A 144,179-nucleotide genomic window follows, 5' to 3' on the forward strand; every position below is an offset into this window, starting at 1 on the left:
TTGTTGTAGTCTCAGGCTGCTGTGCGGCACCGTAGAAAATCATTAGATACAATGTCACAATGCGACATTGATTTGTGTGAAGGGAGTCTTATACCTGAAGTCATGTTCTTACTTCTGTCAGACATAACCTCATGTGCATATGGATACGATAAGAGAAACATTGGTACAGTTCGTACAAAACCAAGAAATTTCTTTTTATTAGTAATGAGAGAACACTACCATGTGGACTGGCTCGAAACAAGCTGGGTTGGACACTCAGGCAGGCTCGCAACGAGTACCCGAGTATAACATGGCTCAAAATGAGCTGGGTCGGTGTGAAGATGTAATTTACCCTCTCACTGTATATGCTGTGATACTATGTCATGATATGTATATTTCCCTGGTTGTATTAGTTGTAATTCATGTATTTTCTTGGGGGAGCTACTGGTCTCAATGTGTCTCTCTCATACAATTGTAGTCTTGGCATCTAATGTGATTATGTAAATAGCCTGTCCTCTTCTATCCAGAGTTGTGTATCCAGTCTGTAATTGCATTGGCCAGTGAAGGAATAGTCATTGTTCTTTACAGCAGGGGATCCCTTCATCTACTGTGGCTGGCAGACATATTGGAGCCCTGTGATGGACCAAGCCATTGATGATAGGATGTGTGACCCCTACCCCCTCTATAAACATGGTGGGCTGGTCAAGGAGCACAGACAATGCATTTCCCTTTTTGTAACTTCAGAGTGAGCTGAAACTAAAGAGAGGAAGGAGCTCCAGCCTGGGTGGCTGTGGACACGGACGGAGCTAGGCCTGTGTGGCGGCCCGTGGGATTGTGTGGAACTCTTTGGACTACTGTAAGGACGATTGCTTTGTTATCCGGTCCGAGGATTGTCGGGAAGGGCCCCCAAATCTGTTTTATGTGGACTTATCGTGTGCTGTTCCAGTGTTCTTGTGAATAAACCTGTTGGATCGTCCCTCGGCCTCGTCCATCCTTTGCTCTGTTGAACACCCCCGTCACAAACTGGTTGGCAGCGCTGGGATCAGAGCAGAAAGAATGGAGGACAACGGCCCATTAACATCTGGAATCAGAACCTCAGAGTACAAGAACTGGAGTGTGGTGAGCCTACAAACAATGGCCCGTGAATTAGGAGTCGGTTACAAAGGACTCTCTAAGGAGCAACTAATTGAGGCATTGGAAAACGCTTGCCTGCAAGATGGCACCGAGGAAGGATTTCCACAGCAAGGGGAGGAAAGACGGGAGCTGGAGGTAAATACCCAAAAAAGTCAATGGATTGTGTGGTATGAGGAGGAAATGGCACTGCTTGGAGATGAGGCCACCATAGAAGATAAGAGGGAGGCTATTCGCGGAGCTAAGGAGAGGGCATTGCTGGAGAGGAGGCTTGCTGTGGAAGCAGCTAGAGGCTCCAGACAGACTGTAACCCCAGCACCCACCATGAGGGAACTTCCCAGGGTGTCCCGCAAAGACTTTAAGCCGTTTAATGAGGCTGCAGGCGACATTGAGGGCTTCTTCCAGGACTTTGAGCATCAGTGTCGATTAATGGAAGTCCCGGACAGGGAGCGTGTCCGGCATCTGGTTGGGCTCCTAGAGGGGGGAGCTGCTGAAGCCTATAGAGCTATGGACCCTCGGTGGAACTGTGAGTATGCGGATATTAAACAGACTATTCTAGAACATTATGCTGTGACCCCAGACACTTACAGGACTCAGTTCCGTGCTTTAGCCTGTGATGGGGAAATGTCTTTTAAGATATATGCTCATAGACTCAAACAAATATGTAATCGCTGGCTGGAGGCAGAGGAGGCCTTATCTTGGGGGACCTTCCTGCAGGTCATCCTAAAAGAGCAGTTCTATGCCAGGTGCCCAGCGGAAATCAGAGAATGGGTGCGTGAGAGAAAGCCGTCAACTGTGGAACAAGCTGCTGCTCTCGCTGATGAGGTGCTCACCATCAAGCCTCAGTGGAGGGTTCTGTTGGAGGATGGAGAGACGCCTAACAGCTCCACAACACCGGATGCCCCCAGTTATTCTGTCCCCATTGTTCCCCGTTCCTCTAAGCCACCACATGTTGATACCCGTGTTAATGTGCCTCCAGTTGCTTCTACTGCACTTTCTGGAATACGCCGGGGAGAGGAAGTAACAGAGCGCAGGTGTTATGTTTGTAGGCATCCCGGGCATTTGCAGGCCTCATGCCCAGCCAGCCCATGGAGGAATCATCCTCAAACCCCTACAGCACCTTCAGGTGGGAGCCGGCCTCCAAGTTCCCCTACCCCTTACCCAAGAGGACGCCTTGGATGGAGGGAGACCCAGCTCAGATGCTATCAATGTGGACAGCCAGGGCATCGGCAAGTCTCCTGCCCAGCTGTTCAAATGAGGACTGATCCTGCACCCAATCGGATTGTTAATTATTTACAGCCCAGTGCCATGGAGGAAGATGTGGCACCGCTATGTGAGGACTGGCCTAGTGACCCAGCCCCCCATGTTGCACCACCAGGAGTTTACGGGGTGCGACCCGCAGTTATGACGACTTCTGCTCATCGAGGTAAGCACTTGCAGGAGGTTGTGCTGGATGGACAGAGACTTGTTGGATTTTGTGACTCGGGTGCTTTCCTCACACTGGCTGATCCCCGAGTGGTTCGGCCTGAGGCAATCCATAGAGGACCTGGGATTGTCATTGAACTGGCTGGTGGACAATGGAGGACTATTCCCACAGCCACTGTGGATCTGAACTTTGGTTTTGGGGTCAGGCGATGTGTGGTTGGGGTGATGGGTAGTCTGCCTGCAGCTGTTCTCCTGGGCAATGATGTGGGAGAGCTACGATGCCAATTCGTGGCTGCATGAAGCCACATGTAAGTAATGCTCTGCCTGTGTGTACTTAACCAGTGACCTGTAGAGGTCCCTAGTACGTACACAAGTTGGGAGGGGGAGGGATTGTGAAGATGTAATTTACCCTCTCACTGTATATGCTGTGATACTATGTCATGATATGTATATTTCCCTGGTTGTATTAGTTGTAATTCATGTATTTTCTTGGGGGAGCTACTGGTCTCAATGTGTCTCTCTCATACAATTGTAGTCTTGGCATCTAATGTGATTATGTAAATAGCCTGTCCTCTTCTATCCAGAGTTGTGTATCCAGTCTGTAATTGCATTGGCCAGTGAAGGAATAGTCATTGTTCTTTACAGCAGGGGATCCCTTCATCTACTGTGGCTGGCAGACATATTGGAGCCCTGTGATGGACCAAGCCATTGATGATAGGATGTGTGACCCCTACCCCCTCTATAAACATGGTGGGCTGGTCAAGGAGCACAGACAATGCATTTCCCTTTTTGTAACTTCAGAGTGAGCTGAAACTAAAGAGAGGAAGGAGCTCCAGCCTGGGTGGCTGTGGACACGGACGGAGCTAGGCCTGTGTGGCGGCCCGTGGGATTGTGTGGAACTCTTTGGACTACTGTAAGGACGATTGCTTTGTTATCTGGTCCGAGGATTGTCGGGAAGGGCCCCCAAATCTGTTTTATGTGGACTTATCGTGTGCTGTTCCAGTGTTCTTGTGAATAAACCTGTTGGATCGTCCCTCGGCCTCGTCCATCCTTTGCTCTGTTGAACACCCCCGTCACAGTCGGACGCTCAGGCGGGCTCGCAACAAGTAGCAGAGTATATCATGGCTCGAAATGAGCTGGATCGGACGCTCAGGCGGGCTCAAAATGAGTACCCGAGTATAATGTGGCTCAAAACGAGCTGGGTTGGATGCTCAGGCGGGCTCGAAACAGGTATTTGAGAATAACGTGGCTTGAAACGAGCAGGGTCGGACGCTCAGGCGGGCTCGAAACGAGTACCCGAGTCTATCGTGGCTCGAAATGAGCTGGATCGGACGCTCAGGTGGTCTCAAAAAAAGTACCCGAGTATAATGTGGCTCAAAACGAGCTGGGTTGGACGCTCAGGCGGCCTCGAAACGGGTATTTGAGAATAATGTGGCTTTAAACGAGCAGGATCGGACGCTCAGGCGGGCTCAAAACGAGTACTTGAGTATAACATGGCTCGAAACGAGCTGGGTCGGACACTCATGTGGGCTCGAAATGAGTAATCTAGTGATGTGTCGGTCGTGAACGATCTGACACAAAGGTCCGGCTCCCTGCTGTGACCGACAGAAGCCGAATCCCCAGTGTGAGCCACTAAAATCTCTAAACTGCTCTTTTTGCCTCTGAAACCCCGCCAACCCGCAGCTAAACACCTACTCAACAATCTAATTGGTCATTTGTAAGTCGGTGGGGTTTAGCCGTGGGTGGGCGGGGTTTTGGCGGCGTTACTATAATCTTAAATATGTGTTCACCTGCGGGTGAACACATTTAATAAGGAGCCGAGAACGATCGGAAAGATCCGGCTCTTTTTCGTGAGCGGAGCCATGGGAACCGGATCACCAAAAAGAGCCGGACTGCCCATCACTAGAGTACTCGAGTATAATGTGGCCTGAAATGAGCCGGGTCGGACGCTCAGGCGGGCACAAAACGAGTACCCGAGTATAATGTGGCTCAAAATCAGCAGGGCTGGATGCTCAGGCGGGCTCAAAATTGGGTACCCGAGTATAATATGGCTCGAAACTAGCTGGCTCGGATTGTGGCTCAAAACGAGCTGGGTCGGATGCTTAGGCGGGCTCGAAACAAGTACCCAAGTTTAATGGAAGTCGATGGAAAACTCAAGCATGAGAAGATCTAGAAAAATTATTAAGTTTCAAATTGACTTCCATTATACTCGGTAAATAAGTGGAGCCCGTCCGAGCCATGGTAGTGCTCACTCATCACTAATTATCAATGCCTGGGGATGACATGCGTGAGTTTTTAAATCCCACCAAGGACACCATCTGCAAGGAGTTTGTATGTTCTCCTCGTGTTTGCGTGGGTTTCCTCCGGGTACTCCAGTTTCCTCCCACACTCCAAAGACATACAGATAGGGAACTTAGATTGTGAGCCCCAATGGGGACAGTTTCGCCAATGTATGTACAGCGCTGTGGAATTAATAGCGCTATATAAATGAATAAAATTATTATTAAATTTTGGCTTCTCTATGGCATATAGGTGGTGTTCATCGTCTTGTGGTATTTCTCGCTTTCCTCACAGCACAGCAAGTTGCATATGTACAGGAAGGATGTCTCTGCTCAGCACAGTGTGGGCGAAGCTCTTACTAAAGTGTGCCACATGCCCACAGCCTGCCTTATCATTCCTGTCACAGGCCCATAGCTTCCTGTCAGAACTCTGCATACATTTCCCGCCTAAACTTCCTGACACAACCTGTGCCTTGTCTGCTGTACCACTACCAAAGGGGCTATCTCTGCTTCACTCCGGACTTTATACCCTGAGCTCAGGTGTCACAGCCAGACCCCACCCACCACTGAGTGCAGCACTGCAGGGGTTAACGTGTGACTAGCGCAGACAGGGTGTAGCAGCTACCCTCCCCCCTCGGGGTGACGTGGACGCCCTTCCCCCGCCTCCTGCCCGTGCTGGGACTTGCAGCAGCTGTCATTACGGAGTCCTGGTTAGGTGGCACCTTGTGCTGGTGGTGACTGCTGAGACGTCCGGAGCCTCAGTCCGAGCAGCCGACAGGATGGTGTTAAATACAGATGGTGAGTTTCCTTCATCACAGGTGGAGGTGCGCGCTGCCATATGGTGTACGGCCATAGCAAGGAGTGCTGATGATTATATATATGTGTAGCTGATTAATGACCGATCCCTTCTTACCGGCGTCTGCCTATGACGTCACGATTATGGCACAGCTGCCAGCAAAAGGTATAAAATAGTTTGGAAACTTTCCTATTTTCATGACTTTTTTTTTTTCATTTTTTAATGTATTTTTCTGATTTCTCAATGTTTTTTATCTGGCAGTTACGTGATAAGTTTCCTATTATGGTCATTTTCCTTCATCGCTTGTTTTTGGAACTATTATTCGTTTCAACAAAATTTTATATCATTCAAAACACTAATCCGGCATGTTGGATTTTTTTTTTTTTTTTTGGGCTGAATTGGCTGAAAAAAACAAAATCCTGTATTACTGACGCACCCTGAGGACGTGTTCACACCTACGTGTTTTTTGGTCGGAGTTTTGTCCGTAAAAAAAGACATCACCCCTACCAATGTTATTCAATGGGACCTTTCAGTCAGATAACCATTTACTAATATATATATATATATATATATATATATATATATATATATATATATATATAAATTATATAATTTTTATTAATATAAATATATATATATTTGATATAATTTTTTTTTTTTTTTTTTTATTTCACGGACCCAATATCATTGTGCGGAAGGGGGGGAATGTAGTATGGACTAATCTTTTGTATTTCATATGAACTAGTCCATAAATGTGCAAAACAAAATAGATTTTTCTAGATATACTATTCTTTATCATAGGAAACTGTATTTGGGCTTGTAAATTCTAATTGCTTATGTATAAGAATGAATGTCATATGGATGACAATCCAGATGAAAAAGGGTTTGTTTGTTTTTTTTGGGATGAAAATTGAATTTTATTTTTTTTTTTTTTCTAAATCTGCTTTTGTGAACTCAGCCTGAGATGATGTATTTTTAGCCCGGATTTTTTTAATAAGCTTTTGTGAACTTAGTCGGAGATGTACGGTATTTTTAGCCCTCATCTGACTAACGAGTTTTCATTTAACGCCTTTAGAATTATGAGATTTGTTATGTAAAAAATGTAACTAAAAACACAACATTCTATGGAGAAAAATTCCTAGTTACTGCTTGAAAAAAATATACTACATCTAGAGCATGATGGAATTTTTTTGGGAGGGAGGCTTCTATTTTTAAGTAAAAGTGAAAAAAAAATATGTAGAATTAAATATTGCTCCATTGACTCTCAGTTGACTCTCAGAATATTGGCTGTAGCATATTTTTTTTTTTTTAGCAAAATCTGCCAAAACATCAAAATTACGTTTTTGGGGGGTTTTTTTTTGTGTTTTTATTTTTTGTTTTACTCCAACTCTTCTGGCTGAAGTATAGTTTCTCAAATAATGTGCTTTAAGATAAAAAAAAAATGTTGCACAGCTGGAGAGTTACATAAATCTGCCATTTATTTAATGAAAAAAGTATGTCTATATTACTAAATTGTTCAACATATTTGTAAAATGTAAATCCTTCCATAGATCGGCTTATTGTATGTTGTAACATTGACCTTTGTCAGCCCAAACTACTCTGGCAGACGGGTTCCACCCTAAATTTCTAAGTTCAGTAATGACTAGTGCTACTATTACGTGAGGCTACAAGCACTTTCACATGACATTATGGACCAAGGGCTCATTCAGATGCCAGTGAATTTCTCAAGAAAATCAGTCTGAGTTTTATCGGTGATATTTTTTCAGTTTCATCAGTGTCATCTGAGTTTGATCAGTTTTTGCTTAAATGAGACAAAAAGACAAAACAAAGGAAAAGATGGAGACAATTTTTCTCTTCATTATCTTGTAGACTGATAATTTGGAAGGCAGCCGAATGCGGTCTACGTTTTATACAGAACCATAAAATTTGCCGATTTTGATTCTACACTGCGATCCATATCAGACATGTGTCCGTAATTTTTGCATTGGACTGCTGAGGTTGTGAAAAAAAATCTGACGTGAACAGCTCTATAGACTGCATCGTGTTTGAAAGCTATCTGTGAAAAATACGGAACTTGTTTGTGAAAACGAACGTCTTAAAGGGGTGGTCCCAAGGCTGAAGAAATTTCAATATAAATCCCTATTTATTGCCCAAATCTAAACTAATATAAAAGAATTCCCTACCCTTCCCTGACTAAACCCTAGAATCCCAGTTCATGCTAGGATACTCAAATGAAGCATCATCAGGGGGCTGAGGCTGCAGTCACTGTGGCAGTGCCTGCCCCCTCCCTGAAATGAAGAGGCTTCAGGTGCTGCTCAGTCTCTCCATTCTCACTGTGCGATATACACATAGTGTCTGTTCTGTTGCTAACTTAGATCAGTAGAGCTGGCAACACAGAGCAGCATGCACTGTCAGTGTGCTCAGAGTACCCGGAGATATGCGGGGACGGCGCTGGTCTCTGAATGCCTCCGGATACTTTGAGCACACTGACAGTGCATGCCCGCTCTGTGTTGCCAGCTCTACTGATCTGAGTTAGCAACAGAAAATACGCTATCACTGTGCAGGTCGCACAGCGAGCAGGGATGGACAGAGCAGTCCCTGAAGCCAGCATCCCTGATGACCCTTCATATCAAGGTGGTGGCAGATGCTGTGACAGTGAAGGGAAAGGTAGGACATTTTTAATACAGCCATAATAGATTTTTTTTTATTATATATATATATATATATATATATATATATATATATATATATATATATTTTATTTTTTTTTTATTTTTTTTTTAAGATTAGGGCAATAAATAGAAAGAGATTTAGATTGAAATCTCTTCAGCCTACGGACCATCCCTAAAGCTGGGTTCACACATAGCGACAGCGACGTCGTTGTTACGTCACCATTTTCTGTGACGCAACAGCGACCTTGTAAGTCGCTGTTATGATGGCTGCTTAGCTGTCAAACACAGCAGAAGCAGCAGCGATCATAACAACACGCGTCGCTGTGCTACATGTGCAGAGAGCAGGGAGCCGCGCACACTGCTTAGCGCTGGCTCCCTGCACTCCTAGCTACAGTACACATCGGGTTAATTACCCGATGTGTACTGCAGCTACATGTGCAGAGAGCAGGGAGCCGGCACTTGCAGCGAGAGCGGCGGACGCTGGTAACGAAGGTAAATATTGGGTAACCAGGGAAAGGTCTTCCCTTGGTTACCCGATGTTTACCCTGGTTACAGCTTACCACAGCTGCCAGATGCCGGCTCCTGCTCTCTGCTCGCTTCATTTCGTCGCTCTCTTGCTGTCACACACAGCGATGTGTGCGCCACAACGGGAGAGCGATGACCAAAAAAATGAAGCTTGACATTCAGGAACGACTGGCGACCTCACAGCAGGGGCCAGCTCGTTGCTGGATGTCACACACAGCGACGGGACGTTGCTGCAACGTCACAGAAAATGGTGACGTAGCAGCGTCGTCGTTGTCGCTGTGTGTGACACCACCCTAACTTCGTCAGTTTTCTGTATCACTATTTCTAAGATGAAAAGCTGCAATTTTTACTATTATGCTTTTCTATGTGTAGTTTCCACTGACAGGACTCTTACTGATTGCAAAAAGTATTCCCTAGTTCACACTTGGCTGCTATGGCACCGATGAAGGTAGCAGCATTAGTCTATTTACATATCTTTATTGCCATAGATGTAGACTGGAGCAGTAGGGTGCATGCACTAGTAGTCCCTCCAATTTCTTCTGACCTCAATTTTGTGGCCTGGTAAGAACTAGGTGAGAATGGAGAACACATTCTCCATTTTGGTGATGGGGATTCTGGTTTGTATAAAGTATAATCTGTTATGGTATAGCCAGATGCAACAGCACTCAAATGGATGTGATGATTTATTATTTATTTATTTTTTTTAAATTGAAGATTTAGACCGGCTTCACTTTCTTATCGGGAGTGAGGGGGGGCCTAGTGATAACCTGCCATGTAGGCGTGTGCAATCAACATATGTTGTGCTCCTGTCCAACAAGTTGCTTATGAATAAGGAGTCTACTTTCTCCGAAACGCGTCAAGTGTAAATATATTCTGCACTTGGTTGGAATTACCTTTTTTATGAATTTTGAATAAAGAATTTTTTTATTACGTCGGTGCTGGATCTTCTCTCCTCCCCTCCTCCTCTTGATGTGACTGATAAATAATTTATGCCTTTTTTATGGGAAGCCCAGATGCCTTTATAAACTGCACTGCAAAAACTTGTTTACCAGCCACACACACACTGTCTCCTGGTAGCATGCGGGTGGTTAGGCTAGTATCTCACTTTTTGTTGTTAGTTCACTATAACATGTGCATCTACGTACATGCCTGCATATATATTCCATATACACATTATTTACACATTATAATAATGCAGCAGCTTCTGTAGATCTCGCTCCTGAATCAGTTTTTGGAGTCCAAATTGCTTTTCACTTACTGCCATAGTACTACGTTAACTGGAAAATTATTTTAATATTTTTTTTTTTAGAATTGCAAAGTACGTAGAAATGAGTTGTCACTTCTGCTTTTGAGGGAGGCTCATACGTTACAGGCCAAGTGTTACCACATTTATGCAACTACTGACGTCTTTGGAGCGTAACAGGAAGTTCACTGCTTCAAAAGTTGTACAACATGCAACATTTTTACTTCCAAATATATTCCTTTTTTTTTTTTTTGTAGAGGATTATAGGAGTATGTATCTGGAACAAATCAGTTATGTTGCTATCATTTTTTTAATGGTAAATTTTCTCATTCTGTTACAGCTTGAGCAAGAGGCTTCATTGCAGAATTCATAATTTGGTTAGATTTGGACTGATTTCATGTTTAATAGTTGTAATATACATTTATTATTTATATTATATAATATTTTGTTATTTCTCTGAGGGTTACATTAGCACCAGTGAGCATGCTATGATCAAATATGTCAGACAAGACACCAGGATGGCATTCCAGGCTTCGGAAATGGACTTTTAGGTTTTATAGTCTGGAAATGGCATTACAAAATAAGAGGAAAAAAAACCCACACACCCTTAATATGATTAATTTTAGGTGGAGCTATTTTGTGCTGCTATGTAAATTGCTACCACTCTTGTAATTGCAGCAAGACTCTGACTGAGACAGAATTTGCCATCTTGAACTCTTCTAGTTGTCACTGCCATAAACCCAGAAATGGCTAATGGAGTCACTTGCAGTACCGTATTATTATGTAAATTGACGGGTTTTCTATGCTGCACATCTTGTCCTACTTGTCCCATGAAGTTTCAGTTGAGTGCACTCTAGCATCTGTTTTACAGGTGTAATTTTCAGGATGCATCTACCTTCATTGCCTGAATATTCTTCCATTTTATTCCTGGTGGTCACTGCTTCTAGTTTATTTAAGGGTATGTGCGCACGTTGCTTTTTACCTGCTTTTTACCTGCTTTTTTGCTGCTTTTTCTTCTGCGCTGTTTAATGCCAAAATGGATGTGTTCTTCTATTCAAGCAAAGTCTATGGGAATTTGAGTTTCTTGTTCACACTATGTTGTTCAAAATGCTGCCTTTTTCAGGCAGAACTTTGGTCAAAAACTCAGCTTTTCAAAGAAGCAACATGTCAATTGTTTTTGCCATTTGGGTTTTGCAGAGTTTTTGACCAAAGTTCTGCCACAAAAAGGCTGCATTTTGAACAACATAGTGTGAACAAGAAACCCAAATTCCCATAGACTTTGCTTGAATAGAAGAACACATCCATTTTGGCATTAAACAGCGCAGAAGAAAAAGCAGCAAAAAAGCAGGTAAAAAGCAGGTAAAAAGCAACGTGCGCACATACCCTAAGCCAACCATTGGCAAGAGGCCGCAAACTGCCAACACTATCCAAAGCAATTAACGAGTAGGAGTTACACAAAGATAACATTTTCAATGCTAGATATGGACACTTTTTGAAACTGCATTATTTAACACCAAAATCGTAGCAAGATTAAGAAAAACAGTATCACAAGAATGTTTTTGAGAATTTGATAAGCTTGCGAAGTACAACAGTAAGGCTAGGTTCGCACACTGCGTCTTTTTGACGCTGCGTTTTTGTGCGTTTTTGGCCGCTAAAAACGCACAAATGCACCTGCGTCAAAAAACCGCATGCGTTTTTTGCCGCGATTTGGTGCGTTTTTGGCTGCGTTTTTGATCTCTGCGTTTTTCCAATGCATTGCATGGGGGGAAAACGCAGAAAAACGCAGGAAAGAACTGACTTGTCCATTTTTTTTTTTTAAACTCAAAAACGCAGGTAAAAAAAACAGATGTGTGCGGACAGCAAAAATGAAAACTCATAGACTTTGCTGGGGAAGCAAAGTCTTGCAGTTTTGAGGCCAAAAACGCACCCGAAAAATGCGCAAAAACGCCGCGAAAAACGCACTGTGCGCACATAGCCTAAATGGGCATGCAAGAAACTAAGAAGGCCTAATAGAAAGCAGAGTGAGGTGAAAGAGCAAATCTATCCAGTTATTGCCAAATGGTTTGTTGGAGTAAATATAAAAGGAGATTTTTTTTTTTTTTTTTTTAAGTCTTGTAAAATATCCTGCCAAATGAGCAAACAAGAGTGTTGCTTATGATTGGTGGTACCCTGGTTATTTAGGCTACTTTCACACATCCGGCTTTTGCAATGCGGCACAATCCGGCACTTTGCAGAAAAACCGCAACCGTTTTTTTTTTTTTTTTTCCTGCATAGACTTTAATTAGTGCCGCATTGTGCCGCATGGGCTTGCGTTCGGTCCGGTTTTTGCCGCATGCGGCAGATTTAGCCGATGCGGCGGCCGGATGGAACGTTCCCTGCCACGTTTTTTGCTCCGGCAAAAAAAAACGCATCGCGCCGCATCCGGCCGATGCGGCGCTTTTCCCAATGCATCCCTATGGATGCCGGATGGGGCGCGATGCGGCAAAAACCGCATCCGGCCGCCGCATGCGGTTTTTGCAACTGCGCATGCTCAGTAGCATGCCGCAAGCGGCAAAAACCGGACCGCCCGCATGTAAAAAGCTTATGCAAAGGATGCGGCGTTTTCGCCGCATCCGTTACATAGGTTTCACAGCCGGATTGAGCCGCACGGCTCAAACCGGATGTGTGAAAGTAGCCTTAACAGGTCACTGGTTGGACAGAATAGTTGGTCATTATCGATGAGTAGCCAGTGGCGATGCACTGGAATGCTTGGATGCTTAGTGGGCAACTGAGGCCAACCTGCTCTACTGGAAAGTTCGAAAGGGAAGGCAATGTTTTTAACCAAATGTTACTATTGTGTTTTGTCTGCTGTGGAAGATTAATATCTTCAATCTAGAAAAACCCTGGCTAGATATTTGGGTATGATGGTTGAACAACTATGTAGGCTTATGCGGGCGTCACACGAGACGATCTATCGTGCGATATGTCGTTGGGGTCACGGTTTTCGTGACGCACATCCGGCATCGTTTGCGATGTCGTTGCGTGTGACACCTCCGAGCGACTCAGAACGTTCGCAAATCGGTTACAAATCGTGTATCGTTGACATGTCGCTTATTTTTAAAAAGTCGTTTATTCTTCTTTGCGCCGGTTGTTTATCGTACCTGGGGTAGCACACATCGCTCCGTGTGACACCCCGGGAACGATGAACACAGCTTACCTGCGTCCCGGCGGCAATGCTGAAGGAAGGAGGTGGGCGGGATGTTTACGTCCCAGTCATCTCAACCCCTCCGCTTCTATTGGCCGGCCAATGTGTGACGTCGCTGTGACACCGAACGTCCCACCCCCTTCAGGAAGTGGATGTTCGCCGCCCACAGCGACGTCGCTCAGCAGTTAAGTGCGTTTGACGGGGGTTTAACGACTTTGTGCGCCACGGGCAACTAATTGCTCGTGACGCACAAACGACGGGAGTGGGTGCGATCGCACGATATATCGTCTCGTGGGAAGCCCGCATTAGACAGAATTGCCCAGTTAGTGGTTTCTATTGGGGTTCCGTTCAAGTCCTTGTCCCAAACTGAACTCTATCTAAAGTCCGGCTGAACCCGCCGAACTGGACTTCGACTGATCTGCTCATCTTTAATCTCAGCGTGTACTCTCTGTGATAGGACACTAACAGCAGGAACTTCTATACTCGCCTATCCCTGGTGCTGATGTCTCTGGCACTGCTGCTTCTGGGTCCACAGTGCAGTGAATATGCATGAGCATAATGAGCAATCCTTGAAGCAAGTGACAACAGAGGCAGAGACACAGTGCAGGAGACAGGTGAGTATAGAAAATAATTTTATTTCAAAGACTTGTTTTCTCCTGTACATGTCACACGGATCACATCAGTCCATGTGACATCAGTGCTGCCAGAAAAAAATGGACTTGTTGCTTTTTGGAGCACATGGGAACACGTTCGTCAGAAAACAGGGATAGGTGCATATACCAATTGATTTTAATGGGTCTGCGTATGTCCGTGCCTTCAGTACATATGAAAATGGACGTCATACGTACTTGAACCACGGACGTGTGAAGTGGCCTAAGATAAGTGATACTATGGGTTCTCTCCTCTTAGTATTAGATTGTTGTATATGAACGAAATGTTTTTTGTGACGTCCAGTGCTCTTTATGAGAAACTAGTGTTTGTTCGAGAGTGGTGCTAGGAAATTTCTAATAAGCACCTGGGAGTTTCCAGGCTGCTTTGTTCCCTTCCGGTTCAGCTATATTGCTGCAGGTCTCTAAAGCCACTGCCGTAATTGGGGAAAAAAACATACAAAAAAACCCTGCCATGCTATAAAAAAAACCCAAAACCCTCATCTCTAATCTGACATTGGTGCCCTATTTTAGCAAAGTGGCACCATTGTCTATGCTGACATGGACTAATTTACCAGCTGGTCATCTATTTGTTGCTAGGTTTGCACATTTTGATTGCACAATGTGATGAGATGAGTACAATTAAATTTTGCAACCTTTTAATTTTGAATTGCTTGCCTTGGAACTTTCCTGTCACATGATAATTCAGTTAGTCAGTCAGCAGATTATCACTTTCACATCCCACCCAATCCACAATTACTGTTAGTCTGACAGATCCTTTTAAAGAGAATCTGTCAGTAGGGTCATGTCTCCTAAGCCTTGCAGGTCATAAAAAGTTGGACAAAATTATACCTCGATGTCTTATTCCAGAGAAATTCATGTTTGTTTTTTTTTGTTTTTTTTTATGTGTGTGTATATATATATATATAATATATATGTATGTGTGTACATACATACACACACATACATATGTATATGTACACACACACACACACACACACACACACACACACACACACACACACACACACACACACACACACACACACACACATTAGATAGATAGATAGATATCTAATATGTGTGTGTGTGTGTGTGTGTGTATATGTATGTACGATATATTATTATAGCGTGTGTGTACATATACATATATGTGTGTGTGTGTGTATGTGTATATATATATATATGTACATACACACACATACATATGTATATGTACACACACGCTATAATAATATAGCAATATATCGTACATACATATATATACACACACATTAGATATAGATATATATATATAATCTATATCTAATGTGTGTGTGTGTGTGTATATGTATGTACGATATATTGCTATATTATTATAGCGTGTGTGTGTACATATACGTGTATGTATATGTGTATATATATATATATATATATATATATATATATATATATATATATATATATATATATATATATATATATATATATACACTGAATGTGTGTATGTCCGGGATTGGCATCTGCACAGTCGCAGCTACAGCCACAAAATTTTGCGCACTCACACTTCTGGATCCCGAGAGCGTCATAGGCTATGTTTTGAGGGGAAATTTTAACCCCCGCGCTTTAGTTATTCACCAAAAAACCTGCCTCCATTAAAGCGAATGGAGCTGGGAGCCACAGTGCAGCCAGACCTTCAGAAGAATGCGCAGCCACACCCTTATATGGAATGTTGGCGTGTCACAATGCAGGCAGAGGGAAAGAGATGGAAAGAGACAGGCAGAGGAAAAGAGACAGAGAGGGAAAGAAACAGCGATGGATAGACAGACAGGGAAAGAGACGGAGAGAGAGACAGAGAGATATACAGAGAGGGAAACAGACAGAGAATGGGAGAGAAACAGAGAGACAGTTACTATACCGGGCGTTAATACATTCTATTTATACATTCTATCCCGGGAATGTTAATACATTCTATTTTGTTAACAGTTATTAACCCGGGCGAAGCCGGGTAGTACAGCTAGTGTGTGTGTGTTAGGGGCTTGGTTAGTTGGGCCGCTAATATGCAGGTATCATCTCACTATTTTCATTAGAGCTACAGCTTATGAAAGCTTGAACATTTTCTCTTTTTTTGTTAGAGCATTTGTGTAGTGCCATCTTAAAACCAAACATTTTGACAAATAGATCAAAATTAGCATGCTTCCCTTCCAGGCCGTAATCTATCACAGTTGTGTTGTAATCTTCGTTAGTGGAGAGTATTAGAGCCAAATACCCCATATTTGTTGTGAGCGTATGGAATAATTATTTCTACGTTTTTGTATCTAACATCGCTTCTGTGGTGCCCTGGACAAGCCAGGTCGTCACAGAACAACACCTACACACCCCACACTCCCGGTCAGGCACACCGAAGTCAGGCACAAACCCTTGTTGCCTTCCTCCAGGGGCTGATGTTCACACCAGGGGGGTGGGCCAGGCGGTTGGCCCCGCCCACCGAGGAGTTCACAGTCCTGGAGGCGGGAAAAGAGGCAGTTTAGTTTTGGAGGTGAAAGTGGAAGGAGGAAAGTGGCAGTTAGGCAGACTGAGGTTGGTCCGGGTGTGTGGCCCGGACGGATCAGCAAGGTTGGCAGACGGTGGTGACCGTCTGCAGGAGTGGCCTATTGGAGCTAACCGTAAGGACAGTGGACGGGTGGTGGCCCGGCGGTACCTGACCGGTACGCAAAGAGAAGCCAGCACCATCCGGCAGGGGCTTACGGACCCCGGCAAGGCTAGGAGTCGCCGTGAATTTGCCAAATCCGTTAGCGAAGGGAACCTCCTGGGTTTCCCAGCAGCCAAGTCCCGTCAGAAGGCAACAGTCCAACTAAAAGAGGGAAACAGTCACCGCCAAGGCTAAAGTTCCCAGGGCCAGAGCCTGCGGGCAAAAGGGGCTCCTTCAGCACCCATCCAAGCTGGGGAGCGGGTTACCGGTGGGAACCCATTGGAACCGTACACGTTACACAGGTGCAGGGAAAGGCGGTCACCATCAACCTGCCGGGAGGAGAAACACCGCAGCCGTCTGTGGGACCCGTCCATCCAGCCGTGTGTTTTACCGAGAACTGTGTCCTCATCATTGGCTGAGTGAGTACTACCGTGCCGTGCGGCACAGCGCTGCCCCCGCGACCCTGCACCTCGCCAGGCCCCGTAACCCGCCTGCCATCCATCCCTATCCCATCACCGGGCCCCGGGACAACCAACCCCCTACCCACGGAGGGGAGAACTAACATCCAGGCTGCTCCCTGTCATCGCTCCTGGGATCCCCGTCCAGAGCAGTGGTGGTGTCACCAATATCACCACAACCGTGGGTGGCGTCACGGACAATAACTAAATCCCCACCATCCAATCCCCACCCTTTTCACTCACGGGCAAGGAACGCCGCTCGAGTCCCCAGGATCCGGCCCACCACTCGAGCCACCACCGAGGAGCAGCAGCCGCGGCCGGACCCGAGCAGTGGGAGAGCGCAGCATCCCCTCCTCCGCCCGCGACACTTCATTCTAGAAAATTGCAACCATTAAAGTCAGCAATGTATAGCTTTATTTACAACTGATTTGCCTTTGTAATAATTGTACAAGCATCACTCCGTGTCCTCTTTCAGTCAATCGTAAAGTGGAGCAGTCTGCAAATTTCACCTTGCAGACTACATATATCAATATATCATGAAATGGATCTTAGACCTGATAAGATTGGTGTGATTACTTTGAAAATCCGTGTCAGAATGGCTATATAAGGCTATGTGTGCACAGTGCGTTTTTCGTGGCATTTTTGCACGTTTTTCAGTTGCGTTTTTGGGTTCAAAACTGCATGACTTTGCTTCCCCAGCAAAGCCTATGAGTTTTCATTCTTGCTGTCCGCACACCACTTTATTTTTCTGAGCTGCAAAAAAAATGGTCTTGTCAATTCTTTTCTGCGTTTTACTGCATTTTCCACCCATGCAATGCATTGGAAAAACGCAGCAAAACGCAGAGATCAAAAACGCACCGAAACGCGGCAAAATGCATGCGTTTTACCAATGTGTTTTTGCCGCGGGTGCGTTTGTGTGTGTTTTTGCGGCCACAAACGCAGCGTCAAAAAAACGCAGGGTGCGTACATAGCCTAACACTTCTTGAAAGTTTAACTCCCTCTCCACCCCCTCTAGTTTGACTGACCTCTCCTCAGTGCCCCTCTCGGTGCTCAGATCTCACACTGCTCAGTACAAGCTGCAGCTGTCAGGCTGCCTAGGCCGGGATTGCATAGATATGGACTAGTTTAATCTCATAGTAATAGCAGTATAATACAGTTTTCCTGATCTGTTTTATAATATACGTAGCTTGTATTGTGAAATCTGGTGACATCGCTTTAAAGGGAACCTGTCATCAGAAATTTCGCCCAAAAGCTAAAAGATTCCCCCTCTGCAGCTCCTGTGCTGCATTCTAGGAAGGTCCCTGTTATTATTGTGCCCCATGTGAGACCAAAATAAAGCCTTTATAAAGTACTACCTTTTTGTATGCAGCTTCTGTAAATGGGACACGGGGGCGGGCTCTCTGCCGTCCGTTATTCTGCCTCCTGGTCCTGTATGCCGCCCCCATCGCTCCTTTCCATATCTGATGCACCGCCCACTGCTCCAGCCATCCCCGCGCATGCCCAGTGCCAGTCTCACGGGACTGAGCAATGTGACCGCTGGTGACGTGTGCGCAGACAAGTGATTATGGGCGGGACTGTGACTGTTATCAGCAAGTACCCGCCCATAATCTCGTGAGCGCGCAAACCTCTCCAGCGGTCACACTGTGCTCAGTGTAGATGCTAGACTGTATGGGCTGCTTCCAGGGATGACGTCCCTTTGTCACGTGATAGGGGCGTGTTCAAAATACTATCACGTGACAAAGGGACGTCATCCCTGGAAGCAGCCCATACAGTCTAGCATCTACACTGAGCACAGTGTGACCGCTGGAGAGGTTTGCGTGCTCACGAGATTATGGGCGGGTACTTGCTGATAAGTCACAGTCCCGCCCATAATCACTTGTCTGCGCACACGTCACCAGCGGTCACATTGCTCAGTCCCGTGAGACTGGCACTGGGCATGCGCGGGGATGGCTGGAGCAGTGGGCGGTGCATCAGATATGGAAAGGAGCGATGGGGGCGGCATACAGGACCAGGGGGCAGAATAACGGACGGCAGAGAGCCCGCCCCCGGGACGGATTTACAGAAGCTGCATACAAAAAGGTAGCACTTTATAAAGGCTTTATTTTGGTCTCACATGGGGCACAATAATAACAGGGACCTTCCTAGAATGTAGCCCAGGAGCTGCAGAGGGGGAATCTTTTAGCTTTTGGGCGAAATTTCTGATGACCGGTTCCCTTTAAACTAGAGCATTGTGTTAGTTTTTCTTGCAGTTTTTGTACTTCTCGTTTAGAAAGTCATACATAATGCCAACATTTCTGTACTTAAATCTGCCCTTATTTCAAGTGCTACTGTTTAATGATGCATGACAGTCCTGATCTCTAGTTGTACGACATGACACTACTGCTAAATAATAATTTGTTCTCCTTACATAATAGAGGAGTTGACGTTAAATAATACCTAGGATGTTCTGTTGCCGTACCTCCTGAACTGAACAAGCACATTAAAGCAATGCCACTCCCATATACGTCAATGTAATAAAGATTGTCTCCAATGTACGACGTCGGTTCTTGTCATTAGCAGAATATTATCTCTGTGCTTACTTTACGGTTTACAGTGACTAATTCGATATTCCTATAATGATCATATAAATAAAGGGACAGAAATAGAGAATAATTAACATCCCTCTACAGATGGCAAAACCATATTACTTGAATATTAGATTTTTACTTTTTCATGAGCCATGCAAATAAATTGATTTACTCAGTTCTGACAGTCCACATAAGAAAAGTGTTTTAGAGGGGTTCAAATGGCTAACACTTTAAATTGCCTTTTGCCATTCATGCTGTTAAAGGGGTATTTCTAAAATGTAATAATCTTTTGAAAACCCCAGTTACCTGCATAAGTTCCCAATACATTCTGTACTTACTGTGTGCACTCTGTGTCACGTTTCCTGCCCTGCTTCCTCCATTCTTTACAGTATTGAGTAAAGTGGGCATTCCCGCATCACATCGTATATGACTGTCGTCACTTAAAGTATCCAGGTGGGCACTCCCTTGTTGTGGTGCACAAGTAATGGGTATGGCAAACCAAACATCCATAGATTCTTAGAGACCAGCACTCACAACGTTATTATTCTTATATGTAATTTATTTTAATTTCCATGCTTTCAAATGGCAATATAACGTGTCTCACCTTCCTTCTCAAGCCTTTCTGAGGTGTTGCATACCTGAATTCGTTTAAAAAAAAAAAATCATTACCCCCTTAACCGACTCTCCATAACATGCTTTTATTTCACTGAGGGGTTGGAGGTGCAGGAACTGAGTGTGCTCTACAAAAGCTATATGTCAGCTGCATTATACAGCCAGCATCTGCCTGTGTCGCCAGCAAAGGGGATGAACCTTTCATATGCCACTGTCTAGTATCTGTTCAATGGTGCCCATCATTCTCCCCATCACCCTTGTGCACCGATTGTGGGAAGCCGTTAAGTTGCCTTTGTAACTGAGGGCCATCTGAAGGCCACCATTGCTGCCATTTTGGCACTTCACAAGCTGTGTTTCATAGAAGACTATTATTAAGACTTCACACCTTCAATGAAATCCATTCTCTTCTATGCCTTTTGAACTCCAAATAATGTGAATTACAAATTTGGTGTGTGAACAGAAATGTGAAACTTCTCCACTCAGATATATATATATATATATATATATATATATATATATATATATATATATATATATATATATATATATATATATATATATATATATATATATATATATATATATATATATATATATATATATATATATATATATATAATTATTATAAAAATTATTTTTTTTTTTAAATAGTTATTCAAATCACCCACCTTTTTTTTTTTTTTTTTTTTTTTTTTTTTTTTTTTTTTTTTTTTTTTTTTTTTTTTTTTTTTTTTTTTTTTTTCCTAGTTACAAATAAACCTCCACATCTGTACATCTGTAAAAGTCGAAGTCTATTGAAATAGAAAACTATTTAACTTGTATGGTAAAAGCTGTAAAGCTGTCACCGAACCACCCACAAAAAGTAATCAAAATGTAGTATGAACCCCATAATGATACATTTTAATGGTAACATTCAGCATCAAAATACAATCTTACGCATCTCAGTCGCCGAAATTTTATTTTTTTTTCAAGTGTCTTGATATGATGATTTTTTTTTTTTTATGCCACTGAAATGGCAAAAGAAAAAAATTTGCTATCACAATAATTGTACTAACCTAGAAAATAGTGTTTGTCATCCTGTGTTTGTTGTGTCTTTTTCCCTTGCACACACTAAAAATGAAACCCAAAAAATTATGGTAGAATTGCTTTTTGGTTTGTTTAGTTTTTCTTTTTAATAATTTATCCTTACTTTTTCCCCCATTTCCCACTAACATTGTATGGTAAAATTAATGGTGTCAATTAAAGCTACAAATCGTTCCGCAAAAAGCGACTTTCGAAGTTTGCAGCTTCAATGTGTTTATTTCTTTTAGTCTGTTTCTATGGTTACTGAAGTACAATTATAAGCCTTTCAGAAGTTTTACACTTTTGACAAATACATGAAGGTTATGAAAAGACTGTATATTTACAGTGCTTTCCTTATTTTAAAGGTTTGAACAATTTGCTAATATGAGGGGGCTGCTAAGGCTTTAGCTTTGTGATTTTTTTTTTTTTTTTTTTTTTAAATATATGTTTTCAAAATTTTCTTTATTGCTTATGGCAACAGTGTTCTACACAAATGCGGGAAAACAAAATGGCGGAGTCTAATGTGATATTCACAGCAACTGCGAGCAGAGAAGTGATAAAATTCTTGTTTCTGCAAGGAAAGTCCACGAAGGATATTCATGGTGATATGTCACAGACATTGGAAGAACAATGCTCTTCATATTCCACAATTAAGAACTGGGTTGCCAAATTTTAAAACCGGCCACTTCAGCACTAATGATAAGGAACGTCCTGGACGCCTAGAGTGGTTTTTCCGGAGATCGTTAATTCTGTGCACAACCTTCTACTCGACAATTGATAAATTTCAGCTAAAGCAATAGCAGACATCATGGGGATTTCCCGTGAATGTAGTTGTCATTATCCATGAACATTTTGACATGAGGAAGCGATCTGCAAAGTGGGTCCACAAATATTTGTTTGACAACAGATCAGAGAAGCCTGTGAGTGAAAACTTCCCCGTCGATTTTCAGACTGATAAGAACTTCCTGGATCGACTGGTCACTATAGATGAGACCTGGATTTATTTGTATGACCCTGAAAACGAGCAGTCAAGAGTGAAAGTACAGTGGTTCTCCTCATCCAAAGAAGTTCAGGGTGCAAAAATCAGCCACCAAGGTGATGGCGTCTGTGTTCTGAGATAAGGAGGGTGTGCTGCTAGTGGACTACCTTCAAAAGGGTTCCACTATCAATGCAAGGTATTACATTGAACTTTTGGACCAATTGAAGGCCGTTCTGAAGCCCAAAAGGTGCGGCAAGCCATCCAAAGGAATCTTGTTCCTGCAAGACACAGCCTCTGCTCACACTGCACAAGCGACCATGGCAAAACTGGCAAAGATGGGTTTCCAGCTGGTTGACCACCCACCTTATTCACCAGATCTAGCTCCTTCCGACTATCATCTGTTTCCAAACCTGAAGAAACATCTCAAGGGTACCAAATTTGACACTATTTCTGATGCCATAGCTGCTACGGATGCCTGGTTTGAGGCACAACCATAATCCTTCTTTTTGCTAGGCTTACAAAACTTGGAATACCGATGTATGTGGAATAAATGTAAAGTTTCATCATCCTAGCTTGTTTTTTTCTGGGTAAAGCCAAAAACATATCAGCAGCCCCTTGTACATGGCAAACCATTCTTGACAAGTCAGTGCTCGGACTTTATCATAATGTAGAAGGCTTTTGTCTTTCAACCTGCTTTTTGAAGATTGACCACAGATTGAGGTCTGCGTAGTTAGCCACTTTAGCCATGTAAGAGATGGTGTTCTGTTATTGTTAATCTCCAAATAGCTCCTGGATCTTTAGAAGAAGTTGGTTTTGGAGACGGATTAGATCCCATCCTTGATTCACAACCTTTTTCTTAGGCAAAATCGTTTAGTGTGCCTACTCCCTTAGGATGGAAAGTGATCCCACATATCATGGGATGCTTTACTGTTGGCATAACACAAGACCTCATGGTGGCACTCCCTTTTTTTCTTTTCCGGGTAATCAGTCTTCACCCGTCCCAAACAGTTTGAAGGAGGCATCTTCAAAGAAAATAAGTTTACCCAGTCCTCTGTAGTCCAGTCCTGGTACTTCCTGCAGAATGGCAGCCTTCCCTTGATGTCTGTCTTGAAGAAAAGTGGCTTCCTGCTATCCTTCTTGACACCAGGCCAGCCCTAAAAAGCCTTTGCCTCACTGAGTGCAGATGCACTGACACCCAACTGTTGCCTTTCATGAGCAAAGATTGCAGTTGTGTTCAATTGATCCTGTAGCTGAATCCTCTTAAGAGATGGTTCTGACAGTAGCTGGACTTTCTTGGGCACTCTGAAGCCTTCTTCATGGCAATTGAACATCTTTTAGAAGTTCTTGAAGATGCTAAAAGTGGTTACCTTGGGGACAATCTTACAAGTAGCTATGTTCTTACCTGTAAAGCCCTTTTTAATGTAAAGCAATGTTGACAGCACGTGTATCCATGGTTCACAGATAATGCTTTCAATATCTCTATTTACACACTGAAAATAGAAGTGAAGATGTCTTTTTACAATGTAAAGACTAAACGCCTGTCTTGAAATGCACTACTCGCACAGATACAGAGTTCATTACAGTCTGTTGTTGTGTTTCTCTTCTACGCAGCTTCATAAGCAGAATTAGGACCCATTTCAGTTTCTAATCGTAGTCTCTTCTGTGTAACCACCTCAGTGTCGTGCTGATATTCTAAATGAGAACACCTAGTGACGTGAATGTCACAACTTTGTGGCAGTAGTTCTGGTTTAGCATATCAGCAGTGACTCGGGAAACCATAATAAACAGGAAGTTATTAGTGTTAATAACAAACATGGCATAACATGGTATAGCATAGTCACACATAGAAGCATGTTATCGGATGTGAATAAGGTGAATAAACTTTGATATTCTTTCTCTAGTGCCCAGTGATTTGACGCCTCAGGAGAGAGAGGAACTGGAGAACATCCAGCGTAGGAAGCAGAAACTGCTGGAAGATATACAGGTGAGTGTCCTTTTTTGTTATCCGGTTTCTCTGGAATGCAAGCATTTGTATAAAATCTCCTAAACTGGTCTAAAATAAAGACTTTTTTTTTTTTTTTATTTGACAATGCTTGTGACTTGTTGAAGACTTTGTTACATATGGAGACTTCATACATTTTGCGCACACTCATGAAGTGTTAGGGCTAGTATCATTGATTGCTGCTTAATATACTACCATGTTTTGAAGGAGTTTTCGGTCTTAGACTACACTACATAGATGAAATGTAGGTTTGTAATGACCAACAGGCAAGACTTCTCATCCAGTGATGATCTCATGCTCATCAATGTGAAACGTTCTGGCAAAGTCAACCCTTCAAACGTAATTACAGAATATTTAGAAAATTTGTAGTTTAGCCCATTTTTTAATAGCAAAAAGGCAAATGGATAACTCAATCAAGATAACTAGCTGGCCGACTCAATATACCGCTCCTCTGTTGGATCTCTGGGTTAAATATTTAAACACTTGAAAATAAGGAGGATAGGACAGAGAAGGGGAAGAGGCAATGAGAGCATATACTCAACGACCTGGTATGCTTTAAGCATTAGGAAGTGCCATTCATGGAATTTTTTACTCTATGCTGCCCATCTTTGACAGCCAAAAATAGATCTTTATTCCCATAACAAGCAGAAAATGGCCAAGATGGAAGCACACCTTGTAAAGCATTACTCCAGCGTGTTTTGTGTTTTTTTTTTTTTTTTTTTGTTTGTTTTTTTTCCTATTTGACTGATGGAGTCTACGTCCTCTGTATCCTTCTCTTATATTAACCCTCCAACGTCTTCATTTTCTGTCACTGCTGCTCGTCAGTCTCTAGCTGTTTGTGACCTGCCAGCTGCTCCAAGTTAACCGAAGGTTATCTTCAATACAAGTCTATAAGAGCCTCATTCTGGCTCTCATAGACTTGCATTGAGAACTTGTATGTAACTTCTTTTGACTTCCGGCCAGTAAAAAGTTTGTTATGATAATAGAGTGCCTCAGGACCAGAGTTGCGCCTGTAAAAGGTGAAGACACCACAGGATGAGTATGTAACTAGTGGCGGGGACTTTAGATTAATATCACCATTAAAGAGCTGAAAAACAAATACGCTGGTGTGGCGCTTTAAAGAGGACAGTTCACTGGATATTTTTAATCTAATTAGACAGCTTCATCTAATTGGCACTGTTGCACGGATTCTGGAAAGGTAATCTTTTATTTCTGTGCCTCTCCATTCCAAAGGTATGGCCCCGGGTAATAATGGGGGGCCCAATATTCACATTTTCACTTCAGTCAACTAGGCATGTACCACAGAATTTATGCTGCTGTGTTCAAGGCCTAAAATAAGTAGTAAAATCAGTAAGGGGCACAGTAACTGCGGAGTGAGAACACACTGAGCCAAGATGCAGCTAAGACCTTCTCTGTGGACTTTTGATTGGCCAAAGCGATGGGAAAGGAAAAATCAAACACCCACAGAGAAGTTATGATGTGTACGCTGAGTGGATTGAATGGAAAATTTACATGTTGGGCGCTCTAGCACTGAGCGTCATAATTTTGGAATGGAGGAGCACAGCAGAAAAATTAAACCTGTTCCAGACTCAATGGAGCAGTACCAATCAGGAGGTACTTAGTTTATATAACAAAAAAAAAACAGTGAAATGTTCTCTTTTAAAGGGGTATTCCCTATCTTGGGCAGTTTTTGTCTGAGATGGGAATAAGGCTATGTGCGCACGTTGCTTTTTTTTTTTTTTTTTTCCCGCTGAACTGCAGTGTAACTGCATGCGTTCAGCTTCCCCAGCAAAGTCTATGAGCGAGCCGAAAAATCAATGCACACGCTGCGGTTGTAAATGCAGCGTTTTGGATGTCTCACTGCAACCAATCACAGCTGCAGGTGGGCGGGTCTATATCGTGCAGTAAAATAAACAGATAAATAATTAAAAAAAAATAACGACGTGCTGTCCCCCCCCCCCAATTTTGATACCAGCCAAGATAAAGCCACATGGCTGAAGCCTGGTATTCTCAGGATGGGGAGCGCCACGTTATGGGGAGTTCCCCAGCCTAACGATATCAGCCAGGAGCCGCCTGGAATTGCCGCATCCATTACATGCGACAGTCCCGGGACTTTACCCGGCTCATCTCGAATTACCCTGGTGCGGTGGCAATCGGGGTAATAAGGGGTTAATGGCAGCAGCCCATAGCTGCCACTAAGTCCTAGGTTAATCATGACAGGCAACTCCCCGAGATACCTTCCATAATTAACCTGTAAGTGAAAGTAAATGAACACATACACCCGAAAAAATCCTTTATTTGGAATAAAAGACAAAAATACCCACCCTCTTTCACCACTTTATTAAAATCCCCAAATACCCCTCCAGGTCCGGCGTAATCCAGAGGTCCCGCAACGCATCCAGCTCTGCTACATAAAGCTGACAGGAGCGGCCGTAGAACACAGCCGCTCCAGTGAGCTCCACGCAGCAACTGAAGTGAATCGCGCTGTCAGCGGGGACGTCACTGGGGTAGTGTGTGTGTGTGTGGTGATTATGTATGCGGTGATGTCGGCGGTAATGTCGGGACGTGTGCGGGGATGTCGGCGGTAATGTCGGCATGTGTGCGGTGAAGATGATGATCGGGACGCCACGCACAGAGAGCTGCAGTATGACAATGAACTTGGGTGCAGTTCACCCGAGTTCATTCTCATCGCGCGACTGTCTGTGTTGGCTGTCATCCGGCATGTACCAGAGCTGAATTGCCGGGGGAACGCACTGTCAAAAATGCATGGAAAAAGCATCCAAAATGCATGCGTGTAGATGCATTTTATTTTATAAACGCAGTATCCAGTCTGCCAGAGGGTGCGTTCTTTTCCGCACTGCAGAGAACGCAACGTGCGCACATAGCCTAAAGGTCTACTTGTGATTGTTTACATAATGCAGTCTACCTTTTGATAATCAAGCAGATAGTGCTAATGCGATCTTCATAACTTCCATAGCAGTTGACAGAAGCAGGGAGATAGCTATGCTGTTTTTGTAACTATTTACAATTCTCAGATATATTCGGAATACCTGCATCTTAATGTGGATTCAGAATCTACAAATATTTGGGCTTTTCCACCATTAATTGTACATAGTCCCTTTTTATTACCACACTTATGAAAGAACGTTCAATCAAGTACCGATTTTCCAATTGACTTCCACCAACGATCTAAAGGCCGCTTTACACACTGCAATATTGCTAAAGCGATGTCGTTGGGGGTCACGGAATTCATGACGCACATCCGGCCGCTTTAGCGATGTCGTTGCGTGTGACACCTAAGTGCGATCGAAAATCGTCGCAAACACGTACAAAATCGCTAATCTAATTACATGCTCCCCTATTCCCAATTATCGTTGCTGCTGCACGTACGATGTTGTTCCTTGTTCCTGCGGCATCACACATCGCTATGTGTGACACCGCAGGAGCGACGAACATCTCCTTACCTGCATCCTCCGGCATTGCGGAAGGCAGGAGGTGGGCGGGATGTTACGTCCCCGCTCATCTCCGCTTCGATTGGGCGGCCGCTTAGTGATGTCGCTGTGACGTTGAATGAACCGCCCCCTTAGAAAGGAGGCGGTTCGCCGGTCACAGCGACGTCGCTAGGCAGGTAAGTAGTGTTGACGGGTCAGCGCGATTTTGTGCGCCACGGGCAGTGATTTGCCCGTGACGCACAAACGATGGGGGCGGGTACACACGCTAGCGATATCAATAACGATATCGCAGCGTGTAAAGCGGCCTTAAGGCCAAACATAGTTGAAGAGGAATAGGGAGGAAGTCCAGTCGGAAATCTGGAAAAGCATTGGCTTCTATGTCAACCCACTAAGTATCTTGAAATTCCTAGTGTACCTGTGAATGATGCCACATAATATTTTAGAATTTTGGGCCACTCCCTCATTGATTCAAAGTATGCAATATTACACCCCTGACATGGCCCACCTCAGAGTTTATTTAAACATCTTTTTTGATTTTCAATTCACAATAAACTTGTGTATCTATATATATATAATTGCCTTATTCTGTCTGTCTGTCTGTCTGTCTGTCTGTCTGTCTGTCTGTCTGTCTGTCTGTCTGTCTGTCTGTCTGTCTGTCTGTCTGTCATGCTCCGAAATTGTGTCCTTACGGTGACACAAAGCTGATTGGCCGCTGGGCTCGCCATGGCCCCGCCCCCCCACACGGATTGGCCTCTCGCCCCGGCTCTCTGCAGGCCCCGCCCCCCTCACGCAATGCACGCTCGCTCTGGCCTAACTGACACGGGGCTCCGATTCCCAGGTGAGTACACACACACATCAGATCACACTCACTCTCACACACACCTCACACATCACATCCACACATCACATCCACACACACCTCACACATCACAACATGCTGGGATATCGCTTGCTTCTACACCGGCTCCGTCAGGATCCCGGCAGCGCCACACATAACCTTGCGATGCTGGGATCTTAACGGAGGCCGTGAAAGCTGGTAACCATTATACACATCGGGTAACTAAGGTCCCTTAGTTACCCGATGTGTATCATAGTTACCAGTGTACACCGGCTCACACTCACTCTCACACACACCTCACACATACATCACATCGCATCCACACATCAAGGTCCTGCAGCTGCGGAACATACATAACATAACAGCACACACACAAATCAGATCACACTCACACATACCTCACACATCACATCGCATCCAAATACTCACAACATCCTGGGATATCGCTTGCTTCTCGGCGGCGATATTGTGCTGTGAGCTTCCAGGACCTGACGGAGGATCACATGGCCAGAAGCATGTGATATCCCCGGATGTTGTGAGTATCAGCGCGTATGTGCAATATCGTCAGTGTCTGTGTGTGTGAGTGTATGCGAGTGTATGCGATCGGGTGTGTGTGAGTGGATGCGATCGGTTGTGTGTGTGAGTGGATGCGATCGGTTGTGTGTGTGAGTGGATGCGATCGGTTGTGTGTGTGAGTGGATGCGATCGGGTGTGGGTGAGTGTCGGCAGAGGAGCACGGCGTGCTGGAGGAGGCTGGGAGCAGAGAGGCTGATCTTGGGGAAGGCTGGGAGGGGGAGGCTGATGCTGAGGGAGGCTGGAAGGAGAGAGGCTGAGCAAACGTGCTCCATCCGCCATACTGCGCACTCCCCATCGTGCTGCATCCCCCATGCTGCGCACTCCCAAACGTGCTCCATCCGCCATGCTGCACACTCCCAAACGTGGTCCATCCGCCATGCTGCGCACTCCCAAACGTGGTCCATCCACCATGCTGCGCACTCCCAAACGTGGTCCATCCGCCATGCTGCGCACTCCCAAACGTGCTCCATCCGCCATGCTGCGCACTCCCCATCGTGCACCATCCGGCATGCTGCGCACTCCCAAGCGGATGGAGCATGATGGGGGGTGCGCAGCATGGCGGATGGAGCACGTTTGGGAGTGCGCAGCATGGCGGATGGAGCACGTTTGGGAGTGCGCAGCATGACGGATGGAGCACGTTTGGGAGTGCGCAGCATGACGGATGGAGCACGTTTGGGAGTGCGCAGCATGCCGGATGGTGCACGATGGGGAGTGCGCAGTATGGCGGATGGAGCACGTTTGGGAGTGCGCAGCATGGCGGATGGAGCACGTTTGGGAGTGCGCAGCATGGCGGATGGAGCACGTTTGGGAGTGCGCAGCATGCCGGATGGAGCACGTTTGGGAGTGCGCAGCATGGCGGATGGACCACGTTTGGGAGTGCGCAGCATGGCGGATGGAGCACGTTTGGGAGTGCGCAGCATGGGGGATGCAGCACGATGGGGGGTGCGCAGCATGGGGGATGGAGCACGATGGGAGGTGCACACCTCCCCCCAACACACACACACACACGCGCACTGCACAACACACACACACACACACTAGGAATCACAAACAACGCCCTACACAGACACCCACACACACAGACAACGCTGCACACACAAATATACGCACATGCTGCACACACACATTGCTCAAAACATACCTCCCCCCAAAACACACCACACACACACAAACCGCACAACACACACACACACACAACGCTACAGACACACAGCGCTCCACAAACAACGCAACACACGCAACACACATACAACACCGCTCTCACCCCCCGCGACACTTAGAACATGTACAGCGCCCTACACAAACACTTGGTAACTACACACAACAACATCTATATATATATATATATATAAACAAAAATCATACATGAACTACACAATACGTAAATTCTAGAATACCCGATGCGTAGAATCGGGCCACCTTCTAGTCTTTCCATAAACTGCAATTTTACTAATATAATCAGTATCCTGGCTGAGCTTGATTCCTTCGGCTCATTATATTAAATTTCATGTGGCCTTACTTTATATAATGCATCTCATAATGTCATTTTCCACCCAACCCGTATAAGTCATCCAACTCGGATGCACGCGGTGTACCATTCAGTAGAACATCAAGGCATCCACCCTGTCTTCATAAAGAGGGAGAGGAGCCCTGGAGGCATCCCAGTAAATTACAGTTCTCTCATGTGATGTAGAGAAGTCACAGATTGGGTCTTAACCACCTCTAGATATTATGGGCTTTCCCATAGTGGTATCCCTGAATGAGATGGAGTTATGAGATCCTTTATCTTCTGTATAGCAATAGCCTTTGAAGAGTTTCACACCCTAAAATGTAAGATTAATTTGATAACCATATTCTTCATTTCTTGGCTATCTGAAATCCATATATTTAAAAGTTTATAGCTGAGAAAGAATGTTTGTCTATGAATGGGTTCTTCCAGCAACCACGGCAGGCCAATTCAACAGTCTTCAAGATTTGCACATATTTTACTATAGAGAAGATTATATACAATTAGAAAGAAAGCCATGGAACCCATAGGGTGTAGGGGCGACATGACAGCCTGGAGGGTAGGGAGTTGATGGGGTTAAACAGTGTTGGTTCGTTTAGGAATGAGGAAAAGAAGGTGATTGGTTAGGGGGTGGAGTGTGGTGGAAGGAAAGGAGGGAGCTTTATGGTGTATATAATAGGAGGTGGGAGTCAATTATCTCCTCTTGCATTTCCTGGATGACAGCTTGGATGGGCTGGGGAACTTCCATCATGACATCCAGCATGATGGATCCGGACATCGCAGATCTGCAGCTTGGACGGGCTGGGGAACCTCCATCATGATGTCCTGAGGAATCCTCGGATCTGGTCAGCATGGCGGTGCAGGGCGCCCAGGTAGTGCAGTCCTACACCCAGGCTGCCTGGGTGTCTCCTAGGCACCTTCCCCTCCCCCCCCCCCTCTTTGCTGTAGTGCTGGCAGTTTCAGGACTCGCCGGGGTCTTTTGGGGAAGGTGGGGGTGAGGAGGACAATGTGAGAGCCCCCACTCCCGTGGGGACCCTCCGCAGCTGGGTGGGCAGCTGTAGCTTGCAGCGCCCGCTCTGGCTGTCGGGAGGAATCTCCTGCAAGGCCGCGACGGCCGAAAAGGGGGCGTGTCCAGCCCGGGGGCCTACTTCCGGTGTGAGGCCTCAGGCTGGATTTTTTGAGCGATGCGGCCGCTCCCGGCAGGGAGCGCGCCCAGCGGCGGTGGATGGACAACACCCCCTCCGCGGGGGGGCGGAGGATGGCTGCCTACAGGGTCACCTCACCTGTGTGGCTTGGATTATTGGGACCGGAGGACTGGGCGCAGAAGGCGGCGGCGAGGAGGAGACAGGAGGCGCCTGCAGGGTCACCTCACCTGTGTGGCTGGATTATCGGGACCGGAGGACTGGGCGCAGTAGGCGGCGGCGAGGATGAGACAGGAGGCGCCTGCAGGGTCACCTCACCTGTGTGGCTGGATCATCGGGACCGGAGGACTGGGCGCAGCAGGTGGCGACGAGGAGGAGACAGGAGGCCTGCTGTCTATCCTGGAGCAGGCATTGGGACAAGGGTGCAGCTCTCATCAGTAGCGGCTTTCCCCAGGAGGGGAGCGCCCAGCATTGTGGAGGCGACAATCGGCCCAAACAGGGCATGTGGACACGGTGCTCCTAGCGTCAGGGAGCGAACCCGGCGGGCATTCGGTGCCTGCAGCTTGAGGGACTGTCCCGGGATCAGCGACGGACGACTGGCGAAAAGGACGGTGACGGCTGATCTGAGGGCGTCCTCTGGAGGCAGCCTGGCGCGGTAATCAATTTAAGTTTCAGCCTTTTTGTAGTGGTGGGGGGACAGTCGCTGTAGTGGAGTAGTGTCTGGAGATATGGGTAGCAGCTGGGGGGGTTTGGAGCATGTGGTTAGTTCATAGGTCGGTTGGTTGTTCTGGAGGCCAGGGGCAGAGTTACGGACGGGGTGGTCTCATGGCAGCGGGGTTGTGAGGGTGCAGGTGGCGTCAGGTCCGGTGGTTACAGTTGCAGGTTGGGGATCGCGAGGTTCGGCGTTTACCGCAGTTTAGGTCTTGTGAGACTTGGTTAAGGGGCTGATGATTGCGGCACATGTGAGCGGGTGAGACGGCGCAGTTATTGAAGGTTTGCTGGGGTGTTTCATTATTAATCTTCTGATGCATGGTGGTTCTTATTGGATGAGGCCAGCGTGACTGAATTGGTGTCAATGTAGGTGCTGGGCAGCTTTGGGCTGCTGTGGGTGAACTCGGTTAATCAGCAATGGTGGGCTGCGGATGGAATAATGGAGTTCTTCGGACAGCCGTGATTACGGGTGGGGACTATGCAAGTTATGGTTTGGACTAGAGGATTGGGTACTTTTGGTGCATAGAGTGTAAGTCGGATAGCTTAGGGCCATCTGGTATTATTGGGTGTTTTGCATGGGTGGACTCCTGGCATCTGTGGGCTGGTGGAGTCTATTTAATATTCATATACAATTTAAAAAAAAAAAAAAGGAATGCTTGGCCCGGTGGTAGGTATGGGCATCTGGGTAAGGGTTTGCTTAGGGAGTCGTGGTGCTCCGGTCTCACGGCACGAAGGTATTTGGTTTGAAGGTGCAGTTGTGCGTTACGGGAAAATGGTGGTACGCCCCACGGTGGTCGGCTTTGAGCGGATACTATGGTGTGGCCAAGGTTTTAATTTATCTTGGGGTGTAATATGAGAGCTCAAAGGGGGTTGCGTGTCCCAAGGTTTTCCTTGAGATCGAAAGGCCCGGACATGGTGTTTGGTAAAGTTGTGTCTCCTGATGCCCATAGTTGCATATGGAGTCAATCGGGCCAGTGGTGTGGCTGCAATTTTCCGGTGGGCATTGTAGTACAGGGAGCTTGTCGTGGTCCAGTTTGCAGAGGCAAGCAGACTATGCATTATGGTTGGAGGTGTTGTTGGGGACCTTGGGATTGAAGGTAATGCTTCAATATCTTCGACTCAGTAAGGGGTACAGGGCGATGGTTGCGGTTGTTTTGTTTTTTGAGGCCGTGTTAATTTTGGGGTGGAGCATGGTTCCGTTAGGCCGTGTGGGCCTCGTTGAAATTAAGTGGGCCTGATTTCGGATGAAGAAGGTCCATTAGTGTGGTAGTTGAGTATGTGGGAAGATTTTGGGATTTTCTGGGGAAGACAGCTCGAGCCTCTGTTGTTGTCAGAGGGTGTGATGGCGGAATAAATCGGTCAGGGGAGACCAGTAGTGATATTTGGCTCTGGGGAAGCTGCAAGGTCAGCTGTAGGGGAAATTTCAAGGCTATGGATTGCAGTCGTTTTACAGCGGGGTTTCACTTTAGCGGTTTCCTGGGAGAACTAGGTTTGGGGTGCGAAGTGACCCAGTAGCATAAGCAGTGTGAGTGTCATCCTGTTGTATCTCAACCCCAGTGGTGGTTTAATTCAGCTAGAGACAGGAGGAGGACTGACTGTACAGGGTGACTGTACAGTGGTTCTTTGGTCGGTACTGGGGAGGACGATGGTACAGTCGGTACTGCATTTAATTGGTTATAATAAGGCCAGCGGGGCATGGTGTGGATTCCGGTATAGTTTGGGAGCTTGTGGCATGGTGGGCCTGAGTGGCCGTCAGAGGGACCCGGTGGCTCCTGCCACCAAGGATCAGGGGAGTGCGGTGCAGTAAGGTGGACTGGGTACGCTGGATGGTGCATATATGGGATGCTCAGAGTTTAAGTGATAGATGGAAAGGTTTTAATGGTTGGTTTGGCTTGCAAGTTGGGGGAGCAAGCGTTGGGTGTGTGGGGGTCCAGGCCACGCAAGGTGTCACGTGGCCTGTTCTGTGGCGGGGGTAGGTCTGGTCCAGAGGCGGTTTAACGGATAATGTTATTTGATTGGAGAGTCACTTGTAGGATATAGTGGCTCCGGTTACAAGGATCTTGCAGGCATGGGTCCTGCAAGGTGGGGGGTATTGATCCGTAGGTGATTCATACCTCATCTCCGGCCCGGTGTGTGTTGCGGCCAGGGATCATGTTTTGGTGGTGGAAGGTGGTTTCTGGACCGGGCCTACCCAGGGTTACGTATTGTATTACGTACTGTATTATTATTATTATTATTATTATTATTATTATTATTATGGTATTACCTATTAAATGTTGGGGACGCCCGTTGGACGGCGCCCCCTTGTGTTAGTGTGTAAACAATAGGCAATAAAGGGCTGCTGTGGCCATTTTTTACCAAGTCTCAAGCAGTGTCCGTGTATTATTGATACCGGGTAAGGGTAATTGGGAATAATATAGGAATCAACGACCGGAAAATCCCTCCTGGAAATGTCAAGAAAGCCATGGAACCCATAGGGTGTAGGGGCGACATGACAGCCTGGAGGGTAGGGAGTTGATGGGGTTAAACAGTGTTGGTTCGTTTAGGAATGAGGAAAAGAAGGTGATTGGTTAGGGGGTGGAGTGTGGTGGAAGGAAAGGAGGGAGCTTTATGGTGTATATAATAGGAGGTGGGAGTCAATTATCTCCTCTTGCATTTCCTGGATGACAGCTTCCCACCCACCCTCCCTTCTATTGTGTATTGTTATTATTGGTGTGTTTATATGCATGGATAATTATTCAATTTTTAGAGCCATTACAACAAAAAAAAAAAAAAAAAAAAAATGAGAAAAAGGATTAGAGGAAGTGTCGTGTATAAAATAATAAAAAAAAAAAAAAAAAAACGAAACAAAAGAGATTTCTATGTGGATTGTGATGTATATTGTCATTTGGGATTCTTGTAAGTGGGTGAATAAGATGGGGGTAATGTGGGAATATATGTATATGTATATGATGTGTATGATGTATATGTGTATGGTCAGCATAAATAATGGAGATTATGTCCTTTGTCACAGCAGCGGGGGTAGGTCTGGTCCAGAGGAGCTCTAATTGTTACTGGTGTTTGGATGGAGAGCCACTGGGGAAGGTACAGTGGCTCCGGTTACTGGTGAGCTGCAGGTACAAGGTTGTCTTCAGGGAGGAGGTATTGCTCCGTTGGTGATCAATGCCTTATATATGGGTCAGGGTTGTTGCCAAGGATTATATATTAAGGAGTTGATGGTTGCCAGGGAGTCACAGGTGGCTATAGTGCCCCAGGTGATAGGTAATTGAAAGTACGGGAGTTTTTGGTTTGGGTAAGGGTATTACTCCTTTGGTGACTTTTACCTCATTTAAATATGGGACCATTGTTATGGTCAGTGATCCATTTTGGTGAAATGGTAATCGCAGGAGGAGTCACTGGTTGGGGTCATGGTTCTGGATCCAAGTGCAGTGCAAGCACGTGGTTCTGCAAGGCATAGGGGTTTTGATCCGTAGGTGATTAATACCTCTTATCTCTGGGCTGGTTGCAGCCGGGGATGTTGTTGGATTAAAGTCGCTAACGGGCTTTAAGGTTTTTGAGGTCACAGTTACTGTTATGCACATGGGGGATTGATCCGTAGGTGATTGATGCCTCATATCTCTGGGCTGGAGGTTGCAGCCGGGGATAATATTGAGTTGGAGGTAAAGAGGAATGTAAGGTTTTGAGACATGGTTGATACTTGATGCTACTTGGGGGGGTTTTAATCCGTAGGTGATTAATGCCCCCATCTCTGGGTCGGTGTGTTGCGGCCAGGGATCGTGTTTCTGACGGTTGTGTGATTTGAAGGGTCACTTGTAGGATATAGTGGCTTTGGTTACAGGGATCTTGCAGGCATGGGGTCCTGCAAGGTTGGGGTATTGATCCGTAGGTGATTAATGCCTCGTATCTCTGGGTCGGTGTGTTGCGGCCAGGGATTGTGTTCTGGTGGTGGAGTATGGCTTCTGGACCGGACTTATGGCGGGGGTAGGTCTGGTCCAGAGGCGGTTTAACGGATAATGTTATTTGATTGGAGAGTCACTTGTAGGATATAGTGGCTTCGGTTACAAGGATCTTGCAGGCATGGGTCCTGCAAGGTGGGGGGTATTGATCCATAGGTGATTCATACCTCATCTCCAGCCCGGTGTGTGTTGCGGCCAGGGATCATGTTTTGGTGGTGGAAGGTGGTTTCTGGACCGGGCCTACACAGGGTTACGTATTGTATTACGTACTGTATTATTATTATTATTATTATTATTATTATTATGGTATTACCTATTGTTAAATGTTGGGGACGCCCGTTGGAGGGCGCCCCCTTGTGTTAGTGTGTAAACAATAGGCAATAAAGGGCTGCTGTGGCCATTTTTTACTAAGTCGCAAGCAGTGTCCGTGTATTATTGATACCGGGTAAGGGTAATTGGGAATAATATAGGAATCAACGACCGGAAAATCCCTCCTGGAAATGTCATCCTCATTTGTCTTCCAATATATTCACTTGCTTCAGGCTGTTCATTATGAATGTTCAAAATATATTGGACTTTCTCAACAATAAAACATTCATGGACACCTTAAGCACACATCAAGGATTGAGAAAGTAGGCCATGAAAGGTGGCTGCTTGGTTAATGTGCTAAATGTCTCTATGAATGCTTTACTGCTGAAGAGTGCATTTTATTGTGAACATTCATAATGGGAAGCACTGTCCTCTAATATGCAAGACGCATCTTAAAGGGATTGTGTCAAGATTTGTTTTTCCAGAACACAAGGATCCCCAGCTTCCTGCTTCACAGGGGGAGCAGTATGCTCCTGATTGACAGACCAGACTAGTGGAATCATATCGCAGCTTGTCTAAATGGTGCGGCAAATCTGGAAAAAAAAAAAGGGTGCTTTGCCTCGGTAGAATTGAAGGCGTGCAGGGACACTACAGCTGACTGGATCCACAAGCAGTACAAAAAAAAATTCCTTCATTCTTGGCAACTGAGAGGATTTTTATTAAGAAGTAAATTGTAAACTTAGTTTTAAACATACTTCACAATTTTAGCGATTTACTATAATAAGAATAACCCTTTTTAAGAGTACTGAAGTTTTTAATTCAAGATAGACCAGTCAGTGACCGAAGATCAGTGAAATCTCACTGTCCAACAAATTAGTCTTTTCAGGAAAGACTGGGAATCATCGCCGCACTAATCACCAATGCTAGTAAGGGATTATTGATCCAGGCCCTTTATTGCATGAACATATACAAGTCTATGCGTTTCAGGGGTCTCTGCCCCCTTTTTCAGGACAGTATATAACAGACATGAACAATATACCTGCGTGTGTGTGTGTATATGTATGTATGTATGTATGTATGTATGTATGTATGTGTGTATATATATATATATATATATATATATATATATATATTATATGTCTGTTATATACTATCCTGTGGAAGGGGCCAGGGACCTCTTAAACGCGTAGACTTGTATATGTTCATGCGATAAAGGCCCTGGATCAATAATCCCTTACTGGCATTGGTGATTAGCGTGGCGATAACCCCCGTTCTTTCCTGAAAAGACTCTCGATTCCTGTGGGACTGCTGCTTTCGCCTCCTGTGACTAAGCGATTTGGGTGTTGTGACCTTTCACAACACTTCTAGGTGAGTGCAATTTTAAAGTTTTGGGGTTTTTTCCCTTGTTTTTAATCTGGTAACTCTATTGCGCCGTTCTCTTCACAGTTCCTGACATTTGTCCAAGGAATCAAACATTTGTAGAACAGTTAGCGGACCCTATTGATGCAGTAGCTTAAAAAAAAATTGATCTGCAAAATTTTACGCTGTTTGTTAATCATTATTGTCCTGTTTTCTACGTTGATGTAATGGCGCTAGCCGTAAGGATAAAAACATAACTGTAACACAGGAATTTTACTTTTAACCCCTTCATGACCATGGACGGAAAGATCCGTCATGGTGCCCTGGGCCTTAACGACCAAGGACGGATCTTTCCGTCATGGCGTAATCGCGGCACCGGAGCCTCCGGTGACTGTGAAAAGTTAGGATAAACCGCAGATTCGGGGAGGAGGGGACCTGTACCTGACCTCAGGAGGGGTGGTGCCTCCTCCCCGGACCTACAGAGGCTGTGATTGGCTGACGAACGTCGCTCAAACAATCACAGGCACTGTAATGTTCCAGCCACTTAAAGTGACTGAAACATTGAAATCCAGCCCTGGCCAGTGCAGCTATAGCACTGGCCATTGGCTGGAGCTGGGTGACCTCACTGGATCACCCTCCCCCAGCTCCAGTAGCTCTGATTGGAGAGATCGGCCTTGTGACCGATTTTTCTCCAATCACAGTGGACCTGTTGCCGGTGACCGCCCCCGTCATCGTCCCTGCAGCACGCCAGCACAGTGAGTGTACACAGTGCAATGGCAGGGCGACAAGCTCCGGTCCCATGCTGTTATGAGACCGGAGCATGGGACCCGGAAGTTGCCGCGCTGCCATTGCACTGTATGAAACCGGCCTCCCGATCCGCCGCCGCGATCTGCCACCCGCACCCTCACCCCTCGTATCTGCTGCCCACACCTCCCGATCCGCCGCCGCTGCTGCCCTCCGCCGCGATCTGCCACCCGCACCCCCACCCCTCGTATCTGCTGCCCGCACACTCACCCCCACACCTCCCGATCCGCCGCCGCCCTCCGCGATCTGCCACCCGCACCCCCACCCCTCGTATCTGCTGCCCGCACACTCACCCCCACACCTCCTGATCCGCCGCCGCTGCTGCCCTCTGCCGCGATCTGCCACCCGCACCCCCACCCCTCGTATCTGCTGCCCGCACACTCACCCCCACACCTCCCGATCCGCCGCTGCCCTCTGCCGCGATCTGCCACCCGCACCCCCACCCCTCGTATGTGCGCTGCCCGCACACTCACCCCCACACCTCCCGATCCGCCGCTGCCCTCCGCCGCGATCTGCGACCCGCACCCCCACCCCTCGTATCTGCTGCCCGCACACTCACCCCCACACCTCCCGATCCGCCGCCGCCCTCCGCGATCTGCCACCCGCACCCCCACCCCTCGTATCTGTTGCCCTCAACCCCACACCTCCCGATCCGCCGCCCTCCATCTGCCACAGTGCCACCGGTCCCCCCCGATCTGCTGCCCGGCCCCTTTCCCTCGTGATCGGCTGCTCGTCCCCTCACCGCCGTGATGTGCGCTCCCTCCCCTGTCACCGCCGTGATGTGCGCTCCCTCCCCTGTCACCGCCGTGATGTGCGCTCCCTCCCCTGTCACCGCCGTGATGTGCGCTTCCTCCCCTGCCACCGCCGTGATGTGCGCTTCCTCCCCTGCCACCGCCGTGATGTGCGCTTCCTCCCCTGCCACCGCCGTGATGTGCGCTTCCTCCCCTGCCACCGCCGTGATGTGCGCTTCCTCCCCTGCCACCGCCGTGATGTGCGCTTCCTCCCCTGCCACCGCCGTGATGTGCGCTTCCTCCCCTGCCACCGCCGTGATGTGCGCTTCCTCCCCTGTCACCGCCGTGATGTGCTCTCCCTCCCCTGTCACCGCCGTGATGTGCGCTCCCTCCCCTGTCACCGCCGTGATGTGCGCTCCCTCCCCTGTCACCGCCGTGATGTGCGCTCCCTCCCCTGTCACCCCTGTGATGTGCGCTCCCTCACCTGTCACCCCCGTGATCTGCTGTCCGCTCTCCTTCACCTGTCTCCTCCACCTGTCTCCTCCGTGATCTGCGCTGCGCTCCCTTCCCCACCTCTCACCCTCCCCGATCTGCTGCCTCCTTCATCTCCTGTGATCCAGCTGCCTAGATCCATCCTGTAGGGTAACTATCCCCAATCTCACCTCCCACTCCCCTTCCCACCCATCCCCCCATCCTCTGCCGCTCCTGCATCCACTGCGCCCTCTCCCATCCGCCCCCACCCTATCCCAGCCGCCGTCTCACAATCACAGATGCTCCCTTTATATGCCGCTGTTTTTTTTTGTTTTTTTTTTCTATGCCATGGGGGTCTAGTTTCCAAAATGGGGTCACATGTGGGGGAGCTCCACTGTTTCGGCACCTCAGGGGGTCTCCAAACGCAACATGGAATACGCTAATTATCCCAGACAATTTTGCGTTTGACACGTCAAATGACGCTCCTTGCCTTCCGAGCCCTGCTGTGCGCCCAAACATTTTATTTCCACCACATATGAGGTGTCTGTGTACTCAGTAGAAATTGCACAATACATTTATGGTGCAATTTTTCCTGATACCCTTGTGAAAAAAAAAGGTACCTGGTTGAAGTAACAATTTTGTGGTAAAAAATGTTTTTTTTATTTTCACAGCTCAACTCTATTAACTTTTGTGAAGCCCCCAGAGGCTCAAAGTGCTCAATAAACATCTAGATAAATTCCATGAGGGGTCTAGTTTCCAAAATGGGGTCACATGTGGGGGAGCTCCACTGTTTCGGCACCTCAGCGGCTCTCCAAACGCAACATGGTGCGGCTAACGATTCCTGCTAATTTTCTGTTCAAAAAAGTCAAATGGCGCTCCTTCCCTTCCGAGTCCTGCCGTGCGCCCAAACAGTGGTTTTTCGCCACATATGAGGTATCTGCGTGTTCAGTAGAAATTGCCCAACAAATTTTGGGGGTTCATTTAATCCTGCTACCCTTGGGAATATGCAATATTTGAGGCTAAATTAACATTTTTGTTGCAAAAAGTAAAATGTTCATTTTTTTTCCTTCCACATTGCTTTAGTTACTGTGAAGCACCTGAAGGGTTAATAACCTTCTTGAATGTGGTTTTGAGTAGCCTGAGGGGTGCTGTTTTTGGAATGGTGTCACTTTTTTGGGTGTTCTGTGTCATGTAGACCTTTCAAAATCGCTTCAAATGTGATGTGGTCCCTAAAAAAAAAGTGGCTTTGTAAATTTTGTTGTAAAAATGAGAAATTGCTCATAAACTTTGAACCCCTATAACTTCCTTTAAATTTATTTTTTTTTTCCCAAAATTGTTCTGATGTAAAGTAGACATGTGGGAAATGTTATTTATTAATTATTTTGTGTCATATGTCTCGTTGGTTTTAGAGCATAAAAATTCAAAGTTTGAAAATTACAAAATTTTCAAAATGTTCGCGAAATTTCCATTTTTTTCACAAAGAAATGCAAAAAATATCGGCCTAAATTTACCACTAACATGAAGCCCAATATGTCACGAAAAAACAATCTCAGAATCACCGGGATCCGCTGAAGCGTTCCAGAGTTATAACCTCATAAAGTGACACTGGTCAGAATTGCAAAAAATGGCCTGGTCTTTAGGGTCAAAATAGGCTTGGGGCTGAAGGGGTTAAAATTGTATTTATTTTTTTTTTATAAAATCAAAAAATGTTATGTTTAAAAGTGAGCTTCTGTTTTGCAGAACAATTTGCATTTAATTTTTCATTTGCTAATTTTTTTTTTTTTTTTTTTTTTTTAGAGACTCAAGGAAGAGATAGCAGAAGTTACAAATGAAATTGAAAATTTGGGAACCCTGGAAGAAAGGTGAGCAAAATATTCTATTGGTGCACAATTGATATTTTCTTATTAACCTATAATTATGTAAAGCAAATCTGTAATTTCACAAAATCATATTTACATACAGAAACATTTTGTTTATCCAGCTTACTCTTTCAGCAGCTACAGAGAGAAAATGAAGTTTTATTTTCCTTTTTTAGCTGCTTGTTTACACTCATTAGGATAGTGCAGAGGTGAATAGTCACCCCCTCAATATAAAGTTAGAGCAGCTGTAATTGCTCCCTGGCACATTGACTTTACCTCCTGCACTTAAGCGTATCTGTACACGGAATAGTTAACGGTGATTGTTACAGTCCCCAGCACTACCACATTAACCACAAGGGAGTAGCTGCAGGCAGAATAAAACTTCTTGTAGTCGCCATTTCCCTGCAAATTATTACTATATCTGTAAGTAAATAGCATTTCTGGATGTGACCCGTTCTTTGTCTTCTATGGCACATTGCGGTACGGTGCAGGACACGCAAGATGATGGCGTAATAGTGCAGTCAATGGAAGCTTGTCAAATAAAACCTCCTGTTAGTAGCAATTCCGCTCATAGCACATAATAGTGTAATATAACGGAATTTGAGGTCCTGGTTTTTGAAGGGGTTCTGACTTATAAAAATGACTTTTTAGCTACCTGAAAATGTTAGAAAACATATAAAGTAACCAAAATCTACTGTATATAGCTTACTTAATGAGATAATGATGCAATCAATATAGTGTTTACAAATGAAAAAAATCCCCATTAAAATAATTAGATTTATTAGATATGCATTAAAATGGCAAGTGCATAACGCTTATAGTACCCTATGAAAAATTTATAGAATCAGTACAGGTAATGGAAATAAAGGGGAACACGGGTGGTACAGTAGATGAAAAAAGATGCTACAGCGAAAAATACATGGACCACTGAGACAAGCGACCCCCGAGTTGTCCCTGGGGCTATGCCCTGCGTTGCTGCATAGGTTCACACCCTGCTGTAGTCTAATCAGTTAATCTTAACTGTTTTTCTGTTAGTACAAGGTATAGGTCACCTTTGGTGTCAGACGACTTAGAGCTGGGGCGCCATTTTTAACTTTTATTAGGGCGCCAACCTCTGCAGCATCACAGGGCATAGCTCCAGGGCCAACTTGGTGTCATTTATTTCAAGTGTGTGTGTGTGTGTGTATAGAATATGAATATATATATATATATGTGTGTATGTGTATGTATGTATGTTTGCTACAGTATCTTCTTTAATCTGCTGTGCCCCCCCCCCTTTTTTTTTTTTTTCTTTCCCAAATATAGCCTTTACCTGTACTAATTTTAACACATTTTTGTAGGGAACTATAGTTGTTTTACACTTGTCCTTTTAATGCATATCTAATAATTCTCATTTTTAACCAGGATTTTTTTTTCATTTGTAATCAGAATCTATAATACATACTTTGCTTATTAGGCATATGTTGCACTTCTGTAATATTAACTATCAGATGTTTAACAGGAAAAATATGCAAAAGAATAAACAAGTTGCAATGGGAAGAAAAAAGTTCAATATGGATCCTAAAAAGGTATGTAGCATTTCATTTCATATTAGTATGGTTCTTGAGTAGCTCCTGATCTATATTTGTCTATCAGATACTAGTCATAAATGTCAAAATTATTGAAGACCCCCCTCCCCAACTAGGGCCCAATAAGCTGCCCTGCCAATCATCCATGTAAAATATAGGAGAAATGGTGCCCATTGAAATGATTGGGTACATTTGATACATGTTTTGGGCCTGGTTCTCCTGGTTCATTTCCTTCATTTTTTTGTAGAGCTGTTCTGTTATAGCATAGAGCAATATATAGTTATTTGCTGGTATGTCGTCAGCAGTTGTGCCCATGCTGTCCCCCAAAAGAGAGCAGTCGTAATAGACAGATGTTACAGCTGTATGCTCAGGACTCCAATAACTGAAGTTAGACCAATTAGTCTCTGTGGTCAATAGTGATCACTGGGATATGTCATCAATTTGCGATTTGAGAGTCCAACCGCTGGTCACTCGCCAAGAATAGAGCCCTTGTGAAATAGATTTACCAGATGCTGTACTGCTCTTGCTCATAGTTTTGCACTTGGATTTCAGCTCAGCCACATGTCAGTGATCCCTCGCTAGACACATTTTATTTTTTTGTTTATTTTTTTACCATGTCATAAATGATTAGAAAGTAGCTGGAAACGGGGGCATACTAATCCGTTCACAGAAAGGAACAGTGCGTGATTCATTCCCGCGTACAGAATGTTCTTGTTAATGTGTAACGTTATCCCTCATAATAAAATCTGGATTTTGTATAACAAGTATTTAGAGTGATTTTTAAAGGGAAAGTTGTACTGCATTAAGTTCTTCCATACATCTTTTTTTGGTAGGGTATCCAGTTCTTGATTGAGAATGAGCTCCTGACAAATACATGTGAGAGCATTGCCCAGTTTTTGTACAAAGGGGAAGGATTAAACAAAACGGCAATTGGAGACTATTTGGGGGAAAGGTAAGTTCATATACGTTATTTTAGAGTTCAGTAAATGGAAACTAAATAGAGCATAGGCTTTGTAATAATTCCCTTCCATATCTGTTGAATTTAGCCACCAAAAGCTGATCTTAGGGCAGTCATCATTCCTGCTGATTATAAAATGTAAATCATAAGGCTCTGATCATTTCACTTTTAGTGCCCCCTAAGAATGTCTCATTCTCACAGTCGGTGACTGTTCTGATTTGAAGCAGGCTAAAATAACACTTTTTTTTGCCCCTTAAGGGGTTTTATGGATCGCCAAATATGAAGCGAGCAGAGATAATATTTCTGTTTGTAGAACAATAACTATCGCATTAGAGTTGTTAAAATTCTTTCCAACTAGATCAGATGAATGCCTTTCAAACTATATATTGTATTCTATATAAATTTAGCAGGTATTGGCTTCACTTTGTCTTACAATCAGTATTTAATTCTCCTTTCATTTCCACATTTAGAGATGACTTCAACATCCGTATACTTCATGCATTTGTGGAGCTTCACGAGTTCACAGACCTTAACTTGGTGCAGGCGCTTCGGTGAGTTCCTGGATCCTAATGAGGTTTCGATGGGGTCTGATCTTGGGCTCCACTCTTGTATATTCATTTATTTATGAACTTGCAGAGGGTTTATGAAGTAAATATCAATAAAGACTAAAATGATCGCAGAATAAAACCGTATTGCATTATGTATTTGATAAGCTGGAAGCATTGGCACAGTAGGATGAAATTAAGGGTCCCGTCACACGTAGCGACACACCAACGATCCCACCAGCGATCCGACCTGGCAGGGATCGTTGGTGCGTCGCTACATGGTCACTGGTGAGCTGTCAATCAGGCAGATCTCACCAGCTATCAGCGACTCGTGTAACGATGCTGCGCTTGGTAACCAGGGTAAATATCGGCTAACTAAGCAAAGCGCTTTCCTTGGTTACCCGATATTTACTCTGGTTATCAGCGTACGCTGCTTACACAGTCGGTGCTCGTTGGTCTCTCGCAGTCAAACACGCCGATGCGTGCTGCACAGCGGGACACAAACGAGCAAAAAAGGTCCTGATCGTCTTGTAACTATCAGTGACCTCGCAGCAGTGGCCCGCTCGCTGCTTCGTGTCACACACAGCAACGTCACTGGCGAGGTCGCTGATACCTCACAAAAACTGTGACGTTTCAGCGATCTCGCTAGCGATATCGGTATGTGTGACGGGGGCTTAAGTTTTATGCCAATGAATGTAAGCAAATGAAAGGAAAACAATTATCACAAACTAAATGGGAAAACATAAGGCGATATCCTCCTGTCAATTGCCAAGACTAAGGGCAGCGTTACACGAGACGATTTATCGTGCGATCGCACCCGCCCCCGTCGTTTGTGCGTCACGGGCAATTTTGTTGCCCGTGGCGCACAAAGTCGTTTACCCCGTCACACGTACTTACCTCCCGAACGACCTCGCTGTGGGTGACGAACATCCTCTTCCTCAAGGGAAGGGACGTTCGGCGTCACAGCGACGTCACACAGCGGCCACCCAATAGAAGTGGAGGGGCGGAGATGTGCGGGACGTAACATCCCGCCCACCACCTTCCTTCCGCATTGCCAGCGGGACGCAGGTAAGCTGTGTTCGTCGTTCCCGAGGTGTCACACAGAGCGATGTGTGCTGCCTCGGGAACGACGAACAACCGGCGCGCAGGAGGAGGCGCGCAGGAGGAGGAACGACTATGAAAATGAACAACGTGTCAACGAGCAACGATAATGTGAATATTTTTGCTCGTTCAGTCGTGCGTATCTGTCACACACTACGATATCTCTCGAACGATGACTGATGTGGGTCACGGAATCCGTGACCCCGACAACATATCTCCCGATATATCGTAGCATGTGACGCTGCCCTAACGCACCATGTAGTAGTCTCTATAGATTGAGCTTGTTAAGAGCGGTGCACTACACTAAACCCACAGACTACTTGGAGATTCACAGACAGACTTCTGATTTTTGTTAGAAGCTATCTTCCTCATTGGGGACAAGTCTGTTGGCTACACTTGTGTAACTTTTCATGTTGTTTCAATAGATTTTATTACCTGCAAGAATTTATACTGCTGTCAAATGAAGGATCCCCTTACCTCCTATTTTTCAAGTGATTAATAGTAAACCCGTTATTGCCAAATTTTTGCACACTATGGACCAATTTACTGCAGCATTGTTCCTCTGAATTACTGTGACTTTTAGGATCGCTACTTCCAATAGGTGGCGCTGTGCTAGAGTTTGTCTCCTTTACTGGAGAGACAATTTGAATATTTCCCAGAGGGGCATTGCAGCTATAAGTCCCCTTACCTGGCAGCCAGACTGGCTTGCAAAGTCTCCTTAAGGAGAATAGTGTTCCCCCGTGGAATTTTAGGGGCATTGCAGCTATAAGTCCCCTTACCTGGCAGCCAGACTGGCTTGCAAAGTCTCCTTAAGGAGAATAGTGTTCCCCCGTGGTCCCCACATAGCTTTCTCATGAGCCAGATCAGACACCCCCATACTTTGCACTGACGAGGGGCAAGCACCCCGAAACACCGTGTCTGCAAATTGGGATTCTGATCTGGCTTATATATCCTGAGTCATATTGCAAAGGATTGTCAAAAATCCACTTGTGACTTTTAGGATCGCTACTTCCAATAGGTGGCGCTGTGCTAGAGTTTGTCTCCTTTACTGGAGAGACAATTTGAATATTTCCCAGAGGGGCATTGCAGCTATAAGTCCCCTTACCTGGCAGCCAGACTGGCTTGCAAAGTCTCCTTAAGGAGAATAGTGTTCCCCCGTGGAATTTTAGGGGCATTGCAGCTATAAGTCCCCTTACCTGGCAGCCAGACTGGCTTGCAAAGTCTCCTTAAGGAGAATAGTGTTCCCCCGTGGTCCCCACATAGCTTTCTCATGAGCCAGATCAGACACCCCCATACTTTGCACTGACGAGGGGCAAGCACCCCGAAACACCGTGTCTGCAAATTGGGATTCTGATCTGGCTTATATATCCTGAGTCATATTGCAAAGGATTGTCAAAAATCCACTTGTGACTTTTAGGATCGCTACTTCCAATAGGTGGCGCTGTGCTAGAGTTTGTCTCCTTTACTGGAGAGACAATTTGAATATTTCCCAGAGGGGCATTGCAGCTATAAGTCCCCTTACCTGGCAGCCAGACTGGCTTGCAAAGTCTCCTTAAGGAGAATAGTGTTCCCCCGTGGAATTTTAGGGGCATTGCAGCTATAAGTCCCCTTACCTGGCAGCCAGACTGGCTTGCAAAGTCTCCTTAAGGAGAATAGTGTTCCCCCGTGGTCCCCACATAGCTTTCTCATGAGCCAGATCAGACACCCCCATACTTTGCACTGACGAGGGGCAAGCACCCCGAAACACCGTGTCTGCAAATTGGGATTCTGATCTGGCTTATATATCCTGAGTCATATTGCAAAGGATTGTCAAAAATCCACTTGTGACTTTTAGGATCGCTACTTCCAATAGGTGGCGCTGTGCTAGAGTTTGTCTCCTTTACTGGAGAGACAATTTGAATATTTCCCAGAGGGGCATTGCAGCTATAAGTCCCCTTACCTGGCAGCCAGACTGGCTTGCAAAGTCTCCTTAAGGAGAATAGTGTTCCCCCGTGGAATTTTAGGGGCATTGCAGCTATAAGTCCCCTTACCTGGCAGCCAGACTGGCTTGCAAAGTCTCCTTAAGGAGAATAGTGTTCCCCCGTGGTCCCCACATAGCTTTCTCATGAGCCAGATCAGACACCCCCATACTTTGCACTGACGAGGGGCAAGCACCCCGAAACACCGTGTCTGCAAATTGGGATTCTGATCTGGCTTATATATCCTGAGTCATATTGCAAAGGATTGTCAAAAATCCACTTGTGACTTTTAGGATCGCTACTTCCAATAGGTGGCGCTGTGCTAGAGTTTGTCTCCTTTACTGGAGAGACAATTTGAATATTTCCCAGAGGGGCATTGCAGCTATAAGTCCCCTTACCTGGCAGCCAGACTGGCTTGCAAAGTCTCCTTAAGGAGAATAGTGTTCCCCCGTGGAATTTTAGGGGCATTGCAGCTATAAGTCCCCTTACCTGGCAGCCAGACTGGCTTGCAAAGTCTCCTTAAGGAGAATAGTGTTCCCCCGTGGTCCCCTCTGTAATATATAGAACATTCGGACCCCAATACTTTCGCCATTATCCCCATGGGCTTTTCTTTTCCAGCCCCACTCCAGTGTTTTATTTTTTGTTACTGCTGAAGTGGTTCTTTAAATCCAAGTCCCCTGCCCCCGATATTATACTCTCCCTCCTGTGTTTTCACCTTTTACTGAGGTTTCTCCAGTCCCGTGGCACCATCTTGTGCCTGTAAATTCTGACTGGCTGACGTCAGAAGTTACATTACAAGGGCTCAGTGCAACTCTGAGAGCCAGAAAGAGGTCGGAGCGAGGTTCTCATATAGATGTACTCAGTTGTGTGCGCTCCATGAAACACTGAAGTGGCCAGTGGGTCACAAATTGCTGGAGACCGATTGGCGCAACGCTAGAAACTGATGAAGGCGGCAGGTGAGTATAAGACAGAGGACTTAGCTGTAAAGCACCACTCCAGCATTTATTTTTATTTCAGCACTGGAGTGGTGCATTAATATTATTTGTGTCTCTATTTCTTACATGTTCTGTGCCTTAAAGGGAACCTGTCAGCAGAAATTTTGCAATAAACCTAAAAGTTTCCCCTTCTGCAGCTCCTGGGCTGCATTCTGGAAAGGTTCCTGTTGCTATTGTGCCCCCTTTGAGACCAAAATAAATACTTTATAAAGTCTTACCTTTTTGTATGCTAATCTTTTTTTTTTTTTATGTACCCGGGGGCCGGCTCTCTTGCGTCCTTTAGTCGCCCTCCTGCCGTTTTACGCCGTCCCCCATTGCTCATTTCCATAACTGAGGACGCTGCCCAGTGCTCCCGAGGTCTCGCGCATGCGCCGTGCCACTCTCGCGGGAGTGAGCACTGTGCAGTGTGGCCGCTGGTGACGAGATTGCGCAGGCGTGAGATTATGGGTGGTGCTGTGATTGCCATCAGCAAGTACCCGCTCATAATCTCGTGCCCGCGCTTTTCACTCTGCCTCCACCATTCTGCTGCTCTGCTCCTCCCATCTATTTCCTGCTCCAGGGAAAGATGGGTAAGAGGTGACGTGGGTTCATCTGGCCAGCGCTTGCGCAGAACGGTGGAGGCAGAGGGGAAAGCGCGGGCATGAGATTATGGGCGGGTACTTGCTGATGGCAATCACAGCACCACCCATAATCTCACGCCTGCGCCATTTACGTCACCAGCGGTCACACTGTGCACAGTACCGCGAGAGTGGCACGGCGCATGCGCGAGACCTCGGGAGCACTGGGCGGTGTCCTCAGTTATGGAAATGAGCGATAGGGGACGGCGTAAAGCATCAGGAGGGCGACTAACGGACGCAAGACAAGCCCGCACCTGTGTACATAAAGATTTGCATACAAAAAGGTAACCCTTTATAAAGTCTTTATTTTGGTCTCAAAGGGGGCACAATAGCAACAGGAACCTTTCCAGAATGCAGCCCAGGAGCTGCAGAGGGGGGAATCTTTTAGGTTTATTGCAAAATTTCTGCTGACAGGTTCCCTTTAACCAGCGAGAATACAAAGCCAAACACACAAGGGTAAACAAGGTTTTAATATGAAACTGTGTTAATTTTCACAAATTTTTAACATTTCTTTATTTGTCCCATTCAGTCAATTTCTGTGGAGTTTCCGCTTACCAGGAGAAGCCCAGAAAATCGATCGCATGATGGAGGCATTTGCGCAGCGTTACTGTCAGTGTAACCCAGGAGTCTTCCAGTCCACAGGTTAGTACAGTTTGCTTCCTTAGTTTCCACATCTTTATGCTTGGCTGCACAATCTTTTATTATTTATTATGATAAAGGTGTATTACAGTAAGATTACACCTAGATAGTGACTATTGGTTCAAGACTTTCACCGAACACCCGAACGAATGGGTTTTCTGTTGCCCATGGGGCAGTCGTGGGTGCTCACTGTTACCTAATTCATTCTCTATGGGATTTCCAGAGATGGCAGAAGCCCCCATCAATCTCCAAAATTTAGCCATAAGCTCCTTACTAATCTAGTAGCTACCACCTATTGTGTGGATTAGTGATACCTTGATCTTGCTGAAATAACTCTGGTACCTTCTATATAATAACTTAATTTTTCTTGCTTATCTAAGTTAGCGTTTCTATTCCAATCACGAACATGAATTCCTTTTCCCACAGACACATGCTATGTGTTGTCTTTTGCCATCATCATGTTAAATACCAGCTTGCACAATCCTAATGTGAAGGATAAACCAAATGCTGATCGATTTATTTCCATGAACCGTGGCATTAATGATGGAGGTGATCTTCCTGAAGACCTTTTAAAGGTTAGTTCATATGTAGTTGGTAATGTAAAGCAGTTATGTGATCAAAAATGAAATTGTTCATGTAGAGTTGATGAAGTAAAAAAATATAGATAGTTTTTCTCATTAGTCTTCATGCACTTGTAATATTTGTCATACATACTTGATACCAACTTTTTATGCCCCTAGAATTTGTATGACAGTATCAAGAATGAACCATTCAAAATCCCTGAAGATGATGGAAATGACCTTACTCACACATTCTTCAACCCAGACCGTGAGGGATGGCTATTAAAAATGGGTGAGTTTGATTTGTCTTCTGTCTTATTAGTCATTTATTTTTCCCTGTTCATCAGATAAATGGGATTTTGTAAAAAGGTTGTTGGAAGTCGTTGACTAATTCATCATGAGGCGAACAGGAACATGGAGACGTTAAAGTCTACATATTATTTCAACTTTTTAACATATGATGCCACTTGATGGGGGAACTAGGTCCAGAGACTCCTCCCGCAACGATTTACATCGGAGAGCCCATAAGAAACAGCACTCCTTCCACTCATTGACAGAGTTGTAACCATATAGTATCTCTGCCTGATACATAAACCAGTGAGACAATGTTTTCTCCAGGCTCTGTAGACTGTAATGTATATTTATGAAACGTTTTTTAGATTGAGAATGAGCAGTGTGCATAACCTGAGGGATATGACTGACCATATCCAAGGTGTTTGTTTTTTACAGACCTTTCCAATATTGACTACAATGTAATTTCTATCTGATGTTAGCTTGATTGTGGGGTGGTGGTAGGGGGTAGAAAGCGCACATATATTATTTTATATATAATATATCTATCTAGCAAATTTTTGAACTCTGAAGATAAGTTTTAGACTAGATATGACCTTATTGAATTACCAGACTGAGAAATATTACAAGCTTTAAGGAAAATATTATTGTACTATGTTAGCTAGTATATAGAAAAGTAATAAACTTTGGGAATCCTAAGTGGTTGATACCCTTTGAATAGCTAATTGAAAAAAAAGGTAAATGGCTTTCAAGAATACGAGTAGTACCGTATGCCTGATGAATAGATCTGAGTAGTCTCAAAAGCTGTTATGTTTGTCTTTTCCATTAACCAGTATTAACTAATGATGGGCCAGCATTCTTGGCTCTGTTGGGTACTCGATCGAGCGTCCTCTGCCGAGTATTGCGGGTGCTCGGATGTGTCATTTGTGAAACAGCGAACACAAATAACAGGCTCCCTTCACTGAATGATACAAGCAGGCACCCCAGTGAGAGCCACTTAGTCTTTTGGATGTAGTGCCCCCCACCCCCCCCTTAAAAAACAAAACAAAAAAAAAACAAAACAAAAACCCAGCTCTCCCTCCCCCTGGAAATGCTATGTGCTCTGTTTAAGGCTGGCTGTATGTGGTCGGAGAGCTAAACAGGCCAATCGTTGATTTCCATACTCGAGTTGAGCCTGTCCAAGCGTCTGACCAGCTTGATTCAAGTATCGTAGTGTTTACTCATGATTTTGAGCACCAAGCATTGTACTGGTCACCCATCGCTGGTATCAACCTCTAAGGACTCTCATGGTTAGAAAAATCCACACCATGCATGTTTAACTAAGCCTCCGGAGTGCTTTTCTACTATTCTTGGATGTAGCAAGTTAGTGATAAAGACCCTAGAAGGGTCGAAAAGTTACACTTTATTTCATGTCGCATTTGTCCCATCAACCTTTTTTATCTGATTACTAGCCTTCACTTGGAATAACACCTTATGCATTATTGAAATATGAGACTGCAATGAATATTTCCTTCCTCCTTTTTTAATGGCTGACTGAAAAGATTGTAACAAATAGCAGCTTTCGAGATTACCCCGCATGCTATGCATAGTCTTGAAAGCTGCTATTTGATAGTCTTTTTGGTTATCCATTACAAGGTATCAACCACTGAAGACTCTCAAGCTTAGAAAAATAACATTTTAATGAGCCACATTTATTTATTGAATGCTATTGCATTATATTTTCAGCTTCAAATTGTAATTTTAAATTTCCCTTTTTTTTTTTTCTTTTTTTTTTGTCCTTCTATGTTTGGTCTTCACTTCTTTTGTCCCACGCTCCAGGAGGTAAGTGTATAAGTCGTATATTCATTATATGTTGGTGTTGGCCACAAGTTTCAGCTGATTTATCCTCCTTTGCTCAATTCTTGTTGAGTGATTAGTCTGCACTGCTTATTTGCTCTTTCTTATGTATCTTTGCACCATTTAGACTTTTTTTTTTTATTTCTCCTAATGTTTATAACCAAACACATAGTGATCAGTGCCTTTTTGAAATTAGATTTTAAATACTAGAAAATGGAAAACCAAAATGTATTATGTTCACTATAGTTAGTTCACTCTTGTATTGAAATTGACCCTTTCAAACATTTGCACAGAATCCTCCAGGAAAAGTAATACACAATGTCTTCCTGTGACTAGTGCAGAGCCTGAAGGGGTTTCCACCTAGGTTTTTTTTTTTATATATTTGTGTTTTGTGCTTTGGCCCTGCAGCAGCCAATATGCTGCATATCCTTTTTTCTTGAGCTTTTTACATTTGTTTTTTTATTTAAAAAAAAAATTGGTTATTGAAAGACTGGTTTAGGTTACCCATTCTCATATCTTTAATTCCCCTCTTAAGGTGGCTTTACACGATATGAGATCGCTAAAGCGATCTCGTTGGGGTAACGGAATTTGTGACGCACATCCGGCCACGTTAGCGATGTCGTTGTGTGTGACACCTATTAGCGATTTTGAATCGTTGCAAAAATGTTCAAAATCGGTGACATGCCCCCCTCTTCCCAATTATCGTTGCTGCTGCAGTAACTATGTTGTTCCTCGTTTCTGCGGCAGCACACATCGCTACGTGTGACACCGCAGGAACGAGGAACCTCACCTTACCTGCGTCCCGCCAGCAATGAGGAAGGAAGCAGGTGGGCGGGATGTTCGTCCCGCTCATCTCCGCCCCTCTGCTTTGATTGGGCGGCCGATTAGTGACGTCGCGGTGACGCCGAACGCACCTCCCCCTTGAGGGAGGGATTTTCCGGCAGTCACAGCGACGTCGCAGAGCAGGCATGTGCGTGTGACGCTGCCGTAGCGATAATGTTCTCTACGGTAGCGATCACCACATATCGTTACAACGGCGGGGACGGGTGCTATTGCACTCGACATCGCTAGCAATTGCTAGCGATGTTGCAGCGTGTAAAGCGGGCCTTAGGCTCTTATAATCCGTTTTTCCCACTGAAGAAATGTATTACATGAAGATAACTGGATCCTCATGATTATTGGAGTCTGAGAAACCAAATGGAATTGAGATGATTCTGGGGAAAATCCTTTTTGTTTCACTAAACTCAGCTAAGCTTTTTTTTTTTTTTCTATGTAAAGCAGATTTGTTGTAGGATTGAAGGGGTCCCAGCAGTAAGTTGCGTATCATCTGCTTTAGAAGGGTAACAAATGGGTGTGCACTACCAAAACTGGGAACCCTTCTTCATCACATGATGCGATGTCTCATCGAGGGATGATGCACCAACCACAAAACTCATAAAAGCTGAAAGAACAGTGTGCCAAATACAGATATTTGGTGTGTTTTTATTTATTTATTTTTTTTTTTTTGTAGAGCAGGGGAAAAAATAACAATGTTAATAATCTTGTTTTAGTTGAGACCACTATTTATGTAATATGGAATTAGTGGTTTGCGAGGAGCTTTTCGTATCTACTATAGATGTTATGTCTAGGGATAAAGAATTCTCTAACAAATAATGAGACACTGAGGAATTGGTGCGTGGGTACAGAATATTAGTTCCCTTTTGAAAATGATAGTTTTTCTTAATTTTCAAAATATCACCTTTTACCTTTCTTTTTGAAAAGGAAGCAATATTTTCTGATGACCGCTTATCGATGAATATTGAATATCGTGAACAGCAATCTTTCAGCCCTTATGGCTTGCTGATGTGTAAAATGAATAGCAACCGAGGTACACAGTGATGTTATCCCATATGACACATCAAGTTACAAAATATAAATTATAGCTAAAGCACCATTGTGAATATTAAAATGTAACCATTAATGGATTTATATTAAAAGGAGTCTAAAACATGTGATTATGAATCCCTAACCATACGTTAAAAAGACTACGTACGCCAATAAATGAAATGGGTAGTCACAAACCTTCCCAAACCTCAAGGGGATATACAAATGAATCATCCACTCAAAAGACAAGTGGTTGATAAAATATACAGACTCCCTCTTAGGCGTAAGACACACAGTGAAAATAATGGTGCGAGTTGAGTGCGATTTTAAAACATCGCATTCCACTCGGACCAATATTATAATGTGTCAGCACACATGATCGATTATTTTCTCAGCCCTAATCGGACCAAGAAAACAATCGCAGCATGCTGCGATTGTAATGTAAGACTTTCTCTCGCACCCATTCAAGTGTATGGGGCGAGAGAAAAATCGCACTGCACTCGCAGTACACCGGTGTACCACGAGTGCAGGGCGAGAATGGCAATAGCTGGCTACGGAGGAGAGAGGGAGATAAATTCCCCCCGCCCCTCTTCAGAGCCGCCCCCCCCCCCCCCCCGAAGCTGAGGTCCGCTTGCACAGTCGGACCTCAGTCGCAGGGACACTAGCATAACACTCGGTTCTGCTGTACTGCCAGCGTGAGCCGAGTGTCATGCGAGGGGATCGTAGTAATCCCCATATGGCCCCAACCTTATTCACAGGGAGTTTGAATAGAAAACCGAATAAAATCACACAACGATCTACGTAATTTTCATATAGTTACCAACGCTCGCAGAATAGCTCAAGACAAACATGGAATGGTCTCACCCATATTGTTCCATCTGTCCGCACTGGCGAGTCCTGTGTCGACCAGTCTGTAAAGGCTTTATCAGAGCGTGGGCCACTGTCCCTGTAAAGGACTATTCTGATCCTCCAAATTCAAAATAAAAACTCCCGCCCTTACAAGGGCAGTCCACAACTGTCCCTCATTTATGACTGACCCTGCGTCTCGCCCACGTCTACCAACGCGTTTCACCCATTAGGATCATTAGGTGAGTTAACACATTAAACTATTAACCATAGGACAAATCCTACACCTGGTCAAAAAGTGGGCCAGTATAAACAATAAGCTCACCTGATTCAGGAATACCCAACGTCATCTCAGATCAGGCACCTCCTTGGCACTCATTGCAAGTGTTTTCAGGTGATAATAAACACCCATTAGCATGTTGACACGCACGCCATCAGCGTCTGTGATCCAGAGGATTTTGTTTATTGACTATGTGGTCTTTTTAACTTTTATGGTTAGGGATTCATAAACACATGTTTTAGGCTCCTTTTTAATATAAATCCATTAAAGGTTAAATTTTGCTGCTGTGTAACAGTCGCTCCATACTACCGTACCCATCTCTAAAACACTCACGTATAATTAAAAAAAGTGTTAAAAAATATGCCTGACACTTGTGTTTATGATGTAACTATGGGCGGTGGTGACGGGGTTAACTGAACGACTCTCCCCTTCCCTTCATCTTTCTCTGCTGCTGCATTCTCTTTGCTGTACTAATCTTTACATTTCATATCTCTAATCGCAGGCAATGTTTCTATAGCAATGAGAACACATTGCTGCTTATCTCCTCATATCTAATGTCACATGCACTGCTGACTTCCTAAACTTTAGTCTTGTGCTTATATTATTGTCTGTTAGAAAAAAACAATTTGATTTATGTATTGCTGTTTTGACTTTCAGGTGGTCGTGTTAAAACTTGGAAGAGGCGCTGGTTCATTTTGACAGACAACTGTCTGTACTATTTTGAGTACACAACGGTAAGGGGAATGTGCAATACGATCACTTAGGCTGCTTTCACACATCAGTTTTTTGCCATCCGGCAGAAACCTGAAAAAACGCATCTGGCATCTGACGGCGGATGCGTTTTTCCCCCATAGACTTCTATTAGTGCTGGATGGTCTTGCGTTCCATCCAACTTTCGCCGGATCCGGCAAAATTTGCTTGTCCGGCGGCCGGATGGAACGTTGAGGTCAACATTTTTTGTCTCTGGCGAAAAACCGTATCGCGTCGGATCCGGCGTGTTTTATAATGGAAGCCTAGGGAAGCATTATACGGCAAAAAACTGATTACGGCCGTCGAATCCGTTTTTTTTAACTGAGCATGCTCAGTATAAAAACTGAGCCGTCAAAATACGGAGGAAACGGATGGAAAAAACTGATGCGACTGATCTGTTTTTTTCGCCAGATCCGTCGCATCACTTTTTTCGCCGGATCATGCCTGATGGCAAAAAACTGATGTGTGAAAGCAGCCTTCGGCTAAGTTCACACATCCTGTGTTTTGCATCAGTCACAATCCGTCGCCTTGGGGAATTACGGTACCCTGCAAAATTTTTTGCAGGAATCCTGTATTTCCCCATAGACTTATATTAGCGACGGATTGCGACTGATGACCCTGCGTTGCATCCGCTGCGTCGCGGTCCGTCGTTTTTGACTGACCGCTGAACGGGGAGCAACGCAGAATGTAACGTTTTTCGGGCCGTCAAAATTAACGCGCCGCGCAGGAATCCGTCGCCATCCGCCACACTTGCAATGTATGTCTATGGTGCAGGATTCCGTTGTAATCCGTCTTACAACGGAATCCTGCGCAGGATTCCGTCATGCTCTACTGAGCATGCCCAGCATGCTTGGCACGCCCACTGGGCTGTCCCAAACACAGACGGATCATGACTGATCCGTCAAAAAACGGACGCACAGCGGATGTAACGGACGCAACTGATCGTTTTTTTCACAGGATTCCTGTGAAAGGAATCCTGTGAAAAACACATCAGTTGCATCAGTTGACATCTTGAAAATGACTGATCCGTTGCTGACGGACCTGACGGATTGAAAACACAGGATGTGTGAACTTAGCCTTAGGCTAAGTTCACACATCCTGTGTTTTCAATCCGTCAGGTCCGTCAGCAACGGATCAGTCATTTTCAAGATGTCAACTGATGCAACTGATGTGTTTTTCACAGGATTCCTTTCACAGGAATCCTGTGAAAAAACTGATCAGTTGCGTCCGTTACATCCGCTGTGCATCCGTTTTTTGACGGATCAGTCATGATCCGTTTGTGTTTGGGACAGCCCAGTGGGCGTGCCAAACATGCTGGGCATGCTCAGTAGAGCATGGCGGAATCCAGCGCTGGATTCCGTCGTAAGACGGATTACGACGGAATCCAGCACCATAGACATACATTGCAAGTGTGGCGGATGGCGACGGATTCCTGCGCGGCGCGTTAATTTTGACGGCCCGAAAAACGTTACATTCTGCGTTGCTCCCCGCTCGGCGGTCAGTCAAAAACGACGGACCGCAACGCAGCGGATGCAACGCAGGGTCATCAGTCGCAATCCGTCGCTAATAGAAGTCTATGGGGAAATACAGGATTCCTGCAAAATATTTTGCAGGATACCGTAATTCCCCAAGGCGACGGATTGTGACTGATGCAAAACACAGGATGTGTGAACTTTAGCCTTAGCCTAAGTTCACATTTCCGCTAAAATCTATCAGTCACAATCCGCTGCTCTTGTAAACAGCGGAATCCGTTTAGCGGATTCCGCTGCTCCCATAGACTTGTATGAGCAGCGGATTGTGACTGATGATGCTGCGTTGCACCCTCCGCCCGACTGATCAGTCGTGGAACGACTGACCGCCGGGCGGGGGGAACGCAGCATGTAACGTTTTTTGAGCAGCGAGATCCGTCGGATTTCGCTGCGCATGCTCTCTGGCTCCCTGCACACGTCACCAGCTTTGGTTGGTTACCCGATATTTACCCTGGTTACGGTGCAAGGAGCCAGCGCTAAGCGGTGTAGGCCCGTAACCAAGGTAAATATCGGGTAACCAAGGTAAACATCGGGTGCTTTGCTGTTACCCGATATTTAGGCTGGTTACGTGTGCAGGGAGGCCGACACTTCCCCGCTCGGCCCCGCCCCCTCCCGCACTCTGCACATGTATGTACACATACACACACACACACACACACACACCTGTCCCCAGCCATGCAGACAAGCACTGACACCCTCGTCTGGCCCCGCCCCCTGCTCGGCTCCGCCCCCTCCCGCACTTTGCATGTGCACACACACACACACATACATACATACATACATACATACATACATACATACATACATACATACATACATGCACATACACACACTCACTCACACATACACTCACCTGTCCCCAGCCATGCAGACCGCAGCACTTCCACTGACATCCTCAGCGCCTGGCCCCGCCCCCCGCTCGGCTCCGCCCCCTCCCGCACTTTGCATGTGCACACACATACATACATACATACATACATACATACATACATACATACATACATACATGCACATACACACACTCACACTCACCTGTCCCCAGCCATGCAGACCGCAGCACTTCCACTGACATCCTCAGCGCCTGGCCCCGCCCCCCGCTCGGCTCTGCCCCCGAACTCCGCCCCCCGCACACAACGGAATCCGACAAAGAATTCTGTTCTTTGTCATCCGTTGTACAGCGTTGAACAGCGCATCAGTCACATGCGTCAAGCGACGCATGTGACTGATACAAATCAACGGAAATGTGAACTTAGCCTTAGAAGTAGTATGTACTAATATATTCGGCACAGTAGGAATTGATTTGGTGTTATTTTCCATTGAATGCCATCAATGTATAATCTGTGTGGTCCTATCCCAGGGATCTCCACAGGTCAGGAGAAGGAGCAGCGACACTTGCTTTTGTTTTTAGGTTACTGAGACTTTTTCCTGTAAGGTATTGGAGGTTGGGGCACTGTATATTGTGAAATCAAAGTGCTAAACAGCAAAGCCATACTCTATAATCCTTATGTTAATTGGACTAGACAAGGCTAAACTAGTCGATGTTGATATTTAAAAAGTACAGAACATGTCCTGAGTCACTGTCTCTTCTGCAAATCTTGTGATTTACTAGTCTGAAATGCAAGATCAGCTCAAAGCTGGGGGAAGCACAGATGTCTGAACATGAACTGTGCAGGTTATTCCATGAAGGAAAGCTTCCCAAATTCTTCACTGCAAAGATAGCTGGTTGCTAATTCAGATCTAGAGAGAAATATGGCTAATGAGAGTTTGAGCGCATGAATGAATTGTGTGCCCAGTAAAACTGCTTTAATCCCATGGTGTAAGCTTGTTTTGGTAGGCCGTCTGCTAAACTATCAACAGACATGTCAGATGTGTATAATGCATCTAGCTTGGCTGAGTGATATGAGCTTGTTTAGCTTAATGGGAAGAGGAGAATAAGCTGTTCCCAGACATCTAACACATGCCAAATAAAATATACGCACATACATACAGACTGCTTCCATCTATTCATTCTTCTAGGCTTTGCACCAGCTACTGATATTTTGCGCTGCTCCGTGTTTCTCATAATAAAAATAGATATAATCTATCATAGCACTGGTAATCTAAGGGGTACTTTGCACATTGCGACATCGCTACTGCGATATCATCGGGGTCAAATCAAAAGTGACGCACATCCGGCGCCGGTAACAACGTCGCAACGTGTAAAGCCTAGAGGCACCGATAAACTATCGCAAAAGCTTTGAAAGTGTTGGTCATTTCCATAATTTCGCTGCAGTGAGAGGTACGATGTTGTTCCTCGTTCCTGCGGCAGCACACATCACTGTGTATGAAGCCACAGGAGCGAGGAACATCTCCTTACCTGCAATGAGGAAGGAAGGAGGTGGGCTGGATGTTTACGTCCCGCTCATCTCCGCCCCTCCGCTTCTATTGGCTGCCTGCCGTGTGACGTCGCTGTGATGCCGCACAACCCGCCCCCTTAGGAAGGAGGCGGGTCACCGGCCAGAGCGACATCGCAGGGCAGGTAAGTGCGTGAGAAGCTGCCGTAGCGATAATGTTTGCTACGGCAGCTATCACAAGATATCGCATCTGCGACGGGGGCGGGGACTATCTCGCTCGGCATCGCAAGCATCGGCTAGCGATGTCGTAGTGTGCAAAGTACCCCTAACACTTGTAAACAGATTAGAGAACACGAATACGGAGCAGCACAAAGCATATCTGTAGTTGGCACAAAGCCTAGAATAATAGATGGCAGCTGTGTGTGTGTGTGTATATATATATATATATATATATATATATATATATATATATATATATATATATATATATATATATATATATATATATATATATATATATATATATATATATATATATATATATATATATATATGTATATGTATATGTATGTATATATATGTATGTATATTTTTATATATATATATATATATATATATATATATATATATATATATATATATATATATATATATATATATATATATATATATATATATATATATATAATATTATGTATGTATATGTATTGTGAGGTAGCACGGTCGGCTGCGCAGCAGAAGACACGGGATCCAGGCATTAAGGTTCACAGCACACGGTTTAATGTCCAAACAAAAGTCCACAACAATATACATGTGCCTCTCCAGTAGAGACCTCAGGGAGTTCTGTTCACTCCCTCACACCCGGCACACCTGCCCTCGTTACTGTTTCCATTTAACCCTTCCTTAAGCCTGTAGGGAAACAGCATTAACCCTGGAGTGGAGTTACTTTCTATCATGGAGTGAGCACAACCGGGGCGAGACATACCGGCCATCATAGATAACCCCGGTCACAGTCTCACATACCCCCCCCCCCTCAGTTCAAGCGTGCGGGGTTGAACTCCAGCCATCAAACACGGGCCGCGGGACAAGGCATCGGCGTTGCCCTGCAACCTACCGGCCCGGTGTTCAACCGCAAACCGGAAGTTCTGCAGAGAAAGGAACCACCGGGTAACCCGGGCATTCCGTTCCTTGGCGGACCTCATCCAGACCAGTGGAGAGTGATCCGTCACCAAGCGAAACTGACGTCCCAGCAGGTAATAGCGTAGGGACTCCAAGGCCCACTTAATCGCCAGGCACTCCTTCTCCACTACGCTATAATTCCGCTCGGGAGGGGTGAGCTTCCTACTTAAGAAGGTGACGGGGTGTTCCTCCCCCTGAACCACCTGAGACAGCACTGCCCCCAGGCCGACCTCCGAGGCGTGAGTCTGCACTATGAACTCCTTCCGGAAATCAGGGTGTACAAGAACGGGCTGTCCGCACAGGACCCCCTTCAGGGCCCGGAAGGAGTCCTCAGCCTGCGGAGTCCAGCGCACCATGACAGACTTCTTGCCTTTGAGAAGGTCCGTCAAGGGGGCTGATAGTCCCGCAAAATCTTTTACAATCCTCCTGTAGTACCCCACGATACCCAGGAAGGCCCTAACCTGCTTCGTGGTCAGGGGTTTAGGCCACTTCTGGATCGCCTCAACCTTGTTAATTTGGGGCTTAATCACTCCTTGGCCTATTACGTAGCCCAAGTAGCGGGCTTCCGTGAGTCCCAACGCACATTTCTTGGGATTGGCTGTCAATCCGGCTGTTCGAAGCGCGTCCACCACCGCTTGTACCTGTTCCAAGTGGGTCTGCCAATCGGAGCTGTAAATAATGATGTCATCAAGGTAAGCTGATGCATACGCCTGGTGGGGTTCCAGCACTAAGTCCATCAACCTCTGGAACGTGGCCGGAGTGCCATGTAACCCAAAAGGCAAGACAACATAGTGGAAGAGACCCTCCGGCGTAACAAAAGCGGTTTTCTCCTTGGCGGACTCCGTCAGTGGCACCTGCCAGTACCCCTTGGTCAGGTCGAGCGTGGTAAAATATCGCGCCTGTCCCAGCCTATCAATCAGCTCATCCACCCGCGGCATGGGGTAGAGATCGAACTTGGATATTTCGTTCAATCTCCTAAAGTCATTGCAGAACCTTAAGGAGCCATCGGGTTTTGGTATTAGGACAATCGGACTAGCCCATTCACTCCGGGATTTTTCGATGACCCCCCAGGCGTAACATTGTCTTTACTTCCTCCGATATGGCTTGTCGTCGAGCCTCCGGTACCCGGTATGACTTCAGGCGTACCTTCAGGTGGGGCTCGGTGACAATGTCATGTCGTATCAGACTGGTCCTACCGGGCAGCTCGGAGAAGACATCGGGGTTCTGCTGAACCAACCGTCTGGCCTCTCGCCTCTGAGTCTTGGTGAGGGCTTCTCCAATCCTTACTTCCGGTTCGTCCTCTCCGGAGGTCGCTGGAGCCGGATGTGAACGACCCGAAGAGGAGGGAGGTGGAGAAAAAACAGCCATCAGACTTTCCCGTTCCTGACAAGGTTTTAATAGGTTGACATGGTATATTTGTTCAGGTTTCCGCCTACCGGGCTGCAATACTTTATAGTTGACCACCCCGACTCTTTCCTTTATCTCGTAGGGGCCTTGCCACTGAGCCAGGAATTTACTCTCCGCCGTGGGGATTAATACCAACACCCGATCCCCGGGTTTAAAGGTCCGCACGGTGGCTTGTCTATTGTAGCGGCCGCTTTGCGCGGCCTGAGCCTCCTGTAAATGCTCCTTCACAATTGGCATGACCGCGCTTATGCGGTTCTGCATACCCAAAATGTGTTCGATCACACTTTTATGGGGGGTGGGCTCTTGCTCCCATGTTTCCTTTGCCAGGTCCAACAATCCCCGGGGATGTCGCCCGTATAACAATTCAAAAGGCGAAAACCCCATGGATGCCTGTGGCACCTCTCGTATGGCAAACATCAAATAGGGAAGCATCATATCCCAGTCTTTCCCGTCTTTTGAAATCACCCTTTTGAGCATGGTTTTCAGGGTTTTATTGAAACGCTCGACTAAACCGTCCGTTTGAGGATGATACACAGACGTACGCAACTGTTTGATCTGGAGTAGCCGGCATAGCTCTTTGGTCACCTTAGACATGAATGGGGTCCCCTGATCCGTAAGGATCTCCTTGGGCAACCCCACCCGGCAGAACACAGCAAACAACTCCCGAGCTATAAGCTTTGCTGCAGTATGTCTGAGAGGTATCGCCTCGGGATACCGGGTTGCATAGTCAACGATCACTAGGATGTGTTGGTGCCCTCGAGCGGACTTTACGAGGGGCCCCACCAGATCCATCCCTATCCGTTCAAAAGGGACTTCTATAATGGGTAACGGTACCAACGGACTGCGAAAATGGGTCAGGGGTGCGGTAAGCTGACACTCCGGGCAGGTTTCGCAGAACCGTTTTACCTCCCCAAAGACCCCGGGCCAATAGAACCTTTGCAATATTTGCTCCTGCGTTTTCTTGACCCCTAGGTGGCCACTCATCAGGTGTTTGAGCCAAGTCGAGGACCCGCCGGCGATACGGCTGGGGCACCACCAACTGTTCTACCCCCACGCCCCGTATTTCATCTACCCGGTAGAGTAAATCCTGCTTAAGAGCGAAATGGGGGTACCTTACCTGGGCACCGGGCAGCTGTGCCACCCCGTCAACTACTGTCACCCGACTCCGGGCATGTATTAACGTAGGGTCCTGGAGTTGGGCTGTCCCAAACGTATTCGGGGACGCCTCCAACTCCGGGATGGGCTCGACCATCTCAGTCTCTCCTGCCAATACCTCTAGGGGTGACCTATCAGGTTCACACTCTGTCCCTATCATGGTGACCCCTACGGCAGCCGTCCCGGATTCAGGATTGTAGGGCTCAGGTCCCGGACTGACCAATATCTGAGGGGACTTAGGGGGTCCCCTCCATAAAGTCCAAAAATAGGGCAGATCCCTTCCTAGGATCACGTCATAAGGAAGAGTGTTAAGAAGTCCCACCTCATGTTGCACCTGACCGCAAGGTGCTGTGATGGTGACAATCCCCGTGGGATAGTCTCGGCGGTCCCCATGTATGCAAACCACCCCCACGGTACGTCCTGTGGCCTTTACTTTAGCCCTCAAGGTGGATCGCACAAGGGTCACTAAGCTTCCGGAATCCAACAATCCTGTAACCGGACATCCATTCACCTGTATTTGGCACAAGTGGGGCTCCGTCTCTGGGGAGACCAGGTCAGCGGTACACACCACCTGAGCATACATTGAACCCCGCCGGGTAACCCCACAATCCATGGGCTCCGTGGTGAGTGGACACTGGGCTTCCATATGTCCCACCCGCTGGCACCGCCAACATCTAATGGGGACGGAAACCCCCTTGACGGGTTGTCGTTTAGGGTACAGAACCTTCCGGACCTCAGGAATGGCGGCCGCGGCCTCAGACGGGATGGTAGGGGACTCCTGCACCGTTGTCAGCGGTGGGTCCTTGGCCCTAGGCTTGGAGGGGCCGGACCGACGGGCGGTACGCAAAGTCTGTGTCCCGTATCAAGTCCTGCGTAGCCACATGCCGCTCTACCAGGGACACTAATTGGTCCAGGGTACTCGGGTCACCCTGTCCTACCCACCGTTGAACGGTGACGGGTAAAGTGCGCACAAAACGATCCACTACTACCCTTTCCACCATTTGCGCCGGGCTCAGAGTGTCAGGCTGCAACCACTTTTTTACAAGATGCAACAAGTCATAGGCCTGGGAGCGTACGGGTTTGGCTTCCTCATAGAACCACTGATTTACCCGCTGAGCCCGTACATAGGTATTCACCCCCAACCGAGCCAGTATTTCGGCTTTCAGGGTCACATAGTCAATGGCGTTCTCGGTACAGAGGTCCAGGTACGCTTTTTGGGGTTCCCCCGTCAGATAGGGCGACAATACCTCAGCCCACTGGGGGGTCGGCCGCTTTTCCCGCTCGGCCACCCGCTCAAACACCGCCAGGAACGCTTCCACATCATCCCCCGGGGTCATCTTTTGCAACGCTTGTCTCACCGCTTTCCGGACGCTGCCGTCGTAACCTGGTTCCTGGGTTGTTGCTGCCGGTCCGGCACGGATCGACTTGGCCAGGAGGACCATCTGTTCTTGGTGCCTCTGTTCCTGCAATTTCAAGGACTGCTGGTGCTGTTGCTGCTGATGATCCAACGTCCGAATCAGGTGTGTATTCATCTGTTGTTGCTGTGCAGTAGCCTGAGCCAGCTGCTTTAGTATGTCCTCCATGGCGTCACCGGGTTTGGGCTGTAGTATAGCCGCTCGAATCCAGGACATGTGCTACTGGGTCACCAGGGATGGATGCTACACCTCACCGGCTGTCATGCCCGCCGATTCTCCACCATATGTGAGGTAGCACGGTCGGCTGCGCAGCAGAAGACACGGGATCCAGGCATTAAGGTTCACAGCACACGGTTTAATGTCCAAACAAAAGTCCACAACAATATACATGTGCCTCTCCAGTAGAGACCTCAGGGAGTTCTGTTCACTCCCTCACACCCGGCACACCTGCCCTCGTTACTGTTTCCATTTAACCCTTCCTTAAGCCTGTAGGGAAACAGCATTAACCCTGGAGTGGAGTTACTTTCTATCATGGAGTGAGCACAACCGGGGCGAGACATACCGGCCGTCATAGATAACCCCGGTCACAGTCTCACAGTATATATATATATATATATATATATATATATATATATATATATATATATATATATATATATATATATATATATTTTCTGTATATGTGTGTGTATTTTATATTTATTGATACGAGTATCAATGAGCCTCTGTGCTTTACAGACATTATCACTGTTACCATTGACCTCATCTAAATTCCCTACGATTATGTCTTTGAAGTGTGGGAGAGGTAGGGCACACGGAGGAAACCCATGCAAATATGGGGAAAACATAAAACATAAACCCTACAGCCTTGCAAGTCTTATTCTTGGTAGGATTGAAACCATTGACCCCCAAGTGCTGCAAAGCTGTGATACCCACTGAGCCATTGGGATGCCCCTCTCTAGTTTTTAGTACATCTATTGCTACATCAGGCGAATTTCCTATTGTATTACTATACTATGTGATCTTCTTATTGATAGTTGTATTTCACAATTCAATTTTTGTTATGAACTTTTCAAGATGCTGTAGGCAATAATGTAAGCCGACCAGCATGTTTACTCAAATTTCAGATGTGCACCATGCAAGCCAGAGCAGGTCTGCTCATAGTTTCATTCCTGTGAGGTTGTGTCTAGCACAATGTTCCAGATACAGGCTCTCTTCACCTATTTTATGAGTTAATCAGATCCCAACTGATGTGATATTGATGTCAAAAGATATATCATCAATATGAACATTCCAGAACACCCCTTTAGTTTGGAATAGTAAGGGTACGAGCGTATGATCCTAACAAACATAATTCCATCCATCAATTTATTTAGATTGTAAATTATGCTTTTTTGCAGGACAAAGAACCTCGGGGAATCATACCTTTAGAAAACTTGAGCATTCGGGAGGTTGAAGATTCAAAGAAACATGTAAGTGTTTGTTTTTTTTTTTTATATCTCTGTGAGACCAAGTTGATAGATTTAAAAAATGTCACTATTTCCAACCAGAATAGACGTTATGACCCTGATTCATCAAAGCAATTCCACCAAATTCTAGCTTGCATCACTGTGAGAAGCTGCACAACTTTTTCACAAAGCGGAATTTCGCAAAAAATTAGTGATTTTTGCCATTTCCTCTGCAGTTTCGTCCAGCTCTGTTAAAGTAGGTGGCACTGGGACAGGGGTGAAATGGGGATATGATGCCACAGCTTGATTAATTCATTACTAGCTATTGTGTTCCTTACGTTAGTAATCTTACTCCAGTCCTTGACTGGAGTAAGATATGGCACTTTTCAGACTCTCCCTAATCCATTAACAGTTGTGCACCTCTTAAATGATTCATCATTCACCACCATGCTGGTCTTGATGTAATGAGACCTATATAGTCAAAATGACCATGTTCTGGCAATTGATGGGGGTTTAGTGGTCGGATCCCCACCAATCTAGAGCTAGGAGTTATCACTTATTCTGTCAAAGTTTAGAGCATATACAACTTTTTGTCTGCACTAATTAAAACCATATTAGACAGCTGGTAGAAGTTAACTAAATTGTAGACATTTGCCTTTTTAAAAAGTACAACGCGGAATGCTAAGTCAGCATCGACTAAATAAAAGGAGATAAACATCCAAGTGCTAATGTATGAAGCTGAAAAGGCCTAGTGTCCTTGATATAGGCCTTTTACACTTTCATGTACTTTTCTCAGTTCTGTACTTTTATTTTAATGTATTTTTTTTTTTTATTCATTTTTTTTTTTTTTAAATCTAGAACTGTTTTGAGCTATTTATACCAGACAACAAAGATCAGGTAATCAAGGCATGCAAGACTGAGGCTGATGGGCGAGTCGTAGAGGGGAATCACACGGTGTATCGAATCTCAGCACCAACGCTTGAAGAGAAAGATGAGTGGATAAAAAGTATAAAGTAAGTGTTTGGGTCTGTGCGCACTGGGAAAATGTGTTTCTTAAGCAAAATGTGCACTCTCTGGCAGAATTCCGCACCTGCGGCAAAAAAATGCAGCCAAAATCCAAACGTTTTACCACGGTTGTTGCGAATTTTCCACAGTTGTGTCCCTGCGGTTTTTAACCATTATGTAATGGCAAAACCGCAGGTACCTGCGTAAAATTAGTGAAATTCTGCAGCAAAACCTGTAGGGGGAAAAAAAACGCAGTTGTGCGCACAGCATTTTGGATTTCTCATAGACTTTAATGGGGAAGGACTGCATGAACTTTTTGAACAAAACACGCACCTTTTTTGCAGCAAAAACAGCGGCAAATCTGCGGAAAAAAACGCAGTGTGCGCACAGGGCCTACGTGTGATTTCTCAGCCTCGCAAAACACACATGTATTGGAAATAATGACGGATGGAAAATGTGTACTGTAAAGTGAAACTACAGGCAGTAAATGAGAATTCTCCAATTCCTAAAACTCCTCATAAGGTGGGGACATTGCTTGTGTTGCCATTTTATGAAACCAGTAACTATTTAATTTTTCAGTTGATGGAGCTTTGTGAGGGCTTGTTTTTTTTTTTTTTTTCTGCACCGAGCTAATGTTTTTGACAACCGGATGTCATGGCAACCCGATTCAATAGTAGGGAACTATGGGTGGTTAGAACAATGTCTGCTCTGCTCCACCTGCAGCTATTAAAGGCCAATGATTGCTGAATAACACCGCCATCATCTGTCGCGTAAGAAGGGATTTGTTAGCGGTGTGTGTGCGCTACATGTGTCTGGTATGTGAGTGGAGAGTGTGCTGCATGTGTCTGTGAGCAGTGGGGGGGCTGCATATGTCTATGTGAGCAGTGTGTGTGCTGCCTCTGTTTTATATGTGAGTGCTGTATGTGTCCGGCATGTCTGATTTGTGAGCGGAGCAGTGTGTGTGCTGCATGTGTCTGATTTGTGTGCGGAGCAGGGTGTGCTGCATGTGTCCGATTTGTGAGTGGTGTGTGTGTGCGGCATGTGTCTGTGAGCAGTGGGGGGAACTGCATACGTCTGATATGTGAGCAGTAAGTCTGCGCTGCCTCTCTTTTAATAGGTGTACTGACAGTCTGATATGTGAGCAGTGTGTGCTGCATGTGTCTGATTATGTGAGTGATGTGCCAATAAATAGAATATGGCCAAAACAGCAGCTAGAGAATAATGAACAATTCTAAAGCTGTGTGCACACAGTGGATTTCTTGATGTAGATTGTGGCCCAAGTCTGCATGTCTATCCTTATGCCAACAAAGTCGATGAGCATTCTGAAGTACTGTTTGCACATTGCTTATTTTTCCTTGCAGATTTGGCGCAGAAAATATTCTGCAGCATGTCAATTGTTGGTGCGTTTTTTATGCGTCCCCTTCCACCTATTGACTTTATTTAAAAAAAAAAAAGGCATGGTACCAAAAATGCCTTTTTTTGGTGCGTTTTCCTGCCAAATGTTTCAGATTTGATGCAGAAAATGTCTGTAACATGCGAACATAGCCTATAAGTAAGTGTCTGTGAGCACCTCATTATTCTGCCACCACTTGAGTACCATTGCCGTATTAACATGGCACAAAGCAGCTTTATGCTATGTGCCCACGCTGCGGAAAATTCGCGGAATTTTCCGTGATTTTTTTTCGCGGAAATTCCGCGGATTTTTCAAAAATTCGCAGTACAGAAAGTCCCCAGCCATTTCTATGGCATTTGGGAACTGCTGTGCCCATGCTGCGTTTTTTTTCTACAGCGGAAATAATGCGGATTTCCCTGCGGAAACATCTGCAGCATGTGAATTATTCCTGCGGATTTCTCCACATGATCACATATATTATTGCGGCTGCTTAAAGTAGAAAAAGAGCACCATGCAGCCCTCTGCCTAAAAAAGCTTGTGCTTAGCCTGCTATATAGCATTGTAAAATATTTGAGAATTGTAATAAATACGCCGTGCCTACAGTTTGTTTGGACCAGTCTCATTAAACCTTTTTTTTCCTTTTTTTTTTTTTCTTCTTTTCTTCTTCTCAATGCAGAGCTGCCATTAGCAGAGACCCATTTTATGAAATGCTGGCTGCCAGAAAGAAGAAGGTTTCCTCTACAAGGAGACATTAGAATATTTTTCTGTGAAGCAGTAAATGTACGGTACACAATTCAAGAGGCCTCATATATTACTCCTCTGGTGTCTGCATCCTGGAATAATGCCATAATGTGCCTTATTACCTATTTATTTCTTCCAAGTGTTTTCACGTTCTAGATATATACTGCCAGTCGTGTTCCAATATTTGTATAAAGTACATTTAATTTTCAGTGGAAGGTGGAGGAAGTTTATTTTATTTATTATTTTTTTATTTAATTTTTTTTTTTTTTTTTTTTTTTAAAGTGCAATACCTTTTTTTGTTTACCTAGAAATTATAAAATGTCCTGAAATAAACTGGAGAGCTTCACAGTTCACATAAAATAGTGGGTACTTGTAGCTGGGTAGTGCAATAAATAAGAAGCCCTCTTGGCTACTGACAATGATGTTTGGCTAAAAGCTGTAGATACAGGACTCCACTTGCTATTCACAATGAATAGCTGGAAGGTACAGTATGAATTGTAGCATGCAAGGTATAAAGCTCTGGACGCTGCTTCTGGATGTTCTCTGTGGTATTTCAGGTCCCAGCGCCAGTTTCTTATTGTTTTTATAAAGCTTGCACAGATTTCTGGTCCTGTATTTAAAACTTCAAGATGCTAACTGGCCTTTTGTATCTGCTTATAACTGAACATATTCGGGATAGATGTAATATGTTTTGGTTTTTTTTTAGTATTGCATATTTTATGTCTTTGAGATATATACACACTTTTTTTTTTTTTTTTTTCATAATTTATAGCTGCCAATTAACTACTGCTTTTCTATATGTGACAAATACATTAAATACATAAATACATTTGTGTGTACTGTGTTTGTATAACTTTTTTTTTTTTTTTAAATCGTTTATTAAACAGTAGGAAAAAAAATTCTCAAATACAGAGTAAAAGACACATAAGATATGCACATATAAGTTTGCTATGAGCCGCTCAAGTAGGCTCATTAAGTAGACATAACGCTATATTATTAAACCAATGTTCACTTTAAAACTGCTATAGTGTCTTACGGTTAAAGAGAAGCTGATTACATTGCATTTGAGTGTGTAATGAATTCTACAAACAGACAAAAGAAAACCCAGTAAATAACTAACTAATAACTAGCTCTGCCGATAACACTATCCCAGACGTTTGAATCTGCACCCCTCCACAATCAGCTCTGTATTCAGTGCTGGTAGAGATATATGGAGAGATTGTACTCAATCAGTTAAAGTCAAAGGGGAGGAATTCCACATTTCCAATATCCAGTTGAATTTCTCCGGACACCCTCTGTTCTGATATAGAGTCCGCTCATACGGGAGTATTTTGTTCACCAGTTCTATCCACGCTCGCACCGTAGGAGGAGAATCACCCATCCACCGCATGGCTATAAGTTTCCGCGCCATAAAAAGATTCTCATAGTAATATTTTGTGGTAGTGTGACCATGTCCCCTCATCCAAACAATTAGTTTCCACCACATATGAGGTATCTGCGTACTCAGGAGAAATTGCACAATACGTTTTATGGTGCATTTTTTCCTGATACCCTTGTGGAAAAAAAAGCTACCTGGTTCAAGTGACAGTTTTTTGTGGTGAAAAAAAAAATTGTATTCATGGCTCAACATTATCAACTTCTGTGGAGCCCCTCGGGGCTCGCTAAACATCTAGATAAACTCCTTGAGGGGTCTAGTTTCCAAAATGGGGTCACTTGTGGGGGAGCTCCACTGTTTAGGCACCATAGGGGGTCTCCAAACGTGACATGGCGTCCGCTAATGATTCCAACCAATTTTGCTGTCAAATGGCGCTCATTCTCTTCTAAGCCCCGCCATGCGCCCAAACAATTACTTTCCACCACATATGAGGTATCGTCGTACTCAGGAAAAATGCACTATAAATTTTATGGTGAATTTCTTCGGCGCTCCATTGGGAGACCCAGACGATTGGGTGTATAGCACTGCCTCCGGAGGCCACACAAAGCAATTACACTAAAAAGTGTAAGGCCCCTCCCCTTCTGGCTATACACCCCCAGTGGGATCACTGGCTCACCAGTTTTCTGCTTTGTGCGAAGGAGGTCAGACATCCACGCATAGCTCCACTGTTTAGTCAGCAGTAGCTGCTGACTATGTCGGATGGAAGAAAAGAGGGCCCATATGGGGCCCCCAGCATGCTCCCTTCTTACCCCACTTGTGGTTTGTAAGGTTGAGGTACCCATTGCGGGTACAGAGGCTGGAGCCCACATGCTGTTTTCCTTCCCCATCCCCCTTTGGGGCTCTGAGGAAGTGGGATCTTACCGGCCCCCAAGCCCTGAGGCCGGGCTCCATCCACAGACCCAGTGAACCTGCTGGATACGGAGCTGGGTACCGTTCAGGGACAAGGCCCTGCAACTTTCAGGTACTCTGTGTCCCCGTACAGACAGGCACGCACACGCCAGACTTGCTGGGTGTGTTAGTGCGCCGGGGACAGTAGCGCTGCACGCGGGGGTTTGAGTCACAGCAGCTTAGCTGTGTGACTTCATGTGCTGGGAACTACCGCGCCGGCCACTCTCGGAGCGGCGGCGCGGCTGGGACTTGTAGTGCGCCGGGGACTTAGCGCCGACCGCGCTTTTACGGCGGCGGCGCTTATAAATTTAGTCCCCGGCTTTTGCGGCCTAGCTCCGCTTCGTTCCCGCCCCCTCCCTGTCACTCAGGGAATGGGACAGACGCTGTGCAATCGTCAGCGCCGAGGGCTGGAGCCTTATTTACATGCTCCAGCCCTCTCACTAGGCACAGTGGGACGCAGGTTTCCCGCTTTTGGTCTGAGCACGCCCAGGGCCCGCCCCCCCCCTCCACAGGACGCCGGCAGCCATTCCTGCATGCAGTCTGGCTGGAGGACGGACACAGGCTCTGGGAGACCCAGACTAGGGATTTCTGGCGACCACACACCCGCGTTTAGCGGGCGGTAAGCAGCACATTAGTGCTGGCCCCACTAGTGCCACAGTGTTATTTTGGTGTACTTTTTCCTGTACCAGATATATATATATATATATATATATATATATATACTGCACTGTACGGTCGCTTCTTGGCTGTATACCCCTATATTGCTCTGAGGAGACAGCAACATGTCATCCACAAAACGCAAGGGTGCCAAGGCACGGGCTGTATACACTGCTTGTACAGCATGTGGGGCTAATCTACCAGCAGGCTCCAACGACTCTCATTGTGTGCAATGTTCAGTCCCAGTGGCACTTCGGCAGCCAGAGTCTATGGTGGTGGTAGCCCAGGCAGAGACGCCTGTGAACCCTGCCCCGGTGACGGGGACAGAATTTGCAGTCTTTGCTGACAGAATGTCTGTGACCATGACAAAAATCCTGGAGACCTTGCAGTCCAGGCCAGTTGCTCAGACCATGGACACTGCTGTGTCTATGTTCCCCGGTCCCCCTCAGTTGGAACTAATCCGTACTTCAAGGGGGTCCCAGGCATCACAGGCTGAGGGCTCTGACTCAGACGACAGTCCCAGGCCGCCTAAGCGAACTCGCTGGGAGAGACCCTCCACGTCATCACGCGGGTCAGGGTCTCAGCGAGAAGGGTCTCTATATGATGAGACAGAGGTGGGTGATCAGGAGTCTGGTCCTGACACCGCACTCAATTTGGATACGCCAGATGGTGACGCCATGGTAAATGACCTTATAGCGGCCATCAATAGGCTGTTGGATATTTCTCCCCCAGCCCCTTCAGCAGAGGAGGCAGCTGCCCAGCAGGAGAAATTCCATTTTCTTCGGCGCTCCATTGGGAGACCCAGACGATTGGGTGTATAGCACTGCCTCCGGAGGCCACACAAAGCAATTACACTAAAAAGTGTAAGGCCCCTCCCCTTCTGGCTATACACCCCCAGTGGGATCACTGGCTCACCAGTTTTCTGCTTTGTGCGAAGGAGGTCAGACATCCACGCATAGCTCCACTGTTTAGTCAGCAGTAGCTGCTGACTATATCGGATGGAAGAAAAGAGGGCCCATACTAGGGCCCCCAGCATGCTCCCTTCTCACCCCACTTGTGGTTTGTAAGGTTGAGGTACCCATTGCGGGTACAGAGGCTGGAGCCCACATGCTGCTTTCCTTCCCCATCCCCCTGAGGGGCTCTGAGGAAGTGGGATCTTACCGGCCTCCAAGCCCTGAGGCCGGGCTCCGTCCACAGACCCATTGAACCTGCTGGATAAGGAGCCGGGGTACCGTTCAGGGACAAGACGCCTTAGTGCAAGATTGGTCGCAGTTCCGGCTCCCTTATGTGTTTCCACCTCTGGCACTCTTGCCCAGGGTGCTACGCAAGATCAGATCCGACTGCAGCCGCGTCATACTCGTCGCCCCAGACTGGCCACGGAGGGCGTGGTATCCGGATCTGTGGCATCTCACGGTCGGCCAACCGTGGGCACTACCAGACCGACCAGACTTGCTGTCCCAAGGGCCGTTTTTCCATCGGAATTCTGCGGCCCTGAACCTGACTGTGTGGCCATTGAGTCCTGGATCCTAGCGTCTTCAGGATTATCCCAAGGGGTCGTTGCCACCATGAGCAGGCTAGGAAGCCCACGTCCGCTAAGATCTACCACAGAACGTGGAGGATATTCTTATCCTGGTGCTCTGCTCAGGGAGTGTCTCCCTGGCCATTTGCATTGCCTACCTTTCTTTCTTTCCTGCAATCTGGGTTAGAAAAAGGTTTGTCGCTCGGCTCCCTTAAAGGGCAAGTCTCGGCGCTATCCGTCTTTTTTCAGAAGCGTCTAGCACGACTTTCTAAGGTACGCACGTTCCTGCAGGGGGTTTGTCATATCGTACCCCCGTACAAGCGGCCGTTAGATCCATGGGATCTGAACAGGGTACTGGTTGCCCTCCAGAAGCCGCCCTTCGAGCCTCTGAGGGAGGTTTCACTTTCTAGACTATCACAGAAAGTGGCTTTTTTGGTAGCGATCACATCTCTTCGGAGAGTGTCTGAGCTAGCAGCGCTGTCATCCAAGGCTCCCTTCCTGGTCTTCCACCAGGACAAGGTAGTGCTGCGACCCATTCAGGAGTTTCTCCCGAAGGTGGTATCCTCGTTTCATCTTAATCAGGATATCTCTTTGCCTTCTTTTTGTCCTCATGCAGTTCATCGCTATGAGAAGGATTTACATTTGTTAGATCTGGTGAGAGCACTCAGAATCTACATTTCCCGCACGGCGCCCCTGCGCCGTTCGGATGCACTCTTTGTCCTTGTCACTGGTAAGCGCAAAGGGTCGCAGGCTTCCAAGGCCACCCTGGCTCGATGGATCAAAGAACCAATTCTTGAAGCCTACCGTTCTGCTGGGCTTCCGGTTCCATCAGGGCTGAAGACCCATTCTACCAGAGCCGTGGGTGCGTCCTGGGCACTACGACACCAGGCTACGGCTCAACAGGTGTGCCAGGCAGCTACCTGGTCGAGTCTGCACACTTTCACCAAACATTATCAGGTGCATACCTATGCTTCGGCGGACGCCAGCCTAGGTAGAAGAGTCCTGCAGGCGGCAGTTGCCTCCCCGTAGGGGAGGGCTGTCTTGCAACTCTAACATGAGGTATTTCTTTACCCACCCAGGGACAGCTTTTGGACGTCCCAATCGTCTGGGTCTCCCAATGGAGCGCCGAAGAAGAAGGGAATTTTGTTACTTACCGTAAATTCCTTTTCTTCTAGCTCCTATTGGGAGACCCAGCACCCGCCCTGTTGTCCTTCGGGATTTTTGGTTGTTTTTCGGGTACACATGTTGTTCATGTTGAATGGTTTTCAGTTCTCCGACGTTACGTCGGAGTGAATTTGTTTAAACCAGTTATTGGCTTTCCTCCTTCTTGCTTTTGCACTAAAACTGGTGAGCCAGTGATCCCACTGGGGGTGTATAGCCAGAAGGGGAGGGGCCTTACACTTTTTAGTGTAATTGCTTTGTGTGGCCTCCGGAGGCAGTGCTATACACCCAATCGTCTGGGTCTCCCAATAGGAGCTAGAAGAAAAGGAATTTACGGTAAGTAACAAAATTCCCTTCTTCTGTATCCCAAGCGTAAATTGAGTACTTTTCTGGACCACTCTGACTTCAGAGAATCAATCCAGAAACACCATGCTTATCCGGACAAGCGTTTTTCCAAACGTCTGAAGGATACACGTTATCCCTTTCCCCCTGACGTGGTCAAGCGCTGGACCCAGTGTCCGAAAGTGGACCCTCCAATATCCAGGCTTGCAGCTAGATCCATAGTTGCAGTGGAGGATGGGGCTTCACTTAAAGATGCCAATGACAGACAGATGGACCTTTGGTTGAAATCTGTCTATGAAGCTATTGGCGCGTCGTTTGCTCCAGCATTCGCGGCCGTGTGGGCGCTCCAAGCTATTTCAGCTGGTCTGGCACAGGTGGACTCTTTCTTAAGTCCAGCAGTGCCGCAAGTGGCGTCCTTAACTACGCAAATGACTGCGTTTGCGACCTACGCTATCAATGCGGTACTAGACTCTACGAGCCGTACCTCAATGGCATCCGCCAACTCTGTAGTTTTGCGCAGAGCCTTGTGGTTAAAAGAATGGAAAGCAGATTCTGCTTCTAAAAAATGTTTAACCAGCTTGCCATTATCTGGAGACAGACTGTTTGGTGAGCAATTGGCGGAAATCATTAAACAGTCCAAAGGTAAGGACTCTTCCTTACCCCAGCCCAGATCAAACAAACCTCAACAGAGGAAGTGGCAGTCAAAGTTTCGGTCCTTTCGAGGCTCGGGCAAGCCCCAATTCGTCTCGTCCAAAGGGACTCAGAAAGAGCAAAGGAGCTCTGATTCCTGGCGGACTCACTCACGCCCCAAGAAAGCAACCGGAGGTACCGCTTCCAAGGCGGCTACCTCATGACTTTCGGCCGCCTCCCTCCGCATCCTCGGTCGGTGGCAGGCTCTCCCGCTTTTGCGACATTTGGCTGCCACAGGTCAAAGACCGGTGGGTAACAGACATTTTGTCTCACGGGTACAGGATAGAGTTCAGTTCTCGGCCTCCGCCTCGGTTCTTCAGAACTTCCCCACACCCCGACCGAGCAGATGCCCTTCTGCAGGCGGTGCATTCTCTAAGAGCAGAAGGAGTGGTGGTCCCTGTTCCTCTTCGGGAACGAGGACAAGGTTTTTACTCCAATCTCTTTGTGGTGCCAAAAAAGGACGGCTCATTCCGTCCTGTTCTGGACCTAAAACTGCTCAACAAGCATGTGAACGCCAGGCGGTTCCGGATGGAATCCCTCCGCTCAGTCATTGCCTCAATGTCTCAAGGAGATTTCCTAGCATCAATAGACATCAAAGATGCTTATCTCCACGTGCCGATTGCTACAGAGCACCAACGCTTTCTACGCTTCGTGATAGGAGACGACCATCTTCAGTTCGTAGCTCTGCCATTTGGTCTGGCGACAGCCCCACGGGTGTTCACCAAGGTCATGGCGGCAGTGGTAGCAGTCTTGCACTCTCAGGGACACTCTGTGATCCCTTACTTGGACGATCTACTTGTCAAGGCACCCTCTCAGGAGGCATGCCAACTCAGCCTGGATGTTGCACTGGAGACTCTCCAGACGTTCGGGTGGATCATCAACTTCTCAAAGTCAACTCTGTTACCGACCCAATCACTGACGTATCTTGGCATGGAGTTTCATACTCTCTCAGCGATAGTGAAGCTTCCGCTGGACAAGCAGCGGTCACTACAGACTGGGGTGCAGGCTCTCCTTCAAAGTCAGTCGCACTCCTTAAGACGCCTCATGCACTTCCTCGGGAAGATGGTGGCGGCAATGGAGGCGGTTCCGTTTGCGCAGTTTCATCTGCGCCCTCTTCAATGGGACATTCTCTGCCAATGGGACGGGAAGTCAACATCCCTGGACAGGAAAGTCTCCCTTTCCCAGACGGCCAAGGACTCTCTGCAGTGGTGGCTTCTTCCCACCTCATTATCACAGGGAAGATCCTTCCTACCACCGTCCTGGGCGGTGGTCACGACAGACGCGAGTCTGTCAGGGTGGGGAGCAGTTTTTCTCCACCACAGGGCTCAGGGTACGTGGACCCAGCAGGAGTCCACCCTTCAGATCAATGTTCTGGAAATCAGAGCAGTGTATCTTGCCCTACTAGCCTTCCAGCAGTGGCTGGAAGGAAGGCAGATCCGAATTCAGTCGGACAACTCCACAGCGGTGGCATACATCAATCACCAAGGGGGGACACGCAGTCGGCAAGCCTTCCAGGAAGTCCGGCGGATTCTGATGTGGGTGGAAGCCACGGCCTCCACCATATCCGCAGTTCACATCCCCGGCGTAGAAAACTGGGAAGCAGACTTCCTCAGTCGCCAGGGCATGGACGCAGGGGAATGGTCCCTTCACCCGGACGTGTTTCAGGAAATCTGTCGCCGCTGGGGAAGGCCGGACGTCGACCTAATGGCGTCCCGGCACAACAACAAGGTCCCAACCTTCATGGCACGGTCTCGCGATCACAGAGCTCTGGCGGCAGACGCCTTAGTGCAAGATTGGTCGCAGTTCCGGCTCCCTTATGTGTTTCCACCTCTGGCACTCTTGCCCAGAGTGCTACGCAAGATCAGATCCGACTGCAGCCGCGTCATACTCGTCGCCCCAGACTGGCCAAGGAGGGCGTGGTATCCGGATCTGTGGCATCTCACGGTCGGCCAACCGTGGGCACTACCAGACCGACCAGACTTGCTGTCCCAAGGGCCGTTTTTCCATCGGAATTCTGCGGCCCTGAACCTGACTGTGTGGCCATTGAGTCCTGGATCCTAGCGTCTTCAGGATTATCCCAAGGGGTCGTTGCCACCATGAGACAGGCTAGGAAGCCCACGTCCGCTAAGATCTACCACAGAACGTGGAGGATATTCTTATCCTGGTGCTCTGCTCAGGGAGTGTCTCCCTGGCCATTTGCATTGCCTACATTTCTTTCTTTCCTGCAATCTGGGTTAGAAAAAGGTTTGTCGCTCGGCTCCCTTAAAGGGCAAGTCTCGGCGCTATCCGTCTTTTTTCAGAAGCGTCTAGCACGACTTTCTAAGGTACGCACGTTCCTGCAGGGGGTTTGTCATATCGTACCCCCGTACAAGCGGCCGTTAGATCCATGGGATCTGAACAGGGTACTAGTTGCCCTCCAGAAGCCGCCCTTCGAGCCTCTGAGGGAGGTTTCACTTTCTAGACTATCACAGAAAGTGGCTTTTCTGGTAGCGATCACATCTCTTCGGAGAGTGTCTGAGCTAGCAGCGCTGTCATCCAAGGCTCCCTTCCTGGTCTTCCACCAGGACAAGGTAGTGCTGCGACCCATTCAGGAGTTTCTCCCGAAGGTGGTATCCTCTTTTCATCTTAATCAGGATATCTCTTTGCCTTCTTTTTGTCCTCATGCAGTTCATCGGTATGAGAAGGATTTACATTTGTTAGATCTGGTGAGAGCACTCAGAATCTACATTTCCCGCACGGCGCCCCTGCGCCGTTCGGATGCACTCTTTGTCCTTGTCGCTGGTAAGCGCAAAGGGTCGCAGGCTTCTAAGGCCACCCTGGCTCGATGGATCAAAGAACCAATTCTTGAAGCCTACCGTTCTGCTGGGCTTCCGTTTCCATCAGGGCTGAAGGCCCATTCTACCAGAGCCGTGGGTGCGTCCTGGGCATTACGACACCAGGCTACGGCTCAACAGGTGTGCCAGGCAGCTACCTGGTCGAGTCTGCACACTTTCACCAAACATTATCAGGTGCATACCTATGCTTCGGCGGACGCCAGCCTAGGTAGAAGAGTCCTGCAGGCGGCAGTTGCCTCCCCGTAGGGGAGGGCTGTCTTCGCAGCTCTAACATGAGGTATTCTGTACCCACCCAGGGACAGCTTTTGGACGTCCCAATCGTCTGGGTCTCCCAATGGAGCGCCGAAGAAGAAGGGAATTTTGTTACTTACCGTAAATTCCTTTTCTTCTAGCTCCTATTGGGAGACCCAGCACCCGCCCTGTTGTCCTTCGGGATTTTTGGTTGTTTTTCGGGTACACATGTTGTTCATGTTGAATGGTTTTCAGTTCTCCGACGTTACTTCGGAGTGAATTTGTTTAAACCAGTTATTGGCTTTCCTCCTTCTTGCTTTTGCACTAAAACTGGTGAGCCAGTGATCCCACTGGGGGTGTATAGCCAGAAGGGGAGGGGCCTTACACTTTTTAGTGTAATTGCTTTGTGTGGCCTCCGGAGGCAGTGCTATACACCCAATCGTCTGGGTCTCCCAATAGGAGCTAGAAGAAAAGGAATTTACGGTAAGTAACAAAATTCCCTTCTTTTTGCCGATACCCTTGGGAAAAAAAAAGCTACCTAGTTGAAGCAACAGTTTTGTGGTAAAAAAAAAAAAATTCTTTTCACAGCTCAACGTTATAAACTTCTGTGATGCCCCAAGGTGTTCAAAGTGCTCACCAAACATCTAGAAAAATTATTTGAGGGCTCTAGTTTCCAAAATGGGGTCACTTGTGGGGGAGCTCCATTGTTTAGGCACCCCAGGGGTCTTCAAACCCGACATGGCGTCCGCTAATGAGTGCAGCTAATTTTGCACTCAAAAATTCAAATGGCGCTCCTTGCCTTCCGAGCACTGCCGTGTGTCCAAACATTTGATTTCCACCACATATGAGGTATCTGCATACTCAGGAGAAAATGCACAATACATTTTATGGTGCATTTTTTCCTGATACCCTTGTGGAAAAAAAAGCTACATAGTTGAAGCAACAGTTTTTTGTGGTAAAAAAAAAAAAAATTCTTTTCACAGCTCAACGTTATAAACTTCTGTGAAGCCCCCAGGTGTTCAAAGTGCTCACCAAACATCTAGAAAAATTATTTGAGGGCTCTAGTTTCCAAAATGGGGTCACTTGTGGGTGAGCTCCATTGTTTAGGCACCTCAGGGGGTCTTCAAACCCAACATGGCGTCCGCTAATGAGTGCAGCTAATTTTGCGTTCAAAAATTCAAATGGCGCGCCTTCTTTTCCGAGCTCCGCTGTGCGCCCAAACAATTGATTTTTACCACCTATGAGGTATCGGCGTACTCAGGAGAAAATGCACAATACATTGTAGGGTGCACTTTCTCTTTTCTCCCTTGTGAAAATTAAAATTTTATGGCTAAAGTAACATTTTTGTGTTTTAAAAAGTAAAATTTTCATTTTTTCCTTCCACATTGCTTTGGTTCCTGTGAAGCACCTAAAGGGTTAATAAACTTCTTGGATATGGTTTTGAGCAGAGTGAGGGGTGCAGTTTTTAGAATGGGGTCACTTTTGGTTATTTTCTGTCACCTCGTCCTCTCAGTCATTTCAAATGTGATGTGGTCCCTAAAAAAAAAATTATTTTCTAAATTTTGTTGGAAAAATGAGAAATTGCTGATGACCTTTGACCCCTTCTAACTTCCTAACGAAAAAAAAATTTGTTTCGAAAATTGCGCTGATGTAAAGTAGACAAGTGGGAAAGTTTATTTAGTAACTATTATGTGTGACATATCTCTCAGATTTATGGGCATAAATTTTCAAAGTTTGAAAATTGCGAAATTTTCGCAAAATTTCCTAAATTATCAAACGTAAAAATTATCGGTTTAAATTTACCACTGACATGAAGTACAATATGTCACGAAAAAACAATCTCAGAATCGCCAGGATCCGTTGAAGCGTTCCAGAGTTATAACCTGTCAAAGTGACACTGGTCAGAATTGCAAAAAATGGCCCGGTCATTAGGGTGTTTTAGTGGCCGGGGGTGACGGGGTTAAGGGAAAAGAGGATATAAGGGCATCTCCCGACCTGTTCGTGTTTGTATAACTTTATTAGTATATACAATCAAGATTCCTTTACACTAAATAAATGCAGAGATGGAGTTGGAATTGAGGAGCAGGTGAGTATGTGAGCTACCAAACTATTCAAAGTCTATTCCTCTATCGCTTCATTGGTGGACACAGGAAACCATGGGTGTATGCTGCTGCCAGTTGGAGGCTGACACTAGGCAAGAAAAAAGTTAGCTCCTCCTCAGTAGTATACACTCACCAACTGGAGACAAGCTGGTCAGTTTAAGTTTAGTGCCTGTAGGAGGCAGATACAGGACTGCACTCAGCTCCGTTTCCATCTTGGGTTTGTATTTGTTGGGTGGTGTTAATGATTTCCCTTCGTCTTCCCTCCCTCTCCGCAGCGCTCTCTCCCTGGCTCATTCTCCCCTTTTAAAGTCAATCACGCATAATTTCCCATGAGTGCTCTCTGCCACAATAGAGACGCACTATTCGCTCTCAATTGGTGGATAACATTTTGGCTAGTTCATCCAGGGCTAATTTCTGGAATCTGCCTCCTGTATACAAAGAAAAAACAAGAAAGACAGCACTAAATGTGCACTACAGCACTAAAAATTCCAAACTGTGCTTATTAAAATTTGAGATTTTTTGCAAAAAATTGCAATTTCTTGAGCTACCCCACACGTCACGGCAAATTTCTTTGGGGCAGTCCTACGCTAAAATATTTTTATATAAAATGTGTCATACAGCCTCACATATGAAAAGGTAGAACTGTTCTTAGCAGCACTGAATTGGCCGGTGGCTGACCCCCACCTTGCCGTGCACCCCAATTTGGGTTAACATTATTAAAGTATTCCACCTGTCTTGATTTTGGCAATTGGTGGCTGTTCACATTCAGTCATCAGACCCTGTCCACAGGCTATTTACTTCAAGCAGCATTTGCTTGGGCTTGTCCCGCCCAAAGTCATGATTAAGTCATGGGTACGGGATTGAAAAACACCCAAGTGCGTGCTGCTATGAACAGTTCTACCTTTTCATATGTGAGGCCGTATGGCACATTTTATATAACAATATTTTAGAGTAGGACTGCCCAATGAGATTTGCCATGACGTTATGTGGTGGGATAGCTCAAGAAATTGATTTTTTGCCAAAAATCTCAAATTTTATTAAGTACAGTTTGGAGTATTTAGTGCAGTAGTGCACATTTAGTGCTGGCTATCTTGTTTTTCTCCTGTATACATATAGGGTGTTCCAATCGGTATGTCTCTCGCCCCTGCACTTTTTGTGCTGCTAGACTAATCACTGCTGGTAAACGCCTGGTACTCTGTCCACCATCCACACTAAGTCAGTTAGACGTACAGCCTCCCAATTGACATATGGCTGCTACCCGCAGCACTCCTAATGCTCTATCCAGTGAGTCAGAACCACTACCTCCATGTACCACATGCCTGTTACTACAGCCCTCCTACTGCTCTGTCCACTATCCATTGATTCAGAAGAACTGTCTACTATAAACCACATTTAATGAGTCAGGTCTACAACGAACTACATACCTGATGCAGCAGTGATACTAGTCCTCTGTCCACTATCCAGTAAGTCATTTTTACCACAAGCCACTGATGCAGCAGCAGGCCTAGTACTCTGTCAATTTGAAACAGAAAATCCAGCTCACCCCAGAGACTGCTCAGATTTGTCGGTAATAAAAAGCAAAGGATCCCTCTACTGCTTCAATGTCAGGCACTGGTGAAACAAGGGAAAATGATCCAGATTTCAAGCTTCTTTCTTTGTAATAAAATTTACCTTTTATTGGTAATTTCTTTTAAAATCACCCAGACAATGTGACCATTCACCATGTCTAAGGGCTTTATGCTCAAAATGCGTCTGGTGTGAGCCTTACAATTTTTATGGACCTGGTATGCTACTCTTGAATCATGCTTTATGTTCTGGATGATTTTAAAAGAAATTACCAATAAAGATGATTTTTATTACAAAGAAAGAAGCTTGAAAGCTTGATCATTTTCCCGTGTTTCACCTAGTACTCTGTCCACTATTCAGTTAGTCAGAACCATGATCTACCACATATTACATTCTGGATATAGCAGCAGCACTTGTACCCTGTCCAGTGAGACAATTACCATCTAGCATGAACCACGTAACTGATCGCAGCAGTGGGTTTACTATTCTGGCGACTATCCAGTGAGTCCGACCCACCATCTAACATGAGCCACATGCCTGAGGCAGCAGTAGGCCAAATGTGCTGCCTACTATACAGTAAGTTGGTTGCTTTACCTTCCATAAGCCACATGACTAATGCATCAAAGGTTCCAGTGCTCGGTCCATTATCTAGTGAGGTTTTTTCACAATCTACCATAAACCAGGTGGTTGACCGCAGCAGCGGCCAGATGATCGTCCTGTAGACTGTCAATTAGTTTCACTATCTGCTACTATCCACATGTTTGTTCACAACAGAAATCCAAATGCTCTGTCCACTATCTACTACAAGGTGATTTGCGGTGGAGATCCAAGTTTTCTGCCCACTATAGGGTGAGTCATTCTGATATCTACCACAACCCACATGGTCGACCGCTGCAGTGGCCTCTCCTAGTGATCTGTTCACTATCCAGGAAATCAGCCCACCATCTTCTACCCAGTGTTTCAGACCTATCTCTACCATGAACCACATAGCTGATCCGCGGTGCAGTCTGAGTAGCCTCGAGCAACACCAGGTACTGACAGTTTCCTTCCCGCAGGAACCGGTTCTGGATCATCATGAGTGGATTCTCCTACAAGAATTTGTATACTTTCAATTTTTCTAGGTGGTATTACTTGGATTATCCATACTAGTAAACAGATTCCCTAGATCACCTGCCCCTAAAGTTCACAGGGTCAGCCCTCGTGCCCAGTCTTTCTGACAAAGCCATCTCTACCTTTCCAGTTTCCCGTAGCAGCCATGTTTCCTTGGTCTCTTCTGTGAGTTGCTGGACTTTTATGAAGCAGATCACACATTTAAGTACATAGGGCTGTTGTTTGTCTTCTTACAGATAGGTTAATGCGATGATGCAGAGAAACTGTCGTGCCTGGGGAGCTTATCAGAATAGGTAGTTCTAAATTCAGAAGATCTGTTGCCTTCTCTTGTTTTGCCTGTCTTGAGCCTGAAATGAATGAGGGTCTTCATCATTACTGTACCTTGTCCAGCTCCCACTGCTTTAGATTAAAGCCTCTTCACTATGGGAAGCCTCTTAGGTTTTCCATTTACAGCTCTTCTGGGTCCAGCAGTTGGACTGTACCGCTTGTTTATACTTCAGTGCTCAAGCTGACATACTGATATATTCCTCTACGCCTTCCAGGATGGAGTCGCCACTACCAAAGGTAACCCCCAGATACCTCTGCACCTCTACTTCTGGAACCAGCAAGAAACCGTTCAATTTTCTTCTTTGGCTAAGATTCTTCTCCAGTGGCCTGATGAGGTTCATATCGGCGAATAACCATCGTATGCTATGGAGAGCTCCTAGTTTCTTATCCTGATCTTAAAAGCTTTAACGCTCTTCTCTTCAGCCCGCTGTGAGACTCTTCTAGTCTCTTATAGCAGTCTTTTCTCTCAGGTTCGATATATACAGATCAATGTAGTACCCTTCTGACTCGACCCAGGGCGTAGATGCCTAGAACATATTCCTATTCACAGGTGCAGAAGTTCTTCTTTTTGTAGGAGAGTTTTCTATCCTTCCTTCTGGTTTTTTATTTCTCTGATCTTTGATGTTTACTCAGGGACCCCAGCTGTCCAGTTGTAGAACTTATTCCAGCACCCAGGATCTTAAGATCACTGATAGGGTCAGTAAACCTCTCCCTTCCTCTTCTGGAACTCAGGGCTTCTCTTGACTTTCCTTCTGTCAGTTGTTTAAACATCTCATCGTCATCGCAACAGGAGAGGTGGATTTGACTACCCTCATCCAGGTTACTTTTTCTGCATAGTGCCCCTATTCTCAGTCTGACTACATCAAGGATGTTTTACATGATTTCCGAACGGGTATCCAGGTTCTGTGATGTTCAGCAGTTGTCCCAGAAGCTTCATTCTTCCCGTTTAGCTCTTTGATCATTATCTAAGCGGAGAAGCCCCCCTTTTGATGTCGTATGCAGTCTGTTTCTCCGTTCTCTCTGGGTTGGATCACTGTCTTTAAACTCTTTCAAAGAAATCTAGTACCTGGTCACGGTTCAAGTTGTCCCCTGTAGGGTGGGCACGCTAAGCAATTTCTATCTGCCTCCACGGATCTCTGGGCCCTTTTATGGGGTTTAACACTCTATAGCGCCCCCTTACGTATCCATCCTGTTCTTGCCTTATTACTGTAACGTTTTGTCTGGCAAGGTTCACTTTCTTGGGCATGTTCCTTCCTTCTTTATCTCTCCTAAAGAAGGGGATCGTGCTCTTTTTCTCAGTCTGTTCTTTTCCTTCTCATCCTCTGCCCGATCTCAAAGATGTATCGTGTCCTGTCAAAGTGCGTTTCCAAGACACGATTGTCTAGAACAGTCTCTTTAGGCTATGTTCACACTGGGCGTTTTTGCAGTGTTTCTGCAGCATTTTTTAGCTGCAGATTTGCCTTGGTTTTATGTAAATCCATGCTAATAAAACACGACTTTTTACAGTCCCAGCAAAGTCTGAGATTTCTCAAATCACACACACACACGTCAAGATTTTTTTCTTGACGGTCTTGTGAACCACCTCCGGTTTTGCTGCGTTCTGAAAAGAATGAACATGTCAATTCTTTTCAGCGCTTTCTACAGTTTTTCACCCTTGTGACAGGTGGACTCGCAGCTACCCTGGATCAGCGGGTCTGACTGGGTTAATAAAAATCCCGGTTAGGCCCGGAATTGATCAAGGGTATCTGGCCGGCACTTAAATGGTCGTGGGGATAGGGGGATTGGAGTATGTGCATGTGTATATATTTACCGAATAACCGGCGTGGCTGTACCTCCCGTGGCTCCTCCACTTCCCGCTCATTCCACATTCACTGTTTTCATCTGTGATTGGTTGCAGTCAGACACGCCTCAGCATCTGACTGCAACCAATCACAGACCTGGTCTGCGGGTCTATTGCACAGAGGATGAGTGAGCCGCGCATTCAGCAGGGACCTCACTCAGGTTATTTACAATCACAGGTATCACCAGCTGTGAGCGCTGATTGTGCGGCTCATTCATCCTCTGGAGCTCACAGTGGGCAGTCCTGTTTTATGGCTGCTCACTGTGATCTTCAAATGTAGCAGAGCTGAATAGCTCTAAGACCTTGTGTGGATTAAGTAGGACCTGCAGGGGTGATTATGGGGTTAATAAAGTGGAGAAAGAGGGGGCTTTTTGTATTTTATTTCAAATAAAGGACTTTTTTTAGTGTTTGTGTTTATTTCTTGTCACTTATTACAGATTGGTGATGGGGGTGTCTCATAGACGCCTGCCATTACCAATCTAGGGCTTAATCGCAGCTATGAGCTCCGATTAACTCCTTATTACCCCGATTGCCACCGCACCAGGGCAATTCGGGAAGAGCTGAGTAAAGTGCTGGGATAATTGCATCTAATGGATGCGATAATCCCGGACGACTGCAGGCTGATATTTTTAGACTGGGTCTCTCCAGCCTGAGATTATTAGCCCCCAGCTGTGGGCTTTATCTTGACTGGGTATTAATAATGGGGGGACTACATGCTGTTGTTTGTGGGGTTTTTTTAAATTATTTATTTAAATTATTAAAAAAAAAAACAGTGTAGTGTCCCTTGTATTTTGATACCCAGCCAAGATAATGTCCATAGCTGGGGGATGCAGCCTGTAACTGTAGGCATTATCTGTGCTGTGTATCAAAATATTTGGGGTACCCGTACGTCATTTTTTTTTCTTATTTATTTTTTTTAAGGAACTATAGATTTGTAGACTCCAGTGGGGGGGAAGTAGTGAATATGCATGAGGCTAATGAGCGGCATCGGAAGTAGGAGGGGCTGCGGGAGCAGGTACAGATGATCCTAGAATGTATGGGCTCCTTCCAGGTTAGTGGGCGTGACCAGCTGGGTTAGTGAGCTTGGCCATGTTTTCTCCCTTCCACTACAATCATGCTTCTCCCCCCATGTGATAGTGGCCAAAACCGCAAATCACTCCCAGGAGATATCCTGCCACAAGGGTCAGGAAAAAAAAACGCTGCAAAAAAACGTCCTATGTGAACATAGCCTTAGACTCTTGAGTTCCTTGCTCATGTTGTTGAGGAGAGCCATTGGATCAAATACTTAATTAACCTCTTGACAGGGCATTGTGGGAAGTGTCAATTTGCCTTAAATGAGCCAGGTTTTCAGATATAACTAAGATGCCCACCGATGACATCATAGACCCTCCCATCAGCATGGATCCACCAGATGACGACATAGACCCTTCCATCAGCATCACCATGGAGCCGTCCAATGATGTCATAGACCCGCCTACGATGATGCCCACCAATCAGCTCATGGACTAACACATTGTTCAACCCACTGACCAAAGGACACATCCAAATATGCCCACTGTAGGGCTGACCATGCCCCTTTTCCTAGTTTTTATATGAGCATGTTCATGGAATAAATCAGTCTGTTTTGTGCTGATCTCGATCGAGGAAAAGATGAATATCAGACTGTGTGTCTGATCTCATTTTTCAAGCATGTACTTGATCCACACCAATTAGACTCAGGCAGTAGGCAACACGAGTGAACCCTGTTAAGTGTTTACCCTAACAATTTTCTGAAGACTTATTGTAATGGTCTTCCTGTAGATTCACTCTGCATTTTTGGACGCATATACGGCTCTCCCCTCCTATGTCTGGGATCTCCTAGACCATTGACATCAGGCCTCAATCACCAACTCGTAAGCTGCCTCCTAGTCTTAGGTTCTCTATTACCTTTCCCTTCTCACCTTTCCCTCTGCAGTTCAGGTCTAGGCTGAAGGATTTTTCCTTTTACAATTTCACCAACAGGTTCTGTCCTGAGAATCTCGTCTCTGGTTGTCTTTTTTTTTTTTTCCTTCCTTTTACTTCCTACTGTTGAAGACTGCATTGGGACATCCCAAGCTTTCCTGCCCCCTAATCCCCCCAATGAAGCAACTGAGAAAAGAAGATTTTAGGTACTCACGAAGAAAATCTTTCATGGGGTACACAACACCCGCCCCCCTTTTTTTTATTTAACTGTTTCCGTTGGGCCAGTTAATTTTTATTTTATTTCAGGTTGCCTCTTTTACTGCTTGCACACTAAGGCTAGTTTCACACTTGCGTTGTTTTAATGGAAACTGAATCCATCACATATGCAGTACAGTTCATTTATTTACAGTTGAAGCACGACACCATGAGGGTTGTGTGTTTCATGCAGTACCTGCATGTGTCCACATGATGTCGCGCTGCCACTGTAAATAAATGAACTGTACTGTATGTGTGACGGAACCTGTTTCCGTCAAAACAACGCAAGTGTGAAACGGCCCTAACTCACCAGCTTGTCACCAGTTTTCTAGGATATTGTCAGCCTCCTAGTGTCAGTAGCAATATGATTTCCTGTGTGTCCACTCTAGCCCCCCCCACCCCTCTCAAATGAAGGCACTGAGAAAGATTTTATGGGGAGTACCTAAAATCTTATTACTGCCAGACATCTGAGTACTGCCTTTTTCTGTTTCTGTTAGCTCTATAGACCATAAATTTAGCACGCTTGTGCCTACCACTCATCCATTTGAACTGATCCTCACTGCAGCTGTGATATAGGGAGAAACAGAGGGCTTGTGACCCAGTTCTATGGATCATGCTGGTACAGTGGATCAGTAATTTAACCTTCGTCCGGCTGAATAGGTACAATTGTAACTATTCCCTTTTTAAATTGCAATAATTTTTTTTTTTCGAAAAGCCGTAGAGGGCTGAAATTTCGTGACATTTCAGCAGTTTTGGTCCAGAATATAGTGGCCAAATTTCAATAAAATATCTCCACCCCCTTCCGAGATAAGAGGTCGAGAAATTTTGGCAAAATTATGCAGCCTGATAAAGGTTGAAACATATATTGTTGATCAATTGTTTATGGAATTTTTAAAAGTGTAGCTTTTGTTATCAATACGATTGGTGCATAAAAAGTATGGAACGTTTGAATAATGTATGTAAAAGAATAAATATCTGACTTAATGGGAATTTGTCACCAGGTTTTTGCCGCTCAATCTGAAAACGGCAAAATATAGGTGCAGAGAACCAGATTCCATCGATGTGTCACTTACTCAGCCTCTTGCTGTAGTTTTTATACACTAAAGGGACCCAGCTACCATACATTATTTCACCCTACATCATAATCTCGGCATTAGGACTAGTGTGCCATTCATTTGTGAAAACCTCTTTGTCGACCTTATGCCAATACTCAGACGCGATCATGATGCAAAGCAAGACTGCAGTGAAAGGCTGAAATTGAGGTATTTCCTCTTTAGCAAGGAGTCCTGATTTTGTCTTAAACACAGTGATGGCCATTGATTGGTCTAGAGACTTCTTGTTTGATGCCATGAAGAGGCCTTCACATCATCACACTACTCCTGTCCTCAGGATTATGATGTCCAGTGGTATAATGTATGTTAGCTGAATCATTTAGTCTTTATTACTTTCATATTACACATTTTTACAACACAGGCATGGGTAGCAAGGGGTTAACTCACACATGCTCCTGCTTGTAGGTTATAACGCTTTTTTGACCTGACAGGTTCCCTTAAGCACAGTCCAATTATAGACATATGCCTTAAATCCGATTAGGGAAACAGACCTTCTATATAACCAGGATGTTCAACCATGCAAATGTCAGTTCTTTCCAACACTCGAAACAAACCAAAGCGATATATTTGCAACTCTCTGGATGCTAAGCCAGTGCTACTAATACATAAAGCCCACAGCTTCTCAAATTTAAAGCGGACCAACCAATAGGATTTTGCTATATGAGGTAAAGGCACTGCCATACAGACACTAAGATGCTGATTGCAGGCATACCTGTTCTAGAACGATGTGATGGTTGGTTGATTAAATATCTTTAATCAAAGTTGCAGAAATTCACTGCACTTTGACTGGTGTAACATGGGTGGGTCAGGTCCTCGCATTTATTCCACCTCCAGCGTCCTCTGGCTTGCCCCCTTTTCTGCATTTGTATATCATGCCAAGCTGCCAATGCTATTTTTGGCGGCGCGTGCGCACTGCCACAGTACTCAGGTTTTCATTAAAATGGCACACGAGTCGGCGCATGTGTGTACCATGATCTTCGGTGCCGTTTTATTGAACACACTGCGGTGAAAACTATGAAAAGCATGTGCAGAATATATATATATATATACACACTGTATATAATTTTTTTATTTATATTTTTTTTTACATCTGTGCATGTGCCGATGGTTTTTATGGTCTTCACCACAGTGTGTTCAATAAAATGTCGCTGGAAATTATGATTTGCACATGCGCGGACTCATCATTTTAATGAAGACCTGAGTACTGTGGCAAAGCGTATGTGTGCTGCCACCGTGCCAGCAGCCGAGCTGCTCGAATCCGGTTTCGCGGTGGCTTGAGGGGGTCTCCGGACCCGGGGGTCGTGCGGCCACTCACATGAAGGGTGTATTTACAAGGGATTGCAAAGTTCGTGACGCCACCTGTGGGATGTGGTAATTTGGAGTACCACCGCTGCAGTTTGGAGTACCCAGGGATGATGGAACGAGGCAGCCAGGTGTTGTGACCCTCCACGGGTAGGGGGGGATACCCCGGGGACTCGGTGATGGTGAGGGGGAGTGCCGTTGGGTGCGAAGGGGTCACTTGCGTACTCACTCAGTCCATTAAGCTGACACCGACAACTGGATAAACCAAAGTTCTGGATACCGCTGCCGCTGAGAGGAGCTAGTTCGAGTCCCTGCCTGGTGATCCGTGACCTGCCTCCTGGCACTAAGTTTACTTATCTGTTGGTCCCGGTAGCATGGAACTTGCTGGGTCCCGCTCCCCACTATGGCTAAGTGTGGGAGCTTGCTCTCAGGGTCCACGCTTGGGATTTTCTGGACCGTTTGAGTGGAAAGTCCTATCCCCCTGGTTGTGCTAGTACCCCGATTTTGTACCGGGTGGAGAGCGGATCTTGAAGTCTCCGTTCTTGTCGGGTAAATTGTCAGGTTGCCTGAAGTTACTCCCTGACCTAGGGTCCACGTACCCCGTTGTGCCCTGGTCCAGCCCGGTGATGGTGCAAGGCCGCCGGCTGTCCTCCTTGACAGTTCCGTGCCCCTTGCCACGATCCCCTGCGACTGGGGGTCCAGCTCCTCTAGGCCCAGACCACCGTCTGCCACCTACATAGCTTCCTAGGTGCCCTGCCCCTGACCTCCTCTCTCCTTCACTTCCAACGCAACACTCTTGACACTCCTGACCTCCCCTATCCAACCCCCCAGGTGGACGACTCTATTTCACTCAAGCCGTCTACTGGTGTATTTGGTGGGTGTGGTGCAGAGTGTACCTAGGGTTTTGATTAGCTGATGTAGGCAACAACATGTAGTTGGGGACCCATAACCAAGAAGGAGGTGGATATTGCATGGGAAGGCAGATTGTGCAATACCCTGTGACGATAGTCCAGTGGCATCACATATGCGCCGCCAACAATAACAATGGCAGTGCAACCCGATATTCAAATAAAGAAAAGGGGCAAGCCAGAGGATGCCAGAGGAGGAATAAACACGAAGACCCGACCCACAAGACCTGCCCATGTTACGCACATCAAAGTGCAGTGCTTTTCTACAACTTTGATTTAAAGATATTTAATCACTCAAGCATCCAATTTTTCTATAACAGGTATGCCTGCAATCACAATCTTAGAACCTGTATGGCAGTGCCTGTACCTCATATAGCGAAATCCTACTGGTTAGTCCTCTTTAAGGATGCAGTTTCTTTTTAGATAGATTCCCCTGTCCAGGTTTAGTAGCCAATTGATTTTATTTTTGAACTTGTAGATTGTAGGAGTCTGATCCGATATTCAATATTGGGCTATCCGTTTCCTAGCCATAAACAGCATATGAGATAGTGCTATCTTTCCATTTTCATCTGTATTCCTCAACAAATCATAATATACACGGAGAAGGAGTAAAATACAGGTCAACTGAATAGACTTTTAATAATTCCAGTCATACCTCTAGGTTTTTACATGACCACATCATGTACAACAAGTTGGCAGAGTTTAGTGTTACAATGGAGACATAAAGGATTAGGCCTAACTCCTATCACAAATAGAAATCAGTGTTCTATGTACCTGGTGCGATACTTACAAATGGGCCAGCTTATGGGACTCACTGCCACAAATTAGGAATCCCCTCCAAGACTTCCATCCACTAGTTATCCTTGATGAGCCCTATTTTGCCCTCCCACCTTTTTTCTCAATACATAACTGCATACACTATAAATTAATTGGGTACCATCTCCAATAAAACTATTAAATGTTGGATTGGTGGAAAGTACTCCAGAAGTATTAACTAATCACGGTGTGGGGGGAAGAGAGGGTGCAAAACACTTTTTTTTGCTTGGGAACTAGCTATCCACTCTATGCTCCTGGTAAAATGTTGAGAAGAATGGAGATAGCTGAACTATGAGAAAATGACAAGATGTGGAAGATTAATGAATGTAAACATATGTTCTCAGGGCCACCAATATGAGAAGTATATAGAAAAACAGTGTAGGTGAAAAAATGGTTACAAACACAAAAATATATTCTTATTTAAAAAAAAATCTGTCAGCAGAATTTCGCCCCCAAACTATTTATATGTGCATGTAGCTCTTTCAAATACAAATCCAGCAATACCTTGATATGGCCAGTCCGTTCTTCCATTACTGAGAAATCAGTGTTTGAGTTGATATGTAAATGAGTCAGAAGAACTGAGTAGATCTAAATTATGTCACTTTGTCTCTACTCACCGTGCAGTACCGCCACCTACTGCATGATTGACAGCATCTTTGCCTGAAGTTACACCGCATAGAGGATTTCAGACAACCAGGAGGTGGCGGCGTTTGCCAAGGAGTACAGCTGGTGTGACAGAGGCTTCAGATCTACTGTAGCTATTCAGCCTCGTTTTCTTATCCAATTCCAACAATCATTTCTCAGTAACGGACTGGCCATATCAATAGTCATAGTGGTGAAATCCTGATAACCGATTCCTTTTAAGAGCGGATTTCCCTTAGAATCTATTGCATATGAAGATAAAAGACTAAAAACGATCCTGTAAGCTGATATAGATATGGTCAATGCTCATGAATGCCTTGACCATAACTTACAAAAATGCGATCTGAACAAATATGGGTATGAAATTACTAAATCAACATAGGTAAAATATATAGCTTTGTACCGTGTTAGCCAGTAGAGATAAAAAAAAGTTTGTTTAAAAGAACTAAGAATCCTCAGTAGTTGATACCTTTTAATGGCTAACTGAAAAGATGGTAATAATAGCAAACTTTCGAGACTACTCAGGTCTCTTCATCAGGCTCAGTATAACACAAAATCTGAAGAGTCACATATTTATACACAACAGGACATAGAATAGAGCAGTAAAAAGAAACAAGTTATGTGAAGCAGAACTATCACTATGGCAAGGGGGCAAACTGTTGTGGCCATAAATATTGTTGTAGTTCATAGATAAGCAGTGTGAAACTTTTATTGTCCTCTGATTGGGGTCTGGTCTGGGCTGTGATGCCCCCAGATGCTCTGAGGAACACATTTCTTAATTGATGTAAAAAGACATAAATCCATGTGACACATTCATTCCTTCTCTGAATGTGTCAAAGGTCATCATAAGTTTGTATTCCCAGACTCTCCTGTCACTTTGGGACTTGAAATTTCCTTTTAATATCAGCAATTTCATGCCCATGATGCTGTGGTCTGGGTTAAAAAAATGTTTGGCCACAGGTGGATCCATCCTTTTTTCTCTAATTGTGTGGTGGTGAGAATTCATCCTTGTTCTGAGGTTTTGTCCTGTCCCTCCTACATACAGACCCCCAGTTGGACATTTGGTACATATAATTAAGTACACCACATTGGTTGTGGTGCAGCTGAAGGTACCTGGGATCTTGTAGTCCTGATGTGATCTGGGAATTTTTATCTTGTCCGTTGTCAAAATAAATGGACAGGTCTTACATTTTTTCTGGTTGCAGGGAAATGTTCCTGTTGTTGTTGGATAGGATAGGGAGCTTCTGACAAAGATGCTTCTTAGATTTGGGAACGTAGGAAGCAAAAAGAGAGGGCGATCCGGCACAGATTCTCCTTAAGTTAAAATGTTCAAGTCTTTATTTGGACATATTTAAAAACACATCGTGAAGACCAAAAAAATTCATTCAGATGGTGTAGGTTCAAAATCATGAAGGCTTAACGCGTTTCGGACTAATAATATAAAAACAAAACAAGTCCTTAATCATAAGTGCTTCATGAAGCCAGAAGAGCTACTGAAATAGCCTAAGCATTTAGGTGGGGAGGAGGGAGGGGTGAAGGTATACTAATTACTCTGAAAAAACCCCAAAGGAGGGGGAAGGGAGACAGGTGGATATTTGGATGATTTTTGTCTTCCCTTATTAAAAGCTACGATTGAAGACCGGAAAATAAGGGTTAAGAATTAACCATGGATAGCAAGGGTTAATATAAATATAAGATTCCGAAGCTTGCTAAAGTGACACCCAATAACCTTCTCACCGAGTTACATTTGGCTCAAAGGATTGATATTTGCGACTATAAAATTGATCTCAGCGAACAAAGAATATATATATATAAACACATATAATTATCATGACTGGATGGTATAAGATATGCTAAGTGTCATGAATACGTCTCTGGTGCTCATCAGAAAATCAAAGAAGTTCAAGCGATGTTATTCTAACTGATAATAATCCAATTGTTTATATTTTTTAATTATGTTCGGCTACTATTAGAGGCTGCCCCCTTCTTGGACGTCATGTTATCTGGAGACATAGTATCAGGTTCTATTAAATCTACCCTCTATAGGAAACCCACCAGCGGAAATTCCTCTCTTCATGCTACTAGCTGCCACACCCCCCACACTTTGAAAAACTTACCTGTGGGTGAGTTCTTACGGGCCAAACGTTTATGTTCCACAGAAGAAACCTACCGTAAAGAGGCAGCCTGCATTAAGGGTAGGCTTAGTCGAAGGGGATATTCAGAGCAAACCCTAAGGAGGGCCTCCTCTATTGCTGATAGTCGTACTAGGCTCACATTACTGGAGGATCGCCCCACATCCCCTAGAGGTAAAGAATGTATAACATTTTCTACACCCTACAGCTCAGACTTCCCCCAGATTAAGCAAGCCATTTTACGCTTTGTGCCCTTACTATGTCAGGACACCACTTTAAATCACATCCTCAAATCAGGAGTTAACATAGTGGCCAGGAGGGCTTGTACAATAGGGAACATAGTGGCCCCTAGCAGATATGCCCCTAAAAAATCTGGCAGATCGAACAAGGACTGGCTCAGCGTACAGGGCTCGTATAAATGCGGATCCAATAGGTGCAATCTTTGTAAATTTATGCTGAACAACAAATTTCTTTCAGGAGAAAATGGAGAGAGTTTTGAAATTAAATCCTTCATCAATTGCTCCTCCACACATGTAATTTATGTTGGTACATGTACCTCCTGTTGTAAAAATTACGTCGGCTGTACCTCCAGAGCGCTGAGAACCAGAATTTCTGAACATACTCGCATCCCCATAGCTGCCCAAGATAAAACTTCACTAGGTTACGCTACATTAGTCAGAAAACGCTCCCTATCAGGATTAACCAGGCACTACATCGAGTGTCATGCCGCTGACTTCTCCACCCTGAAGATCACAGGCTTAGAATTTATCCCAAAACCTCCACGAGGAGGCGACTGGTCCTAAATGCTTAGGCTATTTCAGTAGCTCTTCTGGCTTCATGAAGCACTTATGATTAAGGACTTGTTTTGTTTTTATATTATTAGTCCGAAACGCGTTAAGCCTTCATGATTTTGAACCTACACCATCTGAATGAATTTTTTTGGTCTTCACGATGTGTTTTTAAATATGTCCAAATAAAGACTTGAACATTTTAACTTAAGGAGAATCTGTGCCGGATCGCCCTCTCTTTTTGCTTCCTACGTTCCTTGTTACCGGTCGGGTTTGACCGAAGGATTCCGGGCACCCGCAAGGCTGAACAGTCCGGGCAGCAGGTGAGCTGAAGAAACCACTTTTTATCTTCTTAGATTTGGGGGCTGGCTAAAACACAGAAGTGGGGGGTCTGGAAAAATAGATTTTAATCGGGCATCTTTTTGCAGTAATGGTTACAGTTTCCGTGCAGCTGCTCTTAACACTCCCAGATTTGTATTGTAGATGATTACAAGAGGGACCCGGTTGTTTTCTTCTTTAGTTTTATAATGTAAGAGATGGTTTCTTGATATTCTGGTGGCTCTTGCAATTTGGTTTTCAATTGTTCCTCAGAGCATCTGGGGGCATCACAGCCCGGACCAGACCCCAATCAGAGGACAATAAAACTTTCACACTGCTTATCTATGAACTGCAGCAATATTTATGGCCACAACAGTTTGGCCCCTTGCCATAGTGATAGTTCTGCTTCACATAACTTGTTTTTTTTACTGCACTATTCTATGTCCTATTGTGTATAAATATGTGACTCTTCAGATTTTTTGTTATACCATGCCTGATGAAGAGACCTGAGTAGTCTCGAAAGCTTGCTATTATTACCATATTTTCAGTTAGCCATAAAAAGGTATCAACTACTAAAGACTCTCAGTTATTTTAAACAAACTTTTTTTTAAATCAACATACGTAGTAACAAATTATAAATGTATAATCTAAATATAATAAACACATTACATTTACAGAGGATCATGATGCTATCGGCAACAGGTGATCAATAAAAGATGCTGTTTAATATATTGAGCATTAAAAAATATCATGCATGCATTAAATCACTGGAGCAATAGCCACATCTATTACTTATATCTTTTAAGCAGATCCCATGTGAATACTGTACCACTAAGGCATCATTTAGTGTCCTTTACTATGGAACTTTTCCAAAGGAACCATATCACTGAAAGATGAAACCTAATGGCACTGAAACCTCTTATACCTACAGTCATGGCCAAAAGTGTTGCTATTCTTGAAATTGTTCCAGAAAATGAAGAATTTTTCCCAGAAAATGTATTGCAATTACACGTTTTGTTATGCATGTTTATTTCCTTTGTGTGTATTGGAACAACACAAAAAGATCCTAGAAAAAAGGCAGATTGAACATAATTTCACACAAAAACACCCAAAATCGGCAGCACAAAAATTGTTGGCACCCTCAACTTAATATTTGCTTGAACGCCCTTGGAATTAATAATTAATCAATTGCTTCCTATAACCATCAACAGGCTTCTTCCACCTCCCAAATGGAATTTTGGACCACTCTTCTTCTGCAAACTCCACCAGGTCTTTCAAGGACCCTTCTCCCAACAGCATTTTTAAGATTTCTCCACAAGAATTCAATGAGATTCAGATCCGGACTCATTGCTGGCTACTTCAGAACTCTCCAGCACTTTGGTTCCATCCATTTATGAGTGCTTCTTGAAGTATGCTTTGGATCATTGTCTTGTTAAAAAACCCAATAACTTAGGATACAAACCCATATTTCGGACACTGAGCTCTATATTGCAACCCAAAATCTTTTGGTAATCCTGAGATTTCATGTTACCTTGCACACGGCAAAGCACCATGTGCCAGAGGTAGGAAAACTCCAGAACATCTTTGGACCTCCACCATATTTGACTGTAGGGACTGTGTTCTTTTCTTTGAAGGCCTTATGCCTTTTTCGGTAAACATTAGAATGATGTGCTTTACCAAAAAGCTCTATCTTGGTCTCATCTGTACACAAGACTCTTTCTAAGGGCTCTTGTCCACTTGGGATTTTCATGTGTGTGTACGATCCGATTAAAAATCGGATCGCACTCACACCAGTGTTAATTTATGGCGCAGTGTCCTTTGCTATTTTTTCCTCAGCTCTCACTGTACTGAGGATCAAATCGCAGCATGCTGCATATATTGCACCAGACTTGCTAATACAAGTCTATAGGTGTGAGAAAAATATCGAAATATGGATGGCATACGCATGTCACACGGATTCTTGTGAGAAAAATCTACACAGTCGCACGCACTCGCATGACACTCGCATGTCTTACGGATGCTAGATGAGAAAAAAAATGCAGACCATACACAGGACACTCGACTCACATTTCTGGGTGAGTATCGCAGACATTTTTTAATTGCAAGTGGACATGAGCCCTAAGGCCAGAGTCACACTTGAGAGTGCCTCGCGTGTAACTCGCCCGAGTCTCTCATTGAATCACCTGGCACGGACTTACACTCTGCTGACAGGAGCGGGTCGATTGCATGTATGTCTATGAAACTGAGACGCTCCTGTCCGGAGAGTGTGAGTCCGTGCCAGGTGATTCAATGAGAGACTCGTGCGAGTTACACACAAGGCACTCGCAAGTGTGACTCTGGCCTAAGAAGGATTTTGGCTCCTGTATATTTTGCCAAACTGCAGTATAGCTTTTTTTTTATGTCTGTGTGTCATCAGTGAGGTCATCCTGGGTCTCCTGCTATTGCATTTCATGTAATTCAAATGTCGACACTGATGTACCCGGAGTCTGCAGGACAGCTTAAATTTATTTGGAAGTTTGTGGCTGTTTATCCACCGGACTATCCTGCGAGGTAATCTTTCATCAATTTTCTCTGCCGTACATGACCAAGGAGATTAGCTACGATGCCATTGGTTGTAAACTTCTTCATTATGAGAAAAGTTAGAACAACCAACAAACACAGAAAAATAATCTGTGCCATAATTTTTACATGGATAACGCCATATAGAGAGCATAGAATGCAAAAAGAAAGAAATTCTGTACAACGGAAATTCACAATAATCTATATAAATTTTATTAGTGTTTGTATACATATGAAAAAAGTACAGACACAGTTACAGGATTAAAAGAGAACTTTTATGGGAGGACCAGCAGGTGGCACACTCACGCCACAATTCAGTAAAAAGTAGTGACTAGATGAAAAACTGAACAGAGAGAGTATGCTGTAAACAACACCATAAATATGTCTTGTTACGCTCACCGAGGAGCGGCGAGCGTCCGGAGGTGGACCCACTGGACCGTGCACCGGACTCCCCTGAGAAGGCGACCAGCAGCGAACCCCTATACAGGGACTGTGCGGCGCCTCCCCAGAAGGCCTAAATGCATGGCAGCCAGGAACCGGTAGTAGGAGTCTCTGTAGGGCCAGGTGTAGCAAGGTTGTGACGTCCAAAGCCGGCAGGACACGGAAACTGCACCGGAGATGTTCACAGCAGGTGACGTCCGCCGCAGGCACGGCACGGATAATGTCCACGGCAGGTAGGGCACGGTGACGTCCACTGTTGGTATGAGCGGTGACATCCACAGCAGGTACGGCACAGATAATGTCCACGGTAGGTAGGGCACGGTGACGTCCACTGTCGGTATGAGCGGTGACGTCCCCAGCCAGAATGGTACGGATGGCACTACGGTGAGACAAGGGATTAGAACCAGGTATCAATGCACAGAAAACAGATAACAGCACAAGGGGTCTGGACACTGGCAAGACTCTAATGGAAGCGTTGCTCGGGCTCCTGCTGCTGGGGGAGGTGAACCTAAATACCCATTAGGTAACAGGTGACCTCTGAGGTCACTTCCAGAAAACGGGGCATACCGCTTTAAGAAAGGGGGCGTGGCCTCGCGTGCAGCCTAGAGTCACTTACTGCAGCTCTGTGTAAGGAAGGGAGACAGGAAGAGGCTGCAGCATGCCTGGGAGCAGGAGCAGCGCCTGCAGAGCCATGGGACCGGTAAGAGGAAGGCCGTCGCTGCCTGGGGCTATGACTGGGAGTGCTAGTGGGAGCCATGCTGGGACTGGGCACATGTGAGGGAGCGCGCCCCCCACGGGGTCTGGTGGGACCAGGCGCTACAGTACCCCCCACTGAAGACCCCCCCTCCTCAGGAAGCTCTGGAGGAGACGAGGAGCATCCACGTCCTCCGCAGGTACCCACGTCCTCTCCTCAAGACCGAACCCCTTCCAGTCTACCAGATAGTAGGTTCTACCTCGGACCTCCTTAGCCGCAAGGATGGCTTTTACCTCATAGACGTCGTCACCACCAACAGGAGGAGGTGTATTACCAGGATCACTGTGGAAACGGCTCAGGACCACCGGCTTGAGGAGGGACACATGGAAGGAGTTCGGGATGCGAAGTGTAGACGGCAGCTTCAACTTGTAGGACACCTCATTGATCCGTCGGAGCACTTCAAAGGGACCAATAAAGCGGGGACCCAGTTTGTAGGACGGCATCTTCAGGCGGACATACTTGGATGAGAGCCAGACTTTATCTCCGGGTTGAAAGAAAGGAACATCCAGACGTTTCTTGTCAGCGTGTTTCTTCATGCGGACAGAGGAATGTTCCAGAGCCGCCTTGGTCTCAGCCCAGACGGCGGAGAAGGACCTCACAAGGTCATCAGCTGCAGGGTTGCCGGAAGAACATGTCACAGGGCACAGCACTTTGGGTCGCTGTCCATACACCACCTGGAACGGGGATTTAGCAGAGGACTCACTGTCATGATTGTTGTAGGAGAACTCGGCCCATGGAAGCAGGTTGACCCAGTTGCTATGGTGTTCGTCCACGAAGTGGCGGAGATAATTAGTCAAGACTTGGTTAATGCGCTCCACTTGCCCACTGGACTGAGGGTGGTAGGCAGAAGAAAAGTCCAATTGTACCTCCATCATTTTGCAGACTGCTCTCCAAAACCGAGCGGTGACCTGGACCCCTCTGTCGGACACGATATGGAGAGGCAAGCCGTGAAGCTGGAAGATATGTTGAATGAATAAGTCAGCAAGAACCGGAGCGGACGGTAGCCCGGAGAGTGGTGTGAAGTGGGCCATCTTGGAGAACCGGTCCACCACCACCCAGATGACTGTGCAGCCAGACGATTTTGGCAGGTCCGTGATGAAATCCATGCCGATATGTTGCTATGGAGCGGATGGTACGGGTAAAGGAAGCAAAGGGCCCGCCGGAAGAGTCTTCGGGACCTTGTTCCGGGCACAGGAGGAACAGGATGAAACAAAGTCCTGGACGTCTTGACGTAGCCCTGGCCACCAATAATATCGGGATATCAATTGCAGAGATTTCTTTTGACCCACATGACCTGCTATTCGGGAACAGTGTCACCACCGGAGTACACGTTCCCTATCGACCTCAGCAACAAACGTCTTGCCGGGAGGAAGGTGGTGCATGTCAACTGGTGCCGGTAGCTTGGAAGGTTTAATGAGGTGCCGAGGTTCATCTTCCTGAACCTCTAACAGGAATGATCGAGACAGCGCATCGGCCTTCAGGTTCTTCTCGGCTGGACGGAAATGCAGAACAAAATCAAAGCGGGCGAAGAATAATGACCATCGGGCCTGTCGGGGGTTTAGCCTGTGGGCTGTCTGGAGATATGCCAGATTCTTGTGGTCAGTATAGATGGTAACTGGATGTAATGACCCTTCCAGCAGGTATCGCCACTCTTCCAGGGCCAGCTTGATTGCCAGCAACTCACGGTCTCCGATTGAGTAGTTTCGTTCTGCTGGGGAGAAAGCCTTAGAAAAGAAGCCACAGGTTACTGTCTTACCCTCTGACGTTTTCTGTGTAAGAACCGCACCGGCTCCGGATGAGGAGGCATCTACCTCAAGGATAAACGGCTTGTTAGTGTCGGGTCTGTGTAAGGCTGGAGCAGAAGCGAAGGCTCGTTTAAGGGACATAAATGATTCTTCAGCTTCCAGGGTCCATTTCTTAGGGTTCTCCCCTTTGCGAGTGAGAGAGGATATGGGACGCACCAGAGACGAGAAGTGTGGAATGAATTGCCGGTAATAGTTGGCGAATCCCAGGAATCGCTGGATAGCCTTCAACCCTTCCGGACGGGACCAATTCAGTACGGCTGATACCTTATCGGGGTCCATCTTCAGGCCAGTATCAGAGACTATGTGGCCAAGGAATGGTAGCGAGGTCTGCTCAAACAGGCATTTCTCGAGTTTGGCGTAAAGCCGATTCTCTCTCAATCTCCGCAGGACAAGACGGACATGTCTTCGGTGGGTATGCAAGTCCGGAGAGAAGATAAGGATGTCGTCTAAATACACAACCACACAGGTGTATAGAAGGTCACGGAAGACGTCGTTCACGAACTCCTGGAAGACCGCTGGAGCGTTACTGAGCCCGAAGGGCATCACTCAATATTCATAGTGCCCATCCCAAGTGTTGAACGCAGTCTTCCATTCGTCTCCCGACCGAATGCGGACCAGATTGTACGCGCCCCGGAGATCTAATTTGGAGAAGATCTTGGCACCTTGAAAGCGGTCAAACAGTTCCGGTATCAGGGGTAGCGGGTATCTGTTCTTCACCGTGATCTTATTCAATCCGTGGTAGTCAATGCAAGGCCGTAGACCCCCGTCCTTTTTCCCCACAAAGAAGAAGCCCGCTCCGGCAGGAGAGGAGGATTTTTGGATGAAGCCTCGTGCTAGATTTTCCTTTATGTAATCAGACATGGCTTGGGTCTCTTCTCGGGACAGAGGGTAGATGCGCCCACGCGGAGGGGTTGCCCCGGGGAGCAGGTCGATGGGACAATCGTAGGGTCTGTGTGGCGGCAACGTCTCAGCCTCCTTCTTGTCAAAGACATCGGCATAGGCCCAATAGGCAGGGGGTAACCTGGGAAGGGTAACCGGTTCAACGGGTCGGTGTGGAGGATGCACTGGTTTCAGGCAGTTGCTGTGGCAAGACGCACCCCATTGCAGGATGTCTCCAGAATCCCAGTCCAGTATTGGCTTGTGCAACCGAAGACAGGGTATTCCCAGTAGTAGGGCATGCGTCATGCCAGGGAGTACGTGGAAGGCGATGGTCTCAGAGTGTAGCAACCCCACTTGCATAGTACAGTTCTCCGTGATGTACCGGATGGGTTCGGATAGCGGTTTTCCATCCACGGAAGAAAGACTGATGGGGGTAGCAAGACATCGGACGGGAATCTGGTGTAGGTCCACCACGGCTTGTTGGATAAAGTTCCCGGCAGAGCCTGAATCCAGGAACGCATGCTCTGACAACCGGATGGAACCACAGGACAGGGATACAGGTACATGGAGAAAAGGAGAGGACTTGGCATGACCTAGGGTGGCCTCTCCGATGGACCCTAGGCTCTGTAGTTTCCCGGCTTTACTGGACAGTCCTGAATCAGATGTTTGGCACTTCCGCAGTAGAAGCACTCTCCTGCCGTTCTCTGATTCCTCTGTCGCAGTCTGGACTCACTGACGCGATCGACCTCCATGGGCTCGTGCGGAGCAGTAGGCCGGGTGGAGGGAGGTGACATCGGCCTTTGGAAGGTGGGTGCAAGGCGCGGGGTTCTTCTCGCCCGGGTGACTTCTCTGGCACGCTCTTGGAAACGGAGATCAATACGGGTAGCCAGAGAGATCAGCTCTTCCAGGGTGGTAGGTACATCCCGGCTGGCCAGTTCATCCTTGATTTTACCGGATAACCCTTCCCAGAAGACAGCTACCAAGGCGTCATTGTTCCACTTGAGTTCAGAGGACAGAGTTCGGAATTCGATTGCATACTGTCCCACGGTGAGATTCCCCTGGTGGATTCTCATGAGCGAAGAGGCAGTCGACAAGAGACGGCCTGGCTCATCGAACACCTTACAGAAGGTGGTCAGAAAGACGGACAGGACTTGAATGGTCGGGTCATTCCTCTCCCAGAGCGGATTCATCCAAGCCAGAGCCTGACCAGTCAGATGAGACATGATAAATGCGATTTTCGAGCGATCAGTCGCTCGCTGCAGCGGCGACAGCTCAAAGTGCAGGGAGCACTGGTTTAAGAAACCGCGACACAAACGGGGATCCCCTCCATACATGGGTGGGGAGGCCAGGCGGGAAGGAGACATGCATGTCGATAATCCCGCAGAGTCGGGGGTTGTTGAGGAGGCCGGATTCTGCAGGGCGTATAGACGGGAATCCACGGACGCCATATATTCGGCCATGCGCCTCTGGGCCTCATGCTGGCGGGACAGTTCCTTCTGTAGTTCACTTAACTGGGAGCCGTCAGAGGATCCGGAGGTTTGCATGGATGCCAGACGGGATTCCACAGACTTCATGTGAGCCACTAATCTTGCTTGGGTCTCGCGTTGGCGGGAGAGCTCCTGTTGCAGGTCAGTCAGCGGGTTAACCTTGATCCCGGCGGTGTCCATGGCCCGAGCAAACTGTTACGCTCACCGAGGAGCGGCGAGCGTCCGGAGGTGGACCCACTGGACCGTGCACCGGACTCCCCTGAGAAGGCGACCAGCAGCGAACCCCTATACAGGGACTGTGCGGCGCCTCCCCAGAAGGCCTAAATGCACGGCAGCCAGGAACCGGTAGTAGGAGTCTCTGTTGGGCCAGGTGTAGCAAGGTTGTGACGTCCACAGCCGGCAGGACACTGAAACTGCACCGGAGATGTTCACAGCAGGTGACGTCCGCCGCAGGTACGGCACGGATAATGTCCACGGCAGGTAGGGCACGGTGACGTCCACAGCAGGTACGGCACGGTGACGTCCACAGCAGGTACGGCACGGTGACGTCCACAGCAGGTACGGCACGGTGACGTCCACTGTCGGTATGAGCGGTGACGTCCCCAGCCAGAATGGTACGGATGGCACTACGGTGAGACAAGGGATTAGAACCAGGTATCAATGCACAGAAAACAGATAACAGCACAAGGGGTCTGGACACTGGCAAGGCTCTAATGGAAGCGTTGCTCGGGCGCCTGCTGCTGGGGGAGGTGAACCTAAATACCCATTAGGTAACAGGTGACCTCTGAGGTCACTTCCAGAAAACGGGGCATACCGCTTTAAGAAAGGGGGCGTGGCCTCGCGTGCAGCCTAGAGTCACTTACTGCAGCTCTGTGTAAGGAAGGGAGACAGGAAGAGGCTGCAGCATGCCTGGGAGCAGGAGCAGCGCCTGCAGAGCCATGGGACCGATAAGAGGAAGGCCGTCGCTGCCTGGGGCTATGACTGGGAGTGCTAGTGGGAGCCATGCTGGGACTGGGCACATGTGAGGGAGCGCGCCCCCCACGGGGTCTGGTGGGACCAGGCGCTACATGTCTCCTGTATATCAAAAAGATATATAATATATATAAACAATAGCTGTTCAGTACTTAAAGTAGCAGAAGATATGTATATATGAAACTGCATATCATATAGTGTCAGGGAGACATAAATACGGGGTCAATGCAAGCATAAAAAATCTCTGTCAGAGTCAAAGCTCAAATATATATAATACCTGAATTGTAGAGTGAGGTCCAGAGACCCCGACCTTTAGGTTTCGATTTTAAGCCTTCTTCCGGGGGTGGCACTCTATCTCTTCAGTTTTTCATCTAGTCACTACTTTATTACTGAATTGTGGAGTGAGTGTGCCACCTGCTGGTCCTCCCATAAAAGTTTTTTTTTAATCCTGTGACTGTGTCTGTCCTTTTTTCATATGTATTTTCACAAGCACTAATAAAATTTATATAGATTATTGTGAATTGCCGTTGTACAGAATTTCTTTCTTTTTGCATTCAACGTCTTGATTATGTTGCACACCATGAACAAACAAATATCAAGATCTCTGGAGATGGACTTGTAACCTTTAGATTTGATATTTTTCAACAATTTTGGTTCTCAATTCATCAGACAGTTTAGTTTACTTCTTTTTCTGTTCTCCTTGCTTAGAGTGGCACATACAGACACACAATGCAGGTTGGAGGCACATACATCACAGTAGGAGGCACATACATCACAGTAGGGGCTGGGGGCATATATACATCACAGGAGGGGCTAGGGACATATACATTACATGGGGGGCTGGGAGCATAGATATCACTGGAGATTCTGGGACATACACATCACAGTAGACACAGTAATTACACATCACAGTAGGCACATAAATTACAGGAGATGTTGGGGGCATATGTGACGCCCCTGAACTAGTCAGAGTGTCACAGGGTACTGCACTACTTTCCCTTTTGGTGCAGAGCTCAACCCCCCATGGTTTTGGGATCCTAACCTTTGGTATTGCTCCATCAGCAGTCAAATCCTAGCCATACCTCGCACCACACCCTGTCAGGCACACCAGTGGGTGGTCTAGCTGAAACAGGGCCACCCGCCTAGGGGTCAGGCAGACTGGTGGGAGGGGCTGAGTCAGAGTTGAGTGGTAGCCCTCAGAGAGTGAGGAGCTGGAGGGAGTTGGAGCTCCCTGGGAGACTTTGGCTAGGTTGCAGACGGTGGTATGGGACCGGAGGAGTCGGAAACCCGGTCGCAGGGTATTAGAGAGGGGTGCCAGACTTAGCTTGGAAGAACGATCGGCACCGGAAAATCTAGTAACAGAACCGGTACCGAGCACGGCGGGGTACTGGACCCTAGATCAGGGAGTAGCTTCATGCAACCTGATAATTAACCTGTGGAGGATAGTCTTTTTATGAACTTTCCCCAAGAGCTCAGAGATCGAAGGCATCAACACAACGAGGGGGATAGGGCTTTCCAGCTTATGCGGCCCACTGACATCCCAAGTGTCAGCCATGATAGAGCACAGCTCCTCTAACTAACCATAGGGAGCGGGACCCCGAAAGCTTCAGGATGAGGGGTCACTCAGAACACTTTAAATTAGTGCATGGAGGCAGGTCCAGAACCATCAACAATACCCACAGGGACAGATTCCCGGACGAGCTCCCCCTGAAGTGGCAGCGGCACCCAGAGACTTGGTTTACTTCTGTGTCAGAGTCTGCTTAATGGTTGCACCAACATCCATACGGCCTGAGTGAGTACGCTCTCTCCTGAATCTCCCTGCCTGGCCTGCACCACGCTCCCCTAAGCCTCCACCGTCCAGAATCCCGGGGCCTCCCCTACACGTGGAGGGAACGTCATCTGGCTGCCCCACTCCATCTCCCCTGGGTACAACAATCGGCAGCAGCGGTACTCCCCTTACCGCGAACCATGGGTGGCGTCACGAACATTAATCCCCTGTAAATAGCCCCTTTCATTTTCGGGTGACCCCGAGCCCCCGGGCCTGGAGACCCTCGACCCACGGCAACCCCGGATCAGAGCAGTCCGACTGCTGCAGGGGTGGTACACATATATAAATCACATGAGGGTCTGGGGGCATATATACATCACAGGAGGGGCTAGGGGCATATATAAATCACAGGTGAGGCTGGGGGCATATATTCATCACTCCAGGGGCTGGGGACATATATACATCACAGGAGGGGCTGTGGACATATATACACACCACCCGAGGGGCTGGAGGCATGTATACAACACTGGAGGGGCTGGGGCATACATACATCACTGGAGGGGCTGGGGGCATACATACACCACTTGAGGGGCTGGGGGCATATATACACCACTGGAGGGGCTGGGGGCATACATACACCACTGGAGGGGCTGGGGGGCATACATACACCACTGAAGGGGCTGGGGCTCAGACAGTACTGCCGAGCACAAACAGAACTAGAGGGGCATGAACAGGACTGGGGACATGGACAGGACTGAAGGAGCACAGACATCACCAAGGGTTTAAGGACAGCACGGCTTGGGCACACATGGCACTGGGGGGGTGGAACACTGGGGGGCGGCACACAGTACTGGGGGGTTGGCACACGACACTGGGGGGTGGCACACAGTACTTGGGGGCACACAGCACCGGGAGGCATGTACAGCAAGGAGACTGGTAAACCAGCCGCTTCTCTTCTGTGGAACGGGTGTGCAACGCATTTCGTGCTTACCCCACCCACAAGGTACGTCCTCGGCACACTACAGGCAAGCGTGCTGAGAACCTAATGGTATGTGCACCACACTTTGTGATTTAAAGGGCCAGCAGCCGACAAGACCGCGGCTGCCGCCCAAGTACTGTGATCCCAGGAAATGTGCCCAGGGGCCACATAGAACGTTATCATGGGCCCAAGTACTGTGGTTCCTGGAAATGTGTTCAGGGGCTGTATAGAAAGTCAACACGGGCCGCATACAGCCCACGGGTCGGAGATTCCCCACCCCTGTTCTAGAGAGTCTAGTACATTAGTGCTCTTTACCTGTTTAGTAAGGCTAGGGTCACACTTCCGTTGTTTTAAATCCGTCAGGTCCGTCAGCAACGCATCAGTCGTTTTTAAGTTGTCAACTGATGCAACGGATGTGTTTTTCACAGGATTCCTTTCACGGGAATCCTGTGAAAAAACGGATCTGTTGCATCCGCTGTGCGTCCATTTTTTGACGGATAAGTCATGATCCGTTTGTGTTTGGGACAGCCCAGTGGGTGTGCCAAACCTGCTGGGCATGCTCAGTAGAGCATGACGGAAACCAGTGCTGGATTCCGTCGTAAGACGGATTACGATGGAATCCAGCATCATAGACATACATTATAAGCGTGACGGACTGCGGCAGATTCCTGAGTGCTGCGTCAATTTTGACGACCAGAAAAACGTTACATTCTGCGTTGCTTCCCGCCCAGCGGTCAGTCAAAAAACGACGGACCGCGACGCAGCGGACGCGACGCAGGGTCATCAGTCACAATCTGCCACTAATGCAAGTCTATGGGACACAACGGAATCCGCTAAACGGATTCCGTTGTTTACCATAGCAGCGGATTAAGACTGATACATTTTAGCGGAAATGTGAACTTAGCCTAAAATGTCAGCCATATATCATGAGGTTTTCTTCTTTTTAGTTCAACTATCTGTCTCCCATCCAGACTTATTAGTCGTCAGCTGCACAACTTTTATTTGTGTAGACAAGTGGGCTACTTTTCTGCCAATGTTCCATCTGTTTTCTGAAATGCGCAAGTTGTTGCTTCTCCTGTTTCTTTGATCCTTCTCTCACTAGGATTTTCTTCATGACTTCCTCCACAGTAGTCCTATTATGCTAATGTATTTATATATGTATAAAATGGAGAAGTAGATGCTACCAGCTCATTGACACCATAAATGTGTGATCAATCTTCTGCCATGGCATGGGCTGCCTCTCAAGTGTATCCTCTTTTCATTATGAAAGACAGAGGTCATGTCCTCATACATTCAAGAGAATTTACAAAAGGGGCTTTATTCATATTCATCCCCATCAGGTGAAGTTTTCTTTACAAAGTAGAATAACAGGTCTGCTTTTTAATTTTCAGCTTGTCTTTTGACCATGTGAGTAGAATCTTGGCTCAAATTCTTGTTTCATCCCTTGGATTTTTCTCACCAGTGTCACGTTCAAATCTCCAATTTTATCTCTGGTGTGGAATTTTGTCCAATTCAGTCCTCTTCATGTGTTTCATGTGACTATTTTTAGAAATGCAACTTGTATTTTGGTTAAATCCAAACCTCATTGGTGGGGTCCCAGCTAAAAAAAGGAGGATTCTGCATTTCAATTTTTTAAGCTCTGCAAAAGAGGTCTGCTATGGATACCAAAAATCTAACTATGTAATTTATAAATAATATATATTTGATGGCAACTGTGCAATACCTGATAAACTATAGCTTTAATAAGTAAAGGGGTGTTCTCGTGTTATTAAATTGCCTTTTGTTAGTTAGACAGCATGAAAATAAGCAAGTCTGCATTGACTTCCTTTTTCTATGTACTGTCATTCTCCTGTAATGAGAGCTTTTATCTTTCATATTGTACAGTTGGTTTCTATGGAGTTTTGCCACTAGTGCCTATTAAGACTCTGGCCCGGTGTAACTCCTAACATGCCAGTCAACTCCAAGCCATTGAATTCTACATAGTGGTTAGCTGTTCACCTCTCTCTCCTGCTCTGTCTAAGCTCCTGACAGTCTTATCAGTGGTGTAGAATCAAAATCACAACTTCTTCCACACCCATTCCAGCATCCATTATTTACAGTTTCCACAGCAGTTCTCCTAATCACAGTTCTTACTTTTCTGAGTCATGTGCTTAGTCAAATGCACTTGTTATCTCTATAGCTCAATAGTTTATAAATAAAGTGATAACAGTATAGACTCAGAACAAATACTGACAGTGAAGGTCCAGTCACACATAACGAGTTTGTGAACGAGATCGCTACTACGTCACATTTTCTGGATCGTATATGAGTCGTTGTTGAAATCGCATGTTGGGTGTCACACATAACGAGTTTATGAACGAGCATGCGTCCCGTATAACGATCTTTCAAATCGCTGGGACCCTGTCACACAGCTACTATGTTAACGATTCCAATCCCATTAGGGGCGTAGTAAAATGCAGTGAGTCACGTAGGCGTGCATTTGCATCGCCTTTTCCGCTTTCATTGGCGGCCAATACTGCGTTCTGATTTGGCGGCCGGGCGGGCGTCGCCTTTTCCACACCCTCCGCTCTGATTGATAAGGACCCTGTCACACAGCTACTATGTTAACGATTCCAATCACATTATGCAGTGAGTCACGTAGGCGTGCATTTGCGTCGCCTTTTCCATACCCCCCTCCGCTTTCTTTGGCGGCCAATACTGCGTTCTGATTGGGCGGCCGGGCGGGCGGCGCCTTTTCCACACCCTCCGCTCTGATTGATAAGGACCCTGTCACACAGCTACTATGTTAACGATTCCAATCCCATTATGCAGTGAGTCACGTAGGCGTGCATTTGCGTCGCCTTTTCCATATCCCCCTCCGCTTTCATTGGCGGCCAATACTGCGTTCTGATTGGGCATGCAGGGGGCGTATCTAGCGGTTAAATTTTGGATCGCGTCACCCTTTGTCACTTCTTTTGCGCTTTGCTTTGAGATAGAACCTGCGTCTCCACCCTGATTCCTTCGTCCATTGTACCCGGTCGCTTTGTTGGTGTGTTTTTCGGATCGAAGCCGCAGTTGCACCTGGAGTATCCTTGCAGTGCTCTCGAGTGTCGGTGAGATCGTATTTGCGATTCCGCTTGGATTCTACATTGATATACACTTCTTTGAAAAGGTAGGTCTTTTTTTTTGTTGGGGGGGGTGGGCTTTTTTTTGAATAATGTTCTTGCTGTTAGATATATGTTAATATTTATTATGTGAGTTGATTGCTGTTAGATATATGTTAATATTTATTATGTGAGTTAATTAAAGTTGCTGGATTTTATCTGTGTGTGTATAATGCCTTTTAAAGAGGGGTCTCTCCATAGTGCTGTTTGTAATGTGTCCTATCCTAGCATTGCTGGCTCTTTTGTCTCTCATTAAATAAAATATAGAAATGTGGCACTCCTTCTATAGTCGCTGGTGCTTGGATAGGGTCCCACCCCAGATCAAAAAATGAAAAAAATCCAGCACTCAAAGCATTTAACTGAAATTGTTTTATATTTTATTCATGGATCTGTGTAATTATTAAAGACGTTTCGGTCATCCGACCTTCATCAGTTTACACAGAAAAGGTTCTGTAGAAATATATGAAAAAGCTGGACCAGAGGAAAAAGCTGCCCGTCCGGGTCTGCAGTCAATGTCACATACTGTCTACAGAACCTTTTCTGTGTAAACTGATGAAGGTCGGATGACCGAAACGTCTTTAATAATTACACAGATCCATGAATAAAATATAAAACAATTTCAGTTGAATGCTTTGAGTGCTGGATTTTTTTCATCTTTTGTCTCTCAGCTACAGCCGCCATTTTGTGTTTCTGCCACACATAGGGGCGGCCATTTTAGTCTCTGCCACACCATAACCAAAAATTGTGATCGGTTTATTGCAACTTCTTTTATGTTTACATATAAATTTTTCATTCTTTATTTCAGATGGCTTATTATAACAAAGAAGACTTTGTGCGTGAGCTGCTGGATTTGTATAAATCACTGCCCTGCTTGTGGAGAATCAAATCCGCAGAATATTCAGACAGAACCCAAAAACAAGCCGCCTATGCCCAACTGGTGGAGCTTTTTAAAAAACACAGTGGAGGCGAGGCGGTGGATGTCAAAGTAGTAAAAATGAAGATACAAGGCTTGAGGACTGTATATAAGAAAGAAGCAAATAAGGTGGACAAATCAAAAAAGTCAGGGGCCGGCACTGACCAGGTATATGTTTCTCCCTTGTGGTATTTCAATCTCCTGGAATTCACAAGGGACCAGGAGCTACCACGAATGATGGAAAGCTCCTACCAAAGAAACGTAGACCTGGAAGCAGACTTTCCAATCGATGACATCCCGATCGATGACAACACCTCCGCTGTTGTAGATGTAAGTACCTTATTTGCTTCACGGTACATAGCATTCAAACTTTTTATGTACATGCCATTGAGGAACACAAAATAGTAACTTATTGGTACCATGATTTATTGTGCAGTTTGGAAAAGTTATCCCTTCCAGTTCAGATAAGTACACTCCAATACAATTTTGTCACACTTTAATTAAATTTACTAACTATTAATGTATGACTTTTAATTAACATTTATTTTTCTGTTCCCGCAGAACCCTCAGACAGATATGGTGAGGCCCCAATTGAATGAGAACCCCACCACATCGAGCGAGCCTATTGTGGAGGATAATGAGGCACCTGCACCCTCTGGTGAAATGCGGCGAACACATTTACGCAAAAAGAAGGCCAACACCCCTGTGACATCCGCTGAATTTTATTCTTTGGCAACCCAACTGCTATCACAGCCAAAAAGCACTCCAGTGGATAGCTTTGCCGCATTTGCATCGGACAGACTCTGCAAATTGGATTCCACACAGAGGGAGCAAGCCGAGAGACTAATGTTGGAAGTCCTAAGAAAGGCAGGCCGAGGAGAACTTGATGACAATGACACGATATGCAAGTTGAACCAGCCCCATCATTCTACTACATGGATTCCTCGCCAGCCCCTGCAAAGTACACCAAACAGGATGCATCCACCACGCTTGCAGCTTGACCACCCCCCACAGTATCCCCCCCACAGTTTCCCCCCCCACATTATCCCAGGTATTCAAATGATTCATTTTTAAGCCAACTATCATCTCCCACCCGGCCTGAATATGTCAACCAATATGAAGAGGGCAACTAAATTTTGTTATTGTTGTTGTTTTGTTATTTGAGATTAATTTTAATTGATTGTTATATTTTCATTGTAATAATAAATTTATGTTGGTTCAATCTTGCTGCCTGCGTTACTTAATTCAGCATATGGTTGTGATGCCCTGGCAAAACACGGTAGTTACAGAGATTGTACCATACTCCACCCTCATTGGCATACCACCACACAACCCCCACACTCATGTACAGCAAACAACCAGTAAAGCCTAGTCACCCCCTCGTGGATAATGGGATTGGTGCATCTATACAGATGCCTACATGTAATATGATGTTTGTGAGTGGTGAGTTTGTGAGTGGTGATAGTGTTAACTTGCTTTATGCAATGAGACATACCAAACAGCAGATATCAATTTCAAATTTTTTATAACACATGTATATGTACACAATAACAAAAAAAAACCAAAAACCGTTAGTTGCTGCTGCCCTCCCCTTGTCCAGCCACATAACGTGCCAGCAGCGCCGCATGCCGCTCCACTTTGGCCATCAGCCTCCTGTGGGCTGACATCATCCTTCTTTGGGAGGACATGAGTTCGGCCAAAGTGGGTATGCCTATGGAGGGAATGGTAAAATTAATAAATCATAATTTTTATTTCTGCTTATTATTACAAAGTAGGAGATTCATGACTTACGGTTATCCCCCTCGTCCGATAAAGACTCACTTATGGACCCTGGACTAGCATCTATGAAAACAAAAAACACTTTATAGTACTCAACAGCTTTTTGTTTTGCACTTTATATGGCGTTAATGTTATATTAAAAAATTACCGGGGGCCGATCCGGCCGGTGGCCCCTGTGGGTGTTCCTCCTCCTCCTCCTCCTCTGGTGGCTGTAGCTGCACCGGGGGCTCGGGCTGATCATGGGGCACATGCTCTCCCTCCTCTGCGGCCCCTTGCTCCTCTGGGGGTTCTTAAGAAAATATAAAGTTTAATGTGGTTGCGTTATGATACATATAGGACTGTGGGGGGTACATTGAAATATATGGCGGACTACGTAGCCTACCTTATACAAGGACTATGGGGGTGAATTTGAACACATTGTGGACTATGTGGTGCAGTATAATATATGGAGAACTCTGGGGTGAATGAAACTTCATGGAGAACTCTAGGAAATTCATTACAGTTCATGGAGGACTATGGGATGCATTCTAATATATGAAGGTTTATGTGGAACCCTTTATACTATATGGAAGGCTATGTGGGGGCCAATATTGTATTTGGAGAACTAGATATGAGGGGGGACAAAAATACAGGCAGGAGATGGAATTTTTTTATGCTGAGGGAAAAAGACCCACTACCCACAGCACCCAGCTTTGCCATGCTCTCTCTGATATGGGAAAAGCTGGGTGGTGAGGGAATGATGTTTTGCCAAGCATGGCGAAGCTGGGTGCCAAGGACAAGAGGTATATCAGAACATATGAAAACTGTGTGCTGATAGAGGGTTGTCAGTTCATGGGAAATCTTGGTGTAGAGAGCCTACTGTCTGCGTAATTTCCCTGTGTCCCGAGTGTCAGTGTAATTAGCCCGTACCACAAGTGTCGGTGTATCTATCGATCTATGCAATAGATCTCTATATATAGATCTGTTACATATTATATATATATATAATCTATATATATATTATATATATATATAATCTATCTATCGTTCAATGCAATAGATCTCTATATATATATCTATTACATATTATATATATATATATAATCTATCTATCGATCTATTACATAGATCGATAGATTATATAAATACTTTTAATGAATTAAAAGAAAAAATATATATATATATATATAATAAATATATATACATTAAAATATATATATTTATTATTTAAATATTATATGTATATATTTATTTTTATAATTATATATATATAATTAATATATTATATATATTTTTATAATTATATATAGATATATATTATTTATATATATATTATATGTATATATTTATTTTTATTATTATATATATCTAAATATATTTTTTGAATTTTATCTATATATATATATTTATATATATATTATATATATATATAATCTATCGATCTATATAATACATTATATATATAATTGTAATTAAAAAAAAGGATATATATATCATAAATATATACATTTAAATCTATATATTTATTATATATGTATATTTTCTTATATTTATATATATATATAATTAATATGAATTATATATATATTTAATTTAAAAATATATATATATAGATATATATATATTATTTATATATGTATTATATATATATTTATATATTTATTTTTATAATAAATATATAGATTATATATATATATATATATATATATATATAGATATATATAGATATATATAATTATATATAAATAGATATATATTTAAGAACACCATTATAAGTTGCCAAGGCACACTCATCTGCGCCTACCTTGGTTTTGTAACTCTGCTTGTATGGCAGAGATCCGGGCACTGGAGCGGTACCGCAGATCCGCTAATTTTTTGCGGATCTGGGCGCAGGTGCGCTCCAAATGAAACCTCCTCCTCAGCCCACGTTGGATCCTGCGCAAGACCGCTTTTTTATGGAGAAGTGGATGCTCTTGCGCCTCACGGCAATCATAATCGCGAGCATCCACTTCTCTGATTAGGTAACGGACCTCCGCCTCTCCCCAAGCTGTCGCCCTCCTGCGTGCCGCCATTGTTCGCTGGTGTGTCTGCGTAGCAAACGCAGTTACGTCACCCGCGGTAACGCCTCTTCACATCTGATTCGACGGATAGCGTCACGTGAACGCTAGCTCCAATCATATTGGGGTGGACGTTGTTGATCCTGCTCCAGCCAATGGCCGCCGATATTACATCTTCGGCCATGGCTGGATTGTTGATTTGTGAAATATTACAATTGCTATGATTGAAGGTGAAAGTGCGACGCACTTTTAAGAAATCAGAATGATCTTTGCTGCAGAAATGAGATCGCGCCATGACGCAAATGCTGTGTCAAGGGGGTCGTGGTAGCACACACTGCGAGCGCACATACAATTATAAAAAAATCGAAAAAGAGATGTCGTTTGATGAAGGTTTCGGGGACGCACAAACGTCCCCGTTTAAAAACCCCAAATGAAAATATATACGGCTTCATATTCATAATTTGTGTGTTTTTTTTTTTTATTGCATTGGCACATGGAAATCAAAATTGTACAAGAGCCCTAAATGATGTATTCATCATACAGCTGGACGCCAAATTGAGGAAGTAAATAAACCTTTGCAGGGTTTTACCTAAAGAAAAGCAATGTTGAAGTTAAAAGTGAACATTTTACTTTTAAACCCAAAAAACAAATTTTAGTCATACCATTGAGCATTTATACTAGGGTATCAACATAAAATTCACCATAAAATATATTGTGCAATTTCTTCTTAGTGCACCCATATGTAATATGTGGTTGAAATCAACTGGTTTGGCACATATTTTGGCACGCTGTTGTTCGCTACGCTCACTCTCAATGTGCGATCCGGAGCAGGAGGCCCAATGATAGCGGTGATGACACCCGGTGCCGGGCCGGTCTAGTCTGGGGGTCGTAAGTGGTTGCCGGAGTCATGGCTTCAGTGGGGGTGATTGTAGTTTATATTCGTGACGCCACCTTAATCCGCCGCTGCTGTATGGGGCCTCCGGGGGTGATGTAACGGCAGCAATGGTGGTACTGCTCCCCACAGTAGCCCTTAATAGTGAATGAATGACAAACAAATCTTGTGGAAAGTAAAAACAACTGTTTATTAAAGTAATCATTTTGCAAAAATTACATTTTAGTATAAATGTGATGAACATAACAATACAAGTACCCATATAGTTTAAAATTAGTATAAAAGTGATGAACATAATACAAGTAACCATATATTTTAAAATTAAGAAGGGAAGTTTCTTAAACAAATCAATACAAGAAAATAAAACTCAGCATAATAAATGTGCTCAATACAAGTTTATCTAATGCTGCCACGTAATTGCACCAGGACCATTAAAATATTGGCAGTACTTTTCTCGACAGGCCTTCGCATCATCGGTATTTCTGCCGGGCGCCAATGGTTGAAGTCCTGCGATTGCGGGATCTTCAGAATGCCATTCGCCAAGCACCACTTCGCCATTTAAGTCAACAGAGTCTACAAAGCCTGTTGGACAGTACGTAATAGCATCTCGCCGTCGAAGAAAGTTGTGAAGGGCGCAACAGGCCAAAACAACTGCGTCTATTGATGGTAGACTCAGGTTAATTGGTGTGTGGAAAACGCGGAAGCGATTTGCCATTATCCCAAAGGCATTTTCCACAACCCTGCGTGCCCTTGATAATCTGTAATTGAACCTTTGTCTTTCCGCCGTTAGACTTTTCTGGGGGAATGGTTTCATGAGATTGGGATGAAGTGGGAAGGCTTCATCGCCCACAAATACAAAGTTAAGGTTTGCGGTAGTGTCAGAGTTGGGGGGCAAGTGCAGTTCACCATTTTGCAAACGTTCACCAAAGCCTGTGTGTTCTAAAACCCCACCGTCAGAAACCCTGCCATTCATGCCAACATCAACAGCAATAAATTCGTAATTGGCATTCACAAGGGCCATTAGGATGATGCTGAAATAGCCCTTATAGTTATAAAAATAGGAGCCGCTGTTCAGTGGTTGAGTGATCCGCACATGTTTCCCCTCCAAAGCACCACCACAGTTTGGGAACTGCCAAAGGTGTTCAAAATCGGAGGCAATCTTCTGCCATTCCTCCACAGTTTTGGGGAACTCAATGTAGTTACGCAGACTGTGGAAAATTGCTCTACATGTCTCCGGAATAAGAACGCTGAGCAGGGACCTTGAAATTGCAGAAGAAAAATGTAAGTCTTGCAGGGAGCGTCCGGTGGCCAGGAAACGCAGCGTGACTGCCAATCTTTCATCTGCCGGGATGGCAGCACGCATCGCTGTATTCTTGCGCTGAATAATTGGCGTAACTCTTTCGAGTAAAAGGCTAAATGATTCTTCTGACATCCGCAGAAAATTGCGGAAATCCTGAGGATTATTTTCCTGCAGCTCTCTTAGCAGTTGCATGTGGGAGTATTTGTACCTCTTCTGCAGCCACTCTCTGGTCCACATGCGGCGCTTTCGTTTGGAACGCCTCTGTTCCACTTCACGTAGCCGACCGGCCTCAAACATCAATGCAGCACCCAGCACAACACGCTGAATGTCGTTCATGTTGTCCACACTGCAAAAAAACATGTAAAGATGAGAAAAGTTGCTATAAACCAATCACATTTTTTGGGGGGGTGTAAAAGAGACACTAAAATGGCCGCCCCCATAGAAGTGCACCAGTTCTAACTGTGTCAGAGAAACAAAATGGCGGCTGTAACTGTGTCAGAGAAACAAAATGGCGGCTGTAACTGTGTCAGAGAAACAAAATGGCGGCTGTAACTGTGTCAGAGAAACAAAATGGCGGCTGTAACTGTGTCAGAGAAACAAAATGGCGGCTGTAACTGTGTCAGAGAAACAAAATGGCGGCTGTAACTGTGTCAGAGAAACAAAATGGCGGCTGTAACTGTGTCAGAGAAACAAAATGGCGGCTGTAACTGTGTCAGAGAAACAAAATGGCGGCTGTAGCAGAGAGACAAAATAACCAGCAATACTAGATAAGGACACATAAAAGGACGATGGACGCACAAAAGGCAATATGTATACAGATAACAACCAACCACTTTCATGATCCACAAAAATAATTACTATCTATAAACACAAATACTTTCCATACTATAACAAAAACATGGCACAAGTAACAAAGACTTTTCGAAAATGACTTACCGCGTCCAGAAAATGCAGCCGTCTATGCTATCTATTAATAATCGCAGTTTCGATCCTCACAGCGACACGCTCGGGAACGAATGAGGGATATACAAGTGCAGATGCGGCTTTGATCCGAAAACCAAGCAAGCGGGAACAAAGCACGAATGAATCTGTAATACAGCGACACGCTCGGGAACGAATGAGGGAAGATGCAGCTTTGATCCGAAAACCAAGCAAGCGGGAACAAAGCACGAATGAATCTGGGTGTAGTCACAGGTTTGCTCCTAGAAGACTCAAAAGGGAACAAAGCATGAAGCGATACCCAATCAGAACGCAATAGTATTCTCATTGCTAACCAATCGTTGCAGAGAGGGGGCGCGGAAATGGCGACGTAACTACACACTATTGTTCTCAGCGCCAACCAATGGGTGCAGAAGGGGCGTGGAAACGGGGACGCAACAACACGCCTTCGTGCATCTCATCTAGGTCGTCAACGAAATCGTAAATAGGGTGTCAAACATACAGATTCATGCAGCCCAGCAGGACTCCAACGAGCCAAAAATGGCCCAAGCTGTTCGGCATCGATCAGCGATTTCGCAGCAGGGGGTGAATCGTTGGTACGTGTCAAACATGACGAGATCGCAATTGAAGTCGTTCTTGCGTCACAGAAACTGTGACGTAGTAACGATCTCGTTTTACGATCTCGTTATGTGTGAAGTGGCCTTTACACTCAAGGAGAAACACCAGCCCTCCAAGCAACCAGGATGTAAGGAAAGGCTGCATACTTCTAAGCTGCTCAAGAGAGCGCTTGGGAATACCCCTATAAGGGGAATCTGATAGCTGATACATGTGTGGCGCCCCTGAGGCTTCAGTCGCCACAGAGTATTGCACCTAACATTGGGTGTAATTCTAAACCAGGTTCCTGAGGAGGTCAGTCTCAAATTACACCACATTACACAATGAAATACACACCAGGTTGCCCTGTTCCCACTGGGGACTGGGCTAGGGTAGGGTAATCAAGGGGTCGCCGACAGAGAGGCATTTACAAGATGCCCTCAACAGAGGCTCCAGTCTCACTAGCCTAGGACCTGGGAGGGGGGAGGTGCTGCTAGCACGGGGAGTCAGGAGCCAACACAACAGTTAGAGCAATAAAAAAGGAAAAAACATCAGGCACTCACCAGTTGCTGCTTGTGCAAGTTTTGTTGTTTTATTCGTGCAGGTTACAAGTGCATGGAGTGGAGGGGAGGGAGTGGACGCTACACACGTCCAGACGGCGGCCGTTTCGCACCTGTCTGGTGCTTCAGCTGGTCTGAACTGAGCTGACATCACATCCATTATATCCACATAATACAGGTGGTTGATGTCAGCAGTGATTAAAACAAGTTTAAAATCAAACTGCAGTATTACTACTGAATGGAGTGCAAAATAAGCATGTACAAACATATAAAGACATACAATAATTTTACATATAGCTGGAATCTAGAAAAATTATCCCAAGAATACGCTCAACTCATTTTTATCATTTAGTCCTAATGGACCCAAAGCATTAAACTTCATAATATATTCTGCCTCCTTTCTGAGCAGAAGTTTGTGCGTATCCCCACCTCTGGCTGGAGTTTTAACTAGATCAATGCCTATAAATGACAATACATTGGGGTCAGAATTATGGACTTCTTTTATATGATTGATTAATCTTGTAGCGCCTATTCCGCTAGAGATGGAATTTCTATGCTCTCTAAATCTTATAAACAAATTTCGAATAGTTTTGCCAATATAAAAAAATTGACAAGGGCAGAATATTACATACACCACCATTTTGGACCTGCAGGTAATCAGACTGAAGAAAAATTACGCAGTTTTTTGAATAGGCAGATAACAACTGGCCTTATAACAAAAAATAGAGCTGAAAAACTCTTTCCTGATTTCCCAACAAAACCGCACTGGTATTGGCTACCAAAGGTACACAAGTGTGAACAGAGACCACCAGGCAGACCAATAGTCTCGGGAGTGGGATCTCTCACCGAACCACTTTCAGCATATCTTGACTGGCTGTTGCATCCATTACTAAAAACAATTCCATCTTTTGTAAGGGATACAAGGGATTTGATTGAGCAGCTTGAACAATTCGAGTGGCAAGAAACATTTAATTGGGCTTCCTTAGATGTGGAAAGCCTATTCACAAGGATTCCACAGAACCTTGGAATAGACAGCATTACAGATATGTTGAGAGAGCTTGGTGAAGATGCCCATTTAATTAATTTTATTGAAGAGGCTTTGAATTTGGTCTTAAAACATAACACTTTCAAATTTGGGCACACTTGGTACCAACAAAATAGTGGAGTAGCAATGGGGACTCCGGTGGCGTGTACTTTTGCGAATTTGTTTCTGGCGCACCTTGAAGATCGTTTAATTTACAGTCCCATCAATCCATATATCAAACATATAAAAAAGTACATGCGATTTGTGGACGATGTCCTGATAATTTGGGATGGAGATAGGGAACAGTTTAATTCCTTTGTAGCGTATTTAAATTCGGAAAATAATTGCAATATGCTGTTCACACATTTTTTCGGAGATAAATGTATTGAGTTCCTTGATGTTAAATTAACAGCCCATGAAGGGTTAATTTCAAGGGAGCTCTACAGGAAACCGACTACAGTGAACACACTATTGCATTATAAAAGTGCCCATCCTGAGCATGTACTGAAATCGGTTCCTTTCAGCCAGTTTTTAAGGCTGAATAGGATCACCAATAATACAGATGCTTTGCAAGTTCAGACAAAAGATCTAAACAACGCTTTTTGGAAAGGGGTTATCCCCTGAATTTAATTAACTCCATGCAGGCCCAAGCAGAGGAGAAAATAGAGCTTGAAAAAAGATCTCTTGTCAGGAATTGTAACAATCTCCCCCCCAAAAAACAACTAGATCGTTTTGTGTTTAATTTTAAATTCGGACCTATGGACCGAACAATAAAATCAGTGATAAACAAAAATTGGTATATAATCGAAGGGATTGATGAGCTGAGAGACATGGCCATTAACAAGCCCCTAGTGACACACAGGAGGTGCAGGAATATTGGAGATATTCTGATTAAAAAACGCTATTTACCGCCTATGACCTGGCTACACCATGCTGGCCCTACAGGTAATTTTAGATGCGGCAATTGCTCTTTTTGCCAATTTCATATAGTTGGCAGAACATTTAAAATAGGTGGCCATTCACATTATGTCAAAAGTCTGATTACCTGCAGGTCCAAAATGGTGGTGTATGTAATATTCTGCCCTTGTCAATTTTTTTATATTGGCAAAACTATTCGAAATTTGTTTATAAGATTTAGAGAGCATAGAAATTCCATCTCTAGCGGAATAGGCGCTACAAGATTAATCAATCATATAAAAGAAGTCCATAATTCTGACCCCAATGTATTGTCATTTATAGGCATTGATCTAGTTAAAACTCCAGCCAGAGGTGGGGATACGCACAAACTTCTGCTCAGAAAGGAGGCAGAATATATTATGAAGTTTAATGCTTTGGGTCCATTAGGACTAAATGATAAAAATGAGTTGAGCGTATTCTTGGGATAATTTTTCTAGATTCCAGCTATATGTAAAATTATTGTATGTCTTTATATGTTTGTACATGCTTATTTTGCACTCCATTCAGTAGTAATACTGCAGTTTGATTTTAAACTTGTTTTAATCACTGCTGACATCAACCACCTGTATTATGTGGATATAATGGATGTGATGTCAGCTCAGTTCAGACCAGCTGAAGCACCAGACAGGTGCGAAACGGCCGCCGTCTGGACGTGTGTAGCGTCCACTCCCTCCCCTCCACTCCATGCACTTGTAACCTGCACGAATAAAACAACAAAACTTGCACAAGCAGCAACTGGTGAGTGCCTGATGTTTTTTCCTTTTTTATTGCTCTGATGTTCACATGTTTATTCACATCAATGGCACCGCAGAGCATGTGCACCTTTTTCGGCCCAGTATAGGATGTTCTGAAAGTTTTTTGGTGTTGGGGCAGTGCCCTGAACTTTTCTCCTTTTTCGCAACACAACAGTTAGAGAGTTCTCCAGCAGGAGAGCAGCGGTGAAGTCGCATCGACAGGTGCTCCGGTGGGAAGGAGGAGAAGTTCACAACGGTTGCCGCGGGGAGAGGGATCTCTGCTCCCCACAGAACTGACACCACACAGGGCAACAGGACCCTAGGGAAGATCATACTTCACGTTGGTGTTCCAGAATCTGCCTGGACGGGGAAAGTTTCAAGCTTCCCTGACCACACAGTGCCCGACAACACAGTGCCATATAGGATCCGGGGCCTCGCATCAAGCCGGACCCCACATCAGAACCGCAGCACCTGCATATAGGGACAAGAGTTCATCTCGTGAAACCCAGGGTCCCCTCGTAGCTTCAAGCCAGGGGATCCACAGACAGGCGTTACAAGGAGAAACCCACCAAACACCAAACCGGGCTGACCTCTAAAGGGATTTGGGTTCGAGGGAGCCCATCATAGCAAGTGACCGGTATTACCTGGGTGAGCGGCATCGTGCAAAGGTGAGTAAAACAACCTGGAACCGCAGCCATAGACTCTGACTCTTTATTACCCGTACTGCCGCTCCCCGCCACCATTACTACTCCCCTCATCATCCTCCCTGGGGCCCGCTGTACCTGTGGAGAGCGATACCATTCCTGGCTGCTACCACCATCTGCCCTGGAGTACAGCGACAGCAGCGGCGACCCATTCCATGGCTGCATACCACAGGTGGCGTCACGACAAACACCTCACTACTACCCCCATCATCCTTCCCCTGCCACCTTCTGTATGCCTCGGGGCAACGGACACGGGCTAGGCCGCCCGCGACAAACGACAGTCAACGGCCCGCCGATGAGTAGGTTAAACACACCTGCCCCGTGGGGCACTACACATGCTGCTCAATCTGTGGGCAGTATGTAATAGCCACTGGATGTATTATACTAGCCAGGTATTTTAGACTCCGAAAGGCTGTTGCTTTTCAGAGAAAAGCAAACCTTCATAGCTGGCTGAGAGCCAATCCACCTCTAGACTAGTCAGACAGGCAGATGCCCTGGACTGACTGGTCTTGGCCTATATTCACACGTAGCAATAGATCTGTTAGTTATTGTCTGGGGCCAAGCCTGTCTAACTAGTGCAAATCGTGGCTTGATCTCTGGTTTGATATCAGTTGTCAAGTTCCCTTTAACAAACATGGCCAAAAGTATGTCTTGATACTGATTCTCAGAACAGATATTCTCAGGGGAGTTTTCTAGTTCTGGGTATAGGAACAGGCATCCGATATGGTAATGCCCATACTTAAAGGGGTTGTGCCATGATGCAACATATCAATAATACTTAAAAACCAAAGATGACAATAATATGAACATATACCCTGCTGTAACTAAATAAAAGCAAAATGCATATAAATGAACATAGGGTAGTTAGTAAACACTATTTTCAAAAAAAGCGTAAAGCCATCTCACCGCGACATGGTGTACCCAAATCGGGACAGTACCTACACTCTCTAATATTAAAACCTCACATGTGTCAACAGAAATCAATCTGAATAAGAGTGTAATACTATTGTATGTTCTGAGGATTTCGATAGCGTTAGGGCAATGACAACCAGAGACGAGTTCTTGGTACAAATATGTTTATAACAGGTAACCACGATAGGTACACAACGGAACAAACACAGTAGAACAATAATACACGAAATACCTTCCCGAAACGGAGCGAAGGGAATTCCCGGGGCCACGCACCGGACTCCCCCAGGGAGACCACCAAGAGCGAACCCCTATACAGGGACTGTCTGGCAATCACCCCGGAAGGCCTAAATGCGCAGCAGCCGGGACACAAGGGGCAAGTGGTAAAGTCCAGAAGTGTCCGTACGGGATGATAGTCCAGAGTGGTTACGAACCGGAAGGTACCGGGCAGAAGTGCTGACCGAAGATGGCAGACGGAGTCCGGGCACAGCTTGAAGAAAACGGGGTACGGTCCAGAGACGGTGTCGGTACTCTTTCAGGAGGATCCAAAGGCAATCAAGAATTAGGAGCAGCAAAGCAGGAGCACACAGCAAGCAGTATACTCAGGCACTGGACTAGGCTTAGAGGCGGCCTTTTAAGCAGCTGGACAGGAAGTAGGGCAACAGAACAGTAAACTCCATCTTAACCGAGGGCAAGCTCTTTCAAAAGAGAACTGGAAATCCCGGAAACCTGACATTACTCCCCCCCCCAGAAACGGCCTCAGGACGGATTAGGGCCTGGCTTGTCCGGGTACCGCCGATGAAACTGAGCAATCTTCCGGGGTGCCCGAATGTTACCCACCGGTTCCCAGGAATCGTCCTCGGGGGCGTACCCCTGCCAACGTACCAGATACTGAAGCCGACGACGATGGAGCCGGGAGTCAATAATGTCCTCAACCACGAACTGCTCCTCGCCGTCAACCATCACAGGCGGAGGAGGAGGCACGACACGACCATGAAACGTATTAGGAGAAACGGGTTTGAGGAGAGAAACATGAAAGACCGGGTGTACCTTTAGATGGTGCGGTAACCGCAGCCGACAGGCCACAGGGCTCACGATCCCGGTGATCCTAAACGGACCGATGAATTTTTGTCCCAGCTTCTGCGAAGGAACACCCAATCTCAGGTTTTTGGTGGATAACCATACAGAGTCCCCTACCTTATACATGGGTGCCGGTCTCCGGTGAGTGTCTGCCGACCTCTTGTAACGCTCCTGAGCCGTAGCCACAGTGTCCTTTAGAACCTCCAGATTTTGTCGTAGCTCTGTCAATCTGTCCTCCACCGCAGGCACAGAAACCGCAACCGGTGACCTAGGCAAAACATTCGGATGGTAACCCAAGTTAGCGAAAAAGGGCGTTACCTTAGTGGAGCTGCTCTGAGTGTTGTTATACGAAAACTCCGCCATCGGAAGCATCTTCAACCAATCGTCCTGCAGATGGCTGACATAACATCGAAGGTATTGTTCCAGGGTTTGGTTAGTCCGTTCGGTTTGCCCATTTGTCTGAGGATGGTATGCAGAAGACAAACAGACATCTGGAGTGCCGTACAAAACCCCTTCCAGAATCTAGACGTGAACTGCACGCCCCGGTCAGAGATGATCTCGTCTGGTACCCCATGTAATCGGAATACGTTCTGGATAACCAAATCCACTGTCTCTGCGGCTGAGGGAAGACCGGTACATGGAATAAAGTGAGCAGCTTTTGTCAACCGATCCACCACCACTAAAATGGTATTGTGACCGCCTGAGACTGGCAACTCCACAATAAAATCCATTGAGATAGAACCCCAAGGGCGAGATGGAACGGGTAACGGTTGGAGGAGTCCCGTAGGAGCCACACGAGGGACCTTGCACCGGGCACAAACCACACATGAGTGGACATAGTCCTTTACGTCCTTTAAACAGGTAGGCCACCAGAAAAAACGGCTCAGAAATTCCTGCGTCTTCTGTACCCCCCTATGACCGGCCAACACGGAGTCATGAACCAACTTGAGAACCCGAAGTCTTACGGCCTCCGGGACATAAATGCGTCGCTCTCTCAACCACACACCATTCCGAAGAACCAGAGTTACATCATTCGGGGGGGCAGCAAGAAATACGTCACCATCATAGGCCAGCTTGATGTCCTTCCACAAGTCCTGGATTACTCCAACGAAATTGGCATCCGATAACACGGTCTGATACGGGGTTCCAGGCACGGAGTCCACGGCGTGGATTCGGGACAAGGCATCGGCTTTCCCATTACGTGAACCTGGACGGTATGTAACGATAAAATTGAACTGGTTAAGGAATAGGCTCCAACGGGCTTGCCGTGGAGACAGGCACCTGGCAGATTTAAGAAACTCCAGGTTACGATGATCTGTGAGTACTATCACTTGCTGCGCAGCTCCCTGTAAGTGGTGTCTCCATTCCTTAAAAGCTGAAATAATCGCCAACAATTCCTTGTCCGCAATGTCATAGTTCCTTTCTGCAGGGGACAACCGGCGAGAAAAGAAAGCACACGGATGCAAGAGACTCTTGTCCCCAGTCCTTTGAGAAAGGATTGCCCCTAATGCATAGTCGGAAGCGTCGACTTCCACGATAAAGGGAAGTGCGGGATTCGGATGTACTAATATTGGCGCTGAGGTAAAACATACCTTGAGACGATTGAAAGCTTCCTGGGCCTGGGCGGACCACACAAACTTCTGTCCTTTTTTGGTTAACAGAGTGATGGGACGGACGATCTCTGAAAAGTTACGGATAAAGCGTCGGTAAAAGTTGGCAAAACCGACAAAGCGTTGTACCTCTGATGTTTCCCGGTTCCGGCCAGTCTAGAATTGCTTGTATCTTGCCAGACTCCATGTTCAGTCCCTGAGGAGAGATGACATAACCTAAGAATTGTATTTGTGAGCAATGGAATTCGCATTTCTCCAGTTTAATGTACAGGTGGTTATCCCTCAGACGGGTCAGTACGGTCTTGACGTGCTCCTGGTGTTCCTGTAGGGAATCAGAAAAGATCAGGATATCATCCAGATAAATCACCATGAATTGGTCCATTATATCCCTAAAAATATCGTTAACTAGATGTTGGAAAGCCGCGGGAGCGTTACAAAGTCCAAAAGGCATCACTAGGTACTCATAATGTCCATACCGACATCGGAACGCGGTCTTCCACTCGTCTCCCGGACGTATGCGAAGTAGATTATATGCCCCACGGAGATCCAATTTAGTGAATATTTTTGCCTGTTGGACTCTCTCCAATAGCTCAGGAATCAACGGTAACGGATATCGGTTCCGGATGGTTATTTTATTCAGTTCCCGGTAGTCAATACAGGGTCTCAGAGTCCCCTCTTTCTTTTTCACGAAAAAGATGGGTGCCCCTGCTGGTGAGGTAGACGGGCGAATAAATCCCTTAGCTAGACTTTCATCGATGTACACTTTTAGTGCTTCTAGCTCAGGTGCCGCCAACGGGTAGACATGCCCAAACGGGATCTCCGCCCCTGGGAGTAAGTCTATGGGGCAATCATACGGTCTATGCGGGGGAAGCCGATCGGCTTTTCTTTTGTCGCATATATCAGCGAAGTCATGATAAACCGGGGGTAAAACAGGTACCTGTACTGTGCCCTCCGCATTCGGTGTTACTGGAACCGGTACAGTTGGACTAATGGTCGGACCACTCTGCGGTGGGAAGGATATTTCCTTAGTCTCCCAATCGATGACTGGATTTGTAGACCGTAGCCACGGAATTCCTAGAATAATCGGAAAATGAGGAGAAGAAATCAACATGAAAACAAGAGTCTCCTGCTGACCCGGCTTCATCACGCATTCTAGGGGTACTGTTTCCCGATCAACTGGTCCAGAAACTAACGGAGATCCGTCTACCGTCTCCATGGTAACCGGTGAGGCTCTTTGCTGAGTCCGGATACCGTGTTTCCTGGCAAAAGAAGAGTCCATGAAATTTCCCCCTGCCCCAGAGTCTATCATTGCCGATGTAGGTATTAGCTGTCCCTCCCACCGGATCTGAATGGGAAGCGAACAATGGCTATATTTCCCTTCTGAGTCCTGCGGTGATGTTGACATTACAGTCAAGGGAAATACCGCATCCAGGTGTCCACTTGCCTCAGAGATATCGGACTCTGCGTCCGTGTTGTCACACTCTGCCATGGCTGCCAATACCTTATTTGGGCGATTTGGACGTCTCGGGCAGTCGATCAAGAAATGGTCCGATTGACCGCAATAGAAACATAAACGCTCACGGAGCCGGTGTTCACGACGTTCGTTGGTCTCTCGCTTTTGCAGAGAGTCCACTTGCATAGGAACGTCCTCGGCCTCCCGTGGCGTCCTGGGAGCGGGTTCTCTGGAAGGAAACGCAAGGTTGGTTACTCGGTTTACAGCTGCCCATTTTTCCTGTCTACGTTCCGTCAAGCGGGTATCAATACGCACACAGTGCTGGAGAAACAGTTCAAAATCCCCTGGAGATTCGGAACGGGCTAACTCATCCTTGATGGTACCGGACAAACCTTTTCTGAAAACAGACAATAATGCATTGTTTCCCCAGTCGGTGTCTACCACTAACCTCTTGAACTCAGTGGCGTATTCAACGACAGAACGCTTTCCCTGACGTAAGGAAAGGAGAGCCGATTCAGCGGTAGCACGGCGATTCGGATCATCAAACATTTGCGCCATTGCGGTCAGAAAGTCATCCAGGTGATTTAAACGGATATCCCGATTCTCTATCATAGGATTAGCCCAAGCCAGTGCTCGTGAGGTTAATAACATGATTATACATAACACTTTTGACCGGTCAGAACGGTAATAATCAGCATGTACATCAAAAAACAGTATACATTGGTTGATAAATCCACGAAACTGACTACGATCACCATTGAAACGGAATGGGGGTAACCTAGGCATACCGGCAGCTGATACGGACGTAGTGGGGACGGCTTCCTGAGCCTCCACTCTGACTTGCAAATCCTGAATAGCCGGACCCAGTACCTGGTGATCATGGCCCAGCTGTGCCTCCACATCTCTAAGTTTAGTTTGTACTGCCTCCATCTCCTGCTGCAAGGAGTTAATCATGGAAAAGAGCTGATCTACTCGTGTCTCAGTCATTGCCCCAGCGAAATCCTTTTTATGGCCTGAGTATAATGTAATACTATTGTATGTTCTGAGGATTTCGATAGCGTTAGGGCAATGACAACCAGAGACGAGTTCTTGGTACAAATATGTTTATAACAGGTAACCACGATAGGTACACAACGGAACAAACACAGTAGAACAATAATACACAAAATACCTTCCCGAAACGGAGCGAAGGGAATTCCCGGGGCCACGCACCGGACTCCCCCAGGGAGACCACCAAGAGCGAACCCCTATACAGGGACTGTCTGGCAATCACCCCGGAAGGCCTAAATGCGCAGCAGCCGGGACACAAGGGGCAAGTGGTAAAGTCCAGAAGTGTCCGTACGGGATGATAGTCCAGAGTGGTTACGAACCGGAAGGTACCGGGCAGAAGTGCTGACCGAAGATGGCAGACGGAGTCCGGGCACAGCTTGAAGAAAACGGGGTACGGTCCAGAGACGGTGTCGGTAGTCTTTCAGGAGGATCCAAAGGCAATCAAGAATTAGGAGCAGCAAAGCAGGAGCACACAGCAAGCAGTATACTCAGGCACTGGACTAGGCTTAGAGGCGGCCTTTTAAGCAGCTGGACAGGAAGTAGGGCAACAGAACAGTAAACTCCATCTTAACCGAGGGCAAGCTCTTTCAAAAGAGAACTGGAAATCCCGGAAACCTGACAAAGAGCAGAGAGTGGCTGGGTCCCAACTGGACACACAGCCATGGGAAGCACTAGAATCTAGATGAAATGAAATGTCCAGCTCACTGAGAAGGGTGCCACACCCTATTTGTACTAAGTACAACAGACTACAAAAAAACAACTCTCAAGATCACATCTCTCCACTTGTGCACTTGACCCAATCCCATCCCATCTCATCCCAGACCTCACCCCAATCTCAACCCTAACCCATCTCTTCAACCTATCACTAACAACTACTAACAACTGGTGTCTTCCCCTCATACTTTAAATATGTTTCACTCACACCCATCCTCAAAATGCCCTCCTTCAACCCTTTGTGTCTAACTATCGCTTCATATCACTTTTCCCCTACACCTCAAAACTACTGGAACAGCATGTCCTTCTTGAACTGTCCTCCCACCTCCCTTCCTGCTCACTTTTACCAGTTACAATCTGGCTTCTGACTGCATCATTCAATTGAAACGGCCCTAACTAAAGTCACCAATGATTTACTAGCCGCCAAAGCCAAGCGACACTACTCTGTCCTCTCCTCCTGGACCTGTTCTCTGTCTTCGACACAGTGGACCATTCCCTCCTACTACAGACTTTCTCATTTTTTGGTATCAAAGACTTGGCCCTATCTTGAATCTCTTCATACTTAACAGACCTGACATTCAACGTCTCCCTCTCACTCACCACCTCCTCATCTCACCCCCTATCTTTCAGTGTCCCCCAAGATACCGTTCTTGGGTCCCTACTCTTCTCCATCTACAACTTCGGCCTGGGACAGCTCATAGAGTCCCACGGTTTTCAGCATCATCCCTATGCTGATAAGACACAGATATACCTCTCTGGACCTGATATCACCTTCTTACTAGCGAGAATCCTACAATGTCTGTCTGCTATTTCATTCCTTTTTTCTGCTTGATTTCTAAAACTTAACATGGACAAAACAAAATGCATCAGATTTCCCCATCTCACTCAATCCTCCAACAGACCTATACATCAAAGTCAATGGCTGATTAATCTCCCCAGTCAAGCAAGCTCGTTGCTTAGAGATAACCCTTGACTCTGCTGTTTCCTTCAAGCCACATATCCAAGCCCTTTCCACTTCCTGCAAACTCCAACTCAAAAATATTTCCCAGATCCATACATTCCTTAACCAAGAAGCTGCAAAAAAAACTAGTGCATGCCCTCTCCCACCTTGACTAATGCAACCTCCTGCTTTGCTCTGTGGTATCTCTTCTAGTCCGCTCACACCCCTCAAATCTATCCTAAACTCTAATGCCCAGCAAATCCACCTGTCCCCTCACTATTTTCCGGCCTCTCCTCTCTGCCAATCCATTCACTGGCTTCCCATTGCCCAAAGATTGCAGTTCAAAACCCTAACCATGAGTTACAAAGCCATCCGCAACCAGTCTGTGACCTTGTCTCTCTGGAACTACCTGTATGCCACCTCTGATCCTCACAAAATTTCCTTCTTTACTCCCCAATAATCTCCTATTCCCACAAACGCATATAAGATTTCTCCCGCGCCTCCCCCATACTCTGGAATGCTCTACCCCAGCATATCAGATTGTTGCCTACTATGGAAAACTTTAAAAGGAACCTCTTCCAACAAGCCTACAACCTGCAATAACCCTTATTCCACTAAACCGCTGCATGAACAGCTCTGTCCTCACTTACTGTATCTTCATTCAACCCTTGTAGACTGTGAGCCCTCGCGGGCAGGGTCCTTTCTTGTGCTGTACCAGTCTGTGCCTTGTGTTGTTCATTATTATTGTACTTGTCTTTATATGTATAAACCTTTTCACATGTAAATCGCCATGGAATAAATGGCGCTATAATAATAAATAATAATAAGTGAGAGAAGTGGATGAGCATCTAGTCTCAATGTAACTGCAAGTATGCAAATACTTGCAGTCGTGTGTCTGTCTGCTCAAGCTATAAATTGTGGAGCTATAAATTGTAGTCACATAGAATGGCTGTAAAGATTATGTTATACCCATGTCAAACCCCTTTAAATGGTTAACGACACAGGTATGGGGTGTGTGGTGTTCTTCCCTATAAAACAATATCCCCATGGTCTATGACTACTGCTTTTAATATTATGGCTCAATATGGCTCTAAATGAATATATTTTTGATATGGAGGAATATTATACCTTAGATATTATTAAATATCACAAGGGGTCTAAGGGGTAATGTTTCTCCTTGTGAAGAATGACATGCCTGTGTAATGAGACTTATAGGCCATGCAATGCTCCTCTGGGAAATTAAATATGCAAATTGCCTCTTCAGAAGGAAGAGGACTTGAACTCTAGTTCCATCTATTCGAAATAGCAATTCTAAGAGTCAATATTGACCCTTTAACGAGCCCTGCATATGACTTAGGAAAAAAGGAAAAATAGATTCTCAGTTTACAAACACTCACCTTAGTAGAGCCGAGGTTGACCATGAGCACCACAACTCCATCCTCTATGGGCTGCTGGAGATAATGGGGTGATGAGTCAGCTATGTACATCAGTTACATAAACTGAGATTTAACATAAGTCGAGTTCAGACAGGCATACGTTACAGTCTGAAATGATACTTTCATACACACATATGAGGCAGTACGTTTTAGTCGAGAAAAAAACTCATGGTCAGTACAGGCATTGTAGTCCATATACAGAGTCTGAAATATGCTGGTCTGAAACTGGCCTTACGTGGATCACCTATCCTATGAATACATGAAACCTTACTAATTTAGGTCAAAGCCTTTAAGGTCTGCTCACTGTTAAAAATGAAAGCTACAACGCTCTGCCGAATTTGTCACATACATATCAGTAGTCAGGGTCAGCTCCAGGTTTTTGTGGGCTTTGGGCGAAAGAGTCTCCGTGGGCTCCATCCACACGCAGACACGCACAAGCAAAGATACATACAGGCATACGTACTGTCACGCTCCCGGTGTCCTGGCACCGTTCCTTACCCACTGATCCGGTCTTGGTGTCCCGACACCGCTCCTTACCCACTGATCCGGTCTCAATGTCACGGTGCCGCTCCGTACCCACTGTTCCGGTCCACGTGCTCACCGATCGCGGCCGCTGCTCCCCTCGCATGCTCTCCTGCGTCCCTCGTGCTCCCTGCTCGGCGGTCCCCCCGGCTTGCTGCGGCTCGGGACTTTGCCCCTGGCTCCTCTGCACCCTGTGGCCGGCCTCCTGTGTTGCCTCTGGCTCCCAGGCTTCATGCATGTGTATTAGGGCGGGGCCGCGCTCACTCACCTTGTCTTATAGGCCCAGCATCCCTGGAACAGGATATGGCTGATACAGGTGCAGGGTATATAAGACTTCCCTTTCCAGGTGGGTGGCGCCTGATCAACGTGTTCCCATAGCTAGGTGCTCAGGTCCCTTTGTGCTTTGTCTCCAGACTAACGCTGTCTCTTCCTCAGAGCCTGTCTGCCACCTTGACATTGTCCCAATTGCGAAGTTCTCCAGGAAGTGTCCGTGACTGTCTGCTGTGGTTTCCGCCATCATCCGTCAGTTGGATCCTGCCACCGGGCCCTGGTTACCTTGCTCTGCACATCTCGTCTGGATCCGGATCCTGCCTGTTGTCTCTACTCGGCACCTGAACCCGGTTCCAGTCATCCGTCCTGCCTACGGTTCCCTTTGGACTCTTGCAGACTTCTATAGGACTTGGACTTTGTACCTCCTGTGTTCCGGCTACCGTGCATTTAGGCCGTCTGGCGAGGTGACCGGACAGTCCCTGTATAGGGGTTAGCTCCGGCTTGCATCTCTGGGGGAGTCCGGTGCACGGCCCAGTGAATCCACATCCAGGACATTACACGTACACATACAGTCATACGTACATATACATATTTAAAGAGAAATTCAGAAAAACATATATAAATAGACAAATCTATACAGTCATATACACTGACATTCGTACATATACACATCATACATGCACACACACATACACATTAGAGATATTTTTAATATGGGGAAGCTAGCAGCAGCCTCTGTCCAGCTCCTCCTATAGTGTTGTGTTGCGGGCGGGGAAGGACGCCGCTGCGCTCGCTAACGCTCGGGTCCGGCGCTGCTGCGATGGCTGTTCGGTGGCTCAAGCGGTGGGCCAGATCCGGGGACTCGAGCGGCTCTCCTCGCCCGTGAGTGAAAGGGGGTAGTTTGGTTTGGGGATTTGGTCCGTGACGCCACCCACGGGTTGTGGTGAGGTTGGGCACCACCGCTGCTGGTGACGGGGATCCCGGGAGCGATGGCAGGGACCAGCTGGGATCTTGTTTTCCCCCTCCATGGGTAGGGGTTGGTGGTCCTGGGGCCCGGTGAGATGACAGGGAGGCAGGGTTGGATGGGTGCAGGGTCGCTTGGACTGCGCAGTGCGGTGCCAGACGGCACGGTTGTACTCACTCAGTCACAAAGGTACGCAAAGTCTCTGGTAAACCAAACGGCTGGATGGACGGGTCCCGCAGCCGGCTGCTGTGGCTTCTCCTGAACGGTTAGTGGTGGCTGCCTTTCCCTGCACCTTTGTGTATGTTCGGGCCAGATGGATTCCCACTGGTAACTCGCTCCCCAGCATGTATATGTGCCGGAGGAGCCCTTTTGCCTGTAGGCTCTGGCCCTTGGAACTCTAGCTGTGGCGGTAGCTGTATTTCCTCTTGCTGGTCGGACGGTCGACTCCAAGCCTGGTTGGGGTCCGTAGGCCCTGCCTGTGTGTGCTGGCTTCACTTCACTCCCCGGTTCGGTACCGGCGGGCCACCGCCCGTCCCCGGTCCTACGGTTCCGCGTTGATCTGCCTCTCCTGCAGACGGCCACCACCGTCTGCTAACCTTGCTCTTGGTGCCTGGGCCACACACCCGGACACAGTCAGTTTGCTCCTCTACTACCTCTTCACTCTTCTCCTGAGTGCCCTGAACTCAACTGACTTCCTTCTCCCGCCTCCAGGACTGTGAACTCCTCAGTGGGCGGGGTCAACCGCCTGGCTCCACCCCACCTGGTGTGGACATCAGCCCTTGGAGGGAGGCAACAAGGATTTTGTGTCTGGCTGATGTGCCTGTCTCAGGGTGGGGGTGTGTGTTGTAGTACCTGTGACGACCTGGCTAGTCCAGGGCGCCACATTATGCAGCCCCCATATTCTTCCATATAGTATTATATAGCCCCATATAGCATTATGCAGCCCCCATATAGCATTATGCAGCCCCCATATAGTAATATGTACTCTCATGTAGTAACATACAGCCCCCATATAGTATTATGCACTCTCATGTAGTAGCATACATCCCCCATATAGTATTTTCACCCTCATGTAGTAGCCCCATATACTAAGCACCCTAATGTAGTAGCATACAGCCCACATATAGTATTATACACCCTAATGTAACATACAACCCCCATATTGTTTAACGCACCCCTGTAGTCGTCTGGCCACCGTGATTAAATGCATACTTTCCCCCGCTGCTCTGGTGTCCTTAACGTGCCCTCTGTTCTGCCACTCTACACATCTCACCACAGCGTGCAATAGTGACGTCATCGCGCTCTGCAGCGCTGAGACGTCAGAGCACAGAGACAGCAGGAGAATGAGAGAGGCAGTGCTTTGCTCCCTCTATCATCATTTCTTTCAATTGTATCGGGATTTGCGATGAAGGGTGATCAGTGGCGGGGGGCCCGGTTCAAGTGCTGGGACCGGGCCCCCCTGATTCATGGGCCCCATAGCAGTTGCATGGCCTTCTGCCATTGACGGTATGCCACACTCCCTGCTGACTGAGAGTGCCCCCCAGCAGTCCAGGGCCCCGAAACTTGCCCAGGTGTGTCAGGTGCTGACGTCGGCCCTGTCAGTAGTGATGGGCAGATTCACCGATACCCGGGATAGGCAAGTCCAACTGGGTTAAAAAAAAATCCTAGATATCTGACCGGACGCAGTCCCCATATAAGTCTATGTTCACCCGAATCTGTTGCTTAAAAATGGTGGTAGAAGGAATAGGGGGATTGAAGCAAGCACAATACACTTACTGAGTTTCCAGTGTGGCTGTAACTGCTTCCGGGTCGCTCATTCTACATCCGCGGCCGCTCATTAGCTTCATCCATAATCACTGCTTCCACTGCCCACCGGCAGTCCTAGTGTCTGTGACTGGTTGCAGTCAGACACGCCCCACCCTCTGTGACAGTGTCTGTGACTGTTTTTAATCACAGATGCTGTGTGTGTATATGTATATTGGTGTAAAATTAAATAAATAAAAAATTTGTGTGATGCCCTGGCAAAACCAGGTAGTCACACAGTTTTAGGCCCCCGCATAACACCGCTCCCACACAGGGTTAAACCAGCCGACAAAATCCTAGTCACCCCCTCAGGGAAGGACAGATACACCAGTGGACGGGACCAGGCGGAAGGAAAACGCCCACCTAGGGGTCTGGAGAGCCCGGGGCGGGAAAACAGTCAGATAAGTTTAGACTCAGATAAGTTTGGAGTCAAGTGGAGAGTGGAATGGAGGAGTCGAGCTCAGGCAGTCAAGGCCTGAAGTTCAAGCTGACAGGTGTCAGGGTCGGAGCCCTGACACATTAGCTAGGTGGCAGACGGTGGTCAGCGCCAGCAGGAGACGGGAAGACGGCTTGGCAGATCCGAGGTGGACCGGGGCAGGGTTGTAGCCCGCCGCTACCGACACCGGAGAACCGACCCGGAAATCGTGCACACAAGGGGGTACTCGGACTCTGAAGCCAGGACCGGCACCGACGACCTAGCTAATTAACCGATTGAGGGCAAGATTCCAGGTCCTGTCCTAACCTAAGTGCCAAAAAGTAGACAACCACCCACAGAGAGAGATAGGGCATCCGCCAGGGTCCGGTAGATCCCACGGGTCAGCGTCTGATGGGCATGGCTCCCAACCGAAGGACCGGGAGCAGACTCCTGCATTACACACCGGGAAGTCTACACAAGAAAAGACAAAGTGCAGAGGAAAGGGGCATTGACCACCGGCCCGGGTGTGGGACCAGATACACCCGTCTGTGGCAACCGGCCACCATCACCTTGGTTTACCAAAGGACTTGTGTGATTTATTCAACTGTGAGTAACATCCCCGGCCTGACCGGGTACGCCAGCCCCTGCCATCATCATCCCCTGCACAGAGACATTGGGCCCCGGGGCATCTATCCCTGCCCACGGAGGGGTTAACATCCAGCTGCTAGTCCATCGCCCCGGGAGCCCAACAGCAGTAGTGGTGGTGCTGCATCTCACAAAACACCGTGGGTGGCGTCACAGACAGTTTTCAACAACCCTCATACAAATACGTCCCCTTTTCATTCGAAGTGTCCGCGTGACCCCCGGGTCCGGTAGAGTCCCTCGAGCCATACCGCAGATCCGGATCCGAGCAGCACGGCTGCTGGCGTGGGGGTGGCACATTTGCGTAGGGTCCCCCCATAATATGATACCCAGCACAGATAAAGCATACAGCTACAGGCTGCAGGCCTCAGCTGTGCACTTATCTTGGCTCTTTGGTTTTTTTCTAGTCTTAAGGCTGCAATTCACATGCTTAATGTTGCATGTTTACTGAACATTGTTTCAGCTCAGGTTTTTGGGGTTTTTTACTTATCTTGGCTTTGTATCAAAATAAGAGGAACTACATGTGGCTATTTAAAAAAAAAAAGTATTTAAATAAATAATTTAAAAAAAAACAGCTTGTGGTTCCCCCCCCCCAATTTTGATAACCAGCCATGATAAAGCTGACAGCTGGGAGCTGATATTCTCATGCTGGGGAGACCCATGCTTATTGGGCCACCAAACTTAAAATAGCAGCCTGCAGCCACCCAGTATTGTCGCACCCAGGTCTGACGTAATCCACAGGAGGTCCCACGAACATTCCCGCTCTGCTACATCTGTACACTAATATAAAAAGACCGACCAGCACATCCACTAGGTGTAAACAGGTGCACACTGAAAATGTAAACATGAAATATAGGAATTTTGGCCCTGCATCACTGCTACTGGAAAAAATTAAACACTTGGTTTACAAATTGGCCAACTCGTGTAAGCCCGACAGCCAACGACAAGGCGTACCTCTCTTTGTTGGGACCCTATACTAACACGCCTCTATACAGGCTAAAAAACCTGCAACTAATGGGCAGGTAGGATCATACTAAAAGAAGAAGCTCTGGCTGAAGGGCGGAGCGCTGAGTCAGAAAGGAACGGAACACTAATATAAAAACACTGACCAGCACATACACTACGTGTGAACAGGTGCACAATGAAAATTCAACAAAGTTTCAAAAATATGTACAGCTATATCTGAAGTGACAGTGAGTGGGTATAGAACATGATTGTCCGCTGAGAGCTTCAGGCAGAGACTGATCTGCGCGAAGAGTGGTGATGTCACCCAGGTTATTTGCAGTCAGAGCTGGAGGTTCCCACGGTCCTCCACCAGTCATCGCAGGTAACATGACCTCAGGTGATTTCATTGAACTGAGCGACCTCACCTCAGGAGAGGTCACTGAGTTCACAGACCTGTATCTCCTGGCAAAAAACTGCCAGGATTTTGCCAAGAGATGCATATTTTCAGCTGAAATTTCTACAGCCTAATCCTGCACCCAATGTACATCTCCAGGCAAAAAAAATCGCATCACTACCACATGTGATTTATGGTTTAAAATTTCAGCACCAAATCTGTATCTCTTGGCAAAAAAATGCACAAAAACAGTTTTGCTGCTGTTTCGTTGCGTTTTTCTGCCAGGAGGTGCAACTTTGGTGCTGAAATGTTTACATCATTGCACTAGGGCAATTGGGATGAGCCAGGTAAAGTTCTGGGATTGTCGCATCTAATGGATGTTACAATTCTGGGCTGCTGCAGGCTGCTATTTTTAGGCTGGGGGGGGCAATAAGCATAGGTCTCCCTAGCCTGAGAATACTAGCTCCCAGCTGTCAGCTTATTTTGATACACAGCCAAGATAAGTGCTGGGTATCATAATATGGAGGGACACTAAGCCAATTTTTATTTATTTATTTTACACAAATATAAATAAACACACAACGTCTGTGATAAAAAAAGCAGTCAGACACACAGTCACACAGGATGGGGGCGCGTCTGACTACAACCAGTCACAGATGCCAGGACTGTCGGTGGGCGGGGAAAGCAGTGAATATGTATGAAGCTATTGAGCGGCCCAAAAGCAGTTACAGCAATATCGGAGATTCAGGAAGTATAGCGCACCTGCTTTAGTCTTATTTTCTTTATTTTTCCTTAATTTCTCTTTATTTTCTGAGTTTCTAGACCCAGTTCCCTGGGTTGTCAGTGCATGGGTACTTTTGAACGGATTCGGACTTTTACAGTACGGGTCCACCCAACACTAGGGACGGAATAAGGGTAACCAGGGCCCGGGGCTGGCCCGGGGCTGTTCCGGACCTGTGGGGCCCCCCATCCCTACACAGGGGTCATGTGACAGGTCATGTGACGGGTCATTCATCTTATACCTGAAACAGATCATTTCTGAAAAATAGTTGCCAAAATTATAACCTAAAAAACATCCATTAATCTAATAAATATACCCTTCTGTTTAAATAAAACCACTAAGGCTACTTTCACACATCAGTTTTTTGCCATCAGGCACAATCCGGTTTGTGCCTGATGCAACGGATCCGTCGCAGATTGTGGAAAACCGGATGCAACAGATCCGTTGTAGCAGTGTGAACCGAGAATCCATCTGTGGCCGCAGGTAACCTGAGTGATGTCATTGCTGACAGCGCGACTCACTTCAGTTGCTCCGTGGAGCTCACAGCGAGCGGCGGTGTTCAATGGCCGCTTCTGTCAACTTCCAATGTAGCAGAGCTGAAAGCGTCATTCGACCTTGTGTGGATTACGTCGGAACTGAAGGGGTATTTGAGGATTAGTGGTAAAAGAGGGTGTTTTTCTTGTCTTTTATTTTAAATAAAGGATTTTTCGGTGTTTGTGTTTATTTCCTTTCACTACAGTTTAGTGATGGTGGGGTGTCTCATAGACACCTGCCATTACTAAGCTAGGACTTAGTGGCAGCTATGGGCTGCCATTAACTCCTTATTACCCCAATTGCCACCGCATCAGGGCAATCGGGATGAACCGGGTAGAGTCCCGGGACTGTCGCATATAATGGATGCAGCATTTCCTGGCGGCTGCTGGCTGATATATTTAGGCTGGGGGGGCTCCCCATAACGTGGGGCTCCCCATCCTGAGAATACCAGCCCTCAGCCGAGTGGCTTTACCTTCGCTGGTATCAAAATTGGGGGGGCCGCACACCGGTTTTTATAAATGATTTATTTATTTTACTGCAAGATATAGACCCGCCCACCGGCGTCTGTGATTGGTTGCAGTGAGACAGCTTTCACTCAGCGTGGGGGCTTGTCTGACTGCAACCAATCATAGGCGCCGGTGGGCAGAGGAGCCGGGAATACGAGATGGAATAATGAGCGGAGAAGCCACGGAAGCTTTGTGACAGCTGTGCAGCACAGCGTCAGTGATCGGTAAGTATGAGAGAGAGGGTGAGAGAGAGATTGACCGACCGAGAGAGAGAGAGACCGACATCGACAGAGAGACAGACAGAGAGAGAGATCGACAGACAGAGAGAGAGACAGAGAGAGAGAGACAGAGAGGATATTTTCTAACCAGAAAGGAATTTACACATCTAAGCATACTCAGTTTAAAAAAATGGATCCATCGCTGTAATGCGTTTTTTCCGCAATACGCCCATAGGCTTTCATTACACAACACGCCACACGGCGTCGGATCCGGTGTGGTGCGTTTTTTTGCCGGTGACAAAAAATGTTCCATTGTGCGTCCTTTCCGGCAGCTGGACAAGCAAATTTTGCCGGATCCGGCGCACGCCGGATGAAACGCAAGGCCATGCGGCACAATCCGGTGCTAATACAAGTCTATGAGGAAAAAAACGGATCCTCCGGATTAGTTTTTTCCGCAAATCGCCAGATTGTGCCTGACGGAAAAAAACTGATGTGTGAAAGAGGCCTAAGGCACAGTACTGAACAGTCCAACTTTAATCTGTTAACAAGACTATTGCCGAAAAAAAATTAAAAAACTGAGCAAAAACTCCCTGTGTGAATATAGTTTAACAAATACTGAAGTAAAATACTCATCAAATTCTCAGTGTGTGCACGAGGCCTTACAAATACTGAGGTAAAAACTCCCCAATACTGAATATGTGCATGTGGCCTTAAGCGGGCTTTACACGCTGCGATCTCGCTAGCGATTTTATCTGCCCCCATCGGTTGTGCGACACAGGCAAATCGCTGCCCGTTGCGCACAACCTCGCTTAATCCCGTCACATGGACTTACCTGCCCTGCGACGTCGCTCTGGCCGGCAATCTGCCTTCTTCCTAAGGGGGCGGGTCGTGCGGTGTCACGGCGACGTCACACGGCAGCCGTCCAATAGAAGCAGAGGGGCGGAGATGAGCGGGACGTAAACATTCTGCCCACCTCCTTCTTTCCTCATTGCCGGTGGAGGCAGGTAAGGAGGTGTTTGTCGCTCCTGCGGTGTCACACACAGCGATGTATGCTGCCGCAGGAACGAAGAACAACATCGCTAATGAGAGGTAAACGATTTTTTGTTTTAGGATGACATCTCCGCGGCAAACGATTTTTGCCGCTTTTGCGATCACTTTAAGTCACACATGACTGTTACACGCTACGATAACGTTAATGACGCCGGATGTGCGTCACTAACAACGTGACCCCGACGATAATTCATTAACGATATCGTAGCGTGTAAAGCCCGCTTTAGCCTATGTTCACACAGGGGTTTTTTTTCTGCAGCAAAATCTGATCAAAAGCTGCAGCTTGGCATTAGCATGTATTTACATTAAACCAATGGAAAAAAAAAACAATGAAAAAAAACTGCAAAACTGCCCTATGTGAATATAGCTTAAGAAATATTAAGGTAACAAAAACTCTAATACTGAACGAGTGCACGAGGCCTTGGGGCACATGCAGATATTGAGTATTTGGTGAGTTATTTACCTCAGTATTTGTAAGGACATGTGCACACATTCAGTATTTGGTGACTTTTTGACCTCCGTATTTGTAAAAAATACTGAGGTAAAAAAACTCACCAAATACTGAATGTGTGCACACAGCCTTATTGTAGTAGTGAAAATATATACGTGGTATGGGATTGGTGTGGACTGAAACTACATGGGACAGATTTCCCCGGCCTGCACACTGTGTGTGCCCCTTCATACTGCATGTATCATGTGCTTATATCCACTACATACATAATGATACATGTAGAATATCCTGATTGAGCCAGGACACACACAGTATGTGGAGGCAGACATTGGAAATATCCAAGATGGAGGCAGGGCCAGTGGGGCACAGTGTGCTGGGGTGTGTCACCCATCTATACATACAATGTCTATGGATTTGGAATGGAGGATTTAAACTACATAGATCAGATGCCCAGAACACTGATAGAAGGCACCACCGTCCTCACATTATAGAAAATTACAATTCTCTCCCCCTTTTACCATAGTGTGCCGCCCTTTCTCCCCTTTCACATAGTGTGCTGCCGTTGCAGCCCCCTTTCACATTGTGTGCCCGCCGTTGCTTGCTGCTAGTGACAGGCACCTCCAAAGAATAGGTCACCGGTCCATCTCCACTCTTCAGACTGCTGGGCTCCAGCGTTTCCTGCAACAACACCGTCTGCCGTCACCATTACAGAGGATGCTCCTCTTCGGCAGACAGGTGGGCAGGACTCCCTCAGCCGTGCCGCACCCTGCATGTTGCTAGTACAGTACGTCCTGCCCAGGGCTGCCACCAGGAATTTCAGGCCCCATACTGCCAAAATTTTCGGGCCCCCTTCAGACTCTGCCTCCACCACAGCTCCGCCTCTACTCCTCGAAAATTCGGCAATAGAAAAAAGTTGTTTCCAGCATCACGTCCAAGAAATTAGGTTAAAAACCAATTTTATTCCATAAGGTTGAAACCAGCACTAGGCTGGATGGACA

At 46.1% G+C, this 144,179-nt stretch overlaps 1 protein-coding gene across 1 annotated transcript; it reads left to right on the top strand.

Moving 5' to 3' along the window:
- The first annotated feature begins 5,436 nt into the window (after positions 1 to 5,436).
- Positions 5,437 to 70,662, top strand: CYTH1 (cytohesin 1). The gene is made up of 13 exons (XM_075347512.1): positions 5,437 to 5,612; positions 24,132 to 24,214; positions 41,886 to 41,950; positions 43,449 to 43,515; positions 44,349 to 44,467; positions 44,944 to 45,024; positions 50,219 to 50,331; positions 50,755 to 50,903; positions 51,069 to 51,181; positions 56,660 to 56,738; positions 67,173 to 67,244; positions 68,079 to 68,233; positions 70,295 to 70,662. The coding sequence occupies exons 1-13, from the start codon at positions 5,594 to 5,596 to the stop codon at positions 70,371 to 70,373; spliced, it is 1,194 nt and encodes a 397-aa protein (XP_075203627.1). The 5' UTR covers positions 5,437 to 5,593; the 3' UTR covers positions 70,374 to 70,662.
- Positions 70,663 to 144,179: the final 73,517 nt, after the last annotated feature.

The sequence above is a fragment of the Anomaloglossus baeobatrachus genome, chromosome 5 (assembly GCF_048569485.1).
Source record: "Anomaloglossus baeobatrachus isolate aAnoBae1 chromosome 5, aAnoBae1.hap1, whole genome shotgun sequence".
Taxonomy (NCBI): domain Eukaryota; kingdom Metazoa; phylum Chordata; class Amphibia; order Anura; family Aromobatidae; genus Anomaloglossus; species Anomaloglossus baeobatrachus.

What these genes read in the sequence shown, in the direction of transcription:
- CYTH1 (XM_075347512.1), top strand. An exon ending in GGAGACTATTTGGGGGAAAG is followed by an intron (nt 44,468 to 44,943) that starts GTAAGTTCATAT and finishes TTCCACATTTAG; the next exon opens with AGATGACTTCAACATCCGTA. An exon ending in ACTATTTTGAGTACACAACG is followed by an intron (nt 56,739 to 67,172) that starts GTAAGGGGAATG and finishes GCTTTTTTGCAG; the next exon opens with GACAAAGAACCTCGGGGAAT.